The sequence below is a fragment of the Peromyscus leucopus genome, chromosome 5, assembly GCF_004664715.2.
Source record: "Peromyscus leucopus breed LL Stock chromosome 5, UCI_PerLeu_2.1, whole genome shotgun sequence".
NCBI lineage: Eukaryota > Metazoa > Chordata > Mammalia > Rodentia > Cricetidae > Peromyscus > Peromyscus leucopus.
Window position 1 is genome coordinate 75,966,712 of NC_051067.1, and position 134,454 is coordinate 76,101,165.

A 134,454-nucleotide genomic window follows, 5' to 3' on the forward strand; every position below is an offset into this window, starting at 1 on the left:
GCCTCAGAAGTGTTGGCCTTTTTCTGCATTGGAGGGAGCCTCTGGGCAGGACTTATCAGGCTAAACTAGCCTTGGGGAGGGGCAGGAGAGAGGTTCCTTGGCTGATCCTCAGAAGCCTTGAAGTTGTATCAGAGAGCCTAGCTCATCACAATGCCCCCTTCCGCAGCTCATGACAAAAGACACTCCTGATTCCCTGTCGCCGGAGACTTATGGGAACTTTGATACACAGGTAAAGATAGAAAAACTTGCTAAAGGTCGTGACCCTGCCCCTGCCTCTGATTCTCTGGCTGCTAAGGTGGAAAGGCTTGTCCTTATGTAGTCCAGGCAACAAGGGTGAACTTTAGATCTTCCTGGCTCAGCCTCCTTGTAGCTGGGATCACAGGAGAGCATCTGATAAAGGGCTTGTTATTCTTTTTTTTTTTTTTTTTTTTGGTTTTTCGAGACAGGGTTTCTCTGCGTAGCTTTGTGTTTTTCCTGGAGCTCACTTGGTAGCCCAGGCTGGCCTCAAACTCACAGAGATCCACCTGCCTCTGCCTCTTGAGTGCTGGGATTAAAGGCGTGCGCCACCACCGCCGGCAAGGGCTTGTTATTCTTAAACTTAAACGACCATCTCTGTTTCTCCGGTCTTAGCTTCTTGCCTTGCCCCATCTCAGGGGTTAGAAAATTACCGTTCTTCCATCCTCCTAGGACTCCAGCCCACTCTTAGATCTTAGGGTTCCTTGACCCCTCCCCAGGGCCCCTGGAAATCACAGCTTTTCCACTTCCTCCCTTCTGGAGCCCCAAGTCCTTATCTCCCACCTCTTGTCCATCTCCTCAGTCCCGAAGATACTATTTCCTGAGTGAGGAGGTGGAGGAGGGTGATGAACTTCAGCAACACTACCTGGATCTGGAACGGCAGGTGGGTGAGGCGGAGGGAACAGGGCCACGTGCATAACCTACCTACATAAAACCTGGTTCATGCTCCAGTTCACCTGTCTTCCCCGCCCACAGCTTGTGCTCCTTTCGGAGGAGAAGCAGAATCTGGCACAAGAGAATGCTGCCCTACGGGAGCGGGTGGGCCGCTCGGAGGTGGAGAGTGCACCAGGCCTCACTGCTAAGAAGCTGTTGCTCCTGCAGTCACAGCTGGAACAGCTGCAAGAGGAGAACTTCAGGTATGGTCAGCTGGGGTGGGGGGCGGGGCGGGGCACTGGGGCCAAAGGGCATCATCCTTCTCCTGTGTCTTTCCCCTGACACCCCAGGCTGGAGAGCAGCCGCGAAGATGAGCGGCTGCGCTGCATGGAGCTGGAGCGGGAGGTCACTGAGCTGCAGCAGCGGAACCAAGCCCTGAGCAGCCTATCCCAGGAGGCACAAGCGCTGAAGGACGAGATGGACGAGCTTCGGTAGGCAGCAGGTCCCGAATGCCCACCACACACCTGCAGCGTTGGCACAGGGTGCTCTCCAGTGCTGTGGCACCTCCAAGTCCCAAATTCTAAGTGCACTGGCACACCATACCTCCTAGGCTCCCCCATGCCATCCTGAACCACACAGCACCGCTAAGATGTAGTGGTATTTGCTCCACCCATGACTTCTGGCCATATGGCTCAAAGGAGGTGGTGCTTCCTGCTACACTAAGGCCCGCTACAGAGAGACTTCCTGGATCCATGGAGCCCCCTTGGTTTTACAGTGTCATTAGCCATCACCCGACAGCACAAATACAGCCCCTCCATTAATATTTTGCAGACCCCACTGCACCATTTGGATCCCATCATGCCCCTGGGTTCCAGGATGTCCTCTAAGACTGTATCATCACAGCACCCTGTGAACCTGTGCCTTCTGTATCTTCAAAGACCTCTCCTATAACCCTATATATTCTCAGAATGCTAACACACCCGGTGAACCATCCCACCTCGCTTCTGAAGACTCCTGGGAGCTCCCCACGACCCCAAAGTGTCCTTATCACTCACTCTGTTATCTCATAGTTCTTCGATGTCTGTGCATTTCCACTTCAGAGAACCTTTCCTTTATAACCTGTTACCCTAATGACCCCTACCAGAACTACAGACCTGGCTGACACCTTCATCTTGACCCCGAATCCCTCAGGCTGAAACCCTTCCCTGCCCAACATCCCAGCCGACCTCTGAAATTTCCACTCCCCATGCCTTTCTCAGGCAGTCCTCCGAACGCGCAAGGCAGCTGGAGGCCACTTTGCAGAGCTGCCGACGCCGCCTGGGTGAGCTGCGGGAGCTCAGACGGCAGGTGCGGCAGCTGGAGGAGCGCAACGCGGGCCACGCGGAACGCACGCGGCAGCTGGAAGAGGAGCTGCGCCGTGCGGGATCCCTGCGTGCCCAGCTCGAGACCCAGCGCAGGCAGGTAAGGCAGGGAGCGCCACCCCATAACGGCTGGACCCGGCACTCTAGTCCGCTCCCAGCACAGCTCTGTCCCTCTTGTATTACTGGGCCATGCATGCCCTCTAGGCGCGCCCCTCCCCTGGCTGGGTTTGTAAGCCCCTCTGCTTCTCTTGAGCACCCTGCCTTCCAACTTCTTGTTACCACCTCGTCCCTTCTGGCTCCACCCCTTTTCTGGCCCCACGGGGTCTTCTGCCCCTCCTCCTCTCTCTGCTGTCCTCACGCCTCCCCTTCCCCCCTGGTTTCTCTGTGTAACAGCCCTGGCTTTCCTGGAACTCACTCTGTAGAACAGGCTCGCGGGTTTTGTTTTGTTTTGTTTGTTTCCAAAACCGAGACAGTTATCCAAGTGTGGGGACGGGCGGGTATCCTGATGGCCGGGTGATGTACAGGGCAGCTGTGCATCTCTGTCAGGTCAGGGGGATGAGGTTGTCTGGGGCTCACTCGCTGCCCCCTACCTGCCTCTGCCTCCCAAGTACTGGGATTGAAGGCATGTGCCACCACTACCTGGCCACATAAATTTACTTATAAATTTATAAATAAATAATTAAGATCCAGTTGGTGGTGGAGCACACCTTTAATCCTAGCACTTAGGAGGCAGAGGCAGGTGGATCTCTGAGTTTGAGGCCAGCCTGGTCTATAGAGCGAGTTCCAGGACAGCCAGGGCTGCAACACAGAAAAACCCTGTCTTGAAAAAACAAACACATGGGTGGTGGTGGTGCACGCCTTTAATCCCAGCACACTGGAGGCAGAGGCAGGTGGATCTCTGTGAGTTTGAGGCCAGCCTGGACTACAGAGGGAGTTCCAGGAAAGGCGCAAAGCTACACAGAGAAAAGCCAAAAAAACAAAAACAAATAAAAAAACCCCACAAAAAAACCAAACAGTTTATGTGTATGACTGTTTCCTCTGCATGTGTGCCTGGTGCTCATGGAGGCCAGAAGAAGGCATCAGATCCCCTTGGACCAGAGTTACAGACAGTTGTGAGCCACCACATGGGTGCTGGGAATCGAACCCCTATCCTCTGGAAGAGAGAACCCAGTGCTCTTATCCCTTAAGCCATCTCTCCAGCCTCTAACTTCCCTTCTTTTCTTAAGTTACATTTTGTTTATTTTGTGTGTGAGTTTGTGTATGTGTGTGAGTGTGCAACCGGGGTTCAGAACACAGCTTGCAGAAGCTGGTGTTGTCTTTCTGCCCTGTGGGTCCCAGGGGTGGAGCTCAGGCTCAGGCTTGGTGGCTTTCACCTGCCAGTCTCAGGCCCACTCCTCTCCTGCAGGTGCAGGAGTTGCAGAGCCAGTGGCACGAAGAGGCCATGAAGGCCGAGAAATGGTTGTTTGAATGCCGGAACCTAGAGGAAAAGTGTGACTTGGTGACAAAGGAGAAGGAGGTGAGGCCCTCCGCCCAGGCTCTGCCTGTGTGTCCTGGGATAGCCCATCTCCCAGGAGGTCCAACGGGCATCTTGCATCCTGTCCCTGTAGCGGTTATTGGCTGAGAGGGACTCCCTGAGGGAGGCCAATGAGGAGCTCCGCTGTGCCCAGCTGCAGCCGAGGGGATTGACTCAGGCTGGTGAGTTTCAGATCTGGGTTGGGGTGGTCTGGGGCTGTACTTTAGCCCCCAAAGATGACCCTTGAAAAGAGAACCCCGGAGGGTTGGGGATTTAGCTCAGATTTAGCTAGCAAGCGCAAGGCCCTGGGTTCGGTCCTCAGCTCCGAGGGGAAAAAAAAAGAGAGAGAGAAAAGAGAACCCAGGGATAGAGACTGTGGGTGCACAGAAACCTGAAGATTTCTTGTTTTCTTCAGACCTCTCGCTGGATCCTACCCCTTCTGGCCTTGAAAACTTAGCCGCAGAGATCCTACCTGCAGAGCTCAGGTATACAGGGACCTCTTAAGGCTCTGGACCCATCCAGGCTCGGCTCTTCCTCAGCCCCACTCTCAGAGTGCAAGCCTACCATTCCTCTTGGTTGCCTGGTTTAGGCTTCGTGTTCCTGCTTCTGCTCTGGCTCTTCTATTTCAAAGGCTTTTCAGTGCACGAATTAAGTCCAATCCACGTAGCTTCGCTTCAGATGCAAAATTCCTACATCTTAGCTCTGCTTCCTTTGATCTGAGACCCAGGTTCCTGCCCTGGTATCCCTGGAACCCCTACTAGGTCCAGTTCCTTTTACCCTGCTCTGGTAACCCCCACCCTGGCTCTCACTGTTTCCGCAGCTGGATGCAAGTGTTCTAATCCTCCCACCCCCACCCGCGCACCTCTTTGGAGCCCCGCCCACTTTGATTTCCCTCCCTAGTCCTCCATCCGCCAGCCCACGTCAGCCCCCAGAGCCTGAGCGCCTGGAGCCGGGTCTTCAGTACTCCTGCCCGAAGGCTGGCTGGGCTCTTTCCAAGGCAACGTTCGACCCAGAGTTTCACCTGTTCTCAGGGAGACGCTCCTGCGGCTTCAGCTGGAGAACAAGCGACTGTGCCAGCAGGAGGCCGCGGACCGGGAGAGACAGGAGGAGCTGCAGCGCCACCTGGAGGAGGCCAACCGTGCACGCCATGGGCTGGAGACGCAGCACCGGTAAGAGCCCCAGTTTGTTTGGAAAGGAGAGCTACAGGCAGGACCAAGCGCGAGTACTGAGCACCCTTCCCACCAGGCTGAACCAGCAGCAGCTGTCTGAGCTGAGGGCCCAGGTGGAAGATCTACAGAAAGCCTTGCAGGAGCAGGGGGCCAAGGCAGAGGACGTGAGTGCCCACCTCCTCCCTGCCTGGCCCTCGTAGTGCCCCCCAGTAATCTTCCTTTCTCCCCAAACCCCTGCTGCCCGATGCCCGATGAAGGCCACTGTGAGTACCACGGTCCAGGGAGGCACCCCCTCGTTTTCAGACCTGTCCCCCACCCCTCACTCCCTGCCTGCTTCTCTCCCCCAGCCCACCCTGCTGAAGAGGAAGCTGGAGGATCATCTGTAAGTGCAGAGAGCCGTCACTCCTGGGGTGGGAACCCTCGGGGCGAAGGTGTGGAGAAGTGTGGGGGAGCAGAGCCAGTCAGCTAGGTCAAGTTGAGCCTTTATTTTGAGACAGGATGTCATATAACTGAAGCTGGCCTTGAATTCCTGCGCTCCTGGCCCTCTGCCTCCCAAGCGCTGAGGCTGCAGGTGTAAACTCTCAAGTGTGATCTTCTGTTTGCTTTTATGTATTTGTTTTATGTGTGTGAGTGATTTGTCTGTATACCTCATATGCCCATGGTGTCCAGAAGAGGGTCTCCCACCCCTGGAACTTGAGTTAAAGGACAGTTGTGAGCCACCATGTGGGTGCTGGGAACCATATTTGGGTCCTCTACAGGAACAGCGAGTGGTCTTAACCCCTTCCTTTGTTTTTTTTTGTTTTTTGGTTTTGGTTTTTCGAGACAGGGTTTCTCTGTGTAGCTTTGCGCCTTCCTGGAACTCACTTGGTAGCCCAGGTTGGCCTCGAACTCACAGAGATCCGCCTGCCTCTGCCTCCCAAGTGCTGGGATTAAAGGCGTGCGCCACCACTGCCCGGCCCTTTGTTTTATTATGAAACAAGTTTTCTCTGTAGCCCAGACTGGCTGAGGCCTTGTAATCCCCCTGCTTCAACCTCCCTTCTGTGTGTTCATAGCATGTGCCATTATGCCTGGCTCAGAATCTCTTTTAGAAAAAGTAGGAGATGTGGTATGGGCCTGTGATTCCAGCACTCAGGAGAGACGGAGGAGGGCAGGAGTTCAAGGCCATACTGGGTTATGTGAGACTATCTCAAGGTAAGGGAGGGGCAGATGGTCAAGGCAGACATGGACTGCCCACTCGACACAGGGCAAACCCCCGGCCAAGCAACCACATCTCTGACTTAGTGGTAGAGTACTGGCCTTGTATCCACAAGGCTTTGGGGTTCTATTCTTTTACCACAAGAAGTAAAAAATAGAGACAGCCCTGGGGCTTGAGAGATAGCTCAGTAGTTAAGGTCACTTGCTGGTCTTCCAGAGGCACTAAGTTTGAATCTCAGTCCTCATGTCAGGTGGCTCACAATCACCTGTAAATCCAGCTCCAGGGGAGCCCAATGCCCTCTTTTCCCTCCCCAGGCACAGACACATGTGGTATACACTCAGATCCATACAGACACACACAAATAATAAATCCTTAAAAAAAAAAAAAGGCCCCAAACAAAATACCAACCCTGGCTGCTGGGTGGAGAATGAAACTGAGGTATTGAAAGTAGCAGAGAATGGCGAGGGAAGAAGGGATGGATGACGAGGACCGGACCAGACCAACTTGGGGACCATGGGGTGGGGAGATAATTAGATAGAGCAAGGAGGTCTTAGTGGCCATAATGAAGCTTCTGACTTACTGGGACACCACTAGGAGAAAAGAGAAGCCAGTGGACTGGAATGTGTGTCTGCTATAGAGATTCAGCCTAGAGTTCAGTGAGATGCTGGGGTGTGGCCCAATGGTAGAGCACTTGTGTAGCATGGACAAGGCCCTGGGTCATATCCCCAGTACCACAGATGGATGGATGGATGGAAGGACCGACAGACAGGCAGGGATGCCAGTCCAAGGTCATCCACTTCTTCCATGCTCACAGGCAGAAGCTGCATGAGGCCGATCTGGAGCTGCAGAGGAAGCGCGAATACATCGAGGAGTTGGAGCCTCCCACCGACAGCAGTAGTAAGTGGGGTTCAGCAGTAGCCAGGGCTAGAGGGAGCCCAGAGCGCAGCGTGCAACTCAGAGACCTTGTTCTGCAGCGGCGCGTCGGATTGAGGAGCTGCAGGACAGCCTGCAGAAGAAGGATGCAGACTTGCAGGCCATGGAGGAACGCTACCGCCGCTATGTGGATAAGGCACGCTCGGTAGGGATGCTCGGTGTCCCCCGGGCCCCTCCTGCCTCAGGTCCTACTTCCTGTGCTTCCCATCAGTTCACATCTCCTGCCAGTTGTACACCCCTGCCCTTAGCATTCACACCCTTCACACCACACCATGATGTATCACAGGCTTTGCATGGTGCCAATGCCAAGGGCTGTCTGTCCCTTGCACTCCGTCTGTCAAGGGGTCTGCAGAGAAGCTTTGGGGCATAGCTCAGTGGTAGAACTTCTGTCTTAGATCTACCAATGAGGTTCTGGAGATGTGGCTAAGTGATGGAGTACTTGCCTTTAATCTACTAGCTGGGGGCTGGGTATGTGGCTCACTGACTGTACTTGCTTAGCAGGCACAAGGCTAAAGCCAAAGCAAGGGGCCTGAGTAGTTCAAGTCTGTCTGTGTTCCCAACTATTCTGCAGGGTTAGGCAGAATGGACAATAAAGAGCCAGGCATGGTGATATATACTCCTTTAATTCCAGCACTAGGGAGGCAGAGGCAGGTAAATCTCCATGAGTTCAAGGTCAGCCAGACTGCATACAGAGACCTTGTCTCAGATAGATGATAGATAGATGGAAAGAAAAAGATCCAAGCATGACTCAGAGGAAAGAGGATCTTAAGTTTGAATCCTGATCTGAATGAGACCCTGTCTTTTTTTTTTTTTTTTTTTTTTTTGAGCTGAGGATTGAACCCAGGGTCTTGCACTTGCTAGGCAAGCGCTCTACCACTGAGCTAAATCCCCAACCCATGAGACCCTGTCTTAAACAACAAAACAAAATAGTGCTAGTGATATAGCTGTGTTGCCTGGCATGTGGGAGACCTTAAATTCAACCAGTCCCCAGGCCTGCAGAAAGTCACTGTCATTCTAATCATGCTCACTCTCTCGTGATTTTTTTTTCCTTCTAATCCCTAGGTCATTCAGACCCTGGAACCCAAGCAGCAGGCACCCCCTGGGGTGTCCCAGGAACTCCACACCCTGAGGACACAGCTCTGGGAGCGAAATATGAGAATCCGGCACCTGGAGGTGGGTAGTCTCATCCCTCCATGGGCCCCTCAGCACACCCAAGCCCCTGACTCTTGCTTCCCTGGCAGATGGACTATGAGAAGAGTCGGAGTCAGCGGGAGCAGGAGGAAAAGCTGCTCATCAGTGCCTGGTACAGCATGGTGAGTGGGCTGCCTCCATGGCTGGTGCGTCTGGCTCACATGGCTTAGGTAGGCTCACTTACTCCGTGTCAATCATACCGCCTCTCTAGGGCATGGCCTTGGAGCAACGGGCTGGGGACGAGCAGGGTCCTGCCCACGCCCAGTCCTTCCTGGCGCAGCAAAGACTGGCCACCAATGCACGCCGAGGACCCCTGGGACGCCTGGCTTCTCTGAGCCTTCGTCCCACTGACAAGCACTGACAGACCTCAACTTCCGCTGCCTGCTGGAGTCCTCCACCTCACGTGGTGGTACCCAGCTTGGGGCCTTGACCCTGACTGAGGCTATGGCCTCTGCCCCTTGCTTCCTTAAATGGGAAAGATGGGGAGAGGCAGCTAGCAGGTGTAGGCCTATTCTTTTTAACAATGTGATTCTTCTCCTTGATTCTTCTCCTGGGCCTCATGTACTACCTGGGAAGAGCCTGATTTTATATTTGAAAAGAATAAAGACTTTAAATCTGTCATGAATGGACTCTGGACATCATTGTGAGGAATAAAATGTCAGCTAGAGTCACAGGCCATTGCTTTTAAGAAAGCCTTATCTTGGATTCTTTTTTTCTCTTTCTCTTTTTTTTTCTTTTTAACTTTTTTTTTCTTTACACGTATGAATGTTTTGCCCTTGTATATGTTTTTGAACTATGTGTGTACCTGGTGCCCACAGAGGCCAAAAGAGGGCATCAGTTCCCCTGAAACTAGAGTTACAGATGGTTGTGAGCCATGATGTGGGAGTTGAACCCTGGTCCCTGGAAGAGGAGCCAGTGCTCTTAATCACTGAGCCATCTCTCCAGTCCTTGTCTTGCATTCTTGTGGGGTTTTTGTTTGTTTTGTTTTTGAGACAGGGTTTTTCTGTGTAACCCTGGAACTCCTTCTGTAGACCAGGTTGGCCTTGAACTCACAGAGATCCGCCTGCTTCTGCCTCCTGAGTGCTGGGATTAAAGGCTTGCACCACCACTGCCAGCTCCTGCTTTTCATTCTTACTAAAGTATGAGTGACCAGTAACACACAGTGACAGATGTGAATCCTGTGGTGTTTTTGTTGTTATCATTTGTTTTAAGAAGCTGGAGAGACTGCTGTGTCTAATAGAGCATGAGCTGAGTTAGGTTTCCACCAATCACAAAAACACCTGACGGTGGCTGCATGTGCCTGTATCCCCACTTTGAGGGGTTGGGGGACAGGTCAAGCTTGAGAGCTCACTGGCCAGTCAGCCTAGTCAAAACAGTGAGTTTCTAGCCAGGCATGGTAGTAAATGCTTTTAATCTCAGCACTTGGGAGGCAGAGGCAGGTGGTTCTCTGAGTTCCAGGACAGTCAGAGCCACATAATAGACCCTGTCTCCAAATAAATAAATATAAATCTTAAAAAAGAAAAAATAAGTCCAGGAAGGTAGTCCTGGCTAGAGAAGGGAACATCATTTCAGCAACATGTAACCAGGCACCAGGCAGAGATTAGGGTGGGGCCATCCAGACCCCTGGGGAAGCAGTCCAGACAGGGGGACTAGCATGTGCAAGCCCTGAGATGAGATCTTGCTTGGTGGGTGGAGGCTAGTGTGGCTGGAATGGCGTGAGGAAAGGGCGAGGGCTTTAGCTTTGGTCCTAAGTGAGGTAACAACCCTAGAAGACTTGAAGGGAGGAAGCACATGACATGCTTGGGTGTTTGTAGGTGCTCTCTGGTGTTTGTGTAGGGGGTGGTAAGGCCACGCGCCCAGAACAAAGGTCACTAATCTAAGTGACGTGTTGGCTCTGGCCAGGGTGACCTGTGGAGAGTGAGGTTAGAGCCTTTAAGGTTTGCTGCTGGGTGGTGTGCTTAAGAGGAAGGAAGAATGTAGCCGAAAGTTTTCCTGTGTCCCACCTGGTCCACAGCCGCTCAGACCCAAGTAAACACACAGAGGCTTATATTAATTAAAACTGCTCGGCCAGTAGCTCAGGTTTACTACTGACTAGTTCTTGCACTTAAACTCAGCCCATTTCTGTTAATCTATATGTCTCAGTGTTTTCCGTGGCTTTACCTGTCTGCCATTACAAGCTGCTCCCTGGACAGCAGGCTGACATCTCCTGACTCAGCCTTCCTCTTCCCAGAATTCTCCTTGTCTCTTATCCCACCTGTACTTCCTGCCTGGCTACTGGCCAATCAGCATTTTATTAAACCAGTGTACAAAAGCATCATCCCACAGCAGAAGAATCCCAGGGAGTATGGTTTGGGATTGATATCCTGGAAGGACACATGTGGCCCAGATTGGGGAGCCACTGGGAGCTGATTTGTGGGATTTAGGAGGATTATCTTAGAAATGCTCAGGCCAAACAGGTGGTCCAGGAAAGGGTCCCTGCTAAACTTCTAAATGTCAAAAGCCAATGGCATATAAGAGCAATTCAGTTAAGACCTGGAAAGTAGTGGTCCATGCCTTGGTCCTAGCCCTGAGGAGGCTGAGGCAGTACGATTGCTGTTGAGTTTAAGGTCATCTAAGACTAACTAAAAATAAAAAATAAGTAGCCAGGAGGTTGTAGCACATGACTTTAATCCCAGCACTCAGGAGGCAGAGTCAGGTAGATTTCTGAGTTTGAGGCCAGCCTGGACTACAGAGCGAGTTCCAGAACAGCCAGGGCTACACAGAGAAACATTGTCTGGAAAAACCAAGAAAAGAAAAAGAAAGGAAGGATGGAAGGAAGAGAGAGAGAAAGAAAGGAAGAAAGGAAGAAAGAAAGAAAGAAAGGAAGGAAGGAAGGAAGGAAGGAAGGAAGGAAGAAAGAAAAGAAAGAAAAGAAAGAAAGAAAAGCCCTGCACTTGGGAGGTGGAGGCAAGAATTCAAGATCATCTTTGGCTGTATAGTGAGTTTAAGGCCAGCCTGGGCTATATGAGTCTCTGTCCAAAAGAAAAACAAGTCAGTGTGGAGAAATGGGTCAGTGGATGAAGGAGCTTTCCACTAGGCCTGATGACACAAGTTTGGTTCCTGGGACTCACGTGGTAGAGAATTGACTTCTAACTCCTTACACACACACACACACACACACACACACACACACACACACACACACACACAAATACATGTTTGAAAAAAATAAGGTTAGGAGCTATATTCAATATATATATTCAGTGTATATAAGGTCACACTGCTACTCATGCGGAGGACCCAGGTCAATACCAGGCACCCATATGGCACTCATAACCATCTGTAATTGTAGTTCCAGGGAATCTGACACCCTCCTCTGGTCTCCAAGGGTACCAGGCATTCGTGTGTTACATACACACATGCAGGCAAATACATACACAAAATAGAAATAAATCTTAAAGAAATAAAAATAGGGAAGCTGAGTGTAGGGGTGCATGCCTTTAATCCTAGCACTCAGGAGGCAGAAGCAGTTTGAGGACAGTCTGGTCTACATCATAGTTCCAGCCCTGAGAAAATTCCTCCCAGAGGCACACACTGCATCTGGTGCATCTGCCTCAGTTCCATCCTGAGTCTCAGTTCCTTTTTGTACCAACTTTTTCTATCCCCTCACAGCCCTGGTAATAACTAAGCTCTTATGCTTTTGGTCTCAGTCCTCTGTTATTTCGTCCTCCATCTATCCTTCCTGGCTCCTTACCCCTGGCCTTTTTTTTTTTTTTTTTTAAAGATTTATTTATTATGTCTACAGTGTTCTGTCTGCATATACACCTGCAGGCCAGAAGACGGCACCAGATCTCATTACAGATGGTTGTGGGCCACCATGTGGTTGCTGGGAATTGAACTCAGGACCTCTGGAAGAACAGCCAGTGCTCTTAACTCACTGAGCCCACCCCCTGGCCCTTATAAACTCTGTCTTCTCCTCTCTCAGGCCATACGGTTCTGTGTTTGCCTCTGGAGTTCTGCTCCAGTCCTTACAGTACCTGGTTATGTAAAAAGTCCTATTGTCCCCAGTCAGTCTGTCTGTCATGACCCCAGGCTTGAAGGAAGGGGATGGTCTGAGCTTCATCTGCATCTACAAACTGCTTGTCTCCTAGGCTCAGCGAGGGAGTTAGTTACCTAGAGGTTCAGCAGGTCTGAGAAGCTGAACTGTTTGCCAAGTGGTCTATAGTATATGAGCACACAAGAATTTCATAGCAAGGCACAGCTGAAATATTAAGGCTGTATAATGCCAAATATTCTGTGATAAATGGCTTCCCATTTGATGGACCCTTGGTGGGTCAAAGAATAGCTTTAATACACAGCTGAATCTCTATAACATATTCTTGCAGCCCACAAGACATAGTAAGTTCTGGGGCAGCCAGAGCTACATAGTGGGCACCATCTTGAAGAGACAAAAAGGGCAGAGAGATGGCTCAGCAGATCAGGGCTGAAGAACTTGAGTTTGAGTCCCAGCACCCACATACCTGTTCACAACTGTTTGTATCTCCAGTTCCAGGAGATCCAACATCCTTTTCTGGACTCCGAGGAACCAGGCAAGCAAGTGGTACACAGACTTACATGTAGGCAAATGCTTGTACACATAAAATAATTGCCAAACCAAGAAAAATAATCACTAAAGCAAACAAACCTGGCATGTCTGGACTGGGATAGCACAGTGAGCAGAGCATTGCTTGGCTTAGCTGGTGTGCAAGAGGACCTGGCCTGGCTGCATCCCCCAGCACCATACACACAGGACCTGGAGTGCGGAGAGAATATTTGAGGGTACAGGTGCTTGGAGCAAGGGGCAATGGTTGCTTTGAACCAGCGGCTGACTTACTGACGAGTGGGCCTGGTGATACAGCTCAGTGTTCCCGCTGCTTGTCTTTCATGCTGAGGGCTCTGATCACCAGGCAGCATTTCCCTCTCACCAGTGAAAAAAACCAAAGGTACTGCCCGGCGGTGGTGGCGCACGCCTTTAATCCCAGCACTCGGGAGGCAGAGCCAGGTGGATCTCTGTGAGTTCGAGGCCAGCCTGGTCTACAGGGCGAGTTCCAGGAAAAACACAAAGCTACACAGAGAAACCCTGTCTCAACAAACAGGGGGTGGGGGGGCGGAGCTTGGAAGGCCCGGTGTGGTGTCTCCTGCCTTTAAGCCCAGCACTAGGTAGGCGAGGGAGGTGAATGTGAGCTCCCAGACAGCCTAGTCAGGAGGTACCGGCCAGCTGCACACTGACATCCAGAGGAATTTCCAAACCTTATAAATGATCTGGCTAGAGACACCACTTCAGTGTTAACCATTTATTGAACACCTACTATAAACCAACTGCTTCAAAGCCATCATTTCATTTATTTCTGTTTTAGCCCTCACAAGTTCATGAGGTAGGCACTCAGTTCCACTGGAAGGGAACAACCCAGGCCGCCTGTCAGGTGGTGGTGCTTGGGAAGCAAAGCCGCTTAAAGAAGCTGGGAGTAGAAAAAAAGAAGAAAAAAGCAACAGCAGCTGGGAGAGTATGGACCCCTAACACCAACAGCCCCAGCGGGAGACATAGCCGGTCAAAATGGGCAGGTCAACTTGGTGCAGGCCTAGCTAGCTTGTGCAGACCTTGGTGGTCGCCAGCATGCCCTGTGCAGGATTGGGTGTCCACAGGGGTCCTGGTCCCAGGGTCTCAGGCCGGACTCTCTTCCTCCTCTCCAATAGGGCTGGGCAGCCAAGGCGGTGCGGGAGCTCGGGGCCCTGGAAGGGGCACGATGGTGAAAGGTTCAGCAGTCGGCCCCGGGACCGGGGCAGGCGGCTCAGGACATGCGGGGGGCTCGAGCTCCGGCTCCCGCAGGCTGGGGTCGAGCAATGGCTCTCCACAACCGCACTCAACGCCTCCGCTCTCCGCGGCGCCTGCACATCCGCAGCTGGCCGCGGTGGACGCCTCTGACACGCAGCTGTTCTTACGCCGTAACAGCGACAGGCGCCGCCCCAGCGGACCCACAGTGCCCGCACCCGCCGGCAGGAGGCGCTGCAGAAAGTCCCCGTGAGCCTCTCCCAGCGGGCCGTCCACGCCGTCCAGCCGCTGGAACTGCATGTCCTCCTTAGCCAGCCTGCAGATGGACAAGGGGTCAGCACTGAGGCCTCGCTCTTTTGCGTTGATTTATTTATTAGTTTATTTATTTTAGCTTTCCCGTGTTTTTGTTTTGTGTTTTTTTGAGACAGGCTTTGTTTGTGTAGCCTTGGCTGTCCTAGTACTAACTCTGTAGACACAGGGTTTCTCTGTGCAGCAGTTCTGGCTGACCTGGAACTCGCTTTGTATATTACGCTGGCCTCGAACTCACAGAGATCCGACTGCAGGCCTCCCAAGCGCTGGGATTAAAGGCGTGTGCCACCACCTCCTGTCTAGTTTTGTGATATTTATTTAGTTGTTGTTGTTGTTGTTTTATTTTTCAGTAGAGGGAAGGTAGGTTCAGGAAAAGGAATTCTCAGGAGAGGTTCCAAAGGAGGAATGTGTTTTCTCTTCTCTCTCTCTCTCTCTCTCTCTCTCTCTCTCTCTCTCTCTCTCTCTCTCTCTGTGTGTGTGTGTGTGCTGTTGTTTGTTTTGACAAAGTCTTACTATGTAGCTCTAACTGACTGAGATTCACTATGCAGTTCAGACTGGCCTCAAACTTGGTGAAGGAACCTTTGCCTCTGTCTCCCCTGTCCTGAGACTGGCTACAGATGTGTGCCATCAAATCCGGGGCTGTCTGTCTATCTATCTATCTATCTATCTATCTATCTATCTATCTATCACTGTTTATCGACCTTTGAAATGGAGGTTAAGACCGCTTGCACGATAGATTAGACCCTACCCTCTTCTTGATCCCCAAAGCGGATCCGAAGCGCCTGAGATTGACCTGTCTCCACCCACTCCTGTGTCCCTCTGGAAGATCTAGCCATATCCTCTGGCGCTACAACCTCAACTGTGGCCGCATCTTGTCTCTGAAAGTCTTTAGATCTGTCCCCCAGTCTCCAACTGATGACCTCTTCCCACCCCAGTCACAGCCCTGAACTTGATCTCTCTACGTAGCAGAACTCCTGATCCCCTTGGCTCCACCTCCCGAGTGCTGGGGTTCCTGGTTTATGCCACATTCCTGGGCCAAATTGCCTAGCTTGGTTACCGGAGTCCCCGGATTAACCCCACAGACCATAGACCTTCCTAGGCCAGCAGAGCCCTAACCCCGCCCACCGCGCTCGCTCACGCTATATCAAAGGTGGAGCCCTGGAACGAGGGCTGCTGCAGCAGGAAAGCTGTGGCCGCGGTGTAGGGCGCGCGAGCCTCGGCCGCATCCCAGTATAGATCTTTCTCCAGCATAGCCAAATCGTCATACATCTCGTCCACCGCTAGCATCGACACCTGAGGATGTGGAGACGCAGGGTGGGGTGGGTGGAGCCCTCATGGCCCGTGATCCAAGAGAGAGGGGTGTTCAGGGTGAGCCCCGGACCACTTAGAAAACTAGGCCACCAGGAGTAGAGTCTGACCTGGAAGTTGCGGTCAATAAGAAAGTTGGTCTCAAAGTCGTCGTCGTCCTCTCCGAAAGGGTTGATGAGCTGTTCTGCTACCTGAGTACAGAGAAGAGAGGCAGGTGGAGCTTGGAGAATCGTTCATACCCCACTCTTCCGTTCCACCCCTCCCCCACCCCTCCCACCTTAAGCCAGCCGGCGTAGAAGAAGAACTGCAGTAAGGTGAAGATGGGAATGCACAGGTCCAAGGTGTGGTCTTTGTAGCCCTGTGCGGGGTCTAGGAATTGACGGCCGATGAGGCAAGCCAGGAAGTAGCTGTACACTGCGATCGTCACTACCTGGGGGCCAGGCAAATGGAAACGAGATCACTTCTGACCCCCCACCCCATGTGCCTCAGAGAGTCGTGGAAAGATCAGGACCAGCAATGAACTTCAGGCTGATTGAGTTTTAGCTGGCTTTCAGTCCCTACACTCTTTTCACTGAGAAAGGATCTGGCTATGTAACCTAGCCTGGTTTCGAACTCTGGGTCCTCTTGCCTCAGCTTGCCGAATGCTGGGAGAGAGTCCAGATGTGTGCCATTATGACTGACTTCCATTTTTCCTTAAGAGGAATAGGAAGGCCGGGCGGTGGTGGCACACACCTTTAATACCAGCACTCAGAGGCAGAGGCAGGTAGGTGGATCTCTGTGAGTTTGAAGCCAGCCTAGTCTACAGAGTTCGTTCCAGAACAGCCAGGACTGTTTCACAAAGAAACCCTGTCTTGAAAAACAAAACAAAACAACATCAAAAAAGAGGAATAGAGACTCCTATGTTGAATGTAAATGGAGGCATGGAGAAGTTACCTGGGTGTAGACGAGGGGTATGCTAATCCAGTCGTAGTGAAACAGCATCCCACATTTGCTCCGAAACGCATTCAGCTCCTGTGGGCAGATGCGAGTCATGAAGGGGTTGAACACTGAATTCTCGTAGAGATTACATAGGAGTACTCGGATAGAGAAGGGTCATATATTAGGAATTAGGCGAGTATTTGGTGGTGGTATACAACTGGGTGGGGGTACCACGCGCTACAGGGCTGCCGCCGTGGAAATAAGTGCATTGGTAAGGGTGTTTGGAATACAGACTTGTGGGCGATGCAGGGTCAGCCGCCCTCGACCCAGTCCAAAACGCACAATTTCTCTGTTATTCTATAAGAATGACTTCTTCGGGCTGGAGACATGGCTCAGAGGTTAAGAGCACTGACTGCTCTTCCTGAGGTCCTGAGTTCAATTCCCAGCACCCACATGGTGGCTCACAACCATCTGTAATGAGATCTGGTGTCCTCTTCTGTGTATATAATAAATAAACAAAATTAAAAAAAAAAAAAAGAATGACTTCTTCTCAGGCCCACCTCCAGCAGCAGCTTAAGGGCACTGTTGTCGCGGATGCGTCCCTCTCGCCGCGCCTGAGCCGCCAGGCTAGAGAACCACACGCAGGGCACCCAGTATTTGTTGTAGGATGAGTTCAAGTTCTCGAACTTCTTGCGCTCCTCGCGGGTCATAAATCCTGGAGGGGTGTGACCCGAGGTTACTCTCAATGCTCTCCTGTCTGGCCCTGCCATCCTCTGGCCAGAGACTCACCAGCCTCGACCACGTGGTCTATGGTGGGGAACCGCTTGAAGACCGCTGTGCTGACCGAACGCAGGATCAGCACCGCGGAGAGTCCTGCGTAGCGCATGAGCGTGCGCCGGTAGAGGCGGCCTCGATCGTCCCGCCCATGCACGGTGCCGACGACCACGCACATGAGTGCGTCCGGCAGAGGCATGCACAGGTACTGGTTCCACCAGCGATGCACCACCAGAGTCACGTAGAAGCCTGAGGGCAAGCCGGAGAAGGAAGCTCAGCAGGATCCAGGGGCCAAGAGTTTGGGAGCCCAAGCCGTGGAACTGGGATGACAGAGGGTTTGCATCAGAGACACATGGAAAAGGCTGGGCACCCTGACCACACGGGCCATTTGGCTTAAGAACGTGGATATTCAGCCCTTGAAGTCAAAGAGATTGGAGCAGGCTGGGGTACCCCGAGATGGGGGATTGTATCCCAATATGGATGTGGAATCCTAGGGCCCATGTTAGGCGCATGAAGGAACATGTTTCTCTGACCCCAGGGAATCACTAGGTTTGGGGTATCTGGATTGGAAACAAGGTGGGACATTAGTGTGTGGGCGTGGAATGAACGAACACCAGGGACAACTAGATAGATTTACTGCGACAGTCATTGTAGTCCCTGAACCCTGGTTATGAAAGAGTTTTTCCCCTCAGCCAGAGTTACATAAGGAGTTTCAGGGCAGCCAAGGCTACTTAGTGAGAGACCCTGTCTCAAGCCAACAAACAATACACACCTAGAAAGAAAGAGTTTGGCCCTATGTAAGGGGGGGACCTGGGCAGGCTGTTCATCCCAACCATGTGATGGGAGGGTCACATGAGCTTTCTATGGGGCCGGGGGCCAGGCTGGATTTGAATGGAGTCATATTTGGACCCTGGCGGGAAGGCTCTCGGGATGTGTGGGAGGATAGTAATCGGATGCAAACACAACTAGCAGTAAGTCTGTGGAGCTCCCACGGGGCACCTCGGAGTGTACCGTAACCAGGTGATATCCAGTGTCTCAGGATGTAGGGTCATATGGGCATCTTCGAGGTGTGCATTCAGAAGTGGGAGGCCCTGGAGGTTAGATTTGAGTGAGGGTAGGAATGGGGGGGGTCTCCAAAAGGCATGGATGAAAAACAGATTTCTCCCTGAAGTAGGAAGGGGACACTCGGGACGCAACCTCACCAAGCACGAAAGAGACCGGGATGAGGCTGGCGTACTGGTCGCAATACATGACAAGCTTCTCAAAGTAGCGCTTCTGTTCTTCCGCCAGTAAGAAGCTGCGGGGTAGGGAATGCAGTGGCTACAGGTCTCTCCTCCACTCCCGATCCCTTCCACAGGGCGCAGATCCCCAGGCCTTCTCACCGGTAGGCGGCGCTCAGCGCCATGTAGAGCCCCAGGAAACACAGGAGCTCTCGCCACAGGAGCTTGTAGATGCTTCCGCGCCACAGCAGCAGTAGCTGCGAGAAGCCGCCGAAGCGGGCATTCGCCACTCGGGCTGTGTAGGTGACGGTCATTGCTGTGCCGGGCCAGTGTGGTCAATGGAGAGGGGGTTAGCCTGAGCCCTGACCTGTGAGCCATGGGAGAAAGACCGGACTGGTCCTGGGAGTTTCAGGTGCAGGCGCCAGCGGACGTAGCGCACTGTGCTCACTGCACTAGAGCGGTCCCCACCCGCGTCCTGTTACCACGTCCCCCGCCCCGGTCCTGGCTCTCTCCCGAGTTCCCTTCTCCCAGTCTTGTTCTCTCCTCCCCTAGACTGTTGGCCTAAGCCTTTTGGATTTTTAGTTAGGTTCCCCACTTCCTAACCCCCTGGATGAATCTAGTCACTTTTTGAATGGTCTCCCACGTCCCCTCCCTCCAGCCCTTCACCTGTACAATGCTCAACCTCCTTGACTTCCCGAGTCCTCAGTTTCTAAATTCTCGGAGCTTCAACACCCCACCCCATCCCGCCCAGTTCATTGCCCACCCTCCCAACTTTGGTTTCCTCTCTCCACCGCCTTGAGCCTACAGTCTGCCCTGGTTGACTCCTAGTCTGGGGCTACTACTCCCTCCCCCCCATATTCAGAACTACTCTGAATGCCGTCTTTAAGGCTCTGGGTCCCCAGTCTGCCCCACAGCCTCCCTGTCTTCCGCTAGGAACCAGCCCCCTCCGACCCACGCTTAATCCTCCGGCTCTGACCTGTCCGGTCCTACCCCAGACCCTCTTCTCCCTTCTGCCTCCCCTCCTTCTTGTTGATCCTCCTAGCCTTGCCCCCGGTCCCCTAGGAGTCCTGCCCAAAGCCTGCCACTGCAGGGCCCTTTTTCCTCCCAGGCCTGGTCCTTCTCACCTGTGTGGAGGGTGGCAGTACAGGGACAGGCAGGGACAGAGACTGAATGGGAGGGTGGCTTCAGTTTTGGGTGAGGCTGAAGCCACTCTGTGCGGGAAGGGAGCTGGGGAGTGGACGTGGGCAGCCCCTCCCAGGTCCATCCTCTCTAGCTCAGCTCCAGCCTCAGAACTTTGTTTGGAGAAGGTCTGCCAGTTTGTCTCCTGGGCAGGGGGGTGGGGTTGGGTGGGGTGGTGTGTGTGTGTGTGTGTGTGTGTGTGTGTGTGTGTGTGGTCTGCCTTGTACTTCCTTGCTCCTCTTTGTCTGGCTCCCTAGTAGGGAGAAGGAACCTATAGCTGGAAGAGGGAAGAAGCTCCCTCCTACACACACACACACACACACACACACACACACACACACACACACACACACGGAGCCAACAAGACTGGGTCACCTTTCAGTTACCCAAGCACACATTTAGCTTCCCCTTACACAGCTTTACTTTACCACAATGGCAATTCACACTGTCACACAGACTTTCAGGACCTGCCAGGTATGCCAGCAGCTAAGACAGGAGGGCTGTCATGAGTCCCAGGCTAACCTGGTCTATAGAGGGAGACTGAATCGCAAAAAGCCAATAGAGGGCTAAAGTGCTTAAGAGTGTGTACTGCTCTTGTTAAGTTTGTCCCCAGCACCCACTCTGATGTCACAACCGTCTGTAACTCCAGCCCCAGGGGACCAAGGACACCCATACTCTATACCACACAGGCATAGAGACAAATACAATTGAGAAAGTAGGGCTGGAGACATGGCTCAGAAGTTAAGGACTCACGCTGCTCTTGTAGAATTTGGTACCTAGCACCTACATTGTTGCTTACAACTGTCTGTGACTCCAGCTCAAGGGCTTCTTATTCTCTCATTAGCCTTCCTGGGTATTTATTCATGGAGTGTATGTATGTGCATGCAGGTGAAAACACACTTACAATGAAATATAAACAGCCCAGTGGTGTTGGCACATGCCTTAATCCCAGCACTTGGGAGGCAGAGGCAGGCAGATCTCTAAGTTCAAGGCTAGCCTGGTCTAAAGTTTCATCACAGAGTGAGTTCCAGGACAGCCAAGGCTATATAGAGAAACCCTGTCTAGAGGGGTTAAAAAAAAGGAAGGAAGTCACCTCTTTAATTCCAGCACTAGAGAGGCAGAGGCAGACAGAATATGTGAGTTTGAGACCAGCTTGATAGACAGGTCTACATAGAGAGTTCCAGACCCCCCTCCAAAAAGTATAAAGGTGCATATCTATGATCCTATCTTTTCTGAGGGGAGGCAGAGGCAGGAGGATCACTAAGAAGAAATAAAGACACCAACCTGGGTACATAGTGATTTGGGGCAAGCCTCAGTTTGCTACATGGTAGGATTCTGTATAAAAATAATGCTGGACAGTGGTGGTTCATGCCTTTAGTTCCAGCACTCGGGAGGCAGAGGCAGGCAGATCTCTGTGAGTTCAAGGCTAGCCTGATTTACAGAATGAGTTCCAGGACTCCTGGGGGATACAATAAAATCCTGCCTCCAAAAAACAAAACAAAAACAAAAAACAAACAAACAAACAAAGAAACATGGCGTGAGTTTAATCCCTGGAACTCATATAAAGAGAACCAACTCCACAAAGCTGTCCTCTGACACACACACACAGACACACACATACACACACACACACACACACACACACACACAATCACACAATGTTCAGAGTCCCACAAGTCCCACCCCCTTCCTTCCACTGGAACAAGTGACTGTAAGGCAAGTGAAAACTGGAAGCAATCAGTCCTCAGCTCATGGACCCACACCAGCTGCTCCAAACAGCCTTATAGGAGGGCAGAAGAAGGGGGCCAGGGGCCTGCCTTCCTGTATGCTCTCATCACATGACAAAGACTCAGGAGAGCACTCAGCACCCCATGCCTTCCCATCCATAGCCACAGACATTCATATTCAGTTTGAAGTCTGTACAAAGACTCATCCAAAGTCGCATGAGAAGTGTGGGGAGATAGATCTTCCTCAACACAGTGGGATACAGCCCCAGGGTCAGAGTAGGACCTTGGTGGTTCCCAACATTTGTCATTTGCAAGAGTATCTTAATGGTAGAAGACTTGCCAAGCAATTATGAAGCCCTGGGGTCCATCCCTAGCACTGCAGGGGCATGACATCAGGGACCTTTCCTTAACATTCTCATCAACTAAAACCTCAGTGACATTAATGCATTTGTACATTAATGTATTTAGGCAGGCATGGTGGTATATACTCATAATCCCTGCATTTTGGAGGGTAAGCATTCAAGGCAATCTAAGTTATAAGCTCTGTCTAAAATGAAAAAAAAAAAAAAAAGGTCTTGTCTCAATGCTTCCTCCTTTATGTGCTGTGTACAGAAACACCCAGACATATACTCAGGTCTCATACTCAACAATGCCCTGAACACACAACCAGGGACATAAATCTTTGTCCCTATGTTTGGTACTGACTCAAGACAGATGTTCTGTCTTCAGAGACACACCAACGGCAGAGCCACTCCCAGCCTGGCACACAGAAGAGCACTTCCCACGCCCACCCCCAACCTCGAGCATGTCCAGATACATGGGTATGAGAGGGGCAGAGGCTCAGGGGTCCGACCTGGGAGGGGTGCTCGGAGGTGCCCATGAGTCCCTTGGTATCCACCTGCCTCGCAGCCCAGGTGGGAACGACCCAGTGCAGCACCAGGACACAGTGTTCCCAGGCTGGCAGATGTCTGCCCCACCTGGGTAAATTAGGAACCAGCTCGGGCTGGTCACCCTTGGCCCTCTGTCTCCGCTGTCCAGCTGCCTAGCAGCCTATAAACTCCAGCAACGATAGCGGGCTGGGTGACGCTGCCAGCTGCAGGCCCGGGCACTGGACAGGCTGTTCTTGGACAGGCTGCCCTGACTGCCTAGCAGGTGTCCTTGCGCTCCCCGCAGCTTACCCCTTCTCCCCCAGCACACATGCATTCCCACAGTTCCTCCGACCCCCAATTGGTCGGGAGGGCAGGTTGCCTGGTTCACATGCCCTCTCACGGCACTAGCACATGACTCTTAGTGAGGTCTGAGCTGGGTGCTGGGGAGAAAACCCTGTGCCAGCAGCGGAGACGGTTCCTGTTGTTTCCACCAGCCTCAAAGGCAAACCTCGCCTCTGACAACAGTCAGCAGCTAGGTTCTGAACCCAGGCAGTATGGGCTTGGATTCCGTGGTCCTTCTTCCCTATGGCTGCTTCCTTCTGTTTCCATCTGTCACTCCAACGTGCCCATACCAGCTCGCACACACCCAGTCCAGTGGAGGGCAAGTCTAGGCGCAACAATGGGTTCCCCTTACATGCATGCATTCCCGGGCATGTCTAGACCCTGGTTGTACCAGGAACATTTCTGAGTCATGTATGTCTTCCAGCACCCCTTTTTGTCCCCTCACACCAAGCAGCTGTGGCTTGGAACTTGGAGAACACTCAGAAGTCATGTTTCACTCCCAGTCTTTCAGGTGTCCATTATAGTGGTTGTTCAGCAGGTGCCGGGACAAGGGCAGGGGACAGGGGCTACTAAGTAGCTTCTTCAAAGACGTGCTGAGAATTGTGCCACAGTTCAGGTCCCCAATTTAAGGGCTATAGGAGTAAAGCTCGGAACAGCTGGAGGCCTGTCCTGGGGGAGCTTCTGGAAGCCTTCTCTGAAAGCAGGTCCAGCCTTAAGGGAACCCCAGCATCCTCTGCCAACCACCAGTCCTCATTAGTTCCACCCCAGGGGGTGGGGGGGCTGAAAGCATCCCAGGAAGGCAGGAACTAGGGGTGTACATGCAGATCCTTAATCCCCAGTCTGGCAGGACCAGCCTCTGCCCAGGGCGCCCACGAATTCCCAAACTAAACAGCAGGTGGTGTTGGGCTCAATGCCTGCTTAATCCGTTCTCTAGCCTGAGGCTGGCTGCAGAGCCAAGATTCCCACACTCTGACTTTTTTTTTTTGTTTTTGGAGACAGGGTTTCACCTGTGTAACAACCATGCCTGTCCTGAAAGTTGCTTTATAGACCAGGCTGGCCTTGAACTCAGAGATCCCACCTGCCTCTACACCTGGCACACTCTTGAGTTTTTAAGGAAGGGAGCAAATGCTTTCATTATAGGCTTTGAAGCCCTAGAAAGGATCTCTTGAAGACCAGGCTTCTTTCACCCAAGATAGCCTCTTTCCACAACTGTTACCACAAACACGTATCACCCTGGGTGTGTGTGCTCTGGCTGGACCCGTGTGACAGGGGCACAATGACTTCTGTGCAGTGTAGATCTACACGGCTGCCCATGGGTGCTTCCCACCCACGCCTCCACTCACAAACAGCTGTTTAAGATTATTTTATTGAGGAGTGTGAGGCAGGGAGAGGTGGGGGGCATTGCAGCCTCCCAGGCCCCACCAGGGGGAACAGACCTCCTCCCAACGTCCCACCTCCTAAGTGGCTCCCCCTGTACTGTGGGGGACTCTGTGCAAACTCTGTCCCACGGAGAAAGAGGAGGCTGTGAAGTGGCAGCAGCTGGGACGAGCAGTGGCGCTACTGGGTGCTGGGGGGCTTGTAGGGCTCCAGGAGCAGGGCAGAGAAGGTGTTGACTTTATCGGCTCCCCGAACCTCGTGGGGTAACAGTGGCAGCTTCACAATGTGAAAGTCTTCATACAGGTCTTCCATCTGTAACCAGGTCAGAGAGCAGAGATTCAGGGCAGAAGGGGTTCCCAAGGGGGGGGGGGCAGAGGCCTCTTGATATAGTAAGTGGGAGTGGAGCTAGCAAGTCCGGGACTGGACTAGATGTCATGCTTCCCAGTCCAGCCTCAGTCCTCTAGACACAGAAGGACCAGGAGTTGGAAGAGGGTAGGTCACCAGGAGGCACAGAGGTCAGACAGGTCTGGGGCATGGCTCTGCAGAAGAGTATTGCTAAGCATGTAAGAAGCCTCACGTATGATCCACAGCAAGACCCAGATGAACTCTCTCCGTCCCTCTGTCTCTCTCTACTGAGCTACAGCCCCAGCCCTCAAAGGTAATAACGGTAAAAGATACAGGATTCTTGGCTGGGCTGGGGCTGGGCAGGTGGACACACCTGGTCCAGGTATTTGGCCTGGATCTTGTGGCGAGCCTCACACATCTTGCAGGGTTTTTCAGGGTCAGGGAAGACGAGCTGGTTGACGATGATGTTGTGGGTGTCGATCTTGCACTTAGCTAGCTCCTGGATCAGCCGCTCTGTCTCGTACAAGGACAAGAATTCGGCGATGCACACGCAAATGAAGGTCGTTTGTTCCTGTGGGGCACAAGACAAGAGTAAAGAAGGGATCTCACTATCCTCATGAGCCTCTCACCACCTGCTGGATCACAACTCACAGGGTCCTTGAACTGCTCACTAACGGATCGGATGACAGGCAATGTCTCTTCTAGCTTGGAGGCCAGCTGGTCAGCATTCATGTCCCCCAGGCCCAGCATGTTGCACATCTGTGGGGATGAGGGGACAGGTTTGTCACCTTCCTGGGCTCACCAGGGGCTTGCTGAATACTGCAGCATTTCCATGGAAGGTGTGGGCTCTGGGGCCAACTCACGGGGGTAGGTCTGTGTAATTTTAGTTCTCCCACTTTGTGAGCAAACAAGCTAAGATATCTGACCTCCTGAATTCTCAGTTTTTCCATCTCCACACCTTACCTCCAAGAGCCGTTTGCTATGTGAGCTGCCATGGGTTTTGTTACAGACTGGTGCTAAGCACTAAGTAGATACCTAGCAGACACTACTATCTGAGTGAGGCTGGAGGAAAGTATATGCATGCTCTAGACATGGGAGTGGGGACAAGTGTCATACTATTGACAATCCACAGAACCATTCTTGGACCTTCCTTTTTTTTTTTTTTTTTTTTTTTTTCAAGTGTATGTGCTGTTGGATGAGCATTACAGCTGACAGAGAAGGAAAGGAAGACCAGAGAAGTGAAAGATTGACTCGAGGTCACATAGCAGGTGAGATTTGGAGGGAGGCAGTCCATTTCACAGCGAGGGAGACAGGGGACCATGCTTCTTGCTCTGCCACATGGAACATGGCCCCGGCAAGACACTGACAGAAGGAGCGTGTGGCACCTGCCTGTGAGATGAAGGGGCTGATCTGGTTCTTGATCTGCATGAGGCGGCCCAGGCCTCGCTCCACGATGGTGGGGAAGTTCAGGAGTCTGAGTGTATGGCCGGTGGGTGCTGTGTCGAACACTACCACTGAGAAATTCATGCCTTTCACCAGCCTGAGGGGAGATGAGGGTCAGGCTCACAGCAGAGGCCCTCCCAGGGGAGGCAGGCAGCCCTCCAAGCCCTCCCAGGCTTACCTCATGACCTCAGCATAGCTCATGGCCTCATCAATGCCAGGGAAGGCGCTCATGGCCTCCTGCATCATCTTCTTGCCCATGCTCAGCATGTTGTCCTCCTCGAAGAACTCGTCGGGGAGCTCCGCCACGCCCAGGCTGGGGTCTATCTCCTGGGGGCCGAGGGGACCAGACTCAGGCTGCTGCGATGACCGACTCCCAGAGGGGGTCTCAACTCCTAGGTGCAGGCCAGAGGAAGCCCATGTAGGGCTCTAACCACATAGGATCCCGGGTCTGTCCCATCAATGGTTTAACCTTCACAATCAAGTAAGAAATTGCAAACTGGGACTAGGGGAGGCCCCAAAGATAAGCTGAAACCCATGCCCATTGCAGGATTCCCATAGCTGTCTGCCACCCAAAATTTGCCTTCCCAATATACAACCACAGATAGCTCCGACTATTTTTTAGATCATGCCTCTAATGTGGGCCATCTTTGAGTATAATTCTATTATTTATTTATTTGGTTTTTCAAGACAGGGTTTCTTTGTGTAGCCTTGGCTGTCCTGGAACTAACTCTGTAGACCAGGCAGACTTTGAACTCACAGATATCCACCTGCCTCTGTTTCCTGAGTGCTGGGATTAAAGGTGTGTGCCACCAAAGCCTGGCAGATTCTTTTATTTATTTTTTTTTAAAGAAAGAAAGTAGGGGCTGGGGAGATGGCTCAGAGGTTAAGAGTGCTGGCTGTTCTTCCAGAGGTCCTGAGTTCAATTCCCAGCAACCACATGGTGGCTCACAACCATCTGTAGTGAGATCTGGTGTCCTCTTCTGGCCTGCAGTCATACATGCTGTATACATAGTAAGTACATAAATTAAATAAATAAATAAATAAACAAACGAAAAGAAAGTAATCATTATATTGTGGAGGTTGGCCTTCTTCAAGCTCCTGAATGCTGGGATTACAGGTGTGTTCTACCAGGCTCGGCTCTCTGCAGCTCATGTGATCTGGTTTCCTCTCCCCGCCCATTTGCTGTCCCTCTTGGTCAGTATTCTATTCTCTTTTTTTCTGGCAGGGGGGGAGGGGCTGGGGGTAGTGTTGCAGGTGGAACCAAGGGCTTTATACAGGCTAGGCCAGTGCTCCCATCAAGTTATGCCTTCAGCCTCACTGCGAGATTCTAAGCAGAGTCTTTACCACTGAGCAATTCCCAAGCCCCTTAAAGGTGGATTCTAGCTGAGCACTTGCCCCCATGGCCCCATGGCCCCAGCCTTGGTCTGCTCCCTTACCCAGTCTAGGCTACATGGGAAGCTTCTGCCAACTCTCCTTTTACTTTACTGTTGACAGGCTCCTCACTCTGCTTTTCCCTAGCTGTTTGGTATTGCTATTTTGGGGGCAAAAACATACCTCAGTCATACCTGCCCCCATTCCTAATGACATCTCCAACAGATGCTACCCCTACTCCCTCCTCAAATGTCCCCTGTCTCACTCACTGTGGAAGGCCTGGCCCTTGCAAGAAAAGGCAGCCCTGGCTGGGCCTGGCGGTATAGACTTGTAATCCCAAGTACTCAGAAGAATGAGGCAGAGAGGTTCAAGATCTACCAATGCTACAGAGTGAGCTAAAGCTGGCTGTAAACGTAGTGAGACCCAGCCTGAAAACAGCAAGAGCAAAGCCACAAACAAAACTGAGAAGGTTCAACACATAGAGAAACTCGCTCTGGGAGCCTGAGGACCCGAGTTCTATCCTGGACTCCACTGCAGGGAGAGGAAAAGAAGCGTTCAGTCACACACGCAACAATAACAAAGAAGAAAAGGGCTGGGGAGTTCAGTGGTGAATCTGGCCTAGTATGCAATCCCTATTTCTGGAAAAAAAACTTAAAAAGAAAAGATGGCTGGGCAGTGGCGGTGCACACCTTTAATCCCAGCACTTGGAAGGCAGAGCCAGGCGGATCTCTGTGAGTTCCAGGCCAGTTACTATTTCCCTCATTAAACCAAAACCAAGCAATCTTAGGCACTGGAGAAATGGCTCAGAAGTTAAGAGTCCTGGTTGCTGTTCCAGAGGACCCAGGTTTAATTCCCAGCAACCACATGGAGGTTCACCACCACATATAAATCCAGTCCCAGGGGATCCAACGCCCTCTTCTGGACCTGAGGGTACCACATCCACTTGGTGCACAGACATACATGCAGACATAACATCAATGCACAAACAAAAAAAAAAAAATGAAGCGAAACCAATCAGTTTTTGGCAGGCACCATGACATATGCCTGTCATCCCCACACTTTGGAGGAGGATCATTAAGTTTAAGATTGTCCTTGGCTACAAGGTTGAGGCCACACTAGACTACATGAGACTCAGTCTCAAAACAAACAAAAAACTCAGAATAATGAGGCTTGAGGAGATGCCTTAGTGGTTAAGAGCACTGGCTGCTCTCGCAGGGAAGGTAGGTTTGAGTCCCAGCACCCACACCAGGCATTTCACAACTACTTATATCCTTAGTTCTAGGGAATCTGAAGTCTTCTTCATAACTCTCCAAGCACTGCAGGAAAGCAGAACATGCCACACATAGTCACACAAACACACACATAGGGCTGGAGAGATGGCTCAGGGGTTAACAGCACTGGCTGTTCTTCCAGAGGTCCTGAGTTCAATTCTCAGCACCCACATGACAGCTCACAACCATCTGTAATGAGATCTGGTGCCTTCTTCTGGTGTACAGGCATACTGTGTACATGGTAAATAAATAAATCTTAAACACACACACATACACGTGTAAAAAAAAAAAAAAAAAAAAAGAAGGATGGCCTAGTGGATAAAGCACTTGTGTAAGTGTGGGGACCAAAATTTGGGTCTCCAGAACCCATGCAAAGGTGGGCATGGTAGCATGACTCCCTAATCCCAGGGCTGCTATGTTGAGATAAGAGGTGGGAGGTGGGGAACCTCTGGCAACTCTCTGGCCACCTGGCCTCGTGCATACAGCTGTAAACGAGAGACTCTGCCTCAAACCAGGGGGAAGAGCAAACATCAGTATCCCAGTATCTGAAGGTGTCCTGATACCTCCATAATGGCATATGGGCATGGTTGTGTACACACACACACACACACACACACACACACACACACACACACAGAGAGAAAACATGAAGACGTGACCAATGTAAACCCCCAGCCTTCTTGCTACTCTTCCTGATTTCACCCTTGACTTGCAATCTAATTTCCATATGACAGCCAGACATGGGATTTCTTTGTTTTTTTTTTTTTTCAGGCAGGGTTTGTCTATGTAGCCCTAGCTGTCCTGGAACTCGCTCTGTAGCTGGCCTTGAACTCACAGAGATTCGCCTGGCTCTGCCTCCCGAGTGCTGGGATTAGAGGCGTGTGCCATCACCCCGGGCCAGGCACTATAATATTTTTAAAGAAAGGGTCCTACTATGGAGCCTTGCTGGCCTCAAATTTATAGTGATCCACCTGCCTCTACTTCTCTAGTGCTGGGATTAAAGGTATTCATCACCATGCCCAGCCCTTTACAAAGCATGAACTCGAAAGCTGGGAATGAGACTGAATAATGGTCTATCATGCTGGATGGATGCCCTGGGCTTCATCTCAAGCAGCAGCAGCAGCACCACCAACACCAACACCAACACAATAACAACAAGACAAAAAACATGAGTATGGGGCTAGAGAGATGGCTCAGCAGTTGAGAGCGTGTACTGCTTTCTAGAGGACCCTCATTCAATTTCCAGTACCCACATAGGGGTGGGAGTTCACAATTTCCGGTAACTCAAGGGGAACCTGATACCTCTGGCCCCCTGCACATATAACTAAAAATAAAGTTAATCTTCAAAAGAATAGCTTTCTAAAAAAAAGCCTGCTGGGGGATGTCTTTCTGTATGCTATGAACATATGTTGTATAAGTTGATTTGGCCTATGGCAAGGCAGCTTAGAGGCAGGCAGGAAATCCAAGAGAGACAGGAAAGAGAAAGGAGTCTGGAAAGAGAAGCTGAGAGCTGCCGCCAAGAGAAGCAAGATGTAAAAGTACTGGTAAGCCACAACTCCATGTAGCAATGCATAATTTAATACACATGGGTTAATCTAAGATATAAGAGCTAGCTAACAAGAAGCCTGACTCATAGGCCATACAGTTTGTAAATAATATAAACCTCTGTGTGTTTACTTGGGACCAAGCAGTTGCGGGACGCGGGAGGGAGAGATTCATTCCAACTGCAGGGCCAGGCAGGACCGGAGAAACCTTCCAGCTCCAAAAGCCTTCTATCAAACTTACACTCAAAGCCAAACTGCTTGCTTGGCCAGCAAAATCCCACAGTGCCTACCTCTGGTTGGTTCTTCCTCCTTCTCCTTCCCTTCCCTTTGCTTGCTTAGCTCCATTTGGTCACCTTCCTGTTCCTTAATGGTGTCCTTCCCACACGTCCCTCGGGGGTATGCAGGGAAAGGGTGACACCAAAGAGATGAGTACGTAGACTATGAACTGCCTGGTGGCTGCTGGCAGGTATGCCCCCAGAAGACCTTCTGGTTGGAGCTCAGAGGTTAAGAGCACTGGCTGCTCCACCTGAGCATTTGGGCTTGATTCCCAGCACCCAGATGGTGGCTCATAACCATCTGTAACTCCAGTCCCAGAGGATCTAATGCCCTCTTCTGGCCTGCATGGTTATCAGGCGTGCATTCTGGGTAAAACACCTGTCATTAAAATAAAATAAAACAAAACAAAATGCCAGGCCGTGATAGTGCACGCCTTTTATCTCAGCACTTGGGAGGCAGAGACAGGCGGATCTCTGTGAGTTCAAGGCCAGCCAAGTCTACAGCGTGAGATCCAGGACAGGCACCAAAACTACACGGAGAAACCCTGTCTCAAAAAACGAACCACCAAACAAACAAACAAACAAACAGCAACAACAACAAAAAAGGGAACATCAGCCAGAGCCAGTTCCAGCTTTACCTACCATAGCAAAGAGGTTGTCATAGCCTTTGACCTTGGTAGGCACCTTGGAGAACTTCTGATCAAAAGCATCTGAGATGTTGTGGGCTGGGTCTGTGGAAATGATTAGAACACTCTCACGACCTTTAGAGAGCTGGACCGCCAGGCTGCAGCTGCACAAAGGAAGAAGGAAGACGAGGAGTGAGGAGCCAGCCCTGGTAGTGGGGTTCATAGCAGGAGAGCAAGGTCGGGCCACAGGGACCTGGATCAGAGGAACCTTAAGAACAAGTATGGGAGCATGCCTTAACATCTGCAGAGATCACCACCTGACCCTTCCATTTGGATTGGACTGGTGTGCAATGTTCAGTTGACTCTTTCGGCTTGTTAGAGTGCCTGCTTTTTGGGTATGCAGTGGCACAGTCCAGCTGTCCAACCAACACAGATTGCTCTCCCTTCCTCCCTCGTTCAGGGACAACACGTACTTCACCTCTCAATGGACTGAGGCACTGTAATCATGTGCCTTTTACACTCCCTTCTACTCCTTCCCGCGCTGGGCATCAAATGAAGGTTCGTCATACTATAATAGCTTGTATTAGTGTCCCTCCCTCTACTATCAACTTCCTAGGGGGTACTGTCCAGGAGACTGCGATATTTAAATACTCCTCTGCACACACCACGCGCTGGATTCACAAGACCCAAAGAGGGATAATCCAACTCAGGGCGCCAGGTTTGCATTCAGGAGGTATCTTCGGGAAGCTGCGGTAACTTCCGGAGAGTACAACCCCGAAGAGCCCCGCTCAGCTCGCTTTGCCCCGCTCGGGATGAAAGAGCCGGTCCCTGTCCTCCCCTTCGTCCGGTGGTACATCCCACCCGTCTTCTCGGCCCCACCAGAGCCTCCTTACCTGCAGGTGGTCTTACCCACGCCACCTTTGCCCCCGACGAAGATCCACTTAAGGCTGCGCTGCTCGATGATATTGCTGAGCGTGGGTTCCAGCGGCTCCACATCAGGAGCATCCTCGAACTCCTCCGCCTCAACCCCCCACCCGGCCACCCCTGCCGCCATCTTGGAGCCGGCTCACGTGATCAAGCGGGACGCACCACGTCCTAAACACCTACAGGGGAAATGAATCTGCCACATCCCTGTGGAGGCGGGAAGCCTGACTTAGTCTACTCCTGCATTGACATTTAGGAACAATAGACGCTATATTGTCACCGTTTTATGCGTCGAGGACTCACCTTGGTGAACTTCGGTCTGTAGTTTTCTAAGAATTCCCCTGTCTTGTGAGTGTATTGGTATGACTCACAGTATTGCCTCCCAGTGATTGGATCCTAAGTCTTGCGGTACTCTTTTTCATTGGCTGTAGCTTGTTTCACTTCCACTAGTCACGCTCAAGTCCCTGTAGGCGGCAATCTCTCTCTCCTTAGCAACCAGTCAAACATCCCGTCTAAGCTCTTTGAAGTTAGAGCAGAGGTGTCTCTTGGCTCGATTCTATAGGCTCAGTTTCCTGATGATCATTTCCTCCTTACTTTCTATTTTGTACCTCAACATCTCTTCTTGTCCGCCACTTACTCAGTTGGTTGTGAGCCACTCGGCTCCTGCCGCAAACCAATCACGAACGAACTGGTTAGTTGGCTGAGGGTCGATAAAAGGCAAAAAGACTGCAGACTTTTGCCTGTGTGCCCGGAACACCCATACCGGGCAGGAATGATATCTGCAACAGTGGTCCTTGTAGAGAGAACTTTAGTTTCCGAAACTCTTGTTGCGCTTGGCGTTGTGCTCCCCCCTTGTACACGTGTGTGCTCCAAGTTCAGCAAATGCTGTTTGAATTGAATCCCTGTTCTCTGGAAGGAATACAAGGGTTCTTAGCCCCTTGGTGCAGAACTCAGCGCAGAACATTAAATCTTAGAGATGGATTCAGCCTAGAAATATCTTCGGCTTCATTTGAGTGCTCAGCTTCTAGAATACTAATCTCAGACAGGGCACCTAGCTGCACGTAGCCAGCAGTATCCTTATTTAAAGGTAAGAGGTTAAATTCCGAGATAGATGTCCAACCGAGAGAAGCTTCCATTTCTAATGGGAGGTACCAAGTTAGATAGATATGCTTTCCAGACCTAGTTAGAGGCCACCCAAGTTCCCAAGAGTCAATAGAGCACGCAGTCCCCAAACAAGGTCCTTTCAATTACAGAGTTCTGGTGGCCGACTGGGACTGTGCTCTCAGCCGTTAGCGGGAACTCGGGTCCCAGACGATGGTTCTATGCTTCTGTCTGCTTAACGAACTCGTGCTGGCAGGATTAGGAAAATCCGAGGAACAGAGGGAAGGAACCCGGCTTCTGGGCTCCTCCCACGGGTCGCCAGGTCAGAGCACCTTTGCCCCACCCAAGCCCCGCCCACCCCGCGTTGGCTTCTGGGATCACGCCTCTCTTCCCAGCATGCAGCGCTTCAGACGAAGCCCGTCCCGCGCTGAGCGCGCGGTCCGAGAGCCTTTCCCGAAGCCCCTTGCGCGGCACCTGGCGACAAAATGGCTGCCCGAGGGAGACGGGCGGAGCCTCCGGGTCGGGAGGCGCCCGGCCCGGCGGGCGGCGGCAGGAGCCGATGGGCTGAGTCGGGGCCAGGAACGTCACCCGAGAGCGGGGACGACGAGGTGTCGGGCTCAAGTCCGGTGTCCGGCGGTGTGAACTTGTTCGCCAACGACGGCAGCTTCCTGGAGCTGTTCAAGCGGAAGATGGAGGAGGAGCAGCGGCAGCGGCAGGAGGAGCCACCCCCGGGCCCGCAGCGACCCGACCCATCGGCCTCCGCCGCGGCGGGCCCAGGGAATCCGAAGAGGAAGGGCGGCCCGGGCCCCACACTCAGCTTCGTAAGGAGCCGCGGGGGTGGGGGCGGGCGCCGGGGCCCGTGTTGGCAGGGGGAGTCGGGCCCGGGAAGGGGCGTCCTGGTCCCAGGCAGTCCGCAGCCGGGATGCCCGGACGGTCCCGGTCGCTTGCTGAGAATGTTGAACCTGGATTCCGGACGAGAGGTGTTTCTGGGCGGTAGTGGGAACCTCCAGGTCTCACTCGCGGGACCTGGGAACCGGGAAATTGCATTGGCTGCAGCGCTCTGGGGATAGGAGACCCTAGATGCTAAGATTCCTGTTTGATATGTACCCAGACTTTGAATAGTGGGGACCCAAACACACAATTTGAGGGAAAAGGAGGGGACAAATTCAGATTCCGAGTCTGCTGTATTCGTTAGACTCAGACCACGCACCGTAGCCGGGCGTGGTGGCCTTGCAATACCAGCACTCCGGATTCAAGAAGACCGAGGATTCGAAAGTGAGAGCCTGTCCTAATTAAACAAAACCAACCAACCAACAACAGAAAGCAAGGCACTGACTTTGTGACCTTAGGAAGATCATTCGATTTCTTTCTGTATCATTTAACTGTTGTCCGTTTATGGAGCACCGTGTCTTGTGATGGGTATTCAGTGGTGAATCTGACAGAACAGAACGTGGTTTGTTTGGAGCCTGGGTTGCCTACCCTGATTTTCTGTAGTTCTAATAATTGACATCATTTTACCTTTCTATGGGATATGAGTATCCCATAGAAAAGTCAGTACAGACTCCTAGAGAAAGAGCTAGACCTGTGATTCTCTACTGGGGACAAGTCTCCTTACCCTCATGTATTTTGTAAAGTCTGTAGACATTTTGGTTGTTAAAACTCTGAGAGGAGACGCTAGTGACGTCTGTGGGTAGATACAGGAATGCTGTTCAGTATCCTACGGTGCATGGGGTGACAAAGAATGAGCTAGCTGAAAAAGCCAAGAGTACCAGGTTGAGCGCTAGGTTAAATAAGTTGAATATATAATTTGTGTTAGTTTTGAGCTTGCTTTGTCTCAGGCATTGCGTTAGAGGCCCTGTAGTGGGGAGGAAGAAATGTTAGTTTTAGGATAGCAGATCGTGGGTCAAATAAATCCTGGATCCAGCTCTATGGTTTGGGGTAAGGCTCAAGTTTCTTTACCTCTTAAAAGGGTGTATGAGGCAGACAGGGTGGAGGCAGACAGGGTGGTACATACGTGTAATCCTAGCACTGTAGAGGTTGAGACAGGGTTGCAGAGTTTGAATTCAGCCAAGGTTACATAGCAGTAACCTGTTTCTAGAAACAACACAAAAAGGGTGTGTTTGTGTGGGAGCTGAGACTGGAGGTTCTCAAGTACAGAATGAATTCAGAGCCAGCCTGAGCAGCTTTGTGAGACCCAGCTTAAAGTAAACAAGAGGTATGGGGGTTTAGCTCTGTCTTAGATGGCTTTGAGTGCTTGAGATCCTAGATTCCATCTGCAGCACCTCACAAAACGTGGTGAGTGGGGCGATATAGTCCCAGCAGTGTCTGATGCCTAGTTGAAGGGTGAGCACAGGATGTTGTCTTAGAGGCCCCCAGTTAAGGGGAGAAGATGGGATACCAGGGTAAAAATCCAGAGCAAGACTGTTCTTAAAGGAAGTAGAAAGTGACAGTCAAGCCGGGCGTTGGTGGCGCACGCCTTTAATCCCAGCACTCGGGAGGCAGAGGCAGGCGGATCTCTGTGAGTTCGAGGCCAGCCGGGGCTACCAAGTGAGCTCCAGGAAAGGCGCAAAGCTACACAGTGAAACCCTGTCTCGAAAAACAAACAAAAAAAAAAAAAAAAAAAAAAAAAAAAAAAAAAAAAAAAAAGAAGAAAGTGACAGTCAAGAGTAGAGGTTGAAACCTTTTCCAGGAATGGGAGCAGCAGTAGTGTTTCTATTATTTTCATTTGTTCATGAGTAGCCATTATAGTTACACCCTTAAAAAAGCCAGGCCAGGCCGGGCGGTGGTGGCGCACTCCTTTAATCCCAGCACTCGGGAGGCAGAGCCAGAAGGTTCTCTGTGAGTTCGAGGCCAGCCTGGGCTACCAAGTGAGTTCCAGGAAAGGCGCAAAGCTACACAGAGAAACCCTGTCTGGAAAAAGCAAAAAAAAAAAAAAAAAAAAAAAAAAAGCCACGCCAGATCAGGACAGGAGAATTAAGGATACTTTGTGATTCAGGATGCTCTGCCTGGCTTTGCACATTCTGATCATGAGTATTGTTAACAGCCTGTCCTGTCCCTCCCAGACACTTGTGTTTTTCTCTAAATGGGGTGGTTGTTACCTTTCAAACAGCATAACTGAATGTGAGAGGAGATACCACGACCACAGCACCCTTTGTGTGGCACATAAGGCTTGGTATGTAGTAATGCTCAATAAAGGTATTGCTACCTATATGGTCCCTGCCGGGACAGGGTGAGGCCTGGGCAGAAAGAGTGAGGACAGAGCCAGTCCCCAGTAAGGTGAGCACTCCTCTGGCCCCCTGGGAGGGTAGCCTGGGGCCCAGGACTGCCTGGGCGTGGCAGCCCAGGGCAGGCGCTGAGTCCAGTGTGCTCCTCTCTGATTGCTGCGCAGGTCGGCCGGCTGGAGGAGCTGGGCGAGGCGTCGATAGGAAGGTGTAGTGGGCCTCAGCCCCGCCAAGGGCGGGCCCGGCTCCTGTAACCCTTGCAGTCTTCTGTCCCTTCACCCAGGTGGGCAAGCGCAGAGGCGGAAACAAACTAGCCCTCAAGACGGGAATAGTAGCCAAGAAGCAGAAGACGGAGGATGAGGTGAGTGGGCTGGCTAGGGGTGCCACCTTAACTGCCTTTTCCTTCCAGAGTCAGACTTTGGGTGGGTGGGCCTGGTAGGGTGGTAGGTCCCCAGATAACCTGCCTCTGCATTTTAGTGTGACATCGGGGGTGGGGTATCTGTCATGGTGTTCCCGACTCTTGTCCCCAGCTTCTCGGGCATCTGTCTTCCAACCAGTCCTCCCTCCTCCAACCCCACAGGTATTAACAAGTAAAGGTGACGCATGGGCCAAGTACATGGCAGAAGTGAAAAAGTACAAAGCCCACCAGTGCGGTGACGATGATAAAACTCGGCCCCTGGTGAAATGACCCCCTCCTGGGTGCTCACTGCCTGGGACTCTGCAATGTACATAACTATTTAAGGCGGTAATGGCAGCGGCCTTCCTGGAGGACTGATACACAGAAGGAAACCAAGGCGCTTCCCGTGGCCGCAGACCATTCTCCAGGACTCTTTTTTTACCTTGAGCACTTGCCTCCTGAGACTCACTAGACCAGTGGTTTACTGTCCCCTTTCTTCCCACCACCTCGCTTTCTCTGGCTCTGTCTGTCTCTCTTGCTGTCCTTCTCCTTTTAGCAGTCACTTCTGAGAAGTAAAGAACCTGATTTAGTGCTGGAGCTGTGTGCTTGGTGTGTCGTCTTTGCGGTCTCCCAACTAAGACTGTCCCCACTGGTGACTGCCACACCTACCATTGCTGGAGTGGACCCATGTGAGGAGGTGAAGGGAAGTTCTGTAGCCAGGGACCATGCGGCCTGTCATGTACCCTCAAGACATCTTTCTTCCCTCTTTAGTAACTGTGGCACCTAACGTCCTGTCTGGTTTGTGTTTTTATTTTGAGACAGGGTCTCATGTGCTGCACGGGTTGGTTTCCTCCCTTGGCAGCATGGTGTGGATATGTACTACCTTCCAAGTGCCCTCACAGTCTCAGGTTACTGTGACTTGGGTTGTACTTAAGTGTGAGTGTGCTTGTCCGGTGCACATCAGGCACTGTTCAGTCTCCAGCACTCCTTTGTGTGCTGGGCACTAATCTTAGGTTTTGGTTAATTCAGAGCTGCTATTTTATTTATTCCCCAGATAGTGACCAAACACTTACCACCATATGCCAAGGCTGTTCTGGACTCTGGGGATCAGAGCATTAACCAGCCTACACTCTCCCTGTCCTTAGAGGAGACAGATGGGAAGAAAGCAGGGAAGGCTTTTTGGGTGGTGACTACTAACAGGGATAGGATAGAGGCTTGCTGGGGGAGGGGATGTCTGTTTTAGGCCTCTTTTTATATTTTTTGGTTGAGAGCCTAGCCTTTAATGGTTCTCTCCATTAAATTCTCTCCATAGATTCTCTCCAGCCCATATGTCACTTTTAAAAATCTTTATTTTTTGCTTTTATGCATGTCTGTATACCACATGCATGCCTGGTACCTGTGGAGACCAAGATAGCAGCAGATCCCCTGGAACTAGAGTTACAGCTAGTTGTGAGGTGTCATGTAGTTGCTAGGAATTCAGCCTGGGTCCTCTGGGAGAGCATCAATGCCCTCAACAGCTCCTTAGGTGACATTTGATCAAAGTCTGGAGGGAGGGAGGTGAGGAAGTGTCTCAGTAGAAGTCTCAAGACACTATAAAGACAGGTTGTACAACAGCAAGCTCTGATGGGACCTGAGGAAGGACAAATAGCTCTGATCCTGGAGTGTTGAGGTAGTGCCCCTGACCTTTCTGACAAAGCAATCTGAAAGCACTGTGTTCATTCACTCAGTTAACACATACGATGTAGGAGTGGGCTTGGTGACTCATGCCATGCGTGAGCTCAGTGCTTGGGAGGTGGAGGCAGGTGGATCAGGAGTTGAGGGTAACCCTTGTCTCATGTAGACTCTCTCCAATAACCACATACAAAAAATAAAGTTGGTCAGGGTTGACAGCTTGAAAAGATTTGCTCTAGATCCCAAAGGTGGCAAGATGGTGTGGAATGTTCTTGAAAGTGCTCCAGGCAGAGGTAATAGTAGGTATGATCTTCTAGGGTTCATAGGTCTTCAAAGGAGTTGGAGGGTGGGTTGAGGATAGGGGAGAAAACACAAACTAATGGAGTCAACTCTGTGGCCGCCTCTTTGGAAGCCAGCAACAGTTGGATCTTAAGCACACATAGACACAAGTAGGTCACCACTGTAGCAGCTTGGCCTCTATTCTGGAGTGTGTCAATAAGCAGGGCGAGTTGAAATCCAGGCCCTTCCCGTCACAGAGTCTGACCAGATATGTGACCTAGGAAAAGTGAAAGGAAATTCAAGTACATGTTTGGGTGAGTCACAGCCCTCTTGCCTGTTTTTGTGCCTGTTAGCGGTATGATTCTATATAAATCACTTAATCCTTTTTAAAATTAATTTTTTTTGTATGTCTATCTGCCATAGATGTATGGATGTGTTGAATCCTCTGGAGTTTGAGCCAGTTGTCAGCCACCTGACAGGGATACTGGGAACTGAACTCTGGTCTTACGGAAGAGCACTAAGTGCCCTTATCCACTGAGCCATCTCTCTAACCCATCACTCAGCATTTCTATGGCTCAGGTCTTTGTCTGTTTTTAGCCATTTGAGACAGATTTTCTCTATGTAGTCCTGGCTGTCCTGGAACTTACTATGTAGACCAGACTGGCCTCTGAGACACAGAAATCCACCAGACTGCCTGCCAAGAGCTGGGATTAAAGGTGTATACCAACATACCTGTTTTTTTTTTTTTTTTTTTTTTTTTTTTTTTTTTTTTTTTTTGGGGGGGGGTGTTGTACATTAGAGATAGGGTTACTGTGTGTATTCTTGGCTGTCCTGGAACTCACTCTGCAGACAGGCTGGCCTTGAACTGACAGAGATCCACCTGCCTCTGCCGCCAGCCCCACACCTGGCGTTCTTTTGTCTATTTTTAAAGTTAGGAAGCATCTTTAAATTCAAATTGTAAAGAGCCAGGGCTGGAGTATAGCTTAGTGATGCAAGGCATTTCCCTATCATTTGAGATGGTGTCCACATACATGGTCCCCATCACTTGCAAAAAGCAAAAGAAGATACATGTATAGTTGGCTCTAACTGGTTAAAACTGCTCTCATTGCATCTGAGAGAAGTTAGCTTATATTTACAGGCTGTTTTACAGTTCTGGGTGGAACCTATTTAATTTCCAATGCATGCTGGCAAGCACACTAACATTGACCTACATCTTGGAGGCCTTGTGATGGCTCAGAGGTTAAGAGCACTGCTTGTTCTTCCAAAGGTCCTGAGTTCAATTCCCAGCAACTACATGGTGGCTCACAATCATCTGTAATGAGATCTGATGCCCTCTTCTGGCTTGCAGGGATATGTGCAGACAGAACACTGTATACATAATAAATAAATAAATTAAAAAAAAATTAAAAATTAGACTGGAGCTGGAGAGATGGCACACTGGTTGTGAGCATTGGTTCTTCTTGTAGAGGACCTAGGTTTGGTTCCCCTGGAGCTGTTGTTAGAAGTGGTTCCTTGTTGCCTGATTGTCAGTCCTGGGGACTGAACTTAGGTCCTCTGCAAGAGTACGTGAGGCTTCTTTCCAGCCCTTGTAACTTTTTTTTTTTTTAAATTACACTTATTTGTGTGTGTGCATATTTCTACTATGGCACACATGTGGAAGTCAGTGGACTTGCCTTAAGTCAGTCCTTTCTTTCCACCATGTGGGATGGACTCAGGTTGTCTGGCATGGTGGCAAGTGCCTTAATCTGTTGAGCCATCTTTCTTTCCAGCCTTTCCCCGACACTCTTTTTGAATGACTGGTGGGAACCCAAGGCCTTATGTATGCTGATGACCAGTCCAGAGACCATGAGTTACACATTCTTTTTTTTTCTTTCTTATTTTTCTTTTAATTTTTCAAGACAGGGTTTCTCTGTGTAACAGCCTTGGCTGTCCTGGAACTCTTTGTAGACCAGGCTGGCCTTGAACTCACAGAGATCTGCCTGTCCCTCCCGAGTGCTGGGATTAAAGGTGTATGCCACCACCGATTGGCCGAGTTACACATTCTAAAAACCAAAACTGTTTGTGATGAGATACTCAGAGAGACTTCTGTAAACAGAGAGTTTATGTTCTCCAATCAGATTTAAAGTTGGGCAGGAGCTGAATGCTTTTAGTTGAAATCAAGTCAATATTGAGTGCAGAGGGCCACTTTGAGAATGGCATAGGAAAATACTATTTGGAAACCTCATGGCAGGGAATAATGTTAAAAACGAACGCAACGGAGAGCGCAGTATAGTGGTGCTCATTTGTAGTGAGGCTGAGGTGGGTGGATGGGTTAGGATCAGCCTGGGCAACACAGAAGACACCAAATCAAAACAGGAAGAAAAAAAAAAAAAAGCCAGGACACTTGTCCTGATTCAAATCTCTGTGGAGAAAGGAAAGAGACTGCTACCAAACCTGTAGTGGTCACACTAGCGTTTGTGCCTACGGCAAGAAGACTGCAAGTTGGAGGCCTGCTTGGGCAACAGGTAGACCCTGCCTCAGGAAAAAGAGTTTAAATTCAATAAATGGACCAGTGAGCTGGCAGGGTGGATCAAGGAGCACACACAAATGCCTGAAGACCAGAGTTCAGTCCCTAGGACCAGAGAGAGCCCGCTGTGCAAGTTGTCACATCCATTCAAACACAAACACCTTTTAAAAATGTATTAAATGGTCTGTATTTCTTATTCGCTCCACATGGCTTCTACTTGGAGTTAATGCCCATGTTTGATCAAACATTCTGCCGCCCCACCCCCCAAAGATGAAAAAGAAAAAACTTCATCGTCCCTGCAGCCTTCCAACTCTGAGGGGCCAGCCCCCCACTAAGAATAAGTCGTGTTTGGCGTCCTGGACGCACGGCACCTTGGGACTTGTAGTTTCAAGGGTCACGGATGTGTGTGAGTTGTGGCGGGGCGAGAAAGCTCTGCGCATGTGTAGTGCGTCTTGCCGCACGTGTCTTTTAAGGAGGGTTTCTGTTTATATTGAGAGTTTTTAAACTAGTTTATTCGGGAGCTTTCCTTTGATTCTCTCAACCGAGCCTAAAACCGAGTAAAAGAAGCTCCAACTCTTGCTTTTTATGAGTGAACGTTGCTGGGACTGATTGTGCTAATGGGGACGTGTGCTAAGTTTCCCTTCAAGTTGAGGCATTCTTAGACCTGTCCCTCACCTGAAGGTCAATAAAATTTAGGACAGGGCTCGGTTGTCCTTTGCGATTAGAGTCCTAGTTGGTTTAGTAAATATTGGTTTAGGCAGGGCGCAAAGACAACGAACGGTCAGTTTTGTGCTGTGCTAAAAGCCAAAATTTCAAAGACTAATTTACGACCTGTCAGCTAAATTTAACTTGGATTATCTCTAATGGAGCAAATTGTAAAATATCCATTGAAATGGAGGCGAGTGGCAGGAGAGCACACCCCTTATCAGCGACAGGACTAAGGGGAGGAAGACAGGAAGTTAGAGGAAAGCACCGAGGTCTCCAATTTTAGACTACCATGCTTTTCGGTTTTAAAGGAAAAACAGTGCTCTACTGGTTTCAGTTGGCAGAAGCATTCATAATCCTGTCCTTGCCTGAATTCTCTGGGCAAGGGCTCTTCATCTCACTTTTATCTTCAGGTAGGGGAAGGGATTAGGTCTCCTGTTCGAATCTAGATCATTTTATTTAAAAACTTATAGCCAGGGGTTGGAGAGTTGACTCAGCGGTTGAGAGCATTTGTTGCTTTTCCACAGGACCGGGGTTCGAGTGCCAGCGCAGCACAACAACTGGTAGCTCTAGCTCCAGGAGATCCAACTCTTTTGTCTTTCACTGCCACTAGACACACATGCAGGCTAAACATCCACATAAAATTTAAAAAGTTATAGCCTTGTAGGTTTTTTCAGTTCGATGTAAACGTGTTACAGCATTGAACAATAACAAAAAGCAGAGAGTTGTTTGTGTCTCAGGGATAAAATCCACCCCAAGCGGCTTCTTGTCCTGCTGTTTATTCGCGTGTGGATCGGATGCAGTTCAGGGGAGCTGAAGAGAAACAACCATTTTAATTTGTTTTTATTTATTTATTTTCTTTTTTTCAAGACGGGGTTTGTTTTTGATGAAAGGGTTTCGTGGTTGTAGCCCAGGCTTTCCTGGTACCAGTGGGTATACTGTTGCCCTACTCCCTGTTAACGCTCTCCCTCCCCAAGCCCTGAGGTTACAGTCTTAGGAGTCGCCACGCCGAGCTGAGAACAGTCTAATTCTTAGGGAGTGTAGTAAGGGCGAAGTTAGCTGTGGTTGAGGGATTCCTAGGCCCAATTTACACACCGGGAGCACCCATGCACTTGCTGCAGTCAGGAGGGCTGGAGGGATAGCCCAATGGTTAAGAGTACTGGCTACTCTCGCAGAAGACCCGGCTTTGATTTCAACATCCATATGGCGACTCACAACCATCTGTAACTACAGTTCCAGGAGGGTCCAATGCCCTCTTCTGGTTTCCACGGCACTACACACATATGGTTCAGGTAAAATACCGCTACACATTTAAAAAGAAAGGAAGAAGAAAGCCGCAGTAAGAAAAAGAAAACGAGATGCTGGGAGGACCTAACAGCTAGAGAGGCCTAGAGGCAGCACTTATTCCGTCACGTGACCTACCATGGCCAGGGTCGCGCTGCCAGATCACGTGTGACTGCTGCGCCCTCCGATTGGCTTGGCTAGGCCAGTTTGAACGGCCTACGGAAGCCGAAGCTATTCATTTCGGCCGCGTTTATTTTTTTATTCCCAGCCTTTGGCTCCCTCCTTCCGCGCGAGCCTCTGGAGAAGCTGCAGCACTTAGGCGCCGTCGCTGCCTCCCGGGGCCTGGTAGGTGGGCCTCGCTCGGCCGGGGCCCCTCGGCTTCAGCTCTGCTCGAACCTCCCTGGGTTCTGGGCCTGCGCCGCGCGCCGCCCAGGCGTCGGGGTCGCGCCCGGCTGAGAGGCGGGGAACCGGGTTGGGCCAGCTCGCGTGGCCGGCAGAACGGGCCGGGCGGGGGAGGGGGAGCTGAGCCGATCTCAGGGGGTGGGGCCTCGGCGCCCGGGCAGGTTTGGGTGCCACGAGATGCGGGCCAGTGGGGCGGCTGGGGTCGGGCTGGAGGGGCCCTGATTGGGGGAAATCGTCGGGGGACGTCGCGAGGATCGGGTGTGTGTGGATCTGTTTCAGCGGGCTTTGGTTGGGTCTGATTGGGAGAGACAGCCTTGAAAGTTGGGCGGGGGGAGATTGTTAGGTCCTGATAGGAGGGGCGTCAGACTTAAGCTCAGAGGGCTTTCCTGGGTCTGACTGTGAGGCGACGATGGGATCCGTTGAGGGTAACGCTCCGGGTGAGTGTTTGTGCGGGACTCTTGAGGGGAAGCTGCAGGGGTTGGACGGATGGGGGTCTCCGACACCAAGTGGTCGGGGGCTTAAGGGAACTTGATTAGGGGGGCTGCCAGAGATCCGGATCCAAGTCAGGAATTACTGCTGACTTGGGCGGAGGGTGAGAGCGAGAGAGGCTTGGCCAGACCTGATTGGGGCTGGCAGCGGGCACAGGTTCTGGGGGCTTTGGTCGCGGATTGAGTGGTTTTGACTGGCTCTCGTTCAAAGAGACATTGGAGAGCTGTTGGGCATTGCTTGTATCCTGGTTAAGGGGAGTCACTGAACCGCGTCCAGACCAGAAAGGGGGGCATATGCGTCTGCCGAGCTTGTAAGGCCGGTTTAGAGGAGGTAGCAGGGATGAGAAGGATCTAGGCGCTTAGGGACATAGAGGAACTCCGGAGCCTAGGAGCAGCTAGGATCTAGCGGAGCTTGAAGGCTGGATTTTGGGGGAAGGAATCCTCGTGGACTGAGCCTTCACCTGGAAGACCGCTGGGGCGGGGCCCTCGTCCTCGAGGGAGGCGGAAGCCCTTGGGCCCGTAACCGGGGGCGGCGGCATGGACCGCCCTGGGAAGAGGGTTCCACGTTAGGCTTGCTGTGGATCCGTCGAGCCCCCGCCACCGGTCCTGATGGCCCGCTTTTATATTCCCCCGACTCTCGCCCCCGAGCCCGCGACTGCGTGGCCCAGGATGGCTTAGCTGGCGGGGACCCTGCACTTGGACAGGGACAGGCGCGGATCCGAGGCCTCCGCTTGTCCGCGGAGAGCGCTTGCATCTGCGTGCATCCGCCTCTGCCTTGGGGACTCAACCTGGGTCTCACACAGAACCCCGGCGACCCAGCGCTGACCCAGGCTCCTACCCCTGCAGTTCGCCTTGCGCCATGGACTGGCAGCCAGACGAGCAGGGCCTGCAGCAGGTCTTGCAGCTTCTCAAAGACTCGCAGTCGCCCAACACAGCTACTCAGCGAATTGTGCAGGATGTATCCTTCCTTCCTTCCGGGGCTGATGGAACAGGGCTGATGGCTGAACCTCCTGAAGGCTAGAGAGGGAGGGACTACTTCTTGATCCCCAGACTCTGCTGCAAGAGAGAACATGACATGAGCGGAGAATTAAAGGCTTAGGTCCCTGGGTTCGATTTCCAGAGGTGCAGAAAATGTGGGAATGCCTGATGTTCACTGAGCACTTAATCCTGTAACTGTTAAAGTGAATGCTGTTAACTCTCTTTACAGAGGGGACCTGGAGGCTTAGAAAGGGAAAATGCTTTGGCAAAGCCTCAGCTAGGAACCAGGGTGAGAAGCCCAGCCATCTCAGATTTTAGTTCAGTCTGCCTTGTGAGAATGAGGGTAGATGGGGAGGGACGCTGGAGTTGCACCATGAGTGTGGTTGAACACTTTTTTTCCTAGTTGCTTGTGTAAGTATATAAGTATCCTGGTTAGTTTTGTTGTCAGTTTGATATACCTATGAAGAGGGACCTTCCTTGAAGACTTGCCTCCTTCAGAATGGCCTGTGGCAATGAATGTGGGGCAGTTTCTTGATTGATAATTGATGTGGGCAGGCCTGCGGGTCCAGCCCTGCCCATCCCATTGTGGATGTTATCCCAGGGCAGGTGGCCCTGGGCCTGTATAAGAAAGGTAGCTGAATGTGAGCCTTGGAAGGAGCCAGTGACCAGCATTGCACAGTGGTTTCTGCTCTGGGACTTCTCTCGATGAGGAGCTAAAGCAAACCCTTTACCCTTGCCTTGGTCTTGGTCAGTGTTTTATCACAGCCAACAGAGAAGGAAATTAGAATAATGAGTTCAGATTTTTACATGAAGATTTTTAAATGAATTGGCCACAATGGCAAAAACCTTTAATCACAGCATTTGAGAGGCAGAGGCAAGTGAATCTCAGAGCTTGAGGGCAGCCTGGTCTTATGTAGACCCTGTCTCACTTGAAAATAGGGCAAGTCCCCACCTTGTCCTGCAGCACTGAGGATGAAACATAAGGGCCTGGAGCATGCTGGCCACTTGCTTTATCATTGAGCTGCATCCCAGTACTGCTCCCTGGGTCTCAGCCATTCACTCTCTCTGCCTCAGGGCCGGAGACTGTATGGCCTTGCACATGCTAGGCGTGTGTTTTACCCCTGAGCTGTATCCCTGGACTGCTTTTTTGAGTCAGCGTCTCTGTAACAGAATAAAAACAACTGAATATGTAGCTCAGGTTGGCCTTGAACTCAGGGTGATCTTCCTTTCTCAGCCTCCCTGGTGCTAGGATTATAGGCATGCACCACACCCAGGTAGCCTTCCATTCTGACTGAGAAAAGCAGGCATTATTGGAGTGCCAAAGTCAGAGACGAGTAGCAGCTGACAGTCTTTTCCAACCCATTCCTGCTCTATACGGACATAGGGGTGATGCAGGAAGCTCAGACATGTGCCCTAGTCCATGTGTGAACCTGGTCCTCCTGAAAAGGCCCTTTGGTGCTATAGGGGTTGTGATTGATAGTGGCATCCCAGGAGCTGGCTGCCTAAATGCCTTGGTCACTCACATTTTGAGCAACGTGGCAGTGAGAGAATATTGCCTAGGAAAGGTTACTGTCTCTCAAGTTCTTTTTTTTTTTTTTTCTTGAGCCAAGATCTTGGGATATGGTCCATGCTGACCTGGAATTCAAGATCTTGCCTCTCAGCTTCCCTAGTTCTGGGATCACAGGGGTGCCCCAATACACCTGGCTTTCCAAGTCCCTTAACAGCTTGGCAGAAACTTAAACAACTCAACCAGTTTCCTGACTTCAACAACTATCTGATCTTCGTCTTGACCAGACTCAAGTCAGAAGGTATGTTCTCTGTCCCTCTAGCTGTGCGTGCAGATCTTGCTTTTCTACTCGCTGCCACAGTCCTCTGACCTTAGCACTTTTCCTGCAGATGAGCCAACCCGCTCTCTCAGTGGCCTCATCCTCAAGAATAATGTGAAGGCGCATTACCAGAGCTTCCCGCCTCCTGTGGCTGACTTCATCAAACAGGAGTGTCTCAACAACATTGGCGATGCCTCCTCTCTCATCCGAGCCACCATTGGTGAGGGGGCTGTGGGGGTCGTCAGCAAGGACACACTAAGGGCTTGCTCTGGGCCAAGAAGCTGTTCACCGAGTTGAGGGTGTTGCTTACTGAATGCTCCAGCACCCTCTGTGATGATAGCACTGTCACTACTGCCATCTGACTGGAGAGGAAACTGAGGCACAGATGATAAAGGGACTTGCCTGGCAAGTAACAGCTTGGAAACAAGCCAGGCAGTGCAGGTCAGTCTTTTTTTTTCCCTCTTTTTTCTTTTTGAGACAAGGTAGTCCAAGCTGGCCTCAAACTTTCCAACCTTCTGCTTCAGCCTTCTGAGTGCCTCAGTAACTCAGTGTCCACGATTTTGTGATGTGGTTTCGAACTCTGTGGCTGAGGTTCAGCAGTTGCAATACTTGCTTCCTCTGTCCACGTGGAGTCATGAGGAGTACCCCTCAAATGGTTTCACTTCAGTGAGAATGAGTTCATGGAGGCTGCTTGCTGAGTCCAGGAGGAAACACCTGAGGGAATGACAGCAGAGCACAAAGAGTTACTCAGGCCATTCTCCTCTACAAAGATTAATAGGTGATTTCCTGGCAGTGCTTTAACATTTTTAGTTATTTTCTGTGAGGGAGAGCACACACTACTATACCTGAGCCTGGAGGACAGAGAAAAACATTGGAGAGTCAGTTCTCACCTTCCACATTATTGAGATGGGTCTGTTGTTTTTGCTGCACAGTGTATTCCAGGCTTATTGGCAAAATAGCTTCCTGTTCTTTCTTCCATCTCCTCCCATCTCAGAGTAGAAGTGATGGGATTGCAGATGTGCACCACTGCATCCAGGTCACATGGGCTCTGATTACAGATGTACACCACTGCATCCAGGTCACGTGGGCTCTGATTACAGATGCACACCACTGCATCCAGGTCACGTGGGCTCTGATTTACAGATGCACACCACTGCATCCAGGTCACGTGGGCTCTGATTTACAGATGCATACCACTGCATCCAGGTCACGTGGGCTCTGATTTACAGATGTACACCACTGCATCTAGGTCATGTGGGTTCTGGGGAGCAAGTCTGGGTCATCTGGCTTGGACAGTGGGTGTTTTTACCTGCTGAGTCGTTTTCTCAGCGCTCTCTCTCTCTCTCTCTTTCTCACCATTATTTTCTTGAAATCTGTCAACTAAATTGGTTTATTTTTACTTTTTGTGTGCTGTGCCTAGAGACTAGAGGACAGCTTTGGAGGTTGTTTTTCTCTAATATGTGGGTTTAGACCATCAGGGGTGGCTGCAAGTAAGTGCCTTCAACCACTAAGCTAGCTTGCTGGCCTTTCTAGTAGAGTATTTTAAGGAAAAGACAGCTATTTATTTACACCTCAGGAAGGGAAGCCTTAAAAAATAAAGGCTGGGTATGGTAGCACATGCCTGTAATTTCAGCACTCACTGGGAGTTTGAGGCCAGCCTGGTATAAATAGTTCTAGGCCAGCCGTAGGTGAGATCCTGTCTCAAAAAAAAAAAAAAAAAAAAAAGTAAATAAAAATGACTAGGTATGATGGCCCATGCCTTTAATTTCAGCACTTGGAGGTAGTAGCAGATAGGTCTGTGAGTTCAAGGCAAGCCTGATCTTCATAGTGAATTCCAGACCTGCAAAGTCTATACATGTCCAGATTTTGTTTCTTGTCATTTTTCCCTTAGCAATATAGTTTTCTATAAGGTAGAGTGGGGTGTATAGTGCCACTATTCCTGTGTGGAAGTCTGAGGACAACTTTGAAGAATTGTTCTCTCCCTACCATGTGGGTCCCAGGAATATCCAAGTCAGCTTGTCAGGCTTGGTGGCAAGCATCTTCATGCACAGCTAGCTCACTGGCCCTACAGTGTACTTTTATAACTGTATTATTGACATTGTTACAGGAATTTTAAGTCACATAGAGGTGATTTAAAGTCTGTGAGAGGTTGGGGACATAACTCAGTTGATATAGTGTGCCTGTTATCTACAGGAGGATGTGCATAGGTTCTATGCAAGTACTATGCCACACTTGATTTTGGCATCTCTGAGGATATCTGTACTTGAGGAAACTTTGGAAGAGCTTTAGGGCTCTGGTATGTTTTTTGAAACAGGGTTTTGCTGCTCAGCCTGGGGTTTCAAACTTGGAATCTTCTGCCTCAGCCTTCTAGGGGCTAGCATTACAGATCTCTACTATAGTGCCTGACCAAAGCCTTCCATTAAAAGTTGAGATCCATGTGGTACAAGAGAGGCTTTGTGGTGTGGCCAACACCGTGAATGGGGGCTGTCCCATTATGGAATGGCAGAGAGACTTCAATTTTAGGGGTTGGGGGGAAAAGGGGGAGGGACTGGAGAGAAGGCTCAGAGGTTAAGAGCACTGACTGCTCTTCCAGAGGTCCTGAGTTCAATTCCCAGCAACCACATGGTGGCTTACAACCATCTATAAAGGGATCTGGTGCCCTCTTCTGGCGTGCAGACATACATGCAGGCATAACACTATACATGATAAATAAATAAATCTTAAAAAAAAATTTTTAGGATTGGCATCATTTGAGAGTGGGCAGTGGCAGCTTCTGCCCTTGTGAAACACTGCCATCTTGTGTTGATGAGTGGTGTGTGCATTGGCCACCATATCCAACCCTGCCTGGCAGCTCCATTGCCCTCAGGCCTCAGGTGAAGCCTTTTGCTTAATACCTGTGGATTTCATTATTCTAAGTCAGTTTATTGTAATGTGAACATTAGTTCAACATCAATATTTTGTTTCCTTAAACAAGTGTTCTCTGTTGCTCTATGTGTGTGTGTGCATGCTCATGAGCATGTGGACAGGTGTGCACACCTGTCCACATAGACGGGCCAGAGGAGGGCATCAGCTATTCTGTTCTTTTACTCAAAAGAATCTGGAGCTAGGCTGGTAGCCAGCAAGCCCCAGAGACCCTGCTGTCTCAACTGATTACTTCTGGGATAACAGGTTCATGCCGCCACACCTGGCTTTTTACCTGGGTGCTGGGAACTGAATTCACGTCCTTCGTACCTGCCCAGCAAGCACTTTTACCCACTGAACCGTCTCCCCAGTCCCAATCCATGGATTTCTACTAGTCAGTAAGGCTGTCTTTTGAGATAAGAGCTTTCATGATGTGACTACTTGACCCCCCCTTCCTGCCCACAACCTCTCTCCCCCGATTCTGGTCTTTGTTCTGTTACTACACCAGGCCCGCCGTACTCTAGCCAAGACATCTTTGCCCCAGGTGACTGAAGGCCGCCTCCTCTTCATCTGTTTTAACTTCCCTCAGGTCTTTGCACACACGTCAAGATGGTCCCTGACCACCATTTTAAAATTGCTCCTCTCTAGCTGGGCCTGGTGGCACAGGCCTGTAACCAGTTACTCAGGAAGTGGAGGCAAGAGGACCTGCAATTTTAGGTCTTGCCTTGGCAACTTGTGACCTTAACTCAGAAGGTTAAAATAAAAAGCTGGTTGGGTATTTAGCTCAATAGCAAAAATGCTTGCCCTGGGTTCAATCCTCGGAAGTATGAAATAAAAATAATTGGAAGACAATGTACTCTCAGCCCTTGGCTTGTGGCCGGCTACCCAGATCTTTGGCTTATGCATCTTCACCTTCCACCTTCCCTCCAGTTCTAAGAGTGGTGTTTTGGGGCTGTCATAGTGAGCTCCAAGCATGTGTGCTGAGTCACCTCGTGCTGCCCAAGAGGGCCTGTCAGTCTACAGTAGGGTGCTTACTCGGCACTCATGTGGCTTGGGTTTCATCCCCAGCACCCCAAAGGGAGAGAAGGGAGCCAGTGAGCCTGTTCCTTGGAGGGGAGGTTGGAGGGACCACTAGGCCCTTGCCCAGCCTGAGCAGCCTCCTCTCCCTGGCTGCTCCAGGCATTCTCATCACCACCATCGCTTCCAAGGGTGAGCTGCAGATGTGGCCCGAGCTGCTGCCCCAGCTGTGCAACCTGCTGAACTCGGAGGACTATAACACCTGTGAGGTGGGTGACAGCAGGCCATGGTCTGGCCCACGCAGGGCTGGATTTTGGAGTAGGACTCAACAGCTCTCTCTGCCTCTGCTCAGGGAGCCTTTGGAGCCCTGCAGAAGATCTGTGAAGACTCTTCTGAGCTTTTGGATAGTGATGCTCTCAACAGGCCCCTGAACATCATGATCCCTAAGTTCCTGCAGTTTTTCAAGCACTGCAGCCCCAAGATCCGGTATGTGAAGTTCCCCGGGCACAGGGTCTTAGAGCTGGTAGGCAGGTGCAGTTCAGAAGTGATCCGTGCCTTCACTGACTACCAGGTCCCATGCCATTGCCTGTGTGAACCAGTTCATCATGGACCGGGCCCAGGCACTGATGGACAACATCGATACCTTCATCGAGGTGGGTCACTAGGCTTGGGTGGATAGGGATAGGCCGAGGGCCCTCAGGCAGCTGACCTTGTGCTTTCTTTCTCACAGCACCTGTTTGCCTTGGCTGTGGATGATGACCCTGAGGTGAGGAAGAACGTGTGCCGCGCTCTAGTGATGCTTTTGGAAGTGCGAATTGATAGACTCATCCCTCACATGCACAGCATCATCCAGGTGTGCATGGCCAACACCAAGGGCAGATGGGTGGCAGGAGGGGGTTGGGGGATCCCTCTTAGTTGGGCTGGGTCTCAGCCTCTCCCCATTACCCCAGTACATGCTGCAGAGGACCCAAGACCATGACGAGAATGTGGCTCTGGAGGCCTGTGAGTTCTGGCTGACGCTGGCCGAGCAGCCCATCTGCAAGGAAGTTCTGGCCTCCCATCTGGTCCAGTGAGTGCTCTAGCCCCATGCCAACAGCCTCTACCCCTGACTGCATTTGCTTACCGTGGCTCATGTAGTGTATGTTGGTTTACTTTGAGTCCTGTGTACGTCGGTTTTTATGGGATTGTAAATTTTAATGGCTTCAAACATTAGGTGACAGACACTAAGTGTGGTGCCTCATACCCATCACTTGGGAGGCTCCGATGGGGGATTGTCACAGAGTTTTGAGGCTGGGCTGGGCTACATAGTGAGTTCTAGGCCAGTAGTCCGGGTTATATAACAAAAAAACAAAAAAACCAAAACAAAGCTACTAACTAGGCAAAAAGATGAGAAAACAATCTTTCAGCAAATCGAGGCCCAGGTGCTCAGGACAGGTGCCACTTCCTCTGTCCTGACTTCCCTTCAGGCATGACCTTCCTGCATAGGTAGTGCTGTGGCATTGGCATTCTTTTTGTTGTTGTTGTTTTTCGAGACAGGGTTCTCTGTGTTAGCAGCCCTGGCTGTCCTGGAACTCGCTCTGTAGACCAGGCTGGCCTTGGACTCAAAAGATCCCCCTGCCTCTGCTGGGATTAAAGGCGTGCACCACTACCACCTGGCAGGCTCTGGAGTTTGGGAGTTCAGAGGCTTGAGCGATGCTTTAATTAGTAAAACCGAGGAACCTTGTCGGGTTTTTGAGACAAGTGGGCCCGGGACTCAGGTTCTGACTCCCTCAGACTCTAAGTGCTGTGTCAGGGCTGTTGGGAGCCCGTTTCCTTTCCTTCCTTTCCTTTCTTTATTTATGTGTCAAAATAATTTAATTTTCCCTGTACATTTCTCTTCACATGCGAAATCAAGATACACATTTATAATATTTACCTGTCATGAAACATTCAAGTGAATGCAGATGGCAAAAGTAGAATTCAATCACTAGTGAAATGTTTAAAAAAAAAAATATATATATATATATTAAACAAAAATGTCTTTTTAAGATAAAAATAATCTTCCACAATGCAGTAAATTGCAGATCACTGAAATTTTAACTCTAGATTATTTCAGTTCAGTATTTGGTTTCAAAATCTAGAGACAGTTAAAAGGAAGAGAGAAGGAAAGAGCTGGCAGAATTGCTATCTGGTTTGATGCTTCTCTTTCTTGTTCCGACCACTTGTTACACTGTTTAAAGATGTTGCTTGGAGCCCTTTTCTTGATCTGTCTGAATGACTTGCCTGTCTCGAGTTACTGATAACAAGTAGGAGGTGTGGCTGGAGGGACGGAGAACTTTGAGGAGGATTGAGACACTCTTGTTGAGGGGGCTGGATGATGAGTCAGTTTTGTGACGAAGGTTATAGTACTCCAATGTGTAACTGCCTTTCCTGCTCGTTCCCTGTCGAGGGCCCAGCAACTTCATCTCAGCAATGCCTGGATGTTGGGTCAGATGTTTGTGCTTTTTGTAATGCTGTGGTACAGCATTTTCAAGGGTTCTGGCATTTATTGGGTTTGGTCAAGAGCTATTTGGTGGTACTTAACACTAACAGTGATAGAACAGCTGGATGTGGCTGTAAACACTTGTAGTCACAGTGTTTGGAGGTTGAGGCAAAAAGTTCATGATGTCCCTTTTTTAAATGTGTATCGGTGTTCTGCCTGCGCGTGTGTCTGTGCCTCTGTGTATACAGTGCCCACAGAGGCCAGAATGGTTGATTCCTGGGGCTGGAGTTAGCACAACTGATGATCTTAACTACTGAGCTATTTCTAGTCCCAGTGGCTACATAGATCCTGTTTGAAAAGGAGTCAGGGGAAAGATTACGTCTCTTAATCATAGTGGCTGGAAATATGTTGTTAGTTCTCTGAAGGGGATGAGCAGATACAGGACACAGAAGATGGGTATGTTGAGCAGAGTCTGTCCCTTGCTCAGCATTCCTGCCCACGCCTGCTTCCTCTTCAGGATGGGCACCTCAGCTAGAGTCTCTACATTCTTCCCAACAGTCTCTCTCCCCACAGGTTGATCCCAATCCTCGTGAATGGAATGAAGTACTCTGAAATTGACATTATCCTGCTTAAGGTCAGCTGGGGTATCCACAGTTGGCTATGGGTGGCCAAGACCATGGGTGTTGGGTTGGAGTCTCCAGGCAGTGCTGAGAAGTCTTCCTGGCTGGTCCCTAGGGGGATGTGGAGGAGGACGAGGCAGTACCTGACAGCGAGCAGGACATCAAGCCACGCTTCCACAAGTCACGCACAGTGACACTGCCGCACGAGGCTGAGCGGCCTGATGGCTCTGAGGATGCAGAGGATGATGATGATGACGATGCTTTGTCCGACTGGAATCTGAGTAGGTTGTAGGCCACCTCTGCAGGGAGAGGGTGAGAAGCTGGTGCCGAGCAGTTTGTGAAGAATTGGTGACATTTGGTCCTATGGCTGAATACCTGCCCCCAGGCCTCTCTGAGCCTGAGTCCCATTGTCCCCCTTCAGGGAAGTGCTCAGCAGCCGCGCTGGATGTCCTTGCTAACGTCTTCCGGGAGGAGCTGCTGCCCCACCTCCTGCCCCTGCTCAAGGGCCTCCTGTTCCACCCCGAGTGGGTGGTCAAGGAGTCAGGGATCCTGGTGCTGGGTGCCATTGCCGAGGGTGAGTCTGCAACGTTTGATCAGCGTCTATCTGGGCTGACCTGGGCAGTGCCAGTGAGGAACGCAGCACCACAACACAGGCCAGGGCTCCTCGTCCTTGACTTTCTCAAATTTTATTTAGTTATTGGTTTTTAGCACAATGTTTCTCTGAGTGTGGACCTATCTGGCCCTCCAACTCCCAGAGATCCGCCTGCTTCTAACTCTTCTGGGATTAAAGGCGTGTGCCACCCTGCCTGGTTTCCTCATTCTTTCCAAAGAGCTCTGTTATCTGTCTTCCCCTTGCCCGAGAGAGAGACACACCCCTACCTGCCGTTGCCAGCAAATTCTCAGCTCACCAGCCCTCTTCCTGGTCCTCACAAGCAGGTGACTCTGATGGTTCAAGCATAGGACAGCAGGTGTAGTGCCCACTTCAGGTCCTTCCTCACTACCCATCCCACTGGGTACCCCGTGTCCTTGGGGAATTCCATCCACATAGCCAGGGCCAAGCCCAGGCCTCAGACATGGGCAAACTGAGCTCCAGGCTGACACCACTTCCCTCATGCCCTGCTGTACATTCTTGCTGTTCGGCTGCCCACCAGAATTAAGAAGTGTCTGGATTTGGAGTTCCTTTAAATTTAACATGGTGTAAAGAGCACAGTGGTGTGTACACCTGGAGTTATGTAACTGGAGGAGGGCTGCTTCAAGTGCGAGTTCAGGCGAGCTAGGGGACCCCCAAAACAACCCACAGTGTGGCTGAAGCTGGCGTAGCTTTTGGGCTTTTCCTCCACAAGACATAGGCTATGAACTGTGGCCATTTTTGGCCAAATGTGACCATCTCATCACCCAGAATTGTCACCTAAACTCTGTCACCTAAACTCTAAGAGCTTTCAGTCTGGAGAGCTTTCTATACCTGTGAGTGAGGCCTGGGCTTTGGAGTAGGATACAGTCTATCAGTACAACACTTGTATGGATTTCAGAAGGCCCAGGGTTCCATCCAGAAATGGTTTCATGACCTACTTCCTAGGTGACTATGACACCTCAGATACTATGCAACATATGTGCATGGTTATTTTTTGGTTTTTGAGATAGCGTCTTGTTACACTGTGATATCCTGCCGCAGACTTCCTAGTGCCAGGATTACAGGTGTGTATAACCACACCTGGCTGAAGCACAACCTCTTATACATGCCACACAAGTCTTGAACATGTGGCCATCCTGCCTAAACTTCCAGAGTTCAGGGAGTATCACCTTAGCACCTCTGCATATGTTGAGACAGTCCTGTTAGGGGTACTGTGTTCAGAAGACCAGTGAGAGAGCTAGAAAGTTGATCCCAAGGTGATAAAGAGGTGTGTCCAAAGGCCTTTAATCCCAGTTCTTAGAGATAGGCAGATGTCTGAGTTAAGGCCAGCTGGTCTACACATCAAGTTCCAGAAAGGTCAGGGCAAAAAAAGGGCGGTGGAGGGGGGCTGCCAATGTGCATGAGGCCCCAAATTTTTTTTTTTTTTAATTTTTTTTTTTTTTTTTGTTTTTTAGAGAGGGTTTCTCTTTTTAGCGCTGGCTGTCCTGGAACTCGATCTGTAGACCAGGCTGGCCTTGAGCTCACAGAGATCCACCTGCCTCTGCCTCCCCAGTGCTGGGATTACAGGCATTTGTTTTGCAAAACAAAACCTCTGTAAATAATTAATTAAACAATAATGATAAAGATAAAAAAAAAATGAGGGTTCAGCGGTTAAGAGTGCTTGATACTCTTCCAAATGATCTGAGTTTCATTCCTAGCACCCACCTAGCCCCTCACAATTTTCTGTAACTCCAGTTTTTGGAGTTACACTCTTATGACTTCCGTGGGTTCCTGCACATCCACACACTCCTTACACAAAAATAATAAGCGAGGGGGGCGGTAAGAAAAACACAAAACCCTCAGGTTTCAGGTTGAGAAGCGCTTCCTATCCATCTAAATCACCCTGCACGTTTTCATTTGTCCTGTGTTATTTGGAAGGTTGTGTGGGGGGGTGCTTTTTCTGTGATATGCTAGCCTTGAACTGTGGCTTGCCTCCTGCCTTGTTCTAAGTGGTGGCATTATAGGTTTGAGCTACCGCCCAGCCAGAAATTGAACCACCTCTAGCTCCATTGTATCCGCTGTGTCTCCTCTAGCTCCTGTCTTTCATGGGCTCTTTAATGCCTCCAAGCCTCAGTTTTTCCACCTATCATGTTGGGTTGGATGTGCCTGAGCCCCGCCTTCTCTCTAAGCCCTCCTGTCTCTGGGTTGCTGCAGGCTGCATGCAGGGAATGGTGCCCTATCTACCTGAGCTGATCCCACACCTCATCCAGTGCCTGTCAGACAAGAAGGCCCTGGTGCGCTCCATTGCCTGCTGGACGCTGAGCCGCTATGCCCACTGGGTAGTCAGCCAACCACCTGACATGCACCTCAAGCCTCTGATGACAGAGCTGCTCAAGCGTATCCTGGATGGCAACAAGAGGGTGCAGGAGGCAGCCTGCAGGTGAGCCTTTACCCCGTCCCTACAGTGGCCTCTCACCCTGGGAAGTGATGATGCCTGTGACTGCTGACAAGACACTGATTTCTGTCGTATTCGTACTGGCTGATCCCATGTACATCCTCCCCAGCTGCCTGTGGTCAGCTCCATCTGTGAGTCATTAAGCTTTCCTCCTGTCTTCATTCACCAGTGCCTTCGCTACCTTGGAGGAGGAGGCATGCACGGAGCTGGTCCCCTACCTCAGCTATATCCTTGACACTCTCGTTTTTGCCTTTGGCAAATACCAGCACAAGAACCTGCTCATCCTCTATGACGCCATTGGCACCCTGGCCGACTCTGTGGGCCACCACCTTAATCAGCCGGTGAGACCCTAGAGACCCTCTGCCTTATCCTTGTGTCCCTCGGCATCTGGTTTTTGCCCTGTGTCACATGCCAGGACATGACCACAGCCTGGACAGGCAGGCTGAAGCACTTTAGTTAGCCCTGCCCTTACTCTGCCTCTAGTCTAGTGCGGAAGACGGACAGCTCAAGGCAGCATGGTCAGTGCTACGCTCGGGAGTGCAAGGGCTGTGGGAAGCAGGAGGCCCTGCTCAGGTTTCTGGGAGGGGGAGGAAGGGAAGGAAGTACTAGGGACAGACAGATGAGAAGCATCAGAAGGGCTTAGAGATCGAAGGCCAGGAGCTTGGATGCCTCCTTTATGGGACAGCATTGACTGAGGTCGGCTGCCACACCTATCTAGGAAGCCCACCTCCCACTCCTTTTCCAGGAATACATTCAAAAGCTGATGCCTCCACTGATCCAGAAGTGGAATGAGCTCAAGGATGAAGACAAGGACCTCTTCCCCCTGCTGGAGGTGAGTGGGCTTAGGTCCTCCCTCAGAGTCCTTCCACCTGGCCAGAGCTCACCCTTTGCCTTTCCTCTGCCAGTGTCTGTCATCTGTGGCCACTGCCCTGCAGAGTGGCTTCCTGCCCTACTGTGAGCCTGTCTACCAGCGCTGTGTTACCCTGGTGCAGAAGACGCTGGCCCAGGCCATGGTGAGCACCCTGGGCCCCCTGCACCCTTGCTCTGCTGCCCAGGCCCTAGCCTATCCATCTTACCTGCCCCCTTTGTATCCAGATGTACACACAACACCCTGAACAATACGAGGCCCCTGACAAGGACTTCATGATCGTTGCACTGGACCTACTTAGTGGCTTGGCTGAGGGCCTGGGTGGCCATGTGGAACAGCTGGTAGCCCGAAGTAACATCATGACATTGCTCTTCCAGTGTATGCAGGTGAGTGCATACACCAAGTCAGGCCACACCTAAACAGGCTAAGGAGACTTTTTTCTAGGCCATAACTGTTTACGTACAAGCTGCTATAGTTGACCTGGGGTAGTCAGGACCCTGATTATACCCAGGGAATGTCAAAGAAAAGGAGCCCTTAAACGGTAAAATTTCATGGACCAGAGAGATGGCTCCACAGTTAAAAGCCCTTGTTGCCTTTGCCAAGGACCTGGGTTTGGTTCCTAGCACCCACAGGGTAGCACCCACAGGGTCACAACCATCCATAACTCCAGCTCCAGGACATTCTAGTCTGTGTGGACACCAAGCACACACATGGTGCACAGATGTACATGCAGGCAAAACTAATCATACACTTCAGATGAAATAAATACATGTTTTTTTTTTTTTTTTTTGCGTTTTTTGAGACAGGGTTTCTCTATGTAGCTTTGCAACTTTCCTAGGACTCACTTGTAGCCCAGGCTGGCCTCGAACTCACAGAGATCCGCCTGTCTCTGCCTCCCGAGTGCTGGGATTAAAGGCGTGCGCCACCACCGCCCGGCTGTTTTTGTTTTTTTAAGACTGGTCATTACATGACTATTCCATGACTTTAAACTCAGCACTCAGGAATCAGAGCTTTGTGGGTCTCTGAATTTTAGGCCAGTCAGGGCTAAATAGTGAAACCTTATCTCCAAAATCAAATAATCATTCTGTGCTGTTGAGATAGCTCAACAGGTAGGAATGCCTACTACCAAGTCTGTGACAACCTGACCAGAGAACCCCCGGACCCACATGAATGAAAGAGTGAGCCAGTTCCTACAAGCTGACCTCTGACTTGCACATGTCTGTCATGGCACTTGTACCTACTCATACATACACATAAAGGTTGAATAAATACAAATTCTAAGGCTGGGAACATACCTTGTAAACATGATGAGCTCTACAAACTGGTTTTTGTGTTTTGTTTTGTTTTGTTTTTTAAACAGTTGTGTCTGTGGGAAGACAGATAGAGTCAGATTCCTGGGGCTTGCTGCTTAGCCACTCTGTATTCCAGTTAGAGAGCTCCAGGCCAATGAGAGATGCTGTCTCCAAAGACAAAGTGGGAGATTGGGATAGTCAGTGGGAGAGCTTTTGCCTCCATTGTGTCAGGCTCTGGCAACCTCCACCACTAAAATACTGACACCTGGTTTTTGCCTGTCCTCCCGTGCACGGGTATCCACTCACACTGTTTACACATAAATACAATTCTTGTCAGGAAACGTAGTACAGGTTGATCTCAAAAATAAAGTTTGGGCACACGCCTTCAATCCCAGCACTGAGGTCCAGGCTGAGCAGAGCTGTGTAGTGAGGCAGCTTCGTCAGTAGAGTGCCTGTTGGACAAGAACGGGAGCCTCGATTGATCTCCGTTGCCAGGGGGCAGGGGCTGATGTGGTGCTGCTCTTCCAGAGAGCCCAGGTTTGGTTCCAGCACCACATCAGGTAGCTGACAGTGACAACTGCCTGTCACTCCAGCTCTGGGGGAATCTGACTCCTTCCAGGGACACCTGTACAACTCTTCCCCAGAATATACACATAATTAAAGATAAAAATAACCAGTGCGGTTACCCAGAGTGATCCCGGCATTGGGAAAATAGAGACAGGATCCCTGGGGTTCTCTGGCCAGGTTGTCTAGCTGAGTTTTAGTGAGCTTAGGTTTAGAAAGAAATTATGCCTTGAAAATAAAGTTGGGTGGCAAGTGAGGACAATGACCCCATGCGCGTGCACACTTGCACCACAGACAGAAGTTAGCCTGGTTTGTGCAGTAGACCCTGTCAGAGCAAACTTAGGAGTGTTATATTAAATATACAACTCTTACTTTGTGGTTGGGGGCTGGGGTGGACCAGGGTTCTGGAGCACTGTAAGTAAGGTCCTGGCGACAGGCTCTGGTAGGGTGGGGGGCGGCTAACAGTCAGGGACAGCCCTGCCCCTCAGCCTGTTCCGTGGTGGGGATGTGCTCTAGGGACTGTGCCGCCTCAGCTGGCTTGGATGGAAGGAGTGGGAGCCCTGTCATTTTGCCACCTCTCCCAACTCCAGGATTCCATGCCTGAGGTCCGGCAGAGCTCCTTCGCCCTTCTGGGAGACCTTACCAAAGCCTGCTTTATCCACGTCAAGCCCTGTATCGGTAGGCTACCCCCTTTGCCCTATCCTGTGGCTCCTGCACTGGCTGGCTTCCAGAGATGGAGGCATGCCCTGGGAGGTCCATGACTGGACTGGGATGTATTTGTACTGTCTGATGGGCTGCCCAGCCAGTTCTGGGAGCGTGGCCTTAATGGTCTTTCTGCTCAGTCTTTTCTTTTTCTGCTCTTCTTCTCTTTCCATTAGCTGAGTTCATGCCTATCCTGGGCACCAACCTGAACCCGGAGTTCATCTCTGTCTGTAACAATGCCACCTGGGCCATTGGGGAGATCTGCATGCAGATGGGTGAGTGTCCTGAAAGTGGCATACTACCTTTTCATTGGTCTGTTTCTATTCCGAGGCCAGAGCTTGATTCTCAAAGGATCCTAAGGGAATGCCTCTGATTGGCCAGGGACAAGAACATGCTTTGATTTCCCTGACAGGTGAAATCAAATAACTAAAAGGTGGAGTAGATAGTCTGTTTCTACTGGACCATCTCATGTAATTGTCTTCCTGAAAGGCCCAGTGGGATCAGTTGGGTGATTTTGGCCTCCTCACCTTGTGGGTAGTGACTCGAGAGAGTCCTTTGGGTGGGTCTGTTGTGTCTGTGGACTTCACTGGGAGCATCCCGAGGAGGCTCTTTGTTTACTCAGGCTTTGTGGTGCACCCGTCTGCATGGAACTGGGGACATGGACTGAAGTCGGCCATACCCAGCTGGCCTTTGTGGGTGGAGTGGGCCATGCAGGGCTCTGAATGGCTGGTCCCTAGGGGCAGAGATGCAACCCTATGTGCAGATGGTCCTCAACAATCTGGTGGAGATCATTAACAGGCCCAACACACCCAAGACACTACTGGAAAACACAGGTGAGTGCCAGGCCTAGCCTGAGAGGGGAAAGTTCCAGGAAGGGTGTCAGTACTTGAAATGGGATTCTGGGAGGAGCCCACAAAAGAGTCCTGGCTTTAGAATATGTGGGAAGAGATCCAGGCTGGGCAGGGAGGACACCAGGATGGGCCAAACTCAAAGGCCCAGGCTAGCCACAGGGTCGTTCAGTTGGGGCCTGTGGGGCGGGGCTCGGTGCCTCCTGTCAGAGGCCCCGCCACGTACCGTCCCGGGGCCACTCGGGGTTGCAGGTCGCCTGACGAGTCCCTCTGCCATTCCAGCCATCACCATCGGCCGCCTGGGCTACGTGTGCCCACAGGAGGTGGCACCCATGCTGCAGCAGTTCATCCGGCCTTGGTGTGTGCCTGCCTGGGTGGGGCCTGCTGGGGGTGGGCAGGACAGCTGTGCTCCCCAGCGCCACCCCCATGGATGCATGTGGGAGACCTCTACCCACGGACACCCTCCCTTCCCTCTGTCCATCCTTCATCTGTGCTTGTCCAGCCCCAAGTGCACCCACTGACCTGCTGCCCTCCTCCATGGCCAGGTGCACGTCCCTTAGGAACATCCGGGACAACGAGGAGAAGGATTCTGCCTTCCGAGGCATCTGCATGATGATCGGTGTCAATCCTGGGGGTGTTGTGCAGGTCCGGGCAGTGGGGCTCAGAGGGCAGGGCGGGGGGGCTGGCTTGGGTGACCCCTCACACGGGATCCATCATGTTTCAGGACTTTATTTTCTTCTGCGATGCTGTAGCCTCCTGGGTGAGCCCGAAGGATGACCTTCGAGACATGTTTTATAAGGTGAGGCTCTGGCTGGTCCCATGGGGTCCTGGGGAGTGGATGCCACAGGCTTGCCCCAGCCCATTGTCCCCCTGCCTCACTGCAGATCCTCCACGGCTTCAAAGACCAGGTCGGGGAGGAGAACTGGCAGCAGTTCTCCGAGCAGTTCCCACCGCTGCTCAAGGAGAGGCTGGCGGCCTTCTACGGGGTCTAGGTGAACGTGGAGACCACCAGGTGAGCAGGGCTTCCGGGTCTCAGGCCTGTCAGTGAAGAGGACGCAGGCCCTGACTCCCCCCCCCCTCTCCCCTGCAGGTTTCTGTCTGCGTCATCGTTGGAGGGTGTGCTGGGGAATGTGCTGCTTCCAGAAGTCACTGTGCCCTGGTCCAGGGGGGTTAGGGAGGAGTGAGTGGGACCTAAATCCAGATGCTACCTAGTCCGTGCATCTGTCCATCTGTTGGTCCACTTGCCCCGCCGGGCCTGACGAGTGGGCAGGTGGGTGGGGACTCCATGCTCATCCTACAGATAGGGAGGGGGGTGGGACTTCGTGGCGGGAAGAGCCCTCCGGGCTCTAATTTGGGTCATCTCAGGCAGCCCATCTGGGCCAGCCATGTGGGAGGGAGGAATCCTAAGGCCTACCGAATCCGGTGTCAGATAAGGCAAGGGGATTACAGGTGGGGAGGGGGGTTCCTTGTAGAGAAGCATACACTCACATGTACACATGTGGACACGCATGTGCGGGCACCACAGCCAGCTAGGCTGGGCCAGCCGCCCCACCAGTTCCTCGACTGCATGGAGACAGTAGAATTAGTGAACTCCCAAATTATGCCTATGGCCTTCTGTGTACCTTGCATCTAGAGTATAAGAAGCTTCCGCTGTTTTGCCGGAATTGGCGGTGATTGGGAGGGCTGGGAGGTTTGGGGGACCTCAGCTGGGCCCCCAGGGCCAGGGAGGAGGGCGGTCATTTTGGGGCTGCCCCGCACTTGCACACTTTGGACCTGCTCCATACACTTCCTGCCAGCTTCATGGCAGCCGCATCTAGTGTCCCCATCTTTGTCACATCCCAGCCAGCAGTAGGGTGGGGACCATTGGAGCAGCGGGGACTGGCTGGAGGCTACCCTAGACCCTTTCCCTGTGCTCCAGAGGTATTTAAAGGCACAGGCCTGGGACTAATTTTCCTTAGAGAGCTAAGGGCAACCAGAGCTGCCAGCATGATTTCCTGGATCTCTATTGAAACAGCTTCAAGGATAGTCCAGCTCTCTGCTCCTGAGAACTCCCTTCTCAAGAGCTAGAGCAATAGCATGTGATTGGTGAGGACAAAGGACAAAGGTTTACTGGGTCCAGCAAGATTTGAAGGCTAGGGGGCGCAGAGTATACCAGGGCCTCAAATTTTGTCCCTTTTGGGACTTAATGTTCATCACCGTGTCCACTGGACTCAGACACCCCTCCCCCGCCCCCCACCAGATTAGTACACTGACTCTAAAAATCCTTGAAGAAATTGGTGGGGGGATGCCATCAAAATGGGAGGGGCTTTCTGAGAGGAGGGTGTGTGTGTGTGTGATTATTTTCAAATCGGCTGTGGAAATCAGCCTTGCAAGATCCCTGAACGATTTTCCTCCATCCCCTTTCTTGCTTCCTACTTCTTTGGGAGCCCATGATATTTTGGGCTTTGACTGGAGTTCTGCATCTTAAGGCCTGCTCCATCATCCCTCTGAGGACCTGGACCTTATCCCATCCAGGCCATGTGTCTTCTCTCAAGTAGGGTCAGGCCCTACCTCTATTCCCAGGGACACTTAGTGCACATTCCATAACTCAGCTAGTGGTCCCCATCCCCTCCAGCCTCAAACTTGAGCAGGTCTCTGGAAGCCATTTGTAGGGAAAAAAACTTTTTTTTAAAGAAAAAATACCATTAGCTTTCTGGTAATTCCACTTCTTTGGAGCATCCTCTGCTGGGTCTTGGGGTGTATTGATGGATTGACTGACTGATGGAGTTGTGACTCCCTCTGCCCAAGGTGGGGGTTCCAACTAACTTCAGGAAAGGGGAGCCCAATTCTTGTATTTTCCCTTTTTTTATTTTATTATTTTTTAAAAGAAATTATTTAATTCTTTAATTTATTTTTTAGTTGGTTTTTGCACAATAAGTTTCAGTTTCTTAACCTTTTTTGCCCAGGGCTGTGGACACAGACTGACCTTGATCTGCAGCCCCCCCACCCCCCTGCCCTACCCCCATTTCCCTGAGTCTTTCATTACCATTACCCTGTGGGCTCCCAGGTCTCTCCATCTGTTCCTGTGCTGTGCTGGGGACTGGCGCCTAGGTGGCGTGAGATTCCACTTGTGTAGAACTTTGTTGAGTAAAGGTCAGTTTCTTGTGAAACCCTTGGTGTCTGGTTTCCTAGTCCTTGGTTTTGGTGGTAGAGTGGTGTGGATGTGGGCTTCTGTGTGACTCCAGTGCTGTGGGAGTAGTGGTAGGAGAATCATGGACTCTGGGAGGAATGAGGAGAGAACAATAGAGCAGGATACCTGAGGAATCCAGGACTCAGTTGGTCCTGGTGGGCTACCTGATTGAGGCAGGAGGATATCAAGTTTGAAATCAGCCTGGGTTGATTGAGACATTGTCTCAAAAAGGGGCTAGTAGCTAGCTTAGCTAGAGACCTAAAGCCCTGGCTTTAATTCCCAGTAAAGTTAAGTGACCAAGGAAACCTGTTTTCCGTCTTTGTAGTGTGGGAAGGTGAGTGTGAAAGGGTGATTAGATGTTCTCTGTGATTAATAACCCAGTAAAGGGCTGCCATGCATTAAACCTAACTGCAAAGCCTTACAACAGACACAACTTTGGGTCACTGGGCAGGCTAGAAATTCTTGGAGATACTAAAATAAGAATAGCTGGCTGAGCGGTGGTGGCGCACGCTTTTAATCCCAGCACTCGGGAGGCAGAAGCAGGTGGATCTCTGAGAATCAAGGCCAGCCTGGTCTACAGAGTGAGTTCCAGGACAGCCAGGGCTGTTGTACAGAGAGACCTTGTCTCGAAAAACCAGAAAAGGAAGAAAAACAAAGCAAAACTGAATGTGACAGTGTACACTTTTAATTCAGCTACTTGGAAGACTGAAGCAGGATTGTTGTAAATCGAGACCAGTGTGAAGTTCTCAGAAAAGCCTTTTATGCCAGCCATGTTGGCTTACACCTTTAATGCTAGCATTTGGAAGTCAGAAGCAGGCAGGTGAATCTCTTGAGTTTGAAGCTAGCCTGGTCTGTATAGTGAGTTTGAGACCAGATGGGGCTACATAAATGTGAGACCCTTAGAACTAAGGGGAAAAAGATCACTTATGTGCTAAGGTTCTACATGACCAATTAGGAATTTGTGATTGTGGGTAGCTGTACATTGTAGATGCAAAATTATCCATTAGTCCTTAATAACCATTTATTGCTCACATCTGTGTCTGATCTAATGTTATTTGGGGCAACCTGAGTCCGAGTTCCTGGGCCATTGTCATTCAACCCAAAAATAAACTTAATCTCTTGGAGCTTAATTGATGAAGTGCTTGCTGGGCACGGTTGAAAACCAAAGTTAGGATTCCCAACACCCACATAAATGTTGGGGACAGGAGAGCATATCTAACTCCAGAGCTGAGGAACAGAAATGGATGTATCCCTAAAACTCACTCTTTGAGCCAGCCTAGCTGAAATGGGTATTAGTGACAGACCTGTTTCAAGATAAACGGTGGGGAGCAAGAGAATTGACTCAGCACATAACGGCATTTGCTGCCTGGTGACCTAAGGTTGATTCCCTCTAGAACCCACCCAAAGGTGAAGGAGAACTGCCTCCACAGAGTTGTTCTCTGGCCAGTACATGTATGCTGTGGCACGTAGACGCACACACCTCACAAAATTCAGGACAAAAAGCTAAGATGTGGGCTGGAGAGATGATTCAGAAGCTAAGCACACTGGCTGTTCTTCCAGAGGTCCTGAGTTCAATTCCCAGCAACCACATGGTAGCTCACAGCCATTTGTAATGAGATCTGGTGCCCTCTTCTGGCCTGCAGTCATACATGCAGGCAGAGAACTGTGCAAAATAAATATATCTTAAAAAAAAAAAAAAACAAAAAACAAAAAAAAAAACCAAAAACACTAAGGTGTAGATTGAAGAAGACACCCTCCCTCTTTCGACCTCAGGGTTCTGAATGCATTGCAAAGCACAAACTCCCCGGGCTGGGCTGGAGTGTTTGATAGTCCAGTGGTTAAGAGCACTTTCGGCAAGGTGTGGTGCATGCCTTCAACTGCGGCACTCGGGAAGCAGAGGCAGACGGATCACTGAATTCCAGGCAATCCTGGGTTACATGGTGAGACCATGTCTAAAAGTACTTGGTCTTGCAGAAGACCTAAGATGCGTTTCCGGCACCCACACCAGGCGGTTGCCGCCCTGTATCCCCAGCTTTAAGGGATCCCAAACACATAAAAGTAAAAATAAATCCTTAAAAGCAACCAAAGACTTCCTTTGAGATGACAGTCGCACAACCAAAAGAAGTGACCCACTTGCGATTTAGACATCCGGATTCCGTGCTAGTATCCCGCTTCCAGTGGCTTCTGACGTCACCTAAAAAGCGCCGGAAATGACCTCGCGCTGCCTAGGAAACAGGACGCGGCCCAGTGGTAGCCAAACCTGGGACAGCCGCACCCACCCTGTCGCCATGGAGCTTCCCTCAGGGCGGTGCGGGGATCCTCGCTCTTGTGACGAAGAGTCGGACCCCGAGCCAGACCCGGACCCTGACGCTCAGGCTGAGGCCTACGTAGCCCGTGTGCTTACCCCACCCAAACCTGGCCTGACCCCGCGGCGCTCGTCGCTGCAGTCCACGCTCTCCGCGTCCCTGGGCGCGCCGGAGCGAAAGGCTGCCTCCAGAGTCCCGGCCGTGCGCCTGCCGGGCCTGCTGAGCCTTCCCCCGGAGCTGCTGCTGGAGATCTGCGCCTACCTGGATGCGCGGGTCGTGCTCCATGTCCTGCCGTGCGTGTGCCAAGCACTGCACGACCTTGTGCGTGATCATGTCACCTGGAGGCTACGCGCTCAGCGCCGCGTACGCGCACCCTACCCAGTGGTGGAAGGTACGCACACCTCGGGCTACAGGAACTCCTGCCCAGGTCAGGCTTGGGGTGGGAGAAAGAGGTACCTGGTCTGCGGGTGCGCACAGCTTCTGGTGCAGGCTTCGAGGCTGTCCCAGGTCTGACTGTAGGCGGAGGAAATTTCGGATCTTGCCTAATCCTTAATCTGCCACAAGGCAAATACTTGACTTCCTCAGGCGGAGCTCTGAACCTGAGCTTTCTAAACTTAGAATTTAAAGATTCCCCGTTTTGGGCTTTGTTAGCACTAAGGCCCTAGCCCTGATGGGGATAACTCTAGGACTTTTTGGATTGTACTTGGAGTGAAAATGTGTCCAAAGACTCCTCAGGCTCTGGATACAGCCTGAGACACAAGCAGCAACTGGCTTAACAAAGCCCCCAGGATAGGTGAAGCAGAGATTCTGAATCTCTAGATTCCCAAACCTGAACTAGTGTCGGGATTTAGAAGTTGGGATTGTTGATACCAGTAAAAGTTGATACCTGAGTCTAGCCTGTCATCTTTTTTATTTTTTATTTTGAGACAGGTTCCCGATTCTCCTTCTTTGGCCTTAGAAGTGCTGGGCTAGCCTGTCAGCTTTGCAAAGCTGTTGTGTTATTCCTTCTGCCCCTGAGTTCATTGGTTTGTGGAGGAAAAGAAAACTTGAAATTGATGATTTTGAGTTTTTGTCTTTTTTAAATTTTTTTAAAAGGGTTATATGTGTGGAACTCAGAGCTTTGGGTATGCTAGGCAAATGCTTTATTTGCCACGTGCTACATCCTCAGCACAACCTTGAGACAGTGTTGATCCTGATGTCACTGGGTCCTTAGGCTCTTGAGACAGACACATGGCAAGCTGAATGGTTGATTCTGCAGACTTCTGGATTAGGGAGTTGACCTCCAACCCCAGTCAGATTTCCAAACAGCTTTGATAAAAGCTGGTGCTTGAACCTCATCCAAGCCATTGAATGGGTGACCTGGGGTTTAGAATCTGTCTTGGGAGGGACGGGGAACTATTAGGAATACCCAGAGCCCTGTGCTTCCTAGGTAAGTTCTCAACTGCCAAGCCATACTTTCCACTCCTTGGCTTCTGTGTCTTGATGTGGCTTCCTGGTTTACAGTTAGAAGTTTAAGAACTGTGTTCCGACTGGGCGGTGGTGGCACACAGTTTTAATCCTAGCACTCAGGAGGCAGAGCCAGGCAGATCTGTGTGAGTTTGAGGCCAGCCTGGTCTACAGCGTGAGATCCAGAACAGGCACCAAAACTACTCAGAGAAACCCTGTCTAGAAAAACAAACAAACAAACAAACAAAAAATGAACTGTGTGCCTGAGTCTGGGTCAGGTGGCTAAGGCCAGAAGGGTTGGTTTAGTCTTGAGACCCTGAAGAGGACCGAGGGTGAGGCCGTTGTCACCTGGGCTCGGGTTGTGGGATGAAGGTTGCAAAGTGTAGTTTAGGTTTCTTCGAGTGGGTAAGTGTTCCTAGTCCTCCATGAGTGGTGAGATAGTCTGAGGCAAGGCCAGAGTCTGTGCCTGCTGAGGGTGGGGGATGGCATCCAGGTGGCACTCTATGCAGGTCTGGAGAAGGTTGGGCTTCCCTGGCAGCCAGGGCTGGACTCTCTCAGCTGATGCCCACTGACTCTCCTGCTCATGGTGCCCCACAGAGGAGGACTTTGACTGGCCAGCTGCCTGCATCGAGCTGGAGCAGCATCTGGCCCGCTGGGCAGAGGATGGACAGCGAACGGAGTACTTCTGCCTGGCTGATGGTCACTTTGCTTCCATCGATGCAGTGTTGCTGCTGCAGGTAAGAGCATTAGGTGGGAGGCCAGGCGAGGTGAAGGGTGGGGGAACCTCAACATCTCCATGCTCTCCTGCCAGGGTGGGGCACTGTGTCTGTCAGGTTCCCGAGATCGCAATGTCAACCTGTGGGACCTACGACATCTAGGAAAGGAGCCTAGCCGAGTTCTGGTGAAGGCCTTGGGCACCCAGGGCAACAGCACACACAAGGTGAGCAATCCCCGGGGCATTAGAGAGGCTGGGAGGGCGCTGCAGCTCGGGTTGGGTTTTGATGGCAGGTGGCATAGACTTGACTCTGTGCCTGCGCGTGGTGTAATTTTTGGTGAGTTCAGTTTTCCGGTGGGTGGTAAGATGAAGCTGGGTTAATTATTAATGTGCATATGCCATAAATTCAGTCTTTGGCCCACAATAGGTGCTCAATAAGTTGTCAGGTATACCTCAAGAGGCCCCGTGCGGAACAGTTATAAAGCCACCATTGGGGATCAGCTAGTCTTCAGTGTGACTACCCTTTCATGAGAAATGGCTGATAAATGACAGTTCTACCCATCCTTAAGGTGATCTGTGCCCATGACCAACAGATTGAGTGCTGAGTTCACATGTCCTGGCTGTGTGTTCTTGGGTGGGGGAGCAGCCAACCTCTCTGTATCCAAGTTATCAAACAGCATATGTTACTGTACCCTTCTCAAAGGGTTTGGCAGGGAATGTCTTGGCTAAATGCCAGCTCACTACACATAGTAACTGATAAGGTAGGAACTGGGTCCCCCCCCAATTTTTGTAACTAGAAATGGGAAGGCATTTGATTAGTTAGGTTCTAGAGTAGAAGCTGCACTTTTTTTTTAATTAAAAATTTATGTGTGTGGGTGTTTTAGCTGCAGGTGTGTCTGTGCATCAAGTGTACATCTGGTGCCCATGGAGGCCAGGAGAGGGCATTGGGTCCCTTGGAACTAGAGTTATAGGTGGTTGTGAGCTGCCATGTGGGTGTTGAGAATCAAACCTGGGTCCTCTGAAAGCTCATAAATGTTGAGCCATCTTTCTAGCCCTGGAGGCTGCATTGTTAATCCAGTTGTTTGAGGCCTCAAACCTCCATTAATGTGGGCCTCTGGAGGCCTTGACTTAGACCGTGATGGCTCATGCCTGTAATACCAGCACTGTCAGGAAGCTAAAGGCAGAGGATTGTTCTGAGTTGGAACTAGCCTGTGTATTCCTTTAGCCTTTAGCAGACTCTGTGGGTATCTTGTAATAAACCTGAGCTACATAATGAGCTCCGGGCCAGCCCGGACTGAAAGAGTAGTCAGACTCTTTCGAGAGCAGAAGAACAAAAACAAGCTATTGAAAACTGCTAGAGTGTAGCTCAGTGATACAGCACTTGCCTAGAATGGGTTGAGGCTCTGGATTCTATCTTAGCACAAAGTGAGGGGTGAGGGGCACTGAGAGAGAGAGAGTGAGAGGTCTCTCTAGACACCACTGAGGATGTGTGTTCTTGTCCCCAGGTTCTGACAGGCTTGCAGACCCAAGCCCTGCCCTCCCGCACTGGGATTTGTTGAGTTCATTAGTTGTTTTCTCCCCTTCTGACCCTTCGTTTTGTTGTCTGTGGGAAGGGATGTTTACATAGAGTGGGGATTATGTTCATTACTGAAGAGTTTGTGTAAGTGGCCATGAGGAGGGAAATGCTGTTTGGCTTGGAGTAAATCTGTTCATCTCTTGGATCCTTCTCTGCAAAAGCAGGAAGGTCCAGACTTTTTTTTGGGCTTTGGGGAGGAGAAAGCCATGAGCTGTTGCACAGCTCTTAAAGTGTGTTGTCTTATGTGATGGTTGTGTCTGCTCCCACAGGGCTGGGTGTGGTCGCTAGCAGCACAGGATCACCATGTGTGCTCCGGCTCTTGGGACAGCACTGTGAAGCTGTGGGACATGGCAGCTGATGGGCAGCAGTTTGGCGAGATCAAGTGTGAGGGGGCCCGGGCAGGGGGCCTGGGAGGGTAGGGCCCTGCCCGGGCCATCACCCCAGCCTTGTGTGCCGTGTGTCCCCAGGGGCAAGGCGGCAGTGCTGTGCCTCTCCTACCAACCTGACATCCTGGTGACTGGCACCTATGACAAGAAGGTGACCATCTATGATCCCAGAGGTGAGTTTTAATTCTAGTGCTTAGAAGGCAAGCAGATATCTGTGAGTTCAAGACCAGCATGGTCTACATAGTAAGTTCCAGGCCAACTGGGGCTACACAGTGAGACCCTGGCTCAAAAACAAAACAAAAGAAACACAAAACAACAACAGAAAAGAACTCTGAGGTTGGGGTGGGGGGCAGGGGCTGAAGAGATGGCTCAGTAATTAAGAGCACTGGCTGTCCCTCCAGAGGACCTGGGTTGGGTTGGGAGGCACCCACATGACTGCTCACAACCACCTGAAACCACAGTTTAAGAGGATTAATTGCCTTCTTCTGGCTTCCATGGGCAGTGTATGCGTGCCATGCACAGACACGCACATGTAGGCAAAACACCCATACACGTAAGATAAAAAAAAAGGAATCTCAAAAATGAAAAAAAAAAAACAACGAACATCGAGTCATTCGAACAAAGAGCATTGGTGGGTGACATAAATCTGACTGCGCTGTGATACGTTGTTCTCATTGCGGAGACTGGACCTCGTGCCTCCTTCATGCTAGACAAGTGCTTTGTCCCTGAACTGTGTTCGTCTTGAGAGGGAATCTCACTGCCTTGCCCAGACTAGCCTCAAACTCACTCTTTAGCTTAGGCTGGCCTCCACCTATTAATCTTCCTGTCTCAGCCTCCAGGTTCCTGAGTAGTTGGGATTACAGGGCTGCACCATGAGGCCTGACTGATGATTAATCTCCCCTGCCCCCATCCTGGGATGGAAGCCAAGGCCTTGCTTGTGCTTGCTAGGCTATTGCTTAGCTGCTGAGCTCTATCCCCACCCAGCCATGACTGAGTCATCGTACTCCACTAAACTGAAGGGATCCTGAGACGGACGCGGCTTGGGTGGAGTGACGTGCTTGGCTGTGTTGGGAGGGACTGCTGGGGTCGGAAGGGACAGTGGCATGGAGGCAGGGGCCAGGAAAGGACAAAAGCCTGTGGGTCCCGATTCAGGTGACTGCTGAGGGGAGGGCAGTGATCAGGTGCGAAGCTGAGCAGGTGGGAGGTTTTCCCAGGTGAGACGGTGGCCCAGATCCTCAGGTGGGCCCGAGTCTCTGAAGGGCTCTGATATCCTGCCCCCGGCCCATCACCCCACTCCAGCCGGCTTGGCCCTGGTGAAGACCCGCAGGCTGCACTCGAGCGCTGTGCTGGCGGTGTTGGCAGATGACAGGCACATCATCTCAGGCAGTGAGGACCACAGTCTTGTGGTGTTTGATCGCCGGGCCAACAGCGTCCTGCAGCGGCTGCAGGTGGGTTGCCCTTCCCAGCGGCTCCCAGGGGGATTGCCATGCGGCTTGCCATTTCTGAGCTGCTCTGTGCCTTGTCCTTCCCACAGCTGGACTCCTATCTGCTCTGCATGTCCTACCAGGAGCCCCAGCTCTGGGCGGGTGACAACCAGGGCCTGCTGCACGTCTTCGCCAACCGAGATGGTTGCTTCCAGCTTGTCCGGGTCTGCTGGGACCCCTGTCTGTGCCTCCCCTGTGACTCCTTGGGTGTGGAGGGCTAACCATGGGAGAGCTCTCCCTGAGTGTCACCCATCCTCTCCCCCTAGTCCTTTGACGTGGGTCACCAGTCTCAGGTCACAGGGATCAAACACTCGCTGGGGACTTTGTACACAACATCTACTGACAAGACCATTCGGGTGAGAACACTGGCCCATGCACCCCCCTCCCCCCCAAACTGCCGGGGTCACGTATCCTGACCTCTGCCCGGTACCCTTCTCAGGTTCACGTGCCCACAGACCCACCCAGGACCATCTGTACCAGAAGCCACCACAATGTGTTGAATGGGGTAAGGTCCTGCCCCATATAGCCTGCTGGCCTACCAAGAGCCCCCGCCGTCCCCTAAATCCCTTGTCACTACTCCCCAGATCTGCGCTGAGGGTAACGTGGTGGTGGCTGCCTCCGGTGGACTGTCACTGGAGGTCTGGAGGCTGCTGGCCTAAACAGCTGGACATGGCTGTGGACGGCTGTTGGTATATCTATACTGCCTGCTGAGGCTGCCCTGAGCCTCAGCTCTGGAGGACCTTCCTGCTATTGGTGCTGCTTCTGCCCTGCTCCACGGTCTGGGGCACAGGAAGACCTAGGGCTGGCCCCACACCTGTGCCTGTGGAGGTGACATTCTAGTTTTAGCCACCCAGGGGCCTATTCCCTACCTTCCACCCCTGGATTGTTTTGTTTTGTTCATTGAGACAGGGTCTCATGTAAACCAGACTGGCCTCATACCCACTACGTTTTTGAGGCAGGTCTTGAAGCCTGATCCTCCTGCCTAAATCTCCACGTGTTGGGATAACAGGCGCACCCCCACGCCCGGATGATCCCTGTTTTGTCAGGATTTGGGTGCCTCTCTCCCACGGGAGAGTGAAGGAGAAATAAACGACCTACTGTGCAGTTGTGGGAACTGGAGTGTGAGCTTTCTGTGACCGCATGTCTGTGCGTTTTTGGGGTTGTACACGTGACTGAGTGGGAAGGGCAGCATGCTAGGGCTGGGGTGCCGCTGCTCAGTGTGTGCACTCACGGACCATGACGCTTGGTCTGATGTAACTCAGTCGGGGGCTTGTGGGCGATGTGGCATGTAGCCTCTGACTCAAATTCCCAGTGTAGGTCTATATGGAGGGAGTAGACATCTGCCCCAACCGGCCTGTAGGCATGTGGCAGGGGGCCATAGTGCAGGTCTCTTCATGCAGGGCTCTAGGTGCGCAGATTTGTGCGGCTGTGACTGTGGAAATGGGCATAGAAGGAAGCCTGACAGGTGTGCACCGATGCCCAAAAGCTGTGGTACCCTTCAGCCTCCCGCTTCAGCACACACAAGTTGTAACACAGGAGCAATCATGTTTATTGAGGCCCTTCTTCCTGTGGTATCCAGGGTCATGGGGCAGTAGCATTATTATGGGTTCATAAGATAGCACAGGGCTTCTTTTCCTTGAAAGGGTTGGTGGCAGCTGGGATGCCCACAAGGAAAGGGTCGCTCTTGGCTTGCTCTGTGCAGAACTGCAGCAAATCTGTGGCTGCCTTGGACACCTGCAGACCATCCAAGTCAGCCACCTCTGGGTGCCCACCTGCCCCTTGCCCAGCTGTGCCCACGCCAAGCCACCTCTGGGTGCCCACCTGCCCCTTGCCCAGCTGTGCCCACACCAAGCCACCTCTGGGTGCCCACCTGCCCCTTTTGCCCAGCTGTGCCCACGCCAAGCCACCTCTGGGTGCCCACCTGCCCCTTGCCCAGCTGTGCCCACACCAAGCCTGCCCAACCCTCACCTGTATGCGGTTGATGCCCGCCTCCATCCGCAGTTGCTCTACCGCCCGGCGGGCCTGTCCGATGTCACTTCCAGTGGCCACTTTGCTGGACATCTGGGAAAAGATGAGCAGGGCTGTGCAAGCCTGAGTTCCAAGCTTCTGCAACTCCTTCTGGGTCCCTGGCTATTCCTGGTTCCCGCACGTTCAGATACCTCAGCTGAAGACTCCCGAACACGCTTGGCTGCCTGCTCCAGCCTCAGCTACCCCACTCTGGCTCCCTTCTCAATACTGGCCTCAACACTTCAACCCCCCAACCCCCACCCCTTTCCAGTCCCTGCAGAGACTTTGAAGCCAGGATCCAGTGAAATGTCACCAGCACCAGCAGCAGCAGCTGCTGAGACAGAAGGGGTCCGTTCCCCAGGAGGCCCAGTGCTGCTTTGGTGTCACATGTTTCTTGGATCTCCTGGGGCACTAGGCAGCTTGGCTGCAGGCCTGAAGGATGTTGGGACTCTGACTTGCTAGATATCTGTGGACTGTCCCCAGCAGACCCCCCTCCTTGCCTCTGCCACCCTTTGCAGGCTTTGTGTACCCTGGCTCGGCTCTCTCCTGAACTCCATTTAATAACTCTTCCCCAACTCCATTTTTTTTTTTTTTTTTTTTTTTTTTTTTTTTTTTTTTTTTTTTTTTTTTTTGGTGTTTTTGAGACAGGGTTTCTGTGTATCTTTGTGCCTTTCCTGGAACTCACTCTCTAGCCCAGGCTGGCCTTGAACTCACAGAGATCCGCCTACCTCTGCCTCCCAAGTGCTGGGATTAAAGGCGTGCGCCACCACCGCAGGCTCCCAACTCCATTTTTAAAAATTTTATTTTAATGGGGTTTTGAGTCTCTTGAAGCCCAGGCTGACTTTGCCATCAAGCCTGACATCACTCTTGTGTGTTATACCTCTTACCATGTTCATCCCCAGACCTGCATCCCAGCTGCTCGGGTACCCATCTCCAAGGCCTCTCTCCCTCTCCTTCAGGAGCCTCCATATCTAACTGCCTCAGGTACCATCATATCAGCCTTTTGGTTTGTTTGTTTTGATTTTTTGATACAGGGCTTTTCTGTGTAGCTCTGGCTGTCCTGAAACTTGCTTTGTAGACCAGGCTGACCTCAAATTCAGAGATCCACCTTTCTCTGCCTTCCTGGGCTTAAAGGTGTGTGCCACCACCACCCGGCCATATCAGCCTTTAAGTGAAGTTCTCAGTCTGGTTCCTGCTCTTAGTGTTCATGCCACCGGTCTTGCTCCCGAGCCCGCCCCGCTGGCCTGAACCGGTGCAGTCAGCCCCTGTGTCCTCTGCCCTGGCTGTTTGGGGCATGGTGGTGCACACCTGGGATCCTGTCACCCTGGAGGCTGGCTTGGGCTATACAGTAAGACTTCATCTCAAACAAAACAAAAACAAAAGCCAATCGAGGTGGGGGCGTGGGGGGCTGGCACCATGGATATTCTAAGCTACTCTAGCGGCTGAGGTGGGAAGATTGTTTCCTGGGGGCCGGAGTTAGAGAGCAGCCTGGGCCACAGGACTGGTCAAGAGAATCAGAAGCGCTCTCCACCTACTCTGCAGTCTCTTGCAGTAAACTCATCCTTTGCACAGTCCACAGGACGCTGCTGCCGGATTTCCTTTGTTATTTATATGATCAACACCATTATTGTCATTCAGACAGCAGCTGGCTATGTGTCATCTAGACTCATCGACTCTCCTAGGCTACGATGTCCCCCTGCCTCATCCCCTTGAGTAGCTGGGACTCTAGATGCTCCCACCACACCCAGCCTCTTATCATCTTCCTCCTTATCCCGCAGGGATTACCCTGACACTGTTGTTTATTTGTCCCTTTGTTCGTCTGTCCATCCATCCATCCATCCATCCATCCATCCAGCCAGCCATCCAGCCATCCAGCCAGCCAGCAGTGTATTAGCCTTGAACTGTTAGAACAAATGCCACAGAATGACTTGTATAAACAACAGGAATTGTTTGGTGGCTGGGTGGCTGGAGGTCAAGGTGCTGGCTTTGGTTTCTCTAGAGATTGTTGTTTGATCAGCTTCTTTTTAAAGATTATTTTAAAATTGCATTCATTATCCCAGTACTCAGGAGGTAGAAGCAGGCTGATCTCTGTGAGTTGAGGCCAGCCAGGTCTACAGAGGGAGCAGAAGGGAGTGGCATGTAGAAGGGCAAAGTGGCTGGTGAGACTGTCACAAAAGTATTTATTTTGTGTGTGTTGTGTCGGGGAGGGGAGGTGAATGTGGAGGTCAGAGGACAGCTTTCTGGAGTCCGTTTTCTCCTTCTACCATGTGGGTCTTGGGGATCGAACTCAGGCAGCCAGGCCTCCTGACAGTGACCTTTACCCGGTGAGTCATGATCTCCCCAGCACAGAGGTCGTCTGCCTGCCGTGTCCTCAGCTGCTCTTCTCTCTGCATGCATGTCACCGTCCCCGAGTGTCTATCTGATCATAACAGCCATTCCCATCTTAATCAGAGCAGCTCTGGCTGCCTACAATCAGCCCTCAAGGTTGAACCTGTTCCCTCGTAGAAGGGGGTGAGGGTCATCAGACTCTCACCTGGGAATCCAGCCACTTTGCCCTTCCTTCTTCACGCCACTCCCAGATGTATGCAGTTCTCCGTCCACACATGGTATCAGGCAGTCCTAGCATATAGAGATTACCTGAAGTGGGGGCTCTATCTTTGCATCTCTGGAGGAGTAGTGTCTCTGAAATCTAGGTCTTCTGGCCTTGGCCAAAATGCCATGTGTTTGGCATTTTTCTCCAGTCACTTTTTCCTTCAGCTAAGGTTACCAACTCTTCCATCCACGTGTGTGTGTGTGTGTGTGTGTGTGTGTGTGTGTGTGTGTGTGTGTAGGCCAGAGGACAACCTCAGATGTCATTCCTCAGGACATCTACCTGGTCCCATTCCTTTTATTTTGTGCATGTATGAGCATGTGCATGCATGGCATGCTTGTGTGGGTCAGAAGATGATTTATGGGAGTCCAAGGCTCTTTCCTTTTACCATGTGCCTCTGGCCACTGAGCCCTCTTGCAGGCCCCACCCCAGGGACCTGCCTGTCTCTGCTTCTCCAGAGCTGTAATTACTGGCACTGCCATCACACCCTTTTGTTCTTTTTTTAATTCTGGGAATTGAACATCCAATCCACACTCCTGCAAAGCCAGGGCTTTACTGACAGCTATTTCCCCAGCCCACACCAGTCTCACTCTGTAGTTGAGGGTGGCCTGGAACTTGAGATTCTTCTGCCTCCACCTGACGGCTGGCTAGTCTGCACCTCCTGACTGCTGTCTGGTGTGTGTCCCGAGCCTGGCTTAACCACAGTTTTCTGTTTCATCGTTCAGACTGTGGACATCAGGAGGGCAGAGGTCTTGTTCACTGGTGAATCTTAGTGCCCAGCAGAGAGCACTATTTAGTGTAGACCACACAAACTGTAGAATTAATAAGTGCTCCTGGGGCTTCTTGGGGTAAAATGATGGCAGTCATCCCTGCCTCCCACAAGAGGCCCGTGATCCAGTGGGAGGTGACAACTGTGGCTGGAGTGTCAGAAGAGGAGGCAAAGAGGTTTGCGGAGACTCTGGGAGGCACCAAAAGGAATCACTATTCCATTTGACAAGAGGCTGCAACTAACTCATTTTGCCTGATGCCCAAGGGCTCCGTCTTAGGAACAATCATCTCGCTCATAGGGGACAGGAATATGTATGTGGGCAGACAACTCTCAAATTAGGCCCTTTCATCCGCTGGAAGCTGAGTCTGCCTACAGGGAATAAAGGCGCCCCGGAGCCAGTGTACGGAACACAGGAGTAAATGGCCGCTGCCAGGACTGCAGGCTCTATGCAGGGTCATGTGACTCAATAACTTCCGGCCCTCTCCCCTCCTCCCCTCCCCAGCTCTCGAGTCCCATTTCCTGGGTTGAGTCGACCACGTTGAGAGAGATTCAGCGGGTCCCGAGGCACCGAGGTGGCCGAGGTCTGAGAGTGGCCACGGGCGCATGGAGGGGACCCCGCAGGGGGCGGCGCCCGCCGCGGCGCTGGCCGCCGTGCTCAAGCACAGCTCGGCGCTGCCGCCCGAGAGCGCCCAGGTTCAAGGGTACGACTTCAACCGCGGCGTAGATTACCACGCACTTCTGGAGGCCTTCGGCACCACCGGCTTCCAGGCTACCAACTTCGGACGCGCGGTGCAGCAAGTCAACGCCATGGTGAGGCGCAGGGCTGCCCAGGAGCGGGACGGGAGGGCGGGACCGCCGCGCAGAGCCGCGTGTGAGTGTCTGGACCGGGCGGAGTCCGGGAAGTTCGCGTTCTGGGATGGGGCGTGCCCTGATTCCCAACCCAGTGATGTCCCTCCCTCTACCTGAACAGGCTGCTTATCTCTGGTGGACGTGAGGCTGAAGAGAGGAAAACCACACACACACACCTCTAAGAAGGTGTCTGGCACACTGAGCTCATTATTCCCCCAGACTCACACTCCACTGTCTCTGGGAGCATGAATCCCTGGGTCAGGCCCCAAGGGGTTCTTTTCTTTTTTTTTTTTTTTTTTTTGGTTTTTCGAGACAGGGTTTCTCTGTGTAGCTTTGCGCCTTTCCTGGGACTCATTTGGTAGCCCAGGCTGGCCTCGAACTCACAGAGATCCGCCTGGCTCTGCCTCCCAAGTGCTGGGATTAAAGGCGTGCGCCACCACCGCCCGGCCCCCAAGGGGTTCTTAAGCACCACACCTAAGTGGTCCTAATAGTGTAGGGCATAGCTAGGATATTAGAGCCCTTCATTCCACAGACAGATTGCCTAGCCTCTCTGTGTTTGACACTCCCCATTTTGGGGTTGGAAGAGCATTGTAGGAGGAGCTTAACGCGGGAGAGCCCTGGGTTCACTTTTCCCAGTGGAATGAGACTTGAAGACGCTATGTGGTTGGTTCCTAAAAGGGAACAAATCCTAAGTGACAGACCTGAACCGGGAAAGGGAGGCTAGGACCTGCACAGGGGTTGTGCTTTGTTTTTGAAGTAGACCTGTAGCCCTGAGTACAAACTGGAATCCAATCCGTCTGGGGGTCCTCTCCTGAGGTTTGGAGTCAGTGTGACTTTCCTGTGCCCTCATGCGCAGATTGAGAAGAAGCTGGAGCCGCTAGCACCAGATGAAGACCATCACGAAGACCTGACGCAGAGCCGCCGCCCACTCACAGGCTGCACCATTTTCTTAGGCTACACATCCAACCTCATCAGTTCGGGCATCCGTGAGACCATTCGCTATCTCGTGCAGCACAACATGGTGGGTCCGCGTTAGGTCTGTGGCTTCCGCCTCCTTGGGCTGTTCATTTAAGAGAAATGAAGAGGGGTCTGAAGAGGCTTAGAGGTTAAGAGTATTTGTTGCTCTTGTGGAAGACCTGGGTTTGGTTCCCAGCACCCATGTGGTGCCTTACAAATGTCTGTAACTCCATTTCCAGGAATGTAGGCAAAACACCGGTACACATAAAAAAATTAAAAAAAAAAAAAAGTAATTTTAAAAAAGGATGTGAGGAGATGGATTTTTTTTTTCCCCTCTAGACAGGGTTTCTTTGTGTAGCTTTGTGCCTTTCCTGGAACTCACAGAGATCCGCCTGACTCTGCCTCCTGAGTGCTGGGATTAAAGGCGTGCGTCACCACCGCCGGCTGAGGAGATGGATTTTTGTTTTTGGACTATGCCTTATGCCTTAGCCTCCTGAGTGCTGAGATCACAGGAGCGTGTGCTTTTTCTGGCTATGGGTCTGCTTTAAGCAGAGGAACAGGCTTGAGTTGGTTTTGTTGCATGCTTTGGGTCCGGATGAGCTCGGGCTGATGTTAGGAGTGTTGCTTAGAACAAGGGTCAGTGTTGCCTGTGATTACAGGTGGATGTACTGGTGACCACTGCTGGAGGCGTGGAAGAAGACCTCATCAAGTGCCTGGCACCCACATATCTTGGCGAGTTCAGCCTCAGTGGGAAGGAGCTCCGAGAGAATGGGATCAACAGGTGGGGCCCTGAGCAGTGGGGGCAGGGGAGTTGGGCTGAGAGTCTTGGTGACTGATGCCCAGGAGCCTCCCATCTCCAGGATTGGGAACCTGCTGGTTCCAAACGATAATTACTGCAAGTTTGAGGACTGGCTCATGCCCATTCTGGACCAGATGGTGCTGGAGCAGAACACAGAGGTAGGTCTGGAAGAGTTCTGGAGGGCCTGCATAGTGGATGGAGTCAGAAGACATACGGGCTAATGCTGATGTTCTCTTCCTTGTAGGGTGTGAAGTGGACACCTTCCAAGATGATCTCCCGGCTCGGCAAGGAGATTAACAACCCAGAGTCTGTGTATTATTGGGCCCATAAGGTGGGTTGGTGGGGACGACACTCTTAGGCTTTGGCATGTGCTGACTTGTTTTGTCTTTGCAGCCACCTGGGAGTCTCTATAATTATTCTTAGTCTTCCCAGACTTAGATGAGGAGTGAAAACACAGAGAGGCTAGGCAATCTGTCTGTGGAATGAAGGGCTCTAATATCCTAGCTATGCCCTACACTATTGGGACCACTTAGGTGTGGTGCCTAAGAACCCCTTGGGGCCTGACCCAGGGATTCATGCTCCCAGAGACAGTGGAGTGTGAGTCTGGGGAATAATGAGCTCAGTGTGCCAGACACCTTCTTAGAGGTGTGTGTGTGTGTGTGTGTGTGTGTGTGTGTGTGTGTGTGTGGTTTTCCTCTCATCAGCCTCACGTCCACCAGAGAGATAAGCAGCCTGTTCAGGTAGAGGGAGGGACATCACTGGGTTGGGAATCAGAGTTTTTCTGGGCTATGAGCTGTAGCTGCTAACTGGTCCTGTCTCCACACCAGAACCACATTCCTGTGCTGAGTCCTGCACTCACAGATGGCTCACTGGGTGACATGATCTTCTTCCATTCCTACAAAAACCCAGGCTTAGTTCTGGACATTGTTGAAGGTGAGGTGCTAAGACCTTGGGAGGGAGGGAGAAGGCCCACTGAGACCAGTGCCTGACCTCAGCCCTCTCTCTCAGACCTGAGACTCATCAACATGCAGGCCATTTTCGCCAAGCGCTCTGGCATGATCATCCTGGGTGGAGGTATGGTCAAGCACCACATCGCCAACGCTAACCTTATGGTGAGTGGGGTGGCCCCTGGCAGGTGTCTCCATCGCAGACATGGCATGCTAGGCATGGACTACAGCAGTGAACTAGATGGGCCGGATTCTCTGTCCTCTTTGGAGTGAGGTTGGCATGAGGCGTTCAGACAGCAATGAGTGACAGGCATGCTGTGGCAGTGATTCTAAGGACATAAGTAATGTCAGGCAGGCAGGCAGGGGACTTTAGTACCAGCTACTTGGGAGACTGAGGCAGGAGGATGGCTTGTACGTAGCTCAAGGCCAATCTGGAATGCTGTAATGTGAAGGGAGTGCTGTTTAATAAAGGGAGTGTTGGAAAAGGCTTCTGAGAAATGTGACCTTGCAGACATTTTCAGGAGGTTCCTCCCACAGGCCTTATGGTTATGTTATAGGAAGAGCATTCCCAGTGAGTGAACAGCCAGCACACAGGCCGAGGCACCTGAAGTAGCCAAGGAACAGAGTGGAGTGGAGTGAAGACCCGGAGGGTAGGCTGCAGAGCTAGCTGGGCCTGTGGAACAGAAGAAGGAAGTGAGGACAGGACTTGGGCTTACAGAGGCCGCTGCTGGCCGTGGGTGGGAGTGACGGGCCGTGGGAACAGGCGGTTTGATCTGCAGATGGTTGGTTGCAGCTCCTGCTGAGCACAGGGTGTTGACTATGGCTCAGCTACCCTTTTTCATGTGAGACTGGCCTCTGTTGCACAGGCTGGTCTGGACTCCCTTGGACCAAGGATCTTCTCGCCTTGCCATGCCCGGGAGCTGGAGCCACAAGTCTGTGTCAGCACAGCTGGCTCAGGTGTCCCTTAACCAACATGCTTGGTAACACCAGTGTATTGGATTGGTGTTTTGTTGTTTTATATTTACAATTTTAGATTTACATACACATTTTGGGTCAGAAACCTAGAAGGAAAAACATGTCCAGGATTTAAATGTGAATGGCATATAGCTTGAAGGTAATTTCATACACTTTTTTAAAATTTTATTTTTAATCAGGAGCTGGAGTTACACATGGTCTTGAGCCACTTGACGTGAATGTGGGAATTGAATTCAGGTCCTCTGTCAGAGCATGAAATACTCCTAATTGCTGAGCCATCTCTCCAGCCCTATACACACTGTTCTCACTTTGCCTGTGGTTTATCTGACTTGTCACATGGTGCTTAGAAGTGGTACATTTTGGCTTATGGAGGGATAGCTTATACCCAGAGGTGGTTGTGTTGGAAACATGGACCATCTCACCTGCACAGTAACTTCAGGCACTAATGGGCCCTTCCTAGAAGCTCTCAAGGCCTTCCACTGTGTCATACTCCAGCTTCCTTGGCTCTGGCATCTGTCTATGGCTTCTGACCAGGCTCTCCTCTGCCCACAGCGGAATGGGGCTGACTACGCTGTCTATATCAACACAGCCCAGGAGTTTGATGGTTCAGACTCAGGAGCCCGGCCAGATGAGGCTGTCTCTTGGGGCAAGATCCGGGTGGATGCACAGCCAGTAAAGGTAGAAGCTGCTGCCTAGGGTGAGTCCATGGGCTGTGGCCGTAGGTCCCATGGCTCACCCAGGTTCTCTACAGGTCTATGCTGATGCTTCTCTGGTCTTCCCCCTGCTGGTGGCTAAGACATTTGCCCAAAAGGCAGACGCCTTCACAGCTGAGAAGAATGAGGACTAAGCTAAGAAGATTGGTAAAGACTGGGGCTCTTGCCATGCCTTTATTTATTAACTTTACACACCAGCCCCTCCCTGGCCCCCCCCCACTCCTTAGTCAGCAGCGTCTCTAGAATAAATGGTCTTTGTTGGATCTTCTGAGTTTGTCTGGGTCCTTTGGCTTGGTGTCAGATCCCTAAGCCTCAGCTTGCTCCACCCTCTGCCTCATAGGTCTCTTCTCGCCAGTACTGGATGCTGCCCCCCATGGCTGTCAGCAGGCAGGGTTCCGTGGGATGGTAAGCCAGTGACTGTACCACACTAGAACCCACGGGCAGGGCCAGTGCCAGGGCACCCTAAGGAATGAATGGTGGGGAAAAATTACTAGTGATAAGGCTGTCTCCTTGAGGTCCAGCCTGAAGTCCTCAGTCACCTCTTTCCTGACTTCTTTTGGTGGTGCTGAGAATGTTAGGCAAATCTTGCCCCTGAGCCACACCCTCAGCCCAAAGACTCCTAGCATTGGCCATAGAAAGGCCCTGGCCCAGCCAGGCGGTGGTGGCACACACCCTTAATCCCAGCACTCCGGAGGCAGAGCCAGATGGATCTCTGTGAGTTCAAGGCCAGCCTGGTCTATAGAGTGAGCTCTAGGACAGGCACCAAAACTACACAGAGAAAAAAACCCTGTCTTGAAAAACAAACAAACAAACAAAAAAAGAAGAGAAAAAAGGCCCTGGCTCAGTCTTCCTTGTGACCCACCTGAATGTTTCCTTTTTGGGGTACTAGGGATGGAACTCCAGGCTCTTATATGCTAGGCAAGTGTTTAACACTGTTCCATTACTGGCCTGTAATGGCTTCTAAGATACTACAGATATCACCTGGCCAAACTGCACCCCTCCGGAGCTCTACTTCCAGGTGCTAAGTAACTTGGGAGTTTCTTATACCTCCTTTTTTTTTTTTTTTTTTTTTTTAACAAAGGGCTCTGTAGTCCAGGCTGGCCTCAAACTTGCAGTAAACCCTTTTTAAAAAATTAAAAAAAATTTTTTGAGACAAGATTTCTCTGTATAGTTCTGGCTCTCCTGGAACTTGCTCTGTAGACCAGGCTAGCCTTGAACTCACAGAGATCATCTGCCTCTGCTTCCCAAGTGCTGGGATTAAAGGTGTGCGCCACCAATGCCTGGCTCAGTAAATCCTTCTTTATTTGCAATATAGTGTTGGGATTACAGGCTGGCTTGGAATTTAGTGTCTTCCTGTCATAGCCTCCCCAGTTGCCGGGACTACATGCATGTACTACATGCCCAACCTTCACTCTCCTCTCAGGGACCTCCGACGCTGTCTTTAGACTCTAGAGGCACCTGCTCTGATCTTTTGGCTACCACCTGCTCCAGACACGTCTTGTTCCAAGTTTCACTGTTCCTGACATTCTGAGCACTACTTGTCAGACCCAATGACTGTCACTTCCCTTGTCAGCCCTCAGTTACGATACTATAGTTTCTAACCTAGTTCTTTGGACTCAGCAATATCCTTTCGTGTGCCCTTCAAGGTGAATTTAGTCAGGAGCCTCAGAAGTTGACAGACCATTCCTGCTACCTTAGTTCCCAAAGCAAGAGCTGGTCTCCAGGGTCCCCTAGTTTTCCCAATCCTCTTACCAAGCTTAATTCTGCTGACTAGGCTCCAGCACTGATGTCTCCTTCCTGGAGGCCCTAGAACCCTGATCTCACTAAGCCAGTGGTCTGTCTCTCACCTGGGGCATGTCAGGATCCGGGGGTTAAAGCCATATGAAACCCACATGCAGATCAGATTTCCTCAGGGACGCAGGCTTGGTGGCGGCACTGGCTCCTCGCACTCGGGTTTGTTTCAGTAGCTCACTCAGCCTGGCATTTACAGCCCTGTCTGCCCTGGAACTGGCTTTAGCCACCACCCTCTCCAAGTCCTTTAGCATGTGCTGCGTCCTTTCTTGAAATACCCTTCCTGCTTTCCTTCCTCCCTCCTTCAGCTTGGGAGGCTGAGGCAGGAGGAACTCACCCCTACCCCTACCCCCCCTCCAGAGGTCCCTGCTCAAATACCCAACACCACTGCTCTTTTCAGGCCTGGGAGTGGCTGAGGTAAACACATAGCTGATGCCCTGGCAAGGAGTGAAAGGTGGCGGCTCACCTCTACCAGGTCCCAGAAGAACACCTTCCCATCCTCAGAGCAGCTGACCACGTGTGTGTCACGCTCACTCAGGCAGCAGTCCAGCTTGTACTTCTGGTTCTTATGGCCAACATACCTAGCAGTGGGGTGGGTAGAATCGGGGGGCTTGTTTCTCCTAGCCTCAGAAGTGGGGTGATGGGGAAAGGCCAACAATGGAGACTCACTCGTCCAGCAGCTCCCCTGTGTCTTTATCTAGAAGCCTTAGAGTTGAGTCCAGGCTGGATATCAGAGTGCACTGCCCATCCCGGCTGAAGCAGGTGCAGGTGATGGGGCCTGGGAGAGAGCGTGGCAGGCAGGTGAATCTGGGTACTCTTGCCTGCCTCATCACCTGCCTTGACTGTCCCGCTGGGCCCTGGGGCCACACTCACTGCCCACGTAGTCTGAGAAGACCTGCCCCATCCTTAGGTCATAGCGCCTGACGCGGCCGTCCACAGAGCTGCAAGAAAGAGGAGAGCCAGCCTGAAGCATTGCAACCTTTTGCTCCAGGGGCAGCCTGTGTCCCCGTGCAATCCTGGTCATCTAGAACAGTGTGAGCAAGGAAAAGATGCTCTGCTTTATGACTCAGGTCCAGGGGACAACCTGGTCCCACTCAGAGACCATGCCCTCTTGTCCAAACTCCCAGAGCTCTTCACATCCTGACTGGCACAACAGTCAAACCTGTCTCTGGGTTCTATATCTGCACATTTGACCAACTCCAGCTCAAGAATATATTTTAAGGTTATTATTATCTGTATCTGTCTATCTATCTATTTATCTTTCAAGACGGGGTTCTTTGTATAGCCCTAGATGTCCTGGAACTCACTCTGTAGACCATGCTGGCCTGTTAGCATACCCAAGGGCTTGAGTTCTATCCTTTGCACAGCAAGCAAACCAAAACCATGTATCAGAATAGTACAGGTTCTATGCAAGCTATTTTATAGAGGACTGGAGCAGCCTAAATGTGTTTACCTGAAAGCAGCAGATACCAAAGCAGCGGTGTTCTCAGGGTGTGACTCCTTCTCCACCCCCAGCACCACTACCATCTTATATCTGTGAAGGTTTTGCCTGTGACCTCCAATCCTTAACGCCTGAGCCCACCAGGCATCGTCCACCCTTTTTTGAGACAGGGTCTCCTGGCTGGTCTCCTTTTACTGTATGACCTCTCTCATGTGCTAGGGTCTGTCTCTTCCACCTGAGTGCTGAAGTCAGAGGTGTGTGCCACCACTGCCCAGCTCTAGACAGGCTGGCCTTTAACTCTTGGTCCCCTGCCCTGCCTTCTTGATGCTGGGGAGATGTATGTTACCATGCCTACCATAGTTGGCACTTTGTAATTTTTTGAGACAGGGTTTCTCTATGAAGCCCTGGCTGGCCTAGAACTTGTTATTAGAACAGATTGGCCTGGAACTCAAAAGATCCCCATCTCTGCCTTTCAAGCACTGGGATTAAAGGCATGGGCCACTATGTCTGGCTCATGGTTGCATTTACTTATATAAAATTTTATTAATTTTTTGGATTTATTTTTATCTCATATATGACTATTTTGTCTGCGTTATGTATGTGTACCATGTGTGTGTCTGGTTCCCTGGGGAGGCCAAAAGAGGATGTTGGATTCCCTAGAACTGGAGTTAGAGATGATTGTGAGCCACTATGTAGATATTGGGAATTAAACCCCCAGTTCTCTGCAAGAGCAACAAGTGCTCTAAACCGCTGAACAATGTTTGCAGCCCTGCAGTACAGGTACACTTGGTCCTGTCCTATGAGACAGGACTGGGAACTGCAGCTCTCTGTGGAAAAGCCTGCACAGCTTCTCCCATCGAGGGAGGAGCCTGTGCTGAACAAGGGAGATCTAGGGAGGTCCAAGCAGGCAACATCAGAAGAGGGGCCTGAAGATGAGAGAAGGCAGCCAGGTGTAGGCCAAGGAGAGGCGTGAAGCGTAGACCAGCACAGGAGGCCCCAATAAAGGTCCCTATCACCAAACTGAAATTAAGTGCTATCTTAGGTCAGAGAGACGGCTCATCAGGGGACAGAGCAAGACTGATGGTCCAGGTTTGACCTCTGGAACCCACCCACATAATAACTGGATGAGGGAGCAGGCATCTAAAATTCCAGCAATCCTATTGGGAAAATGGGAGGTGGAGACAAGAATTAAAGTTAAGGGCCAGCTAGCCTGGAGTATATAGCATGGAGAAACAGCAAGAAAGACCTGCCTCGACATGCTAAAGGAGAGAAATGACTCTCCTTTGATTTCTACACATATGCCTGCACACACACAATATTAAGTAAAATTAAAAAACAAAACAGGCGCCGGGCGTGGTGGTGCACGCCTTTAATCCCAGCACTCGGGAGGCAGAGCCAGGCGGATCTCTGTGAGTTCGAGGCCAGCCTGGGCTACCAAGTGAGCTCCAGGAAAGGCGCAAAGCTACACAGAGAAACCCTGTCTCGAAAAAAACAAAAAACAAAAAAACAAAAAAACAAAACAAAAAAAAAACAGGCAGTGGTGGTGCACGCCTTTAATCCCAGCACTCGGGAGGCAGAGGCAGGCGGATCTCTATGAGTTCAAGGCCAGCCTGGTCTACAGAGTGAGTTCCAGGACAGCCAGAGCTACACAGAGAAACCCTGTCTCGAAAGACCAAAACCAAACCAACCAAACCAAACCAAAACAGCAGCAACAAAAGAACCCCCCTGAAAGCTGGGTACATCAGGTAGCTCACAACTACCTGTAACTCCAGCTCTAGGGGATCCAATGCCCTTGACCTCTGTTGATATTCCACCCACCCCCATGCAGATACACATACCCTATTTATTTTTCAAATGTCTTCTGTGTACTTGTGTTTTGCCTGCATGTATGTTTGTGTACCATGTGCATGCCTGGTGCCTACAGAGGCTAGGAAAGGGTCTTCAGATCTCTGGAATTGAACTTCCAGGCAACTTTAAGTCATCATATAGGTGCTGGGAATTGAACCTTGGTTTCTTTGGAAGAGCAGTCAGTACTTTTAACCACTAACCGATTTCTCCATCCCCCATAGTTAACAAAAATAAATCTTAAAAAGCAAAACAAAACTAACCTCTGTGCTTGGCTTTTTGGGATATTTATTTTGACTTTCAGAATGAAAGTTGCCTAATTATCTGGGCTGGGCCAGGCTTTGAGGTGCAGCACTCGGAGGCAGAGCTGGGAGACTGCACAAGGCCGGCCTGTTCTGTATTGTGAGTTCCAGGACAGAGTGAGTCCCTGTGTCCAAAACAAAACAGGTCTAGGCTGGGGGTCAGCAAGGTGGTTTTTTGTTTTTTTTTTAAAGACAAGGTTTCCGTATATAGCCTTGGGCATCCTAGAACTCAACTATGTAGACCAGGCTGGCCTTAAACTCAGAGATCCAAAAGCCTCTGCCTCCTGAGTGCAGGGATTAAAGATGTGCACCATGCATGTCATGGTTCATTCTTAAAATTTTAGCACTTGGGAGGTAAAGGCAAGAGGGTTAGGAATTGAAGGCCACCCTGGGTTACATACATAAGTTCCTGTCTTAAAAAAAACAAAACAGAAAAACAAACCATGGCCACTATGATCTTCAGTGGTACCAGGGCAGGAGTAAGCTTCTGGACCTACTCACCCTGCCAGGATCTCATGGTCTGACACCTTTACACTGGATATGCCATCTCTGGCTTCATCTAGCATCTGCACAGGCTCAGGCTTTCGAGAACGGCAGTCCCAGCATCGGATACTGGAATCGATAGAACCTGTAAGGCCAACAGGAAGGTGAGGCCAGGTTTGGGTCTCTGGGCAACAACCAGTTTCGCGCTGTCCAGGCCTTAGACTCACCAGACAGGATGATTGTGGCCTCTTCGTTAAACTGAACGGTGTTCACCTTCTGAGAAACGGGAATTACTAATTTAGAGGAGGGGAGTTTTGGAAGATTGGGATAAAGGAGAGACTCCTAGTGCAAGTTAAGGGCAAGAGCACATGCTACTGGGCGGGGAGGGGAAAGGTTCTGGAGAAACTGGAAGACAGTGCTTGGTGACTGCCTGGGTGTAAGAGATGGACACAGGCGGAAGACTGCAATGGAACGATCTTCCTTGAACCACCTACGCACTAATATGGATCTCCATGTTGCACGCATTAATGAGAGTCGTCTGGCTTGTACTCACTCCAGCGTGGCCCCGAAATTTGCGCACGACCTGCCCAGTTGCCACATCCCACAGCACCACCGTTTTGTCTCCACCACCAGAGCAGAGATGGCTGTTGTCAAAGGAGCTGGCGGGCAGGAAAGGAAAGGTCAATATCAACTCATGATCCAAGCCTCTGCGCTCCTCACCCCAGCCTGGCCCCCGGCTCACCCGGCCGCATCCAGCACTTCGTAGCCGTGGCCACTGTACGTCCGCAGCAGCGTCCCACGCAACGGGTTCCACAGCTTTAGGGTTTTATCGCTGCCACACGTCAGACAGTAGTTGCCATCCACTGGGGAACAGCAGGTGGGGGTTAGGGGACCTCCGGCCTCAGGAGGCAGGAGGCCCGGGATGAAGACGAGGACGCTTACCATTAAATCGCACGGCTCGCACCGCGCCCTGGCCGCAGTCCAGTGTCTTCAACCGTTTCTGCGGCAGCTCCGGGGCCCGCGGTTTTGGCTCAGGAAAAGCCATATTTCAAATAGTCCGCTACCCGCAAGGCTGAGGTCTGGATTGAGACTGCCTTGCTTCCAGGCTTTCAAAACCCTCGCACGGGTGTAACCGTATTATTGTCCCCCAGGATTTATTTCCTGCTTGGCACTTCCGTGTTCAAATTTTCATCGCGTTAATGACAGCGTTGGGAATACTGAAGGTCCCTTTCAGTTTTTTTCCACATTGCCTACTTTCCAGGAGCTATTCTGGCCTTTTCTTATTCTCCATTCTTTGGCTGAGAGCAATCCTGGTCCCGGGAGCAAAAGCCCCAGGCTGCTGGTGTTACTCTTAAAAGCCACCCTTCATTCCCGCGCCGGAAGCTGCTGTTCTAGCAGTGAAAGAGGTACGGCGTGGTCTTTGGTTCGTTATGTCCACCAACAATATGTCCGACCCACGGAGACCCAACAAAGTGCTGAGGTGAGCGGTCCAGCAAGTCATGTCAAGGCGTCTCTGGTCGTGGCCGTGGGTCCACGCCAAGTTGTCAGCCCAGGTGGGACTTGATCGCTCCTGACCCTTGAACATGTCGCAGGTATAAGCCTCCGCCGAGCGAGTGCAACCCAGCTTTGGACGACCCGACTCCGGACTATATGAATCTTCTCGGCATGATCTTCAGCATGTGCGGCCTCATGCTTAAGGTGGGCGGGGTTGAATTTCCCTGGGTGTCTGTCGCTCCTCCTGAGAATGAGGCCTGGGGGCGGGTTCAGAAAGAGGCGAGTCCTCGGCGGTGCTGGAGGTGGGGAAGGGGGTTGAGGTCAGCGGGGAGCGGAGCTATGGTGAGGTTTCCAACATAGGGGAAGTTGGGATTGCAGTTGATGAGCACATAACTGAGCGGGTCTGAGGGTGGGGCCTGACTTTGAAGCAATTTACAGACGACTCTTGGAAAAGGTCAGGGTCCTTAGCATGTGGGAAAGTGGTGGGGTCAGAGATACAGGGTACACACACATCGGGATCAGAAGCTTGGAGTAGGCTTGGTCCTGAAGGGTTGGTACTTCCTGGGTCAAGGTCCAAGCTGCAGGTGGGACCTGACATCTGAGGATCTGGTTGTGGGGGCTTCCTGGCATACATACTTCTCACTGATCCAGTCTTCCCACCCACCTTTCTTCAGCTGAAGTGGTGTGCTTGGGTTGCCGTCTACTGTTCCTTTATCAGCTTTGCCAATTCCCGGAGCTCGGAGGACACTAAGCAGATGATGAGTAGCTTCATGTGAGGATCCTGAGTAAGGGGATGGGGTCCCGTGCTTGCTACCTAGGACTGACACCTCTTTTCTGTCTCAGGCTCTCAATCTCTGCCGTGGTGATGTCCTATCTGCAGAATCCTCAGCCCATGATGCCCCTGTGGTGATGTCTACTAGAAGGCTTGGATCCTGGACTCCTGTCCACCTTCTCTCTGGCTTAGCCTTTGACTGCCTCCAACCTGCCCTTAGCTGCTGTCTGTAAACTCGCCTGAGTGTTGTCTCTGGTTCCCAGCTGAATGAGGGAAGATGGCCCTTTCCTTGGGGTCCTGCTTCTGCTTTGACAAAGCGGTAAACCCGCAGACTTCCCTTTTATCTCCCTCCCCTGGCCACTGTTATGAGAAACACTGTTCATGTTTCTAAGTATTCGCTTGTTTTCTTGTTGAAACCAGTTGATAAAAAATTTTCCACTCTGGATGGCATGTATTACTTACTTCTCTTTTGTTCATGGGGTGCTCTGCCCAGTGAAGACCGGCCTGTGTGCCCCTCCCCACTTGAGCATTTTTTTAACGAGTTAATGTTCATATTTCACAAGGCTCATGTCTTACATCAGGGGCGAGACAGTTTTTCCACACTTGGATGACTGATGTCCCAGTCAACCTAACTAATCTTGGCTTTGGTTTTCTTTTTTGTTTGTTTGTTTATTTATTAATCTACTTGTTTATTTTGAGGTGCTGGGTATTGAAATTCAGGGCTTTATATGTTTTACACAGGTGCAATACTGTAGAGCTATATTTCTAGGTTTTATTTATTTGTGTATTCCTATAAAGCTCTGGCAGGCCTGGTAATTAATCATATATCCTAGGATGGCAATATTCGTGCCCCAGCCTTCAGCATGCTGAGATTACACCTATACACCCACCCACCAAACTCTGGCCCTGGGTTTTCTTATTAGAGCAACAGATTAGTGAATAGACTGGTTGGGGTTGGTAAGGGTATGGAAGACTCAGGGTTCTTCCTCCCCTACAACGCCCTTTCAGCTCACAAGATGATCACCTTCTGTCCAGACCAGGCTGGGTGCCTCATCTCTGGCAGTTTGTTCAAGTCCCAATCCCCACAAGGCCGACCAGAACTGTTTTCCACTCCAGCTTCCAGCCAAGCTAGGCCCTTACAGGACCCAGCCCTAAAGAGTGTGTGATATCCTAGAATCCCATCTACACTTTCCACTCCTTAGGAATCACTGCTGTCTACTGGAAAAGTTGAATCCTTTGCTCACACTCATTAGCGAAGCCTTACAGCTAAAGTCCTCAGCCAAAAGAGCCCTGAGTGGAATAGGGGTGGGACAGACCCAGGCCTTCCCTGTGCTCCAATTGCTCAGTACAAAACTCCACAGCCTCAGTTTGCAGATGGCCGAGGCCCCGCCCCCTTCCTCACTGATTGGCTGGCTCATGTTCTGGGGGCGGGGCGTTTGCGGGTACTTAGGCTGGGGAAACCCCTGCAGAAGCAGTCCCCTACCTGAACTATGGGCATCCTACTATTGCCTCTGGTGTCTGTGCTGGTGGCGGGAGTGCTGGGTGGCTCCGGATGGGCTCCTGCACCCTCGGTTCGCCCGTCCTGCCTATTTCCTTTCTCTTTTGGTTGTTATTGGTCACACCTGGCGCTTGGGCCGCAGGCTACGAGGTGAGCTGGGGCCTGAGAGCGGAAATGTACTTGGGCTAGAGTTGAAGCAGAGGTGTGGGTGGCACTGATCTATAGGTGATTGCTGCTGATCTGATGGTGTGGTCTAAGTGCGTGCATTGGGTCTCTGGAAAGGCCTGGCGTGCGTCTGAGAACAGGGCTGCATGTGATTGTATCCACTTCCTGTGACTCCAGCTGGCGTGCTAGGACTTTGCATGCACTTAAATGTGGTTAATCGGGTGACGGATGAGCAGTCACTTGAGACAGGGCTCTAAGCTTTGCACAGGTTGTGCTTGCTATGGTTCCACTTGCATGGACTCGCTTTTTGGCGACAGTGCATTCCCCAAAGCCCTGCTTGGGGCAGCTCTGCTGGAAAGCCTGCCTTGCAAATTCTGAGTTATGTGAGCTGGGCCGCTCATCCCCAGCTTCATCTCCCTTCAGGTTGCCTGGAGTCCCAGTTTGGCCTCTCAGCTTCCTGGCTCTGGGTTCAAGTCACCTCTCTACACCATGCCTCGGTGTGGTGTCCCAGTCTGTCAACTAGAGCTAATATTGCCCCACATCTCAGGCTGGTTGCCTGATGTCTGGAATGCTTACTCTCCCAGCTACTACTAAAGTTGTTACTTTATGAAGTCTGCTCTATGGGGTTTGTGCAAAGTGGGAACTGTGTCTATGAGCACAATACTCTGTGTGTCCTCCCCGAGGCAGCCTGGGACAGATTATGTTCTTTGACCTCTCTGTCACTCCAGGCTCAAGACTCGTGCTTGTACCACCTCCCTGCCTGCTTTGTAACGGTGGCCGTCAAGCCTACGGTCTTGAACATGCTAGGCAACGAGTCTACCCAGAGCCCCCAACCTGCTGGCTTCTCAACTCTCGGTACTGACAGGGAATGTGTATGTTCTGGGGTCTCTGTGCAGACATGTCCCACGGTGAAGCCAGGCATGCTCAACGTGCACCTGTTGCCTCATACACATGATGATGTGGGCTGGCTGAAGACAGTGGACCAGTACTATTATGGCAGTGAGTAGAGAGTGGGGGGTCCTTCTAAGTTTTGCAGGGACCTGGACATTGGCGTGAGAATAATGAGTCATCTGGACTCTTGTATCAAGGTATGTCTCCTAGTGGTCCCTCACTGCCTGACCTTCATGTCCACAGGCCTAAATGATATTCAGCATGCGTCTGTTCAGAACATTCTAGACTCGGTAATCTCCTCTCTATGGGAGGATCCCACCCGACGCTTCATCTACGTGGAGATGGCTTTCTTTTCCCGTTGGTGGAAACAGCAGACAAATGCAAAACAGGATATCGTACGGAAACTGGTGCGCCAGGGTGAGCATACCCCAAGAAGTGAAAGGAGGATGCTCAGTCCAGCTTGATCCCTGAGATTATTCATTTATTTATATATTACTATTATTTATTGGGACAGTGTCTTATTACATAGCCCTTCCTGGCCTGCAACTTGATGTGACCATGAGGCTGACCTTGAACTTGTAGAAATTCTCCTGCCTCCCTAATGCTGGAATGAAAGGCCTGGGCAACCAGGCATCTCTGGGATTTTTGTCATATCACAGTGTGTTCACACTGTACCTATAGATCTACCTGCTTAGAATCTCTCTTCATGTGGAGACCTGTGTCTCACAAGGCCCCATCTACAGTGGCTTCCCAGGAAGCCAGTCATGCAGATCTAAGCACACTGACTTGGAAACTCCCCTCCTCTCCAGCTTCAGTAACAGTGTGGTCTGTTTTCCGAGCCTTGCCCATGATGGCCCTGTTCCTAACAGATACTCTTTCCCCTTGCATTCCTTGCACAGGGCGTCTGGAGTTTGTCAACGGTGGCTGGGTGATGAATGATGAGGGAGCCACCCACTATGGTGCTATTGTGGACCAGATGACACTTGGGCTACGCTTCCTGCAAGACACGTTCGGTAGCAATGGCCGTCCACGTGTAGCCTGGCATATTGACCCTTTCGGCCACTCTCGAGAACAGGCCTCTCTGTTTGCCCAGGTGCCAGACACCCTATTTTCTTTTGGACCTGCCCCTTAGCCTAACTCCAACTGTTCGTTTAGCTGTTCAAACCCTGCCCTTCTCTGGCAATTTCGGGGACTAGACCCCACCTGGCTTGCTGAGACCCCACCTCTTGGGTGAATTTGACTCCTGTGAGTTGAGTTCGAGCACTGGTCTGTGTCCTAGGGCACCACAGGTTTAAACTGCTTTGCCTCTCTCTCCAGCTGGTTTGGTCCCTTCCCTTGACCCGGCTGTATTAGAATTTGGACTCCACCAGCCTGCTAGGGTTGAGGCTACCACTGAACATGGCCAGTGTCGCTACCCTGCTTTAAAACTAGCTTCATGTCTGTGCTGACCTATCCCCACCTCAGACTGCAGAGTAGAAAAGCCTCCTTTTTGCTTTGACATAACCAGGGAGGTGGAAGGGGGTTGTCTTTAAAGCTGCCTCTTCTTTGCTGACCCTTCTCAAGCTTAGAAGTACACATCCAAGCTCTGTGGGACCCATGCCTGTAATATCAGCACTTGGGGGGCTGGTACAGGAGGACAGTGAGCTTGAGGTCAGCATGGCCTCAGACTGAGACCCTGTCTCAAAGAAAATCTAGCTTTATTAATTTAAATAATTAGTTTTATTATTTAATATATATGGGTGTTTTGACATGCCATGTATAATTTTATACACACACACACACACACACACACACACACACACACGAGTGTTTTGCCTGCATGTATGTCTGTGCACCATGCATGTGCAGTGTCTACAGAGGAGGGCTGTAGGGTTGTAGGATCTCCTGGAACTGGAGTAATGGATGGTTGTGAGCCGCCATATAGATGCTGGGTATTGAACCCTGGTCTTCTGGAAGAGCAGATAGAACTCTTAACCACTGAGTCATCTTTCCAGCCCTGGCAAAACCTAGTTTTAGTTGAACACTTCCTCTGTGCTCTTTCCCAACTGGGCAAGAAGGACTGCACTCATTCACTCCATCCCTTCTTCTGCACTCCAGATGGGTTTTGATGGCTTCTTCCTTGGGCGCATTGACTATCAAGATAAATTTTTCGGAAGAAGGAACTGAAGATGGAGGAGGTGTGGAGGGCCAGTGCCAGCTTGAAGCCCCCAATTGCTGACCTCTTTACTGGTGAGGAGGTGGGAGGGTAGGGGAGTCACACAAGACCTCAAGCTAGAAGGGTCCAGGTGTGATTTTGTGATAAGCTGTGATTACCCTAGAATTTTTAATGATTTTTTTTTTTTGAGCTGGGCTCTGTGTGTTCTTTTTGTACTAGCCATTTCTAATTCAGAACTCTATTCTGGGTGGGACATGGCAGGCTCTGACCCCAGGGCAGATCTGGGTGCTGAGTCCAATTTGGTTTACAGGTGTGCTCCCCAATACTTACGATCCTCCGGATAACCTGTGCTGGGATGTGCTATGTGGCAACTCTCCCATAATGGAGGATCCCCGAAGTCCTCAGTACAATGCAGATACTTTGGTCAGGTACTTCCTGCAGCTGGCCTCTTTACAGGTAACACAGATATCTAGACCATGGGTCATAGCATGCAGGCACAGGCACCTAACCTTTCCCAAAGCCCAAGGGAATGCCTTCGAGGGATTTCCCTTTGGGATTTATTCTTCATTAGAAGGATACACAAGGAGCTGGAGAGATAGCTCAGTACTTAAGAGCACTTGCTGCTCAATTATGAGGACCAGAGTTCAGATCCCAGCACCCACATTATAAGCCAGTCATCCTGACTGCAAATTCCTGTATGGGAGTTGTTTGGAGCCCTAGCTCCAAGGGGTGTAGAGACAGAAGGATCACTGGGGCTTCTGAATTTCAGCCTAGCAAAGAAAATGCAAGTTCCAGGTTCAGGGAGAGACTCTGCCTCAAAGGAGTAGGTGGAGAATGGTAGGGGGACATCTGACATTCTCTTCTGATTTGTGCAGGTGGATGGAGGCAAATGCATCCCTCACAAACATGTGTAAACACACACACACACACACACACACACACACACCTTATTTAAAAAAGAAAACCAGCTGTGGGCCAGCTGTGGTTGTGCACACCTTAATCCCAGTACTGGGGGTAGGCAGAGGCAGTCAGATCTCTGTGAGCTCGAAGCCTAGGACTACACGGGGAGACCCTGTCTCCAAACAAAACAAGTAAATGAACCAAAGAAGTGGACCAGTGAGATGGCTCAGTGGATAAAGGTGCTTGCTGCCAAGCTTGACCCCGAGTTCATTTCCAGAATCCACTTGGTGGAAGTGACTCCTGTACATTGTCCTTCAGTCTCCAAGCTGGTGCTGTAATGTGTACACCATATCATATGTCCCTCACTGAATAAATAAACATGAAGTAGGAAGAGGAGGATGATGATGATGATGAGGAGGAGGAGGATGCATGAGAGAGTATGGCTCAGTGCCCTGTAGCCTCATCTGAGTAGTGGACCCTAGAGTCCCTCAGCAACTATTGGCTGTTTTTGTTGTTATTTTCAGATACGGTCTCCTGTAGCCCAAGCTGGCCTTGAACTTGCTGTGTAGGTGAGGATGGCTTTGAGCTTCTGATCCTCCTGCCACATTTCCTGAGTGCTGAGAACATAGATGCGCACCACCATGTCTGATTTCTGCAGTGCTGGAGATGAAACCCTCTAGTCAAACACTCTACAGACTGAGCCACATCCCCAGCCCCTCACTGGTTATTTTTGTGTTTCCCTCTGCTTCTACATGCCACAGTCCCCATGTATTCTGGAGTGTGGGTTTTGTTTTGTTTTGGTACTGGGGATCCAACCTGGGGTCTTGAGCATGCTGTTCTAGTACTTTCACATTGAACTGCACCCCTGAGACCCCAGGTTTTCTTTTGCACACTTAGGTATAGGGACAGTCCAGGACATCCTGGCCTGAGGATTGCTTTCTCATCTATAGCAACAGTATTACCGAACCAACCACACTGTGATGACCATGGGTTCAGACTTCCATTATGAGGATGCCAACATGTGGTTCAAGAACATGGACAAGCTTATCCGCCTGGTCAATGAGCAGGTCAGTGTGCCTCTGTGTGTGTGTTAACCAGCTTTCTTTCACTGCAATCAAATGCCTGAAATAGTCAAGTGATAAAGGAAAAAGAGCCAGGCATAGTGGTACACTCCAGTACTAGAACCGCTGAGGATTGCTTTGAGTTGGAGGCCAGCCTGGGACACACACACACACACAACACACACACACACACACACATACATACACACACACATACACACACATACAACACACATATACACACACACATACACACACACACACACATACACACACATACACACACATACACACACACAACATACACACACACACACACACACACACACACACACACACACACACACGAGACCCTGTTTCAGAAACAAAATCATACACAAAACTAAAATAGAAAAAGTTATTTTAGTTTTAGTTTTCCTTTTTCTTTTTCTTTGAGACAAGTTTTTCAGTGTAGCCCTGGCTGTACTGGAACTCACTCTGTAGACCAGGCCAGCCTCAAACTCATAGTTATCTGCCTGCCTCTGGCTCTTGAGTGCTGGGACTAAAGGCGTGCACTACCACGCCCAACATAGTTTTAGTTTTCTTCTTTTTTAAAAATTTTAAAAAATGTACATGCATTGATTTTTGACCTGCATGTCTTTGTGAGGGAGTCTGATCCACTGGAACTTGAGTTACAGATAGTTGTGAGCTGCCATGTGGGTGCTGGGAATTGAACCCAAGTCCTCTGGAAGTGCTCTTAACCACTGGGCAATCTCTCCAGCTCCCTAGTTTTAGTTTTCTAAAATTGTGTGCAGGTGCACATGACCATGTTTGTTCTTGGAAGCCAGGGGAAGATGTTTAGTGTCCTGCTTTATTGGTCTCTGTCTCATCCCCTGGGAATTGAACCTGGAGCCAGGCTGGCAGTCAGCCAACCTGCACTGTACTTGTATCTGGCCCCTCTAGTGCTGGAGTACAGGCTCATTGGTGGCTCTTCCTAGTTTTGTCTGTGAGGTCTGCAGATTGAATCGGGCCATCACACTTATATGCAGGCGTTCTTACCTGCTGAGTCATTTCCCAGCCACTTTAGGTTTTTTGAGACAAACTTTCCTGTAGATTTGGTTGGGCCTCAAACTAATTGTATAGCTGAGGATAACCTTGAACTAATCTTCCTGCCTCTACCTGCCAAGTGCTGGGATTAAAGGTGCACGCCACCATGATCAGCCTCGTTATTTCTGCTTCTCTGTTCCTAGTTTTTCTTTTCTCCTCTTCCTGTCCACCCCAGCCCACTTCTCTTCTACATGGTCCTTTTCCTGTTCCTCCTGTTTCTTCTTTTAAGAAAGTTTAGTTATTTTATGTGTATGGTATTTTGTGTGCATATGTATCTGTGTCCCTTGTACATGTCTGGTACAGAGGCCAGAAGAGGCCATTGGATTCCCTGAACTGGAGTTCCAGATAATTGTAAGCTGCCGTGTGCTGTTGGGAATTGGATTTGGGTTCTCTGGAACAGCAGCTGGTGGCCTTAACCACTGAGCCACTTCTTCTTCTCTGTCAAGAGACAGAAAAAAAGTCTCACTGTATATCCCTGGTTGATCTTGAAGTCACAGAGATCCACCTGCCTGTACCCTTGAGTGCTGGAGTTAAAGTCCCACCTGCTCCTCCTTCTCCTCCTCTTCCTCCTCTTCCTCCTCTTCCTCTTCATCCTCTTCCTCCTCTTCGTCCTATTCGTCCTCCTCTTGTTCCTGTTGGATTCATGTATGAGTTTCATATATGCTTGGCAAGGGCTTCACACTCCAGCTCCCTCTTCCAGTTTTAAAGACCCTTGTGATTATTCTGGGTGTCCCAGGTAATCTCTAGTTTAAGCTCAGATGACAGAAATTCCAATTTCCTTAAAATTAAAAAAAATATATATCATTTTATAGTCAGGCATGGTGGCATATGCTTTTCTTCTTAGCACTTGGGAGCAGAGACAAGTGGATCTGTCTTTTGGTAGTCTGACAATGCTAAAAAAATAATTTTTACTCTATAATGGCATACTTAATTTTCCCATAATTAATTAGTTAATTAATTAATTGTTTTTGAGACAGGATCTCCTGCAGCCCAGGCTGGCCTCTGCTTGCTGTGTAGCTGAGAATGACTTTGAACTTTTGCTAGGCCTGTCCCTCTGGAGGGTTAGGGTTACAGGTGTCCTGGGGGTTAAACTCGGCTTTGTAGGAGCTAGGCAAGCACCGTACCAACTGAGCTACACATGCCCAGCCTCTCCCTGTTGGAATTATTTAAAAAGTTTTGTAAACCAGCTAGGTGCAGCTGTCCATGGTTGTTGTCCCAGCTACCAGGGAGGCTGAGGCAAGAGGGTCACTTGAACTAAAAAATTCAAGGTCAGCCAGGGCAGCTGGATAACATGGGGAGATTGCCTCAAACAAAACAAATGAAAAAGAAGAAAAATTGTGTAAAATTATAGGATTATCCCTGAAATCTTTTAAGAGTGATGGACAGTGTTTGGTCTTGGCCAAGACATATGCCCACATTTGACTACTGTTTTGTACTCAGAAAGGTATTTAGGGGCTGGAGAGATGGCTCAGAGGCTAAGAGCATTGGCTGCCCTTCCAGAGGACCCATATGGTGGCTCACAGGCATCTGCAATTCCAGTCACAGGAACTTCAGACTTTCAAGGGCACCAGGCATGCAGGTGGCATCTGAACACACATGCAGTCACAACATATAAACATTAAATAAAGAAATAAAAAGAACAACAACTGTGGGAGCTCATTTTCAGGTTCCTGGTGGCTTTACCCAGCAGGACCCCATAGAGGATGTTTAGGACCACGGGCCTGAGTGCAGGTGTCTGAGATGGTCTGCACTTGGCTGTGCTGGGGGCGGGTGTCTTTTGCTCCACCCCTTGGTGTCTCTATAAATACCCTGGGGCAGAGACAGTCAGGGCCCATTGGAATAGGTTCCAGGCCCTCTCAAGTCTATCCTTTATTTTCTACCTGTTTATCTCCACAATCTAAATCCTTCTATCTAATATTTCCCTCTGCTCTCACTCAAGAAGACTCTGGGGAGCTATGGGGTTGGTGGGTAAAGGCCCCGCAAACAACAATAAAAAAATGTAGAGAACTCAACCTATTGGATGCCTGTGGGCCCCGGGAAGGTACAGATCCTGAGGCTCACACATGCCTTTCCCCAGCAGCAGGCAGAGGGGAGCAAGGTCCATGTTCTCTACTCCACCCCTACGTGTTACCTCTGGGAGCTGAACAAGGCCAATCTAACCTGGTATTTGGGGCAGGGGACTGGGGAGCTTGGGGTGGGGTTGGCGTGCTCCATGGGCCGTGACTGCTCTCAATGCCCTTGTGCAGGTCTGTGAAGGAGGATGACTTCTTTCCTTATGCTGACGGCCCCCACATGTTCTGGACGGGCTATTTTTCTAGCAGACCGGCCCTCAAACGCTATGAGCGTGTTGGCTACAACTTCCTGCAGGTGAGTGAGCATGTGGAGATCCAGGAGGCCCAGAGAAGCTGCTGCCTAATATAGCCCTTTCTCCTCAGGTGTGCAACCAGCTGGAGGCACTGGCCGGTCCCGCAGCCAACGTGGGACCCTATGGCACAGGAGACAGTGCACCCCTTAGTGAGTGTCATCTGTGGACCGTGGAATTGAATGGGGTGAGAGAGAAGGGTTGAAGCTAGAAACCAAAACCATCGCTAGGGCACTTTACATTTGGTGGTGCTGGGGATCGAACCCTGGACCTCTTGAATGCCAGACAGCACTGTTTCACCGAGCGCTGAGCTACATCTCTAGACTTTGAGATTCTTTCTTTTAAATTTATTTTTATGTGTTTCTCCTGCATGTGTATTAGTGTACCACATGCATATCTGGTGACTTGGAGGCCGGAAGGAGTGTCACATTCCCTAGAGCTGAAGTCATAGACAGCTTCTATAGACATATAGACACATATGATATTGGGGTCAAACCCCGGTCCTTTGAAAGGTCAGCCAGTGCTCTTAGCCAGCGGGCCATGGATGGCTCCAGCCTTCCAGACCATTCTTAAATCTCCTAAGAACGCTGTACACCTGCACCCGACCTTTTGTGTGTGGTACTTGGTGGTGGGGCTGACTTCTGTGGGAGACGGCATCTGACTGATGTTCTGTTGGCAGAGGAGGCGATGGCTGTGCTCCAGCACCACGACGCGGTCACTGGTACTGCACGGCAGAACGTTGTAAATGACTATGCAAGGCAGCTGGCAGCAGGCTGGAGACCCTGCGAGGTGTGAGGGGCAGGACCTTGAAGGAACCTGGGTGATGGGCGGGCCCCAGAGTACTCTTAGAGGTGGGGTTTTGGGAGGAGGAGGGGGCCGTGCTTGGGAGAGAAGGGGTGGAGCTTACAGGAAATGGGGCTGGGGCTAGGCAGGAGAGACTGGGTCTTGGTAAGGGCACGACCAGGCTTCCTGGGGTGCAGACCTTGGGTGCAGGTCTTTTGGTGATCCTCACCAGGTTTTGGTGAGCAACGCTCTGGCGCGGCTCAGCTACTACAAACAGAACTTCTCATTCTGCCGCGAGCTCAACATCAGCATCTGCCCAGTCAGCCAGAACTCGGAGCAAGTGAGTAGGGCTGGGAGGCAGGTGGGACAGAGGGAGCTCCAGAAGGTGAAGCCTGCAGTGAAGGGGACGGAGCGGTTGCATAAGTTATGTTTGGAGGGCCATTTTGGAGACAGGGAAGCTGGGACAAGATAGTTCATCACAAGGGGCATGGCTTGTCCTGGAAGGCCAGGACTGTGTGGGAAGATACTCCACTAGATGGGTTCCGAGGCCTGTTGTGACTCTGCCCTTCCTGCCATAGTTCCAGGTAACTGTTTACAACCCCCTGGGCCGGAAGGTGCATCAGATGGTCCGACTGCCAGTCAGTGAAGGCATGTTCTTTGTGAAGGACCCTAATGGAAAGACTGTGCCCAGTAATGTGAGCTTGCACAATGAACACCCCCTCTTCCTAATGCATTTCCCCAGATCTTGTAATATCTCCGTGAGTTTCTTCCTCTTCTGTGTCTCTCACCTCTGTCTTAATATATGAGGAACATCTCCCTCCCACAAGTGATAGCCCTTCTAAAAATCCCCCTTGGAATTTGCCCTCCCTTTCTGACCCCCTCCTCTTTCTTCCTTCCAACAGGCTTTCACTGTATAGCCCAGGCTAGCCTCCAACTTGTGATCTTCCTGCCTTAACCTCTTAGATGTTAGGATTGAGGGTTTGAGTCACCTCACTGTTTCCCCAGCAGACTTTCTGTTTATGGACAGCCTCTTCACTCCAGGAGGTCTCCTTTCCTGAACCTCTCAGCCCCTTCCTGTCTCTCTCTGCTTTCTATTTCCTCCCAGGCTCCTAGTCTCTCTTTGTATATACCTCCACCCTCCTCCCCTTCTTTCCTCCCTCCTTCCTCTTCTCCCTTTCCTTCCTATTCTTCTGCAGTGAACTAGGTATAGAATGTGCTAGGCAAATGCTGTTCTTCCTCTCCCTGTCACGCCTAGGCTTCTTCTTCTGTCTATTCCTTACCCTCTGAGGTTGATGCTTGCACCCATGACTGGCTTTAGAAGTGTCTTCTTGACTCTTGACTAGCATCCTCTCTCACTCAAGGTGGTGATGCTTCCCAGCTCCTACAGTAAGAAGTACCGATGGGAGCTGGTGTTCTCAGCCTCAGTGCCTGCCCTGGGCTTCAGCATCTACTCTGTGGTCAAGGTGACTGTCCATAAACCCCAGGCCCAGAGCTTTCAGGCCAGCCCCAGGAAACCCAGGTCCTATGTCTTGGCCATTGAAAATGAGGTGAGACTCTATTTGAATCTCCTTCCTTGCCTCTGTGACAAATTTCAAGAGTTATAAAAACTGCTTGGATTCTGGGTCCTTGGGTTCGGGGTCAGTCTTGGTTTACACTCGTCTCTCCTGATTGTGTGTTCTTTAGTGAGGAAAGTGACCTTTGGGCCTCACTTTCCTTTCTGGACCAGTTGTGCAAACCTAGTGTAACCATGAGATTAATAGAGCTATGTCAGGGCCCATGGCAGGTAGGTGTTCAGGGGACATGGAAGGTGATGTGTGATATTTTGTTTGTGTTCTGACAAATAAAGCTTGCCTGGAGATCAGAGGGCAGAGCTAGCCACTAGTTAACCATAGAGGCCAGGCAGTGATGGCACACACTTATCCCAGCACTCTGGAGGAGGAAGCAGGAAGATCAGGAGTTCAAGGGCACCCTGGGCTACACAAGGTTGAATCAGTCTAAAGAGAAACAGAGCCAGACAGTGGTGGTGCAAGTTTTTAATCCCAGCACTAGAGGGGTGGAGACAGGAATATAAGGTGGGTGGAGACAGGATCTTGCCCCCATTCAGTCTGAGGATTTGCAGAGGTAAGAAGTTTGTGGGAATGACTGCTGTTCTGCTTCTCTGATATTTCAGCTTTCACTCTCAATATGTGACTCCAGGTTTTTATTATAAGACTAATTAGGATCGTGCTTCAGGAAGGCTTCTTTGATAAGGAGACTGCTGAAGGCTCAGACTGTACCTCAGTGACAGACACTTGCCTAGCATCTGTGAAGCCCTGGGCTCCATCCCAGCACCTCAGAAACAGTTATAAATGAAGAGCTAGTATCTTAGAGTCTTTACTGCTGAGATGAAATACCATGCCCAAAACCAGTTGGGAGGAAAGGGTTTATTTTGCTTACACTTCCAGGTAACAGTCCATCAGTGAAGGACGTCAGGACAGGAACCCTGGAGGCAGGAGCTGATGCAGAGGCCATGGAGGAGTGCTGCTTACTGGCTTGCTCCTCATGGCTTGCTCAGCCTGCTTTATTATAGCATCCAGGACCGCAAGCCAGAAGTGTCTCCACCTACCATGGGCTGGGCCTAGTCCCATCATTCACTAATTTAGAAAATGTTCTACAGGCTTGCTGTTATATCTTATAGAGTTATTTTCTCAGTTGAGGTTCCCCCTTCTCAGATGACCCAAGCTTGGTGTCAGGGTGACATAAAACTGCCCAGCACAGCTGGAGCAATGGCTCACCAGGGTAAGAGCGTGCACTGTTCTTGTGGAGAACCCAAGTTGTTCCCAGCACCCAAGTCTAGCAGCTCATAACCAACTGCCTGGAAGTCCAGGTCTAGGGGGACACAATGCCTCTGGCCTTGTAGACACCTGCAACCATGTCCACACACCCATCTATACACATAATTAAAAAAATAATCATAATTACTGTAACTTCAGGTCTAGGGGGACACAGTGCCTCTGGCCTTGTAGGCATCTGCTGTCATGTCCACACACCCACCTATACACATAATTAAAAAAATAATCATAATTACTGTAACTTCAGGTCTAGGGGGACACAGTGCCTCTGGCCTTGTAGGCACCTGCAACCATGTCCACACACCCACCTATACACATAATTAAAATAATAATCATAATAATAATTACTGTAACTCCAGGTCTAGGGGGACACAATTCCTCTGGCCTCATAGGCACCTGCAATCATGTCCATATACCCACCTATATACATAATTAAAATAATAATAATTAATCTTTAAAAAAATATCCTGGGCAGTTGTAGTGGTTAATGCCTTTAATCTTAGCACTTGAGAGGCAGAGGCAGAGGCAGGTGGATCTCTGTGAGTTCAAGGTCAATCTGGTCTACAGAGTGAGTTACAGGACAGCCAGAGCCACATAGTGAGACCCTGTCCCCAAACCAAAACCAACCACCAACAAAAAAAAAAACCCAACCCAACCCCCAAACCCCAAAAACCTAAAACACAGGTAAGTGGAATAAAGAAAAGCAGATTGTCCCCAGACCTGGCATATTTGCTTTGTGGGCTCCTTCTTTCATAAAATATACTAAAAGTTGTATCAGGATGGTGTGGACCTTGATGTGGTTCTGTGTGTCTGTAGTCCTGATACTTTGTGGGCACAGTTAGGATTGGTGGGGCTTGCTGGCCAGCCAGTGTTGTTGAGTTGGTGAACTCCAGATTTAGTGAGAAGCTCTGTCTCAAAAAACAAAGTGAACAGCCTAGTCTACGTAGTGAGTTGAGGCTAGCCAGAGGCACATAGTGAAAAACCTCGTTCAAACAAAAATAAAAGGGGCTGGAGAGATGGCTCAGTGGTTGAGAGCACCAGCTGCTCTTCCAGAGGTCCTGGGTTCAGTTCTCAGCACCCACCTGACAGCTCACAACTGTCTGTAATTCCAGTTCCAGGGGATCTGACACCCCCACAACAGTGCATATAAAATAAAAATAAATAGATCATTGAAAAAGATTAAAAAAATAAAAATTATGGTAGAGAACCATTGACACCCAGCCAGCTTCAGCCCCTTGCCTTCATATGAATGCATCATATGCATCATATGAATGTACACACACAAACATGTACACAGGCAGACATAGCACACAAAAAGTCATGATGATGCTTCTGTGAAGATAAGTAATGTCCATGCAAGTCTCATGACATGTTCATTGTTACTATCAACTTTTCTTTAGATTTTAAAGGAAATGGAAACATTCTTCAATTTTTGGGGACAGGGTTTCATAGAGCCCAGACGGGCCTTGAACTTGATACATAGCTCAAAATAACATTGTACTCCTAATCTTCTGCCTCCACTTCCTGAGTGCTGGATTATAGGCATGTAGCACTGTCATTTATATGGTGCCCAGGGCAAGCACTCTGCCAACTGAGCTATGATCACTATTACAATATAAAAATATTTCTGTGAGCCACTGAAGAAAGCCTTATGGGTTCTGGCATTGGGCTCATGGGTCAGATGATTCACTGGTCAAGCTCTGGAGGTGAGGACTGGGGTCAATTTCGAATACAATAGTTGGCTCTGCTGCTGTGGGGTGTACAGACTGGATCAGTATAGAATTGAGGGTCTCTGCAAAGGGCTGAGTTAGTCCTAGAGGACCATGGTGTGTAGAGAAGTGGCCAGAGGTTAAAGTTGACGGGAGCAGTGGCTACAATAGTGTTTGCTTATTGGATCAGGCACAACAGTGGGCGAGATGAAGGAAGTGATTCCAGGGAGGGCTGGAGCTTTCGCTGCCGAGGAGAACCTTGTTCACATGTGTGCTCCATTTCCCACCCAGTACATCCGGGCTACATTTGACTCTGAAACGGGGTTGTTGATGAAGATTGAAAACATGGAACAGAATATCTCACTCCCTGTGAGCCAAGGCTTCTTTTGGTGAGGAAGGGCTGCTATGTCAGGGCTGGTTGGTGCACAGAGCTGGGGCGGGTGAGAGCTGAGGCCCCTCCTTGATGCTCATTTTCTCCGGTCCCAGGTACAAAGCCAGCACTGGTGATGAGAAGAGCGCTCAGGCCTCTGGTGCCTACATCTTCAGACCCAGCCATCTTGAGCCACTGCCTGTAAGCCGCTGGGCTCGGATCCATCAGGTGAAGGTCTGTAGCCAGAAACTATGAGTGGGTTTGGGGTAGGGGTGGGAATGTGGAATCTGGGAACAGGATGTGCCACATGTAGGGTATGGTGGAAACTATTTCATCTTATTTTTTTAAATATTTGTGTGTGTGTGTGTGTGTGTGTGTGTGTGTGTGTGTGTGTGTGTTTCTGTGTGCACATGTGTGGAGGTTAGAGGACAATTTCTGGGAGTTTACCACATGGGTCCCTAGAATAGAATGTGGTTCATTGGCTTGGCAGCAAGCATCTGTACCTGCTGAACCATCTCTCTGCTCCCCAAGGAAGGTTTTCCTGTGTAGCCCAGCCTGGCCTCAAAGCTCTTGATCTTGCCTCAGCCTCTGGCATGCTAGGATTGCAGAAGTGTGTCACGATGCCTGGCTTTACTTCTTTACATATGGAGTAGTGGCCCAGGCTTCACTGCTGACGGAGAAAACCTGCTTCTATAAAGATCTCTGTCAACATGTTCACGTCCATCCCTCGCTTTGGAAATTGGAGGTGAAGGGGGTGGCAACATATAATTGCTTAGAGTTCACCAAGGTCTATAAAGTGAGTTTATGTCTTGGAATGTAGTTTAGATCACGTGCATATGAGTAAAGGCCTGAGTTCTAGCTCCATACCACCATGACAGGGAGGGGCTGTGATAAGAGCACAAGTGTGGCTGAGTCAGGAGGGTCTCAGGTTCAAGGCCAGGCTAGGCTATGTAATGGGACTTTCTCTCTCTCTCTCTCTACACACACACACACACACACACACACACACACACACACACTTGCAACAAAAACATGCTTGCAACAAAAGCATTTGTATGTGGGTATATATTTGATAATTCACTCTTAATTTTTCTTGAGAGTCTCAAGTGGCCCTTAATGATTTTCTGATGTTTCCTTCTGGGGTGGGAAAGGAGTAGATGCAGACTTCTTAGGCTCATATTTGATGTGATTCCCCTTTAAGCAAATGTCTACATACCTATATTAAAATATGGTTTAGAGGCCAGGTGGTGGTGGCGCATACCTTTAATCCCAGTGCGCAGGAGGCAGAGGCAGGCAGGTCTCCAAATTCGAGGACAGCCTGGTCTCTAGAGTGAGCCCAAGGATATCAAGGGATACACAGAGAAACTCTGTCTCAAAAACAAACAAACAAAAAAGATTCTTTCCTTCTGGGCCATGCATGGTGGTACATGCCTTTGATCCCAGCCCTGAGAGGCAGAGGTAGGTGGATCTCTGTGAGTTTGAGGTCAGCCTGGTATGCATACTGAGGCCCTATCTCAAAACAACAACAACAACAATAGAAACATTCTTCTAACAGAATGTCTGGCTGGACATCCAGGGAGGTGGAGGTCTCACATTTGCCAACATTTCTTCTGTCTGGTTCTTGTCCCTCTTTAATGTTCAACTTCCCCTCATGGTCCAAACAGACACTCAGGCTCCCGCCAACACATCTGTATTTGAGCCAGAGAGAGGGAAAGGGTCATTCACTGTTCGTACTACCTTGATCAACATTTTCCATGGGGCAGATTGTGGCCACACAGGTCCTGATAGCACAAAGACGACTAGACATGCAAAGCTGGAATCCTGTTCTAAGGAGGGAAGATGGGGCAATAGTGGATAGCAAGTATATGTGGATTCAGTCAAGGGCTGTGTGGCCTGTTGGGCATGGTAACACATCTGTAATTCCAGCACTGGGGAGATAGAGGCAGCAGGATCAGGTTCAGGGCCAGTTTTCAGTTTTGACTCCTGCAGAGTTTGAGGTTAGCCTGAAGTACTTGAGACTATGTCGGAATGAAAAAAAAAAAAAAAAAAAAGAGGTGAGGTGGCCATGGTCAGGCTCTGGATTCCATCAGCAAGGGGTAGAGGTGGGGGAGTGGGGGTGGGAGGGTGGAGCTGGTGAGAAGGTTCAGAGGGTAAAGGTGCTTTCCACCAAGCCTACCTGTGTTCAATCCCTGAAACCCACATGGTGGAAAGGGAGAACCAGTTCCTTTAAGTTATGCTTTGATCTCCTCATGTATCTCCCACACAATAAAACCAAAGAAGCAGTGAGAACATCATACTGAGTTAGTCTGTGAGGTGGATGTTAGTGGGATACCCCTTTTGGGGATTCTTAGTGATTTGAACGTGGCTCACACCAGCCCTCCAATGTGCCTGTAGACAGCCTTGGTGCAGGAGGTACACCAGAATTTTTCAGCCTGGTGTTCTCAAGTGGTTCGCCTGTACCCAGGACAGCGCCACTTGGAGCTGGAGTGGACGGTGGGACCAATCCCAGTGAGGTAAGTGGCATATTTTCTGGAGTGGGGAGCAGACACAGTGGTGTGTAGGAGACTCACAAGGGTCCTTTTCCATTGAGCGCAGAGATGACTCGGGGAAGGAGGTCATCAGCCGCTTTAACACCCCGATGAAAACGAATGGACAGTTCTACACGGACAGCAACGGCAGGGAAATCCTGAAGAGGAGGTGGGGAAGGGGAGGTGGGGGAGTCTGTGGTGTGCTGGATTTCAGGGCCATGGGGATTTGGTGATAATATGAGGGTGGGATGATGAAGAGGAAGCAGGACTCCAAATCTGACCATATCACACCTTTCTTAGGCGTGATCATCGACCCACTTGGAGATTAAGTCGGACTGAACCGGTGGCTGGAAATTACTATCCTGTCAACACTCGAATCTACATCTCGGTACCTTTCCTGCCACTGCCTCAGACTAGGAAGCACCTCCCAGATACCTGGGGCAGGGTGGGCTCCCACCAGGGACCCACATGCTCAGTCACCCTTACACCTAGGATGGGCACATGCAGCTGACCGTGGTGACCGACCGCTCCCAGGGGGGCAGCAGTCTGAAGGATGGCTCACTGGAGCTCATGGTAAGAGGGGAGCCCCATCCAAGCTGGGTTTCCTCCATAAGGCCCACCCAGACCCAGCCAAGCTTGGAGGCTGTTGTTGGTACCCATGTCCTGCCTGTGGCCTTGGTTCCATCCTCTTCCCTCTCCTCCCTTTGTTGTGCTGGGATTACAGGCCTGCATCACCATGCCTGGCTTTGGAATTGTATTTCTAAGTTCCACTTTCCCTCCTCTTACCCAGTTCCTGCTCAGGCCTTGACTTGTCCTGTGATGATCCTCTTGTTAAGCACTTACTTTCTTTGTCCTGGACTCTTGTTAGTTGGGCCTCACTTCTGCTGGGGTCCCCTACCAGCAGACTCCGATCTTGGTCTTTCGTTTCTGTTGGAACTCCTGCAAGCCTGTACCCAGTTTCTGATTGGGATCACTTGCTCTTTCCTCACTCTTTCCTGGCCACTCCTCGCAGGTGCACAGAAGGCTTTTGGTAGATGATGAGCCGTGGACTTGCAGAGCCCCTCATGGACTCAGGCACCGGGAAGATTGTGAGAGGGCGCCACCTTGTGCTTTTGAGTTCTGTTAGTGATGCAGCGGAAAGGCACCGACTGCTGGTGGAGAAAGAGGTCCTGGCCCCTCAGGTGGTGCTGGCTCAGGGTGATGGCAGTCCCTATTACTCCCAGGCAGCGCCAAGGATGCAGGTGAGCGACAGCGAGAAGAGCAGAAAGGCAGATCCTGAATGACGCCTTCTAAGCCCCTCTTTTCAGGACTGAGTTCACCCTCAGTTTAAGTCTGTCCCCTTAGGAGTGAGCTCCTCCCTGTTGTGAGCAATGTGCTTCAGTATTGAGTTCGGCCTCATCAATGCCCCTTCCCATTCAGCTTCGTTTCCTGCAAGTCAGTGCTGATTGCCAGCCAGGCTCCGACCAATGCCCTTAGCCTTAGCCCCTCTTTCTGCAGTTCTCTGGACTTCGCCAGGACCTACCTCCCAGGTACATCTGCTTACACTGGCCCGCTGGGGGCCAAAGATGGTGCTGCTGCGCTTGGAGCACCAGTTTGCTGTGACAGAAGATTCACGCGGCAACCTGAGCTCCCCTGTAACCTTGAACTTGCAGGTGAGGAGGGTTGAGCTGAGAAGGAGAAGGGATGAGAGAGAGACGGGCAAAAACTGGGTTTTGGGGCTCACCTGGACCCATCTATTCCCTGCAGAACCTGTTCCAGGCCTTCATTATCACCGACCTGCAGGAGACCACATTGGCAGCCAACCAGCCCCTGTCCAGGGCTTCCAGGCTGAAGTGGATAACAAATACTGGTGAAGACCTGGCAGGATTCCTGCCTGGGGCTGGCAGCTGAGGGTGGAGTGTGAGGGTTGTTGGCTAGGAGCCAATGTAGAGCTTGAGGACAGGGCCTTAAGAGTGAGCAGTTCAGTAAACCAGCAATGCGCCTGGAGTTTGGAGCATGGAATTTTAACCCCAGGATGTGTTGAGCTCCATCAGTGTCTAATTCTAGGATGGTGTCCGTCACCTTTGGGATATGAACACTATGGAGTTGGAGGATTTGGGGAATCTTGAGGTTCAGGCATAGGGAAGTGGTTTAAAGGTCTGGATGTGAGGCCCTGGGGCAGAGTTGATTTGTGGGTGTGTATGGCTGTGTCCAGGCCTGAGTTCTCTTCTGCTGATCACCAGGTCCCACCTCCTACCCTGCTCCCTCCAAGTTGGATCCTACCTCAGTCACACTGCAGCCTATGGAAATACGTACCTTCGTGGCCAGGGTTCAATGGCAAGAATTCAGCTAGGCCTGCCAAAAGGAGGGGCAGACCTCTCCCCTTCTCTTGCTGTGACCACTCACAAACACCATTAAAAGGCTTCTACTAAGACTCAGGTCACCCAGTGACTGTGCATTCTTTTTGAGGAGGGATATAGAGTGTCAGATCTAGGGAGGTCAGCTGACCCTCGCTCAGCCCTGACCCCAGGCCCTCCCCATTGGAATCGCCACACCAGCATGTTCTCTCCCTATCTCACTCATCATTTTTTCCCTCTCCTCCCACTCGATCCTTTGTCCACACAGGCCCCCACACAGCTGTCCCAACAAGCACTGAGGATAGACCTGTGCAGGACACCGCATCAGAAAACCAGCTGTACCCTGGGTCTTTCTAATCTGGCCTTTGGGTCAGATCTAGGCAGGGAATCTGGAAGGTTCTGGAGGAGGAGGTGGGACAGAAGCGGTGCCAGTCTTAGGCTCCTCACTGGTAGGGCAGCCATCACTCCTCCCCCATGAGATTCTTCCTCTTCTCAACTTGTGGAGCCCCTAGCTCATCCTTCTGAGGCAGAGCCTAGTGCTCTCTGGGATTTTAGTGTGTTCTGCTGTCTGTTAAGCAGATGTTGGGGCTGGAGAAATGGCCCTGATTAAAAGCACAGACTGTTCTTCCAGAGGATTTGAGGTCAGCTTCCAGCACCCACATCAGGTGGCTCACCAACCGTAACACCAGCTGTGGAGGGACCCAGTGCCTCTGGCCTTCGCTGTCCATGGTCTTCTCCACTCCTACTCATGTGCACACACCCACTCATGAAATGGGAAGAAAGTTTTTAAAGGCATTTTCTTTTTTAATTAAAAATTTTCCATATATCCCAACCACAGTTTCCCCTCCTTCTACTCCTGCTATTAATGCCATCCCCATCCCTTCTCCTCCAGATCCATTCCTCCATTTTCCTTCAGAAAAGAGCAGGCCTCCCAGGCATATCCACATGGCATGACAAGTTACAAGAAGACTTGTCACAACCTTCACATCAAGGCTGGGTGAGGCAACCCAGTAGGAAGAAAAGGGTCCCAAGGGCAGGTGAAAGAGTGAGAGAAACCCCACTCCCACTGTTAGGGGCCCCACAAAACACCAAGCTAACACCACAACATATATGCAGAGGACTAGCACAGAGATGTTGTAGCTGGTGTGTGATCCGTACCTAGGAGACTGAAGCAGGAGGTTCTAGTTCTAGGTCACGGTTAGTGAGACCCTCTCTTTCTCAAGCAAACAAATATATAAATAAAAATAACGACTTGGTGTTGTGGCTCACCTGTAATTCCAACATGAGGGAGGTTGAGTAGGATCACTGTATTAGGGTGTATAACTCAATACAGTGTTCTCTGGAGGAACAGAACTTACAGAACTTACAGAATGAATGAATGAATATATATATGAATGAAATCATATATATATATATATATATATATATATATGCATATATATATATATATATATATAATATATATATATATATATATGATTTAGTTAGGTGGGAAAGATGCACGCCTTTAATCCCAGCACTTGGGAGGGAGAGGTAGGTGATCTCTGAGTTTTAGGCCAGCCTGGGCTATAGAGCAAGTTTCAGGTCAGCCAGGGCTACACAGAAAAACCTTGTCTTGAAAAACAAAATCAGCAGAAAAAAGCAGTGGTTCTCAACTTTTTTTAATGTTGCAACCCTTTAATGCAGTTCCTCATGTTGTGATCCCAACCATAAAATTATTTTCATTGCTATTTCATAACTAATTTTGCTACTATTATGAATCATTGTGGGGTCTCTATTTTTCTCATGGTCCATTGTCCACCAGTCTGCGAGGACAGAGGGAGCAGAGGTGTCATGCAGGGCTTTGTGTGGCCTGTGAGTATGACGGAGTCAGCTTCAGTGAGACAGCTCACTTATTTCAGGGTGAGGGGAATGTGTAGGATGGGGACAGCAGCTGGGACATCACCTGATTTGTGTTTGGCAGCAGGGTCCTTCCATACAGCTGGAGCACAACACCTAGTTATCGTATGGGGGGCAGGGGCAGAACATTAGCAGGGAACTGTGTCAAAGGTCACACTTAAGTCAGGTGCCCAGGCCTGGAGACACTATCCAAATGATGCAGAGAGGGAGTCCTGCTGCGAAGGGAGGCCTCCATATTACACTGAGCTCAGCTATCCGGACACAGTAAACTGCAACCTTAATTGCAGGGCACTCCAACAAACTGTAATATAAATATCGGATATGCAGGATATCTGATGTGACCCCTGTGAAAAGGTTTTTCAGCCCCCCAAAGGGGTCATGACCCACAGGTTGACAACCACTGCCTCAAAGGCTTGTGGATGGTGGGGCATCCAAGCCCCTCTGTAGCCCAGCAATTTGCAGTCACCCACCAAAAGTGGGCTTGACAGGGATCTAATGGGTTAGGGAGGAGGAGCTTGTGGGGTGCTGTTTCTGCGTGTGCCTTTTGGACAGAATCCCCAAATCTAGGAAGGCCACCAGGACACAGGCCTACACAGGGGCTGTTCCTTATCTTTCTGATGACAAGGACTGGACCTGGGTGGACAGGAAGGCCAGGGGTTGGTAGATCCATGTTGGCCTTGTAATGTTTCCAACACTGACATTGGCGGTTTAATACTGGAGTTAGGTAGAAGGAAGCACCATGGATTCTGCTGTGGGCCATGACACAAAACATGCCTCCATTTTTCTAAGTCTCTTGAAGGAATAGGCCAGATCTGCTAGGAGGCCCGAGTAGGGCTCCCTGTACTTAAACATCAGATCAGGCCTGACATCCCTAGGGGAGACATGGGATAAACAATGTCCACTCCTTCTTCATAGGGTTTCTATGACAAACCAAAGTTCCATTCCACCAAAGTTCATCCTGAGGAATTGTAACAGGCTCTGAGACCTCCGCACACCTGACTCTGCGATGGAAGAGTCAGGGCCTTACCATTCAGGCCGCAAACTCAGAATGTAGCCAGCACCATCTAATCCATCGCAGTCCATAGCTCTGGGAACGTTCTAAATGGACTAACCTTGCTTTTTGGCTCCTGTACTTCTGCTTCTGGCTAACTGTTCTTGCTAGCTGAAGTGTGTCCACCCAGGATGTGGTTTTAAAAGGTCACCTGAGAAAGGCTCGGAGCTACAAAGGGATCCTAAACACTCAGTGTAGTCACGGACTGGCTGATAGTGTAGGTTTTTGATTGGCTTAAACCCATATCCAAGCAGTCTTCTCTGCTGGATACCCCACAACACTGTATCTTAGAGAAGCATTAATTTAGACTTGTTTGTGCATTAGACTATTTCCTCTTTCATTTCTGTGCATTGCTCAGGGCTGGGAAGTTTCTGGGAACTTAAGGCAGGGTAGCTTAGATCTTCAGAGAATCACTGTACTTCTGAGCTGCTTCCAAACAACACATATTTAAACATGCATTTGGATAAAACATGGAAACAATATGTTTTGGCAGACCCAAATAGTGCAACCTGCATCCAGCTATCCTTTAGGTAGGTAAAAAGTAACATTTTGGGGCTGGAGAGATGGCTCAGTGGTTAAGTGCACCGACTGCTCTTCCAGAGGTCCTGAGTTCAATTCCCAGCAACCACATGGTGGCTCATAACCACCTGTAATGAGATCTGGTGCCCTCTTCTGGCCTGCAGGGACACATGCAGGCAGAATACTGTATACATAATAAATTAATAAATCTTTAAAGAAAAAAGGTACCATTTTGTGCATTACTTCATTGATGGCCACAGTAGTTTGATGGTGAATGTATCCGTCAATATGAAATATAATATTTAGCAATGCTTTCCTCCAAAAGAACAAAGGATTCCCTTCCTATGGCTGCAGAAGGAAGTGATTCCCAATCAGGTAAGGGCCGTTTTTCCAGAGCCTTTCATCTCCCTTTCCTTTCTGTGACGGTGGGAAAAATATTAAATAAAAGACAAGCAGATCACGCTTCATACTGGTTAGCAGGCAGAAGTTAGACAACTGCAGTGTTGATGACTACAGTGAGTACAAATGTCCACACTGGGGAAGGTGGGTTGGTTTCACCAGTCCCCCTAGCTGAGCTTCATGCAGGTTTTCCTCTAGAAAGAGACAAAGAAAACAAAATATCCCAATAGGCTTGGGGGAAAGGGAAGTTAGAACAAACCTACTCCAACAGATTAACAAAACACAACAAGGGAACAGAAAGAATATGATACAACCATCACCCATAACCAGCTGCCATAAAAGAGAACCTAAAACTACAGAGTTAGCTGAATGTTTGAGGAAGAACTCAGTTTTGAGTTTTGCTTTTGAAAAGAACCAATGATTGTGGTGGTATTGTGTTCCCCAAAATATTGTGTACTCTAATAAATTTATCTGGGGTCAGAGAACAGACAGCCACTAGATACAAAGGCTAGAAAATGGTGGCACTCACACCTTTATCCTAGCATTCCAGAGATAGAAATCCCTCTGGATCTCTGTGAGTTCAAGGCCACATTGGAAATAGCCAAGCATGGTGACACACGCCTTTAATCCCAGAAAGCCAGCCTTTAATCCCAGGGAGTGGTGGTAGAAAGCAGAAAGATATATAAGGCGTGAGGACCAGAAACTAGAAGCATTTTGGCTGGTTAAGGTTTTGGCTGGTTAAGCATTTGGCCTGGTTAAGCTTCAGGCTTTTGAGCAGTAATTCAGCTGAGACCCATTTCGGATGAGGACTGAGAGGCCTCCAGTCTGAGGAGACAAGACCAGCTGAGGATCCGGCGAGGTGAGATAGCTGTGGCTTGTTCTGTCTCTCTGATCTACCAGCATGGACCCCAATAACTCGCCTCAGGTTTGATTTTATTAATAAGAACTTTTAAGATTCCTGCTACAAATGATTATCTAGAAAAGACAAACGTAAGAATTAAGGAAATGTACCCAAGATCTTGAGAAGACAGTCTCCAAAGTGAATTCATATTACTGTAAATTGGAGGCGAAAGTGCAAACTACAGAGGAAAAACTGCAGCTGAGGGTCATGTCAGGGTCTGTGGCCCTACTGCAGCCAGGCTCTGTGCTGACGTCTGATGCTCCTGTTACCATAGAAAGCCCTGCAGACACCTGAGACCGAGGACCAGGTTGGTGTCTCAGAGCCATACTGCCACTGGGGCAGTGGTGACATCTAGACGCAGCTGTTGTTGAGAACCATGTTGGGTTCATGGTCCTACCTTGCCTGGGGTCTGTGCTGAAGTCCAGGCCATGTATTGCCACCAAAGGTCAGATAGAGGCCCAGGGCTGGGGCTGCAACCTGAGGCCTTGGTGGTGCAACCGATGGCCATATGTCCACCAGAACCATTCCCACCTGAGTGGCTATTCTTCCACCCATAGCCAGGATGTCATCAGGGCTCAAGCTGCTGCTAATGGCCATGTCTGGATGTCATGGTCCAGCTGCAGCTGGGGTCTGTGTTGATGTCTGTGGCCTGTGTCACCTCAGGAGGCCTTAGGAACCATTGGAGATGAAATTAGAGTGACATGCTGAACTGGCCCCACCCTTCACTGCTCTGGGAATGCTGGCCTTGCCTCTTGCTGGACACTACAGCAAGAGAGCTGGCCCCCTCCCCTCACCACAGGGAGGGTGAACTGACCCTGAGGGCAGGCATGTAGGGGAGCTGCCTCCACCACCTCATCTGAAAAGGATGGCCCCAGTGGCCCAGACTGACACAGCCGGGCTTTGGGTTGACCCACCCTAGCATCTACCCCATCTAGGACCTGCTGGAACTTGTGAAGATACTGGTTCTATAGAACAATACTGGCAAGATCTCCAAGTCTCAGGAGGCCACAGGACGTCCCAGAGGAGTTCTGGTGAGGATCTAGTGAGGATGGTGTACCAAAAACCAGAGGCCTTAAACCAGAGCAGTGACTCACTGCAGTGAGCATTTGTTAGTCAAGCTGACGGGACAAAGTGGCATACTCTATGGCACACCGAGGCCTCCAATGCCACCAGGACGAGTGAAGAGGTGATGGAGAGGGAGGAAAGAAGGAGAAGCAAAGAGAATTTTGTGTTTTTTTTTTTTGTGTTCTTGATTACTGTGTTTTGTTTTCTTTTGTGGTGGGATGTGGCAGGGATGAGGGGAGGATATGGGGGGACTGGGAGGTGAGCAGAATTGGGGTGCATGATGTGAAAGTGCCGAAGAGTCAACAAAGAAGTTAAATAAAAAAAGATTTTTTCCAAAAAAAAAGAAAAACTAATGAAATTATAGCCAAAAAAAGAAAGAAAGAAAGAAAGAAAGAAAGAAAGAAAGAAAGAAAGGCCTCAAATTAGAGAAAGAAATTGGTGTGTAGAATTCCCCAAAGATAAATAGGGAAGAAAATCTCCACATCAAAAAGCAGTTAGGATGTCAAAAATATAAGTGAAAAAATAATTGTAAAAGCAGCTTGAAAAAGATGACAACTCACAGGCAAAGACAGATCAGAATCGTCCCAGATTTTTCATCTGCCTTCACAAAGGCCAGAAGTACATGAAATGAGTTACTTCAAGTTCTGAAAGCAAACTGCGACCCAAGAATTCTGTATTCTGCAAAGCTCTCTTTCAACATTGATGGAGAAATAAAGGTATTTCAAGATAAACACAAATTAAGGCCATTCACAACAACCAAGCCAGACACTGCAGAAGGTTTATAATGGAATATCTCACAGGGAGAATGGAAGACAGCTGTCTTCATGTGATGCATGAGCATACATGGGAGAAGAAAAGAAATACCAATAATCCAACAAAACAGAAGAACATCACCTCACAAATTTAGAGGAAATAGCAAGTCCCTTCTTTTTAAAATTTTTTTATTATGTATTCAGTGTTCTGCCTGCATGTATTCCTGCAGGCCAGAAGAGGGCACCAGATCTCATTACAGATAGTTGTGAGCCACCATGTGGTTGCTGGGAACTTGAACTCTGAAGAACAGCCAGTGCTCTTAACCACTGAGCCATCTCTCCAGCCCAAGTCCCTTCTTATAGTAACCTGAAATGTAAATTGTACACGGTCATTTCTTTCCTGCCTGTCAGTTTCTAAATAACAGACTTAGAGATTGGATATGAATTATAAATGCTCAGCTGATATCTCAGGCTTGTTACTAGCTAACTCTTACACTTAAATTAACCTGTCTTTCTTAACTATGCCTTGCCACATGGCCGGGTACCTTTTCTCAGTCCAGCATGTCCGTCTTGCTTCTCTGTGTCACCTGTGACTCTCTGACTCTGCCCTTCTTCCCACTCCCACCCCAAGCATTCTCCTTGTCTCAGGCTGTCTCACACAATCTCTTTCTGCCTAGCTATCAGCCAATGAGCTTTTTATTAACAATGACAGCAACACATTTTCACAGTGTAGAGGATTATTCCACAGCAATAAATGGCCCCAGTTTACCATCTAAAAAGATACAGACTGATGGACTGGATTAAAAAGCAAGAACCCACTATACATTCTCTCCAAGAAACACACTTACCCCCAAAGAAACCAAATCCACAATGTCAAAGGACGGAAAACAAACTACCGAGTGTGATGGCAAATCTTGGTTGTCAACTTAACTACATCTGGGATCAACTAAAACCCAAAAATCTGGGCACACACGCAAGGCGTTTCTCTGAATAGATCATTTGAGGTGGGAACACCTGCCCTAAATCTGGATCTTTTGAGGTCAGAAGGACTACCTAAATTTGGGCCATATCTTCTGGTGGCAGCCCATAGAATAGGAAGTGGAAGTTGGAAGTTTTTACTTTTTGCCTGCTTGCCCTCACTCTTGCTGGCAAGCTCATCTATCTGTTGTTGAGGCTTTCCTTTGCTGGTATTACTTCTTCAGAATTCCAACACAGACTGAAGACTAGCAGCTCTCTAGGACTTCCTGGGGATTCCATCCGTAACTGGGACTGCTGAGACATCCAGTCTGTGGATTGAAGAACTATCAGGTTCTTATGTAACTACTTAGACCATAGCGTGGAAGCCACTCTGATAATACACACACACACACACACACACACACACACACACACACACACACTCATTCATTCTATCAGTCTGTTCCTTTAGAGAATCCTGACTAATATACCAAGCAAATGAAAAATATAAACAAGCAGATGTTGCTATCTTTCTTGTAAGGAAAAGTAAACTTTGTAGCAAAATTAATGAGCTGAACTTAGGAGACATACAGAATATTCCCCCAACAGATAAGAAATATACATTTTTTTCTCAGTAGCACACATAACCTTCTCCCAAAGTAATCAAGCCTCAACAAAGCAGAGAACAAACAACAAAACTAAGATAATTCCTTACATCTTATCAGACCACAATGAAATAAAACTAGAAATCAACAATGAGAGAAATGACCCAAACCACAAAAATACTTGGAGGTTGAAGGATGCATTGTTGAATGAACAGTTGGGGATAATTCAAGACATTTTAAGAGTTCCAGAAACAAATAACAATAAAAACAGAACCTATCTGATGTCTGAGACACAGCTAAGGCAGCCCTAAAAGGAAAGTATATAGTAAATAATGACTCTGCACCCAAGGTGATTTTTCTACTGGGATTCTCATCTGCTGTGTCCTTTTCCTCCACATGGGGGCAGTGGTGAGGCTCAGCAGCCGGTGGGCAAGATGGGAAGTGGGAGGAGCTGCTAGAGATCCAGCCTAGGGTCTGGGTCTCTCTCCAGTGTCTTTCCCTGCACTGCTTCTCTTGCTGGCAAACTTTCAGAATAAAGGAGGTGACATCAGCGATGCCTAGGTGCAGAGAGCTGAAGGAGTTTGTAAGAAAAAAATCAAGAAATCAGCAAAGAGGAGTAAAGGAAGAATTAACACAGTTGCACTTTTTTTCAACAAAGTACATGAAAAAGCTCCACTCTGGACCCTAGTGTTGGTACATGCCTTTAATCCCAGGACTCAGGAGGCAGAAGCAGGTGAATCTCTGTGAGTTCAAGGCCAGCCTGGTCTAGAGAGTGAGATCCAGGACAGCCAGGGCTGTACAGAGAAACCCTGTCAAAAAAAAAAAAAAAAAAAAAAAAAAAAAAAGAAAGAAAGAAAGAAAAGAAAAATTGAAAAAAAAAAAAAGTCCCACTCTCTAGTTCCTTGTGGAGTCCTGACACACCCAGATGATTTGTGCTCATGTTTCACACAGAACACACACAAAGTAGTCTAGAAGAGAGACATGTCTAGGGTTTGTGGTGGTCCAGGGCAATTAGGGTTGTTTAGGATTAGCATAACAGATGCAGGTCTACAGTAGGGACTCAGATGGCAGAGCTGAGGTGCTTCCTGTACCCAGACATCCCTGGGAGCAGTGGGGTGGGAAGTGCCTGTTTAACTGTGCCAAGTGATGCCCACCTCCAAGCTCAGAGGCCTCAGATCCTCTTGCTCGTTATGGGAAGCTCTCTGCCTTCCTCTGAGCCTCCTTATTTTCTTGAGTATTGTCAGGACCCAACAGCATGAAGCCAGAAAGTGCTTCCTCCAGGCTCGGCCTTAGGGACTGGTGTGTCCAGAGCTGAGACTCTAATGAGTGTGGATGTTCCCTGCACCTTCAAGAAGCTCTCTGTCCTTGGCCCAGTTTCTCTGAGCCTTGACCAAAGCACTTCTCCTATTGTAAAGCGCCGCGCCTGCACCGCAATTGGGCCTGAAACCTGGCGAGGGAAGTCGGGATGAACACAGCACACGCCAGTCAAGTTGCAAGCATCAGGACTCTTTATTCTTTCTTCCCCATCTTATATACCCTTTCAGGAGGAACAAACAAAATTGTTTACCAAGCACCCAGGGTCAAGGAACGGTCAGCATGCCCCAGGAAGCCACAGCTGCCAAACCACGAGATGTACCAAACAGCAAAACATCTTCAGAACAGCCTGAACTCAGCGCACTCAGAACAGGGGAGGTGGGGGCAATCTTAGAGGGTCAGAGCCATTCTGATCCCAACATCTCCTCCCTTTTTATTTATTTAAGCAGCACCTGTCTTAGGTCAACCCGGTAGCATGAACTTACCCGTCATAGGAAAGTGCCCTCCATATTTCCTGTCTTAGGCGCCCATGCTATCCTAGGAAGTTCCCTGTCTCTGGTTACCGTTTATCAAGCTTCTGAGTGGATTCAGTGTGTGCTGAGACAGCTAGCAGGGCCTGTCGGGTGACCCTGCATGAGTGGTGAATCGCGTTTTAAGTTGGCAGAGGGCCCAGAAGCATGCCCCAATTCTAAGACATCCTAGGATTGCCATAGCAAGCGATCTTGACCATTTTTGAAACCAGCCTCCAACCTGGGCCACCCAACCCCACCATCCAATATCCGAAATTGGAACAACTCTGGCATCATCAATGGCCTGTATGGCATGAAAAAGCTGCACAGCAAAATCCACAAATGTCATACCCAAGGACCCTGTACATACCCACTCAGCCTCCAAACTTCATGAGAGGCATCAACAACCCTCCCCAGGGTCACACACATAGATATGTACATCTGAGAGCAGGTTGAATGTTGTTGAGTCCATAACAAATCTAATTGTTCTTGTACCAACACCATCTGTTGATTAAGTGTTGGCAGTCCAGAATGTACATGTCCATTTATCTGATTTTGAATGTCCAAAGCATTAGAGACTCTTTTCACCACATCAGCTTGCTGGGTCTGTTGAGAAAGGGCAATTCCTGCAGTAGCAGCAGCAACAGCAGAAACAGCAACAGTAACAATGGACACAGTGATTCCAAAACCTCTTTTTGTTCTATGCAATTGGACAGGAAACTGGGAAGATGCTTCCATCGGCATCAGAATGGCAGCAGGAATTCTTCATAATTAATGCATTATCTTCATCAAGCCAGCAACTACTAAGGCTGCAATTCTGATCAGAACCATTTTAATAAAGCACCCCCTCCCGCCCCAGTATCATTCCACACCCCAAAAAGGAAAGGTGCTAACAAACAGGGAAAGGAAGAAATGCTAAAATTTTTCCCAGAAGAATAATTAACGTTAACAGACTCCTCAAAAGTCAGGATGATATGGAGTAGAATCATTAAAGTTTTATCCATAGGTATATGAGCCAATGTATGGCCCGTAGTCCAATTACTAGTATAAATAGAAGGAAAATGGGGCTATGTATCCCCACAGGCATCAGCACTGGGGGATTTTTTTTTTTTTAAACCAGACTCTAATACACCGTCTCTGGCTTCACTTGATACATCAGAAGTAGCATTTCTCATCTGTCTCTATGGCCGGGAATGCATGGGCACCTGAACTTTGGAAGGCAACTCCTGGACACTCTTTTACATTTGGCTATTTCCAATCCTCCTCCTCATAGGCCAGAGGTAGAAGTGGCGCAGATGGCTGAGTGCCGACAGCGTCCTCTTTGCCTGAACTGACTTATGGTGTCACTTTACATTGTTTTAATTTTTGCTTAAACTTCTTGGCTCGCTCTAATCTCTCCTCCTCCGAGTCCTCTCCTTCTGATTCTGACAACTCGGTCTCTGTGCCCCATAACACATCTGATTTCTCATCAACAGCACTTACAGATTTCTTAATTTCTTCCTCTTGAACCTCATTAAAAAGTCTAGTAGCCTCAGCTAATTGTTCTTGTACTTTAACTTTCTCTGTTAGCAAGGCATCTTTAACTAATCTCCATAAGGAAAACGTAGCTATAGGTGAGTTATCTGGGCCCTCTCATGAAGGGCCTTTGTAAGTCCTGTTTCACTTGTTCCCAATCAGGGATATTCAATCCCCCTCCAGTTAAAAACCAAGGACTGACTTCTGCAACCATTGTGACAAATGCGGCTGCGGTACTTCGCTTAATTTCTGTTCCTTGCTGTTTTAAAACCTTAGTGATCTCAGTGGCCATCTGAGATTTACTTGTAGTGTTCCCCATGGTACGTACCTTACCTTAATTACTCGTATCCCCAATTCACTCCATTTGCTAGCCCAGAAGCGACCCCGTCCTTCAAACCTCTCTTTCCAGGTCTCGGTGAGATCTCCACTTGCCGCGTCTGCACCACAATTGGGCCTGAAACCTGGCGAGGGAAGTCGGGATGAACACAGCACACACCAGTCAAGTTGCAAGCATCAGGACCCTTTTATTCTTTCTTCCCCATCTTATATACCCTTTCAGGAGGAACAAACAAAATTGTTTACCAGGCACCCAGGGTCAAGGAATGGTCAGCATGCCCCAGGAAGCCACAGCTGCCAAACCACGAGATATACCAAACGGCAAAACATCCGCAGAACAGCCTGACCTCAGCGCACTCAGAACAGGGGAGGTGGGGGCAATCTTAGAGGGGTCAGAGCCATTCTGATCTCAACAGTAAAGGAGGTTCTAGAATTCCTATTGGAGTACCGAATAGAGATGTGTCCAGAGTGGAGACATTACCCCTGGAGGGTAATCCAAGGGACCTCGTGTGCACTGGGATGTATGGATTGAGATGTTTGTGATCACCCACTGTACAAACATATTTGAAGCACCTACTTACTGTATGAGGGTGAATTCATAATTCTGAGGGCAGACAGGACTTCTAGGCGATGGACTTGGATTCCTCTCCAGGTATCAGTGTCCCCCTAGAGGTCTTTTGGATGGGGACCTGGGACTCTACAGGTGACGTCCTTCCTGGTCTCCTCCAGGTATGCATACTTCTACCCTGATTGTGAAGAGGATGAAGAAGTTATGGAGTAAGTGGGCTTTGCAGCAAGAGAAAGGCCTTGGCTCTCCAGAGTCGGGTCATTTGGGTTCTAAGGGTCAGGGATGACTGATGCTTGGGTCTCACACTCCTGCTTTCTACCATACTGATGTCAGAGTATTTCCTGGAGAGTGAGAAGAATTGCATGGGCAGGGTCCTTGCTAGTGGGAATATGGAGGATCCTGTGACCTCTGGTGCCCCAGTGAGACTCTACCGTGATCTCAACCCATGTCATCCAGGCCTGGTCAGCTGTGCTCAGTTACAGCCTGAGAAAGGGGTGTGTGGAGCTCCCTGCTCACATGGACCTCACAGCCCTGCTTACTGTGCTCATTTGCATAAGGGCTGGAGATCTTCTACCTTGCAGTCTCACATGCACGGGGAGCCTTGAGAGGGGCGGCAAAGGAGAGTCCAGGCCACTGACTGTGCTGTCTGTCTCCTAACCCAGCACCATCTCCACCTTCCTGGATATACGGATTGAGAAGTTCCCTGAGGATTTTTGCCAGGCATCAGACCTGTCCATTCTGAAACAAGTGAAGAACTACTTGATTGTCAACATTCCCCATTCAGATGTTCTCAACCGTTTCAATGAACTCCTGACCCAGCTGCAGACAGAGGTGGCCAGTGACTCAGAGGCCAGCACTGAGGAAGCCTCAGGTAGGTGCTTGACACCCTGTCAGGAGGTTCAGTACCTGGAGAGCTGGGGGAATCCTTGAGAGGCTCCTCTTTGCAGGAGCTGTTACTGGACTCTAGGCTGGGCACATGTCCTTTTATAGAATATGGTCTGGGATTCCAGGCCAACATGGCCTCTTCTGTATTTGGAAAGGCTGAGAAGGAGGTCTCATCCTGGGCATGTTGTCTCCTCCTGCGCTCCACTCCTCTTCCCCTTCTAGATATGCCTGCATCAGCAGCACATCCGTAGATCTGGGGAGCCGCACATGCACAGATCTGGAGCTTGAGGTCTGTTAACCAACAACGAAGACAGCTACACCAGAGCTGGAGACCACAACAACCAGCAGAAGTTTCTGTGACTCCTGTGAGATGTGGCAGCAGCAGTTGGGTCACCACGCGGGTTAGCAGCTATGGATACTGAGTGTCAGCATGTCAGCAGATGCTGCAGCTTTTGCACATCTGACTTTGCTGCAGTGCGTCTACCTCCCCAGGGAACGGCCCTGCCACCCGTTTCCCTTCTGCTGAACCATCAGCACGTGCTCTGCAGACAGCACCAGTTCTGTGTTCCCCACAGAATCCCTCCCGGATTTGAACCCCCAGCCTTCTCAGCCCCACAGCCAGCCTCCCCATCCCGAGTAACTGTTTTTATTGTTCTAGTTATTTTCGATATTGTATTAGTTTAAGCATTGGTTTTAATAAATTGTTCGTTTGTTTTTCATTGTCTAAGTTGTGGTTGTGATGTCCCCTCAGCATGCTTGTACAGGGCCTAGCAGTTTCCCTAAGCAGACCACACTGGTTCCGTGAGGGGCGACATAGAGACAGACCATCCTGGAGAAAGGGAGGCAAAGCCACTGCCTTGACAGAGACCAGGTGAATGCCTGAGAGAGGTGCTGGAACTACAGATAGTTGTGGCTGGCTGCCATTTGCTGGGGTCCTGAGAGCTAGGTCATGCATTTAGAGGTCAGGCTGACCAGGTGTCCTTCAAAGGGTTTCTGCTTTAGTTTCAGGCTCCTGTAGCTGGGTAGCAGCACTATTTCAGGGTCTGATGAGGACAAATTGCATTGTCACCAGGTCCCTGCTTCCCATGTGCACAAGGCTAGGCACACACCATTTCCCATATTAAAGACACAATGTGAAGGGAGGAGTGGCCATAGATTTCAGGGGTGTTGGATGCTATGGACAATGTTTAAACCATGCAGATTTTCTTGAAGTAATCCTTAGTTTTTCTTCAATGTTGGGACAGTCTATGAGTAACAATGTCATGGTTTTATTTATATTTCCTCCCGTGTTTATGAAGGTGGCCTGGAAACAATCCAAGTGCCACTCACCATGCTTCTGTCGCTCTCCTCACGACAATTCCATTGATGACTCCCAACTGTTGTCCCACATATGTGACCTGGGGCAGCTAAGGTGCTCATCTCCCCAGTGAAGGCAATCAGGGTGTGCAGGACTCAGAGGGGTCACAGACCTGCTCATGAGAGCTTCTGAGGGATGAAGGGAACCCACCCATCAGTCACCATGACATTTTTCATGGGAAAAGATCACACAAGTCTTAGTTCTCTAGAGGCAAATGTCCAGACATCAGAGACTCCACATCATAGCTTGGGAGTTGAGATTCAGCGAGGTGTATGTAGTGTGAGATGGAATGTGTGTATGGGGGGGGCAGGTTGTGCAGGAAGTCTGCTGAGAGATCCCCATCCTGCTTGGGCCAGATCAGGCTTCCTGGTGAAAATGGAGTCAGAGTGTGCCGCCAGTCCAACAGAACAGGGGCAGTGGACTGTCTTTGACAAGATCGTACAGGTAATTGAAGATGGTGAAATATTTGTGGAAATTTAGAGATTTACTTCTAGCCCTATAAAGAGCTAGATTAGAGGCCAAGGTCTGTAATTTGGGGTTGTTTTCAGCACCCTCAGAGGACTGCTCTGTTGTCTTGCATCCCCTGACTTGCTCAGCCTGCTTTCTTTTTTCTTTTTTTTTTCAATGCAAAACACATAGGGGTTTATTGATAACAAGCAAGACCGGGCTTGGTCCACGTTCAACATCCAACACAGTGGGTGGAGGAGAACAGCCCTGAGCTCTCAGGGTGAGGGTTTTTTTAAAATTAATTAATTTTTTTTTTTTTTTTTTTTGGTTTTTTCGAGACAGGGTTTCTCTGTGTAGCTTTGCGCCTTTCCTGTAGCTCACTTGGTAGCCCAGGCTGGCCTCGAACTCACAGAGATCCGCCTGGCTCTGCCTCCCGAGTGCTGGGATTAAAGGCGTGTGCCACCACCGCCCGGCAATTAATTTATTTTTTAAATTACACTCATGATATTAATCACATTTGTGGTATTCATAGATTACATTCGCAGTATTTATTCAATCATATATATTTAATTTTAAATGTCGAATGTCAGTTCTTGAAAGGGGTAGGAGGTCTTAAATACAGGCTTACAGCACAATGGGAGGACCCCGGAGGGCAGAAGTTCGTTACTGATGTTTTACAATCTTGCATCTAAGCTGTCAACGCCCATTATTCAGGATACACAGACAAGGAACTTCCCTTAGGCATTCAGGAGGGTGGAACCTGGCAGGGAATTAGCATTGGGAGGATATCAAGGTCAAGGTCCTCAAGCAAGGTAACAGTTACCCAAAATGGGGGCCAGGGCCCTGCAGGTCCCCCTTTTATTAAAATATGAGCTTCTGACTTGGGTTGCGTGGGACGTCAGCAGGTCACCTTACCCGTCATGGAGACGCCTGCCCAGGCCACACAGGCGCTCTGTCTTAGGTTGGTGAGTGCCCCCAGGCATTACCCATCTCTGAACACTCATTGTCATACCGGCTCAATCGTGTGTGAACTGCATGGTTAATTGCTGCCAAAGATCTCAAAGTGGCACTGGGCTTGCAATCTGTGTGTTCGATACAGTAAAGACCAACAGAGGTCCTATCTCACCCATAGCCAGTAGGCTAAAGGCAACTGAGCCATTCCCTTCCTTATCGAGCCATACTGTACGTTGGAGTCCTTGTAAGATAGTATCCCAAAAGCAACTGGAACTTGAGTTTATAAATTTATAATTTTGAAAGCCAATCGAGATGTATATAACTACTGAATTAAATTTATCATGCCCAATAGAATGAAAGATTAACTAACTGGAGTAGCTACTTTTGTTGCCAGGGTCTCTACTGTGCTAGCTGTAGTAAGCAATTATAAAATGGTAATCCCAGAAATAGTAGCAGCGGTGTGCGCCATTGTTATAACAGCATCAGTGGCAGCAGCAATGTCAAATTCTCTTCTGGATTGTGTGGAAATCCACTGGCATGGATACTACTCTAGGAACACGAACCGCCAAGGCCCGTTTTTCTTGATCCCAGCATGACTTTGGCTGGCAGCTCTTCTGGAGAATCCAATCTCATGGCTACAGTTCCTAGGCTTACATTAATGCTTGCCAAAGCTGGCCATATTGGGCCCTCAATCTCCATTGGCATCAGAAGGGTAGATTTTTTTCATGATGACCCATTAGGTCTCTGTCATGTTGGGCTTCAGCAGCATCCACAGAGCATGTTCAGTGCTCAGGAATCCAAAGAGAAACCTCATTGTCCTGAGGAAAGACATAAACCAAACTCTGGGGCCACACCAACACTAGATTGGATCTCCTCCACGTGTTAGTAGAAAGATCCTTCCATCATTCCAGAGGGTTATTTGCAACAGGAGCCCTCCAGTGCTTATCTGCATCAGATCCTCCAGCAGATCCACCAAGAAACTCCAGCATAATCCACCGATAAAAAAATTTAAAATATATAAAACAAGGGAAAGAATAGAATGTGGGGAGGAATAATGAGTCCCTAGTTCTCCCTTTTTTTAACTTTAGTAAAATGTTTGTTTGTTTAATATTTCAAATTTTTCTATTTTTATTTATTTCTATTGTTTAAAATTAATTAATTATTTTCATATTATCATCTTGATAGAGTATGTATTCTTACCTTAATAGTGAGATGTTTCATTGAGGCTTGCTCAGTAATTGAGTTAAACCGAAATTTATTATAAGCCACAGTCATCCTAGGGACCTCCATGCTATATATATAGCCTCTCTCTCTCTCTCTCTCTCTCTCTCTCTCTCTCTCTCTCTCTCTCTCTCTCTCTCTCTCTCTCTCTGTATATATATATGGTTCTGTGGGTTGTAGTCTGATTGTTCTTTATTTTATATCTAGAATCCACTTATGAGTGAGTACATACCATGACTGTCTTTCTGGGTTTGGGTTACCTCACTCAGGATGATTTTTTCTAGTTCCATCGATTTGCCTGCAAATTTCATGCTTTCACTGTTTTTCTCTGCTGAGTAGTACTCCATTGTGTATATGTACCACATTTTTTCCATCCATTCTTCCGTTGACGGGCATCTAGGTTGTTTCCAGGTTCTGGTTATTACAAATAGTGCTGCTATGAACATAGCTGAGTATGTATCTTTATGGTATGAATCAACATTCCTTGGGTATATGCCCAAGAGTGGGATGGCTGGATCTTGAGGTAGTTTGATTCCTAATTTTCTGAGAAACCGTCATATTGATTTCCACAGTGGTTGTACAAGTTTACATTCCCACCAACAGTGGAGGAGTGTTCTCTTTGCTCCACGTCCTCTCCAACATTGACTATCATTGGTGTTTTTGATCGTAGCCATTCTGACAGGTGTAAGGTGGTATCTCAGAGTCATTTTGATTTGCATTTCTCTGATGATTAAGGATGTTGAGCATTTCTTTAAATGTCTTTCAGCCATTTGTATTCTTGTTTTGTAAATTCTCTGTTTAGCTCTTTAGCTCATTTTTATTTGGATTGTTCAGTATTTTGATGTCTAGTTTCTTGAGTTCTTTATATACTGTGGAGATCAATCCTCTGTCAGATGTGGGGTTGGTGAAGATCTTTTCCCATTCTGTTGGCTGTCTTTTTGTCTTATTGACTGTGTCTTTTGCCCTGCAAAAGCTTCTCAGTTTTGAGAGGTCCCATTTATTGTTGTGCTCCTGGTCTGTGCTGTTGGTGTTATATTTAGGAAATGGTCTCTGGTGCCAATGCGTTCAAGAGTACTTCCAACTTTCTTTTCTATTAAGTTTAGTGTAACTGGATTTATGTTCAGGTCTTTGATCCATTTGGACTTGAGTTTTGTGCATGGTGACAGATATGGATCTATTTGTAGTCTTTTACATATTGAGATCCAGTTATGCCAGCACCATTTGTTGAAGATACTTTCTTTTTTCCATTGTATAGTTTTGGCTCCTTTGTCAAAAACCAGGTGTTCATATGTGCATGGATTAATGTCAGGGTCTTCAATTGGTGGTGTTCTCTCTCAAACTGAAAGCTTTCTTGGGAAAAACTTAATCTCTCTCTAAAAAAAGTAAAAGCCTTTCAGAACTTTCTCTCTCAGATTCTCTTTCTGTAAAGGTAAAAATAAGAATCACCTGGAGATATTAGTATGGGAAATCACCTGTGATTCGCTATAGGAAAAAACAACAATCCTCTTGGAACAGGGCAAAACTTCTCTGCTAAGTTCTGTCTTTCTTTCAAGCCGGGAAAAGAGCAGTTACTTTGGACCTTAGCCAGAAATCCCTCTGCAGCTAGAGCCTAGCCATAGACACAGGAAAGTCAGGCAGAGGAAGCAGTAAAGCCCAGCTGCGCCTGCAACTGTGATGCGGTGTCAGGGACTCTGTCTGAGGGAAGATCCAAGCCAGGACAGGATGGAGAAGGGACAGATTTCTCCTGGAGAGGTGTAGGACCTGGGGAAAGTTGCTAGAGTCTGAGGCAGATTCAGGGAGAGAAGCCCCTACCTCCAGAAGCAGTGAGCGGAGGAACAGAGCTGCAGTCTAAGACATCTGAACCTCTGCATCTGAGGAGGAAGGAACAAGCAGGTTGAGATAAAGATCTATGAGGGAAAGTCTCTCTGAAGGAGCTGTAGGAAAGCTTTGAGTGCTTTCATTCCTTTTCACTGACTGGCTGGGGCAGATGAGCAAGCATCGAGGGAATTTTGGTATCAGGAGTGCCTGCCTCACTGTGTGCTCATGACTCTGATCTGGGGCTGGTACCAGATGAAAGAAAAACACCTATTAAGGCCAGCTCGGGGAGAACAGAAATCTTTTGACTCAATAAATCTCCTGAAGTAAAGAAAAAAGCTTTTTTGCTCTTGATTTTCAATACAAAAGCAAATCCAGTAAAAGGAGCCAGAAGTTGGCTCTCAGATGCAAAAGGAATTATGGGAAATGGAGTCTAAAAGGTATCTCATAACAGCAGGCCAATACAGAGAAAGGCTTTCTGGGAAATGTAGATTGGCAGCTAAAAATGGCAATATTGCCCAGAAACTGTTTTTTCAGCTCAAAATGAATTTCCTTTCCTAAGCATTGCTAGAAAGCTTAGATTTACTTCCCAAAAAAGCTGAGAGCAAACACACAGCTTGCCTCACAGGAGAGAATTAAAACAAAAAAACTTATGAGATTGAGTTGTGTTTAAGATTCATGAGTAACATTGATATCATTAAAAACTGCTCAAGGTAAACTTAAAAAACAGCTTTTAAAAAATTAAGAAGGAGGAAAAGTGAGAGTTTGCTGAGTGTCAGCTCCAGTGAAAACCTGAAAGGATATGGAACTTTCCGCTGTGATGCTTCTGGCTGTACAGGCTCCTTTGAGAAAGTGCCTGATATTGCCTGATAGCTTCACAGAATGTTTTTTATGGTAGCTGGATGACAAAGCTACTTATAAGGGCAGTGGAGTCACTTAGAAATATATTATACCCCTTAAAAGGTTTTTCTTCTCATTCTCTTTTCTTCCTTTTTGGGTTTGATAAGTTTATTCTTATTTCTATTTCCTAAATGAAGTTTGTAGAAAGTTATTCTCTGTCTTGTTGGAAGATGTTAAATCTCTTCTAGGTGTCAAGAAAGCTCTTTTAGTTGTTTGCTAAGTTAGATATTTGCTAATGGTAGCCCTGTAGAGAATTTGCTAAGAGATTCTTCCTAGTGTAAGCTAGTTCTGTTAAGAGTAAAAAGTATCTTTGCTAAGGTAGTCCTATAGAGTTTCCTTAAGAATATAAACTTGTAAGAAGTATAAGTAAGTATATGTTGAATGTGAGTTTATGCAAAGTGTAAATGTTGGATGTGAGTCTAAATGCTTACTGTGAATACATGTAGTAAAAGGCCATGCTAGTTGTAAATGTAAGTTTAAATAAGACGTGTAAATAAAGTAAATCACAGAAATGTAGATTTACGTATTAAGGTGGATTAAGCTTTAGGCATAAAGATATTGTGTAGGCTTAAGAAAGACTTAGGTATAATAAGGTAGGATATAGGCTTTAGGTCTAGGGACATGGTGAGGGTTAAATAGAGGATTATGTGGTGGAGGTTTAATAAAAAAACTAATTTACAGTACAGTAGGTTTTTCCCAGCCTGGGATGCAGAAACAGCATCCATAGCAGACTGCAAACATGGCAGTTCGAGAAGCAGCCAACAACTGCAAGAAGCAGCTTCAGAAAGCAGCAGCAGAGCATGGTCTGCTGCTCCGGCCAGGCATCTGTGGCTGAGACCCGTGGAGCTGTGGGGATACTTTATGTGTGCTGAAGTGTGATACTTTATTTGTATGTTAATAAATAAAGTTTGCCTGGGGATCAGAGGTCATAGCCAGCCATAAACAGAAGTCAGGTGGTGGTAGCACACGCCCTTAATCTGCTGCAGTTTAAAGCAAGTTACACAATAAGACAGATTCAGATGGAACAAGACTTTAAATGGTTTACAATGTGTGTAAAAATGTACGTAGGCTTGCAAGAGAAAAGGAATATAGACAGTTATATTAAACAAACACAAAGTTTAAAAAAATAAAGTCTTTAAAGAGAAAGTAAAAGTAATATAAAAATAAGTCACATAAAGATGGATTTCACACAGAGAATCTGGATTGTGCTGCTTTTGATACTTTTAACTGTAGAGAGACATTTGATTGTAAAGGCAGTTGAATTAAACCAATATGTATATTTTAAAGGTATCTTGACTTCAAAATTTGGATCTAAAGATATGTTGCTTCAGAAAGGAGGCTCTGCTTTTGTTTCCACAGAAAGCAAGAGGCTATGGATTTGTTCCAGATTAAGATACATCAAGTTTGACCAGTCAAGACCCCCTGAAAGGTCTCCGATAACACCATGGCCCAGATGATCCAACATCCAGAATGGTTTCAAGGCAACTGGCTCAGACAATATAGCCACAGACTACTCCATAATCCTAAAATTGGGAAAGAAACTGTTCTTGCCTGGACTATTTGATCGGCTGGACATGCAGGACCCATAGGTGACCACTGAACTTGCTTGGCAAAATGGTCCTTCAGGTTCCTGCTTCTCAGAGAAAACTGCCAGACATTCTACAGAACACAGAGAGAAGTGACTGAGAGACTCTAGACCTATGGGCTGAAGACAGATGCCCCAACTTTACAGAAGAACTTTGGATGACTGTCCAGGCTGCCAGGTGTCTCTGTCTACTCTTGCAAGACTCCTAAAAGTTGCTTTCATCCTTCTCTCATTTCTCAGGTAATATTATATCTTTCTGAGGTCTTTGATGTAGTTGAAGACTAGATAGTTATAATTTTCCTTAGTTATGAGAAAAAATTAGATAAGAAACCTTAGACTAACAAATATAGAATAGATAGGATATCTTTTTAATTTTGCCAAATACAAATAGACTAGATATTATAAATAGACTAGATATTGTAACTGTAATTCTTGCTTGATAATTTTTTGTTATATGTAATTTTACTATGTTAAAGTTAAACCTTCCTTTTTGAAAAAAAAGAAAAGGGGAAGTGCTGTGGGATGTTCTGTATGCTGTGAAAATGTGCTCTGATTGATTGATAAATAAAGTGCTGATTGGCCAGTAGCCAGGCAAGAAGCATAGGTGGGACAAAGAGGAGAATTTTGGGAAGTGGAAGGCTGAGGATGAGACGCTGCCAGCTGCTGCCATGAGTAGCAACATGTAAGATATTGGTAAGCCATGTGGCAAGGTATACATGAATAGAAATAGGTTAATTTAAGATATAAGAATTAGATAGCAAGAAACCTGCCATGGCCATACAGTTTATAAGTAATATAAGTCTCTGTGTGTTTACTTGGGTCTGAGGGCCATGGGATCCAGGCAGGAACAGGATAACTTCAGCTATAGGCACACGCCTTTAATCCCAGTACCAACCATAGAGACCTGGAGGTCTGTATAGACAGGCAGTAATGAGGAAGTGATGTGGCTGGGCTTAGAGCCAATGAGAAGGCAGAACAGGAAGGCAATAAAGACACAGGTTAACAGGAAGAGCCTCTCTTGGGAAGCTATGGTGACATAGTGAGCTAAGGTTAGTTGGTGGCTCTTGCTCTGATCTCTACAGCTTGCATCCGTGTGTTTCTTATTTAATAAGACTGATTAGAAATTTGTCTATAGTGGAGCATCATAGCTTCCAGAGCAGCAGATGCCAAGAGCCAGCAAAAGCAGAGCCAGCATTAGCTGCAAGGTTCTGCATGCTTTCTGACATGAAAGAACCATGGTGGGAGGATGCAGCCAGCCAGCCAGAGAGATATAGCCAGAAACTACACCCAGCCTTGACAAGCCCAGCCGAGATGGCATGCCAAGAGAAGGGCGAATGGCAAGCAGTAGTGTGC

The 134,454-nt window shown here is 49.8% G+C and overlaps 12 protein-coding genes and 1 non-coding gene across 31 annotated transcripts in view; 9 read left to right on the plus strand and 4 right to left on the minus strand.

Moving 5' to 3' along the window:
* Positions 1-8,875, plus strand: part of Hook2 (hook microtubule tethering protein 2) — a 12,415-nt gene extending 3,540 nt beyond the window's left edge. For 2 of the 4 annotated variants that reach the window (XM_028862238.2, XM_037206053.1), the window contains 16 exons: positions 167-229; positions 818-898; positions 991-1,151; positions 1,239-1,379; positions 2,148-2,349; positions 3,655-3,765; positions 3,857-3,944; positions 4,178-4,247; positions 4,794-4,931; positions 5,008-5,095; positions 5,279-5,313; positions 6,941-7,023; positions 7,101-7,204; positions 8,122-8,232; positions 8,301-8,372; positions 8,462-8,875. In XM_028862238.2, the coding sequence (XP_028718071.1) occupies positions 167-229; positions 818-898; positions 991-1,151; positions 1,239-1,379; positions 2,148-2,349; positions 3,655-3,765; positions 3,857-3,944; positions 4,178-4,247; positions 4,794-4,931; positions 5,008-5,095; positions 5,279-5,313; positions 6,941-7,023; positions 7,101-7,204; positions 8,122-8,232; positions 8,301-8,372; positions 8,462-8,611 (1,698 nt within the window). In that variant the 3' untranslated portion in view covers positions 8,612-8,875. The remainder of the gene's footprint in view (positions 1-166; positions 230-817; positions 899-990; positions 1,152-1,238; positions 1,380-2,147; positions 2,350-3,654; positions 3,766-3,856; positions 3,945-4,177; positions 4,248-4,793; positions 4,932-5,007; positions 5,096-5,278; positions 5,314-6,940; positions 7,024-7,100; positions 7,205-8,121; positions 8,233-8,300; positions 8,373-8,461) is intronic. The other 2 variants (XM_037206052.1, XM_028862239.2) reach the window with 2 other exon arrangements.
* A 4,709-nt stretch (positions 8,876-13,584) lies between these two features.
* Positions 13,585-18,933, minus strand: Best2 (bestrophin 2). The gene is made up of 9 exons (XM_028862240.2): positions 18,730-18,933; positions 18,550-18,644; positions 17,363-17,596; positions 17,134-17,288; positions 16,589-16,666; positions 15,933-16,085; positions 15,766-15,846; positions 15,486-15,640; positions 13,585-14,354 (listed from the first exon to the last, which is right to left on the minus strand). Exons 1-9 carry the CDS (start codon positions 18,879-18,881, stop codon positions 13,931-13,933), a joined length of 1,527 nt encoding a protein of 508 aa, XP_028718073.1. The 5' UTR covers positions 18,882-18,933; the 3' UTR covers positions 13,585-13,930.
* A 5,099-nt stretch (positions 18,934-24,032) lies between these two features.
* On the minus strand, positions 24,033-32,025 carry Get3 (guided entry of tail-anchored proteins factor 3, ATPase). Of its 2 annotated transcripts, none has more exons than XM_028862234.2 (7): positions 31,830-32,025; positions 30,953-31,100; positions 26,028-26,176; positions 25,796-25,946; positions 25,058-25,165; positions 24,780-24,977; positions 24,033-24,373 (listed from the first exon to the last, which is right to left on the minus strand). In XM_028862234.2, the coding sequence occupies exons 1-7, from the start codon at positions 31,988-31,990 to the stop codon at positions 24,242-24,244; spliced, it is 1,047 nt and encodes a 348-aa protein (XP_028718067.1). In that variant the 5' UTR covers positions 31,991-32,025; the 3' UTR covers positions 24,033-24,241. The 2 variants fall into 2 exon arrangements, with proteins under 2 accessions (XP_028718067.1, XP_028718069.1); XM_028862236.2 differs by having other exon boundaries at positions 26,028-26,241; positions 31,830-32,023.
* Positions 32,026-33,384: 1,359 nt separating this feature from the next.
* Positions 33,385-37,176, plus strand: Trir (telomerase RNA component interacting RNase). Of its 3 annotated transcripts, none has more exons than XR_003733692.2 (3): positions 33,386-33,782; positions 36,350-36,543; positions 36,763-37,176. XR_003733692.2 is itself a non-coding variant. In XM_028862231.1 (3 exons), exons 1-3 carry the CDS (start codon positions 33,447-33,449, stop codon positions 36,868-36,870), a joined length of 522 nt encoding a protein of 173 aa, XP_028718064.1. In that variant the 5' UTR covers positions 33,386-33,446; the 3' UTR covers positions 36,871-37,176. The 3 variants fall into 3 exon arrangements, 2 of the variants coding, with proteins under 2 accessions (XP_028718065.1, XP_028718064.1); XM_028862231.1 differs by having other exon boundaries at positions 36,466-36,543; XM_028862232.2 differs by lacking the exon at positions 36,763-37,176 and having other exon boundaries at positions 33,385-33,759; positions 36,466-36,542.
* Positions 37,177-43,231: 6,055 nt separating this feature from the next.
* Positions 43,232-64,206, plus strand: Tnpo2 (transportin 2). 8 transcript variants are annotated; one of them, XM_028862248.2, is made up of 25 exons: positions 43,232-43,369; positions 44,718-44,872; positions 46,625-46,700; positions 46,789-46,938; positions 50,799-50,905; positions 50,989-51,122; positions 51,208-51,289; positions 51,367-51,489; positions 51,587-51,705; positions 53,671-53,731; positions 53,833-53,998; positions 54,139-54,291; positions 56,542-56,767; positions 56,952-57,123; positions 57,528-57,614; positions 57,688-57,795; positions 57,878-58,036; positions 60,097-60,184; positions 60,385-60,483; positions 60,946-61,041; positions 61,309-61,414; positions 61,602-61,701; positions 61,781-61,855; positions 61,941-62,068; positions 62,147-64,206. In XM_028862248.2, exons 2-24 carry the CDS (start codon positions 44,774-44,776, stop codon positions 62,046-62,048), a joined length of 2,694 nt encoding a protein of 897 aa, XP_028718081.1. In that variant the 5' UTR covers positions 43,232-43,369; positions 44,718-44,773; the 3' UTR covers positions 62,049-62,068; positions 62,147-64,206. The 8 variants fall into 8 exon arrangements, with proteins under 8 accessions (XP_028718081.1, XP_028718084.1, XP_028718082.1 ...); XM_028862251.2 differs by having other exon boundaries at positions 61,339-61,414; XM_028862249.2 differs by having other exon boundaries at positions 44,761-44,872.
* Positions 56,806-56,875, plus strand: LOC114687655. The gene has a single exon (XR_003733694.1). It is a non-coding gene; the product is annotated as a small nucleolar RNA SNORD41 (small nucleolar RNA).
* A 1,718-nt stretch (positions 64,207-65,924) lies between the features above and the next one.
* Fbxw9 (F-box and WD repeat domain containing 9) lies at positions 65,925-73,252 on the plus strand. Of its 3 annotated transcripts, none has more exons than XM_037206056.1 (10): positions 65,928-66,958; positions 68,575-68,714; positions 68,789-68,917; positions 70,538-70,650; positions 70,736-70,827; positions 71,954-72,102; positions 72,189-72,302; positions 72,405-72,494; positions 72,578-72,643; positions 72,723-73,252. In XM_037206056.1, the coding sequence occupies exons 1-10, from the start codon at positions 66,436-66,438 to the stop codon at positions 72,795-72,797; spliced, it is 1,491 nt and encodes a 496-aa protein (XP_037061951.1). In that variant the 5' UTR covers positions 65,928-66,435; the 3' UTR covers positions 72,798-73,252. The 3 variants fall into 3 exon arrangements, with proteins under 3 accessions (XP_037061952.1, XP_037061951.1, XP_028718078.1); XM_028862245.2 differs by having other exon boundaries at positions 65,931-66,922; XM_037206057.1 differs by lacking the exon at positions 72,189-72,302 and having other exon boundaries at positions 65,925-66,958.
* A 411-nt stretch (positions 73,253-73,663) lies between these two features.
* On the minus strand, positions 73,664-78,320 carry Gng14 (G protein subunit gamma 14). The gene is made up of 3 exons (XM_037206060.1): positions 78,241-78,320; positions 74,107-74,199; positions 73,664-73,872 (listed from the first exon to the last, which is right to left on the minus strand). The coding sequence occupies exons 2-3, from the start codon at positions 74,197-74,199 to the stop codon at positions 73,747-73,749; spliced, it is 219 nt and encodes a 72-aa protein (XP_037061955.1). The 5' UTR covers positions 78,241-78,320; the 3' UTR covers positions 73,664-73,746.
* Dhps (deoxyhypusine synthase) lies at positions 77,991-83,012 on the plus strand. 3 transcript variants are annotated; one of them, XR_005091639.1, is made up of 9 exons: positions 77,991-78,314; positions 79,210-79,374; positions 79,970-80,091; positions 80,171-80,267; positions 80,354-80,440; positions 80,937-81,042; positions 81,118-81,221; positions 81,614-81,706; positions 82,584-82,641. XR_005091639.1 is itself a non-coding variant. In XM_028862242.2 (9 exons), exons 1-9 carry the CDS (start codon positions 78,108-78,110, stop codon positions 82,876-82,878), a joined length of 1,110 nt encoding a protein of 369 aa, XP_028718075.1. In that variant the 5' UTR covers positions 77,993-78,107; the 3' UTR covers positions 82,879-83,012. The 3 variants fall into 3 exon arrangements, 2 of the variants coding, with proteins under 2 accessions (XP_037061953.1, XP_028718075.1); XM_028862242.2 differs by lacking the exon at positions 81,614-81,706 and adding an exon at positions 82,783-83,012 and having other exon boundaries at positions 77,993-78,314; positions 82,584-82,709; XM_037206058.1 differs by lacking the exon at positions 82,584-82,641 and having other exon boundaries at positions 81,614-82,577.
* Positions 82,893-89,776, minus strand: Wdr83 (WD repeat domain 83). The gene is made up of 9 exons (XM_028862243.2): positions 89,549-89,776; positions 89,349-89,469; positions 89,160-89,265; positions 88,834-88,882; positions 88,625-88,751; positions 85,409-85,476; positions 85,205-85,313; positions 85,002-85,116; positions 82,893-83,206 (listed from the first exon to the last, which is right to left on the minus strand). Exons 1-9 carry the CDS (start codon positions 89,649-89,651, stop codon positions 83,057-83,059), a joined length of 948 nt encoding a protein of 315 aa, XP_028718076.1. The 5' UTR covers positions 89,652-89,776; the 3' UTR covers positions 82,893-83,056.
* Positions 89,777-89,976: 200 nt separating this feature from the next.
* Wdr83os (WD repeat domain 83 opposite strand) lies at positions 89,977-91,317 on the plus strand. Of its 2 annotated transcripts, XM_028862244.2 has the most exons (4): positions 89,977-90,086; positions 90,199-90,304; positions 90,775-90,872; positions 90,944-91,317. In XM_028862244.2, exons 1-4 carry the CDS (start codon positions 90,037-90,039, stop codon positions 91,008-91,010), a joined length of 321 nt encoding a protein of 106 aa, XP_028718077.1. In that variant the 5' UTR covers positions 89,977-90,036; the 3' UTR covers positions 91,011-91,317. The 2 variants fall into 2 exon arrangements, with proteins under 2 accessions (XP_028718077.1, XP_037061954.1); XM_037206059.1 differs by lacking the exon at positions 90,775-90,872 and having other exon boundaries at positions 90,001-90,086.
* Positions 91,318-92,366: 1,049 nt separating this feature from the next.
* Man2b1 (mannosidase alpha class 2B member 1) lies at positions 92,367-111,628 on the plus strand. The gene is given in 27 exon segments (XM_037206061.1): positions 92,367-92,520; positions 93,264-93,534; positions 93,670-93,843; positions 94,326-94,519; positions 95,524-95,572; positions 95,575-95,655; positions 95,892-96,037; positions 97,432-97,548; positions 100,706-100,791; positions 100,875-100,995; positions 101,064-101,142; positions 101,670-101,779; positions 102,006-102,113; positions 102,352-102,468; positions 103,135-103,320; positions 106,605-106,702; positions 106,800-106,917; positions 109,078-109,196; positions 109,279-109,380; positions 109,512-109,599; positions 109,704-109,784; positions 110,224-110,250; positions 110,252-110,452; positions 110,709-110,736; positions 110,739-110,863; positions 110,958-111,060; positions 111,434-111,628. Coding segments are annotated over 27 exon segments (3,135 nt in total). The 5' UTR covers positions 92,367-92,424; the 3' UTR covers positions 111,544-111,628.
* A 12,195-nt stretch (positions 111,629-123,823) lies between these two features.
* On the plus strand, positions 123,824-125,541 carry LOC119087956 (ral guanine nucleotide dissociation stimulator-like). Its single transcript, XM_037205617.1, has 3 exons — positions 123,824-124,146; positions 124,600-124,808; positions 125,045-125,541. The coding sequence occupies exons 1-3, from the start codon at positions 124,142-124,144 to the stop codon at positions 125,071-125,073; spliced, it is 243 nt and encodes an 80-aa protein (XP_037061512.1). The 5' UTR covers positions 123,824-124,141; the 3' UTR covers positions 125,074-125,541.
* Positions 125,542-134,454: the final 8,913 nt, after the last annotated feature.

What these genes read in the sequence shown, in the direction of transcription:
- Best2 (XM_028862240.2), bottom strand. Translation starts at nt 18,881, where the DNA reads ATGACCGTCACCTACACAGCCCGAGTGGCGAATGCCCGCTTCGGCGGC. An exon ending in AGACCACGTGGTCGAGGCTG is followed by an intron (nt 17,289 to 17,362) that starts GTGAGTCTCTGG and finishes ACACCCCTCCAG; the next exon opens with GATTTATGACCCGCGAGGAG. An exon ending in CCCTTAAGCTGCTGCTGGAG is followed by an intron (nt 16,667 to 17,133) that starts GTGGGCCTGAGA and finishes ATCTGCCCACAG; the next exon opens with GAGCTGAATGCGTTTCGGAG.
- Get3 (XM_028862234.2), bottom strand. Translation starts at nt 31,990, where the DNA reads ATGGCGGCAGGGGTGGCCGGGTGGGGGGTTGAGGCGGAGGAGTTCGAG. An exon ending in ATGACAACCTCTTTGCTATG is followed by an intron (nt 26,177 to 30,952) that starts GTAGGTAAAGCT and finishes CTCGGCCCCCAG; the next exon opens with GAGATAGACCCCAGCCTGGG. An exon ending in GTGAGCAGTTCAAGGACCCT is followed by an intron (nt 24,978 to 25,057) that starts GTGAGTTGTGAT and finishes TGTGCCCCACAG; the next exon opens with GAACAAACGACCTTCATTTG.
- Trir (XM_028862231.1), top strand. Translation starts at nt 33,447, where the DNA reads ATGGCTGCCCGAGGGAGACGGGCGGAGCCTCCGGGTCGGGAGGCGCCC. An exon ending in CGGGCCCCACACTCAGCTTC is followed by an intron (nt 33,783 to 36,465) that starts GTAAGGAGCCGC and finishes CCCTTCACCCAG; the next exon opens with GTGGGCAAGCGCAGAGGCGG. An exon ending in AGCAGAAGACGGAGGATGAG is followed by an intron (nt 36,544 to 36,762) that starts GTGAGTGGGCTG and finishes CCAACCCCACAG; the next exon opens with GTATTAACAAGTAAAGGTGA.
- Tnpo2 (XM_028862254.2), top strand. Translation starts at nt 44,774, where the DNA reads ATGGACTGGCAGCCAGACGAGCAGGGCCTGCAGCAGGTCTTGCAGCTT. An exon ending in TTTGTCCGACTGGAATCTGA is followed by an intron (nt 53,999 to 54,138) that starts GTAGGTTGTAGG and finishes GTCCCCCTTCAG; the next exon opens with GGAAGTGCTCAGCAGCCGCG. An exon ending in ATCCTGGGGGTGTTGTGCAG is followed by an intron (nt 61,702 to 61,780) that starts GTCCGGGCAGTG and finishes ATCATGTTTCAG; the next exon opens with GACTTTATTTTCTTCTGCGA.
- Fbxw9 (XM_037206056.1), top strand. Translation starts at nt 66,436, where the DNA reads ATGACCTCGCGCTGCCTAGGAAACAGGACGCGGCCCAGTGGTAGCCAA. An exon ending in CAGCAGTTTGGCGAGATCAA is followed by an intron (nt 70,651 to 70,735) that starts GTGTGAGGGGGC and finishes GTGTGTCCCCAG; the next exon opens with GGGCAAGGCGGCAGTGCTGT. An exon ending in ACCACAATGTGTTGAATGGG is followed by an intron (nt 72,644 to 72,722) that starts GTAAGGTCCTGC and finishes ACTACTCCCCAG; the next exon opens with ATCTGCGCTGAGGGTAACGT.
- Gng14 (XM_037206060.1), bottom strand. Translation starts at nt 74,199, where the DNA reads ATGTCCAGCAAAGTGGCCACTGGAAGTGACATCGGACAGGCCCGCCGG. An exon ending in CGGGCATCAACCGCATACAG is followed by an intron (nt 73,873 to 74,106) that starts GTGAGGGTTGGG and finishes GATGGTCTGCAG; the next exon opens with GTGTCCAAGGCAGCCACAGA.
- Dhps (XM_028862242.2), top strand. Translation starts at nt 78,108, where the DNA reads ATGGAGGGGACCCCGCAGGGGGCGGCGCCCGCCGCGGCGCTGGCCGCC. An exon ending in TCGCCAACGCTAACCTTATG is followed by an intron (nt 81,222 to 82,583) that starts GTGAGTGGGGTG and finishes CTCTGCCCACAG; the next exon opens with CGGAATGGGGCTGACTACGC. An exon ending in TGGATGCACAGCCAGTAAAG is followed by an intron (nt 82,710 to 82,782) that starts GTAGAAGCTGCT and finishes GGTTCTCTACAG; the next exon opens with GTCTATGCTGATGCTTCTCT.
- Wdr83 (XM_028862243.2), bottom strand. Translation starts at nt 89,651, where the DNA reads ATGGCTTTTCCTGAGCCAAAACCGCGGGCCCCGGAGCTGCCGCAGAAA. An exon ending in GAAGTGCTGGATGCGGCCGG is followed by an intron (nt 89,266 to 89,348) that starts GTGAGCCGGGGG and finishes CCTGCCCGCCAG; the next exon opens with CTCCTTTGACAACAGCCATC. An exon ending in GGCCACAATCATCCTGTCTG is followed by an intron (nt 88,752 to 88,833) that starts GTGAGTCTAAGG and finishes TTGGCCTTACAG; the next exon opens with GTTCTATCGATTCCAGTATC.
- Wdr83os (XM_028862244.2), top strand. Translation starts at nt 90,037, where the DNA reads ATGTCCACCAACAATATGTCCGACCCACGGAGACCCAACAAAGTGCTG. An exon ending in TGTGCGGCCTCATGCTTAAG is followed by an intron (nt 90,305 to 90,774) that starts GTGGGCGGGGTT and finishes ACCTTTCTTCAG; the next exon opens with CTGAAGTGGTGTGCTTGGGT. An exon ending in CAGATGATGAGTAGCTTCAT is followed by an intron (nt 90,873 to 90,943) that starts GTGAGGATCCTG and finishes TTTCTGTCTCAG; the next exon opens with GCTCTCAATCTCTGCCGTGG.
- LOC119087956 (XM_037205617.1), top strand. An exon ending in CAGCACTGAGGAAGCCTCAG is followed by an intron (nt 124,809 to 125,044) that starts GTAGGTGCTTGA and finishes TTCCCCTTCTAG; the next exon opens with ATATGCCTGCATCAGCAGCA.